Raw genomic sequence first — 116,231 nt, 5'->3', positions numbered from 1 at the left:
CTTTTTACAATGAACAGCAATGAAAATGTATATATATATATATATATATATATATATATATATATATATATATATATATATATATATATATATATATATATATATATATATATATATATATATATATATATATATATGATAATAATAAGAACTCTTGAATACAATAAATATTCTACAAATGGCAGCAAAATAAAATTTTTTTGGGTACCTGCGCATAGAGGCATCCTCGGTAACGAAATGGCAGACCTGAGAGCCAAGGAGGCATCTTTACTCGAACCGACATCACCTTTTCATATTCCTTTCACTGACTTATAACAAATTGCTCGAGAAAAAGCCTTCGAGAAAACAGTAAATTTTCTTATTCAAACCAGCACTCAAAAAGGAACTTGATTATTTCTCCCATTTTTACAAAAACTCCACCAAACCATGGTTTGCCCAAAAAGACTCAAAAAGAGAAGTAGTCAGTACAATAAATAGATGTCGAGCTAATTATTACTCTCTCAATGCTTCCTTGGCTCGCATTGGTATAATCAATGATTCAAAATGTGAATGTGGCTATAAAGAACAAGATCTAAACCACGTACTTTGTAAATGTCCCCTATATAGCGATCAACGCACCAAATTTATGGATATTATACAGCGTTCAGGGTTAAACCACCCTATAAATGTAAACACTCTTCTTCATGATCCGAAAACAATAATATGTAAAGCGATTTACAATTTCTTCACAGATTGCAATCTCAAATTGTAAATATTCAAAGATGTAGCAAAATAATCTCGATTAGAGATTAAAATTGCTTAAATAAATTAAAAAAAATAATTTTGCACGCGCGACCAACGCGCTCCCTCGATATAGACTATGAATTGAAAACACCGTCAAGGTTTTTCATTCATAAAAGGTGGCCAAGAGAGGGGAACGGACTTGCGTTGCAGGGGCGCGCTCGAGGGGGTAAGGCACACGTGTGTGTATTTTGTAGAGGCATAAGTATATAGTTTTAGGACTGCCAGGATATACTTACGTTTCTACATGTACCGATGTACCCCACGGTCGATTCAGGTTTTCTCGAGCAAAGAGAGAGAGACAGCCGCTTAAAAGGGGTGCACAGGCGGGAGAGAACAAATCAAGTGTGCTAACTGCTTCATTTCTTATTCAGTAGAGATTTATCTGATTACGTAAGAGCGGCTCGATTTTGTTCAATGTATCGATGAAAAAGAAAAAAAAAAAAGAAAAAAATCGTCAAACACGCACGGGTACCATTAATTTTTAGTAGAAGTACGATAAGTGCATTTTATTTTTTATAGCAGCGGACGTCCGCTCTACTTTTGTATGCGCCGTCGATTCAAACGAGTCGTGGTTATTAACAACTACATGATATATTTTGTAAAATATGTAGTCCCGTTCGATTTGTTTTATTTCGTGTGTGTATAAAGCGTATCGAGTGACATTTCGATTTTTACGTAAATACGGCATTCTCGCAAAAAAGGTTTTTTTTGTTTTTTCTTTACAAGACATAATAATAATAATAATAATAATAATAGTAATAATAATAATAAAAATAATAATAATGTATGTTATTTACGTGCAATTTTAGTGTATCTTGAAATAATGTTTGTTACGTTGTTTTTTGAAAGGTAGAGGCAATTGCCCGTGTAATTGTTACTATTTGGCGCTAAAGGGATAATATGAGGGAATCGAGTAAGGTTTCTTTATTATTTCTTAATATTGCTGTAAAAAGGAAGAAAAATGTCGAAAGTTGGATTTTCATTAATTCTCCGAGTGGTCAAGAAACCTCGATTGTTTTGAGAATCAATTTAACCAAAGCGCATTTGGCATTGCGGCTACGGGTTATTGGATCAGAGGGAAAAAGGAAAATAATTTTTCCTCCAAAGTTACGTTCCATAAAAATTAAAACAAAAAAAAAAAAAAACTGTTCAAGAGTATTTTTTTTAATTTTACATGGGTATAATAATAATAAAAAAAAAAATAATAATAATACAAAAAGAAAGAGGAACGAGTTGTTTTTTTTCGTACGGGTATGAAAGTAGGTGTACTTTGGTGAATAGAGACAGCACGGAGACGCAAGAGGGAGAGCAAACAGCGCACGGAGATTCACGATTTTTCGGAGAGTAAGTAAGTAAGTAGGTAGGTATACTTATACAGTATATATATAGATACGGCCGCCATCCGTATAATAGTGAAACGGCAAAAGCGGGAAGAGAGAGCTGCGGAGAGAGAAAGAGTAAAAATAAGCCTCCAAGTAACAATGAGGATGCGTTGAAAAAGGAAAAGCGCACCCGCACATTTATATGATGTATTGTTATCCTTTGAAAGAGAGAGTTGTATGTCGCACTTGCTTCTTTCGATGTTCTTATACTGAATATACTTTGCGTGGGATTAGTATTGGAGTATATTTATAGTACGGGCTCGAGAGCGTGGGAAAAGTCTATATTTGTACCCATTATACGTATGTATCACTGACTCGCCTTTGTCGAGTTGTCTCTCTCTTTTTCTTTTTGTATTTGTAAGCAGGTATAAATATATATATTTTTTTTTTCAGTACTCGAATGAATCATCACCTTTCGTTAGTGGTATTTGATTATACGAGTATATTCCTCGGAAGTTCCGGTGCCGAACTTTTAGATCTTTCGCGAGGGACTATATTATTTTTCAACCTGTAAAAAAATAAAAAAATAAAATAACATTTCCATCCACGCGTCACGAAATGGATAGGAAAAATGAAAAAGAAAAAAAAAAGGACAGATTCGCATCTCGAGTTTGAGATTTACAACTATTTGTAGGTCAATACGGAAAGAGAGCTCTTTGCCTTTCACGCTCTGTATAATATTCAAGCTGTACACGTCGAATTATATTTCGCAAAAAGCTGCATAAAAAAAAAAAAAAAATTGTACCCATTAGTGATGGAATGATGAAAAAATCGCAAAAACAAATAAAACTAGGTTTTGTTACATACCGATCTCGTATTGTTATTAAGTTCAAAATTACAAAATCGTAAATAAACCCTTTCGAGCAAAACAACGTCATGAAAGAAGATTTACATGGATTATAATATCGTTTGATTTCGATCGATCCTATACAGTCTATGACGTATCCGATTTTCGAAACGCGTCAACAAAAAAAACCGCCATTCCAACCGATATATTAAGGAATAAATCCAATACGAAAAGCGTTCGATGACGACAAGGGCGATAAAGGCAAGCAAATTATATACATACCGATTTCAATACTGATCACTCAGCATGAAAACTATATAATATGATATGTGTCAAATATGGCTTCAAGTGCTCTCGCAAGGTGCGGCTGTTTATGTGTATAACTTACTTACAGTTCCAACCGGACACACATATTATAAACGGTGAGCGGCTTGTGCGGTGATATACGGAGACACATAAAATACAGTCAAGGTAGAGAGAAAGAGGGAGAGAGGCTCGGTAATGTTATAGGAAAAGTGAAAAAGTTAAAGTCGCACGTGCTGCTAACTGCACCTCTTATTTTATACGTACACCTATATGTTACTTCTATAAACGCTAGATCCGAGCGCGCTTTCAACCGATTGCTCTTTTATGTGCACATACAAGCTCGATCGCGTGCAGCGCATTAGCATGCGTTTGTCTTACTTTTCACCTACTTACTTTGAAAGATTGATCGATGTATATACTACCGCGACTCTCGAGTCTTTCGTCCTGTACAATATCATACCTATATATGTGCTTAAAAGCACATGACGATTATGATGACGGATAGTATTGTAATATTTGCATACATTTATTACTTTCGAAATACGTATATGGCACGTGCGATCAGATTTATGGTATAGCCATTTTCGACATCATCAAACGATATACAATAAATAAGAGGCACTCGTTTGTCACGTTGGGAGTTCCAATTATTACATCCATATTATGGATTGATCGGTATACAGGATGAGCCGCTGAAAAGAGAGTCCACGAATATAGCAAAAAAATGAAATCGCAAGTGTTAAAGACAAACGTCTTGATTGACAAAGGTGAAGGAAAACAATAATAACAAATGTTATTACTTGGGGGACAAACGTATAGGCATAACAAAGGAACCGAAGAGAGAAATATTAAGCAGGAAAGGAAGAACAATCCTGCTAAAAACTGCATCGGGAAAGAGGTATATAGAGCCGGATACGCCACACATAAGTATGCAGCTTACGAGTCCGAGTATATATACACGCGAGAGAGGATCGGCATAAAGGAGAGAGACCCACGGAGAGCTGTCGATAGCTCTTGGGCTGTCGTGCCAGATCCAAGTTTATTGACACGGATCTCCCTCTCTCTCTCCGTCCGGCTTTTTATAAGCTCATTTACCTATAAGCCGTAAGAACTTATCGTTCGGCATTACGAATAGGACATAAGATAGGTGTACACATAAGTACCGGTATATACCAATAACAGCCGCAGTCACACCCAACACGCGCTTCGTTTCACCTTCTCTTCTCTGCCGTTTCTTCCTGCAGGTACACGTACGGCTCGTTTCCTATGTACGTAAGTTCTCTTTCGCTGTATGTACCTGTATGAGTACTGCCAACTCCGGTCGATGAGCTTTCAAGACGGTAATATTTAACGCGTTCGGGCAGTCCTCTCATTACGGGTCATTTTGCAATACTCGTTTTTTTCTCCTCTATAATGAACTTTTCTTCATGATTGCGCTTTACAGTGATATTTACAAATTTATTTTAGCATATATTTTACAAGTATACATGTACATATTTACACAGATCGATAATTGGTGCATCCCTCCGAAAAATCTTGGTGCATGAGAGTTGCGGCCCGCAACTGGGATACATGCGTAATAGCGTTCAATTAGAAAAGGCTATCGTCATTTATGCTTTGCGAGCTTATCGATTTCTTCCCCCGTGAAACGCAAGACCGTAGTAATGGCATTGAGCATATGGCACTTGCGTGCACTGTCGTTTGTCGTCAAATAGTTGAGGACAACATTTTTCAAGTACTCGAGATTTGCTCCTTCCCGCGATTTGGACGCTTCGAGCCTGAAAATAACGTTCATTCGACCATTCGAACCATTTACTTCAATTTTACCATCGTAATAATTGCTTGCACATGCATCATCCTACCTTTTTATCTGAGCGTCCAATTTCTTAGTTTCCTCTTCGTGCTTTTCTGCAAAGCGAAATGAATTTCTCTCGAGTTCGCGGATAGTTGCTTCCAGTTGCATGTTTTGCTTCCGTAAGCCGGAAATCTGAACTTCTTTCCTCGCAAGCTCTTGCGTGTAATAAATCATAGGAGTATTGTTGTCGGCCGTCAAGAGTCCGGATGTCAAATCGATGGCCTCGTTCTTCAAACTGCCCTGTTTTGAAGAAAAGCTCGACGATTGACCACCAAACTCCGATATATTTTTTCTCGAAAGTAAAACGTCAAAGGTTGACTTGAGCATGTGAATTTCTTTATCCTTCTCCTGTATCACGGACAGTGAGCGTTCACGCTGCTTCAAGAGTTGCTGCTCCAAAGTTGCTATTTTGTTCAGGCACTCGTTATTTTTTTGCGCCAACAACTGCTCGGTCTTCAAACAATGCTCTTGCATCATCTGCTCTTGTTTTTCTAATTTTGTTTTAAAGTCTTTTTCCTTTTTGGTCATCTCGATAACCAGCATGCGTAATTTTTCCTCCAAATTCTTTGCGTGAGATTTTTCTTTGTGTAATTGTGTATCATCGTTTTCGTGACTTTGTGGATTTTTTGGAGCCATATTCACTTTTAATGCCTCCAATTCCGTTAATACAGCCTCATACTTTCCTTTGTACACGATATCTTGACTTTTATCACACAGTTTTAAATTATTTAATAAATCTGAAAAATCATCGCTTCATGAATATTGTTACAAAAATATAATCCGACAACAACACAATCATTACCTTTGATATTTGCACATGAATTATCTTTATCTAATTCTAACAACTGAAAATAGAGATTTTTTATTTTTTCTGCCAGTTCTTGGGGACTGTCATGATTATCAAACTTTTTATTACTTTGTAACTCATTCAGTTGATCTTTAAGCTTGTGGATTGCTTTTTGATCTTGCTGACGTAATCTATCGTAGCCTCCAACGATATCTGATAACTCCGCAAGTCGAGCCTCTAAGCCAACGACTCTTGATTCGTGACTGGCAGCTAAAGCCTTTGCCTCTTGTTCAGCAGCTGCAGCTCTTTTTTGTTCCTGTATTAAAATAATAATTTAAAAGCAACACAATGAAAAGTGTATGACATTGGAAAGAATAGTTTTACGTTACCTCGATGATGGCATTTCTGTGCTTCTTTTTCATCGATGACATTTCTGATTGAAGGCTCAACAACATGGTAGGAGTTTCATTCGCCACCGCTTCTGCTTGCTTCAGTTTATTTTTCAGAACATCGAGTTCCGCTTCAAGAATTTTATTTTGGGTTTTGGTTGACACACTACTTTTCAATTCCTTCACTTGCATTTCTAATTGTTCTCTTGCTTTTTGCTCATTACGGATTATTTTTTGCAGTTCTCTAAAAATCAAAATTTTTTAATGCATACGATTTAACCTCACAAAAAAAAAAAAAAAAAAAAAAAAAAAAAAAAAAAAAAAAAAAAAAAAAAAACAATAGAAGGGTAATCACTTTGTAGCCTGTGCATGATCAGCTTGTTCTTTTTCTCTTTCATGGCGCTCCATAATTAACTTATACTTGAAATGTTCAACTTCCGATGTAGCATGACCGTGAATTCTCTTTATTTTTTCTTTCATATTTTTTATTCCTCTTTCATACTGTAAAAAGTGCTCTATTATCGTCTCACGCTTAAGTTATAAAAATTCTATTTTATTCATATAACTTTACCTCCTCACGTTCACTTCTGATTTGTTTCTTTTCGCTCTGAAAATTCGCTTCCATTCTTGACTTTTCCGCTGACAGTACAGCTAAAGAATTCATCAGAGTTTCGAGTTGTTTTTGCAAATCCTCAACCGTTTCTTCTGCATCATCGTTTTTGGCAACAATATTTGGTGATTGAGTCTATAATGAAAAGAATTTGACAAAAAACATGATCCTTTCTCTACAGAAAATTTTCTATAGCCAAAAAAACACTCACTTGCAACTCATCTTTACTGCTACTGAGTTCTTCCATGTCTATGATAAGTACAACAATACAGCTAATATAAATAACATATTGTCTTTTATAGTTTTAAAATTTATAAGCTTATCTATACCTTTGAGGTTATTTTGCGAATCTGGTTGCTTTTTCGATCGCTTCTCCTTTGATATTTTCGTAGAATTTTCCATTTTTCAGCTTATCTCTATTATTATGATTAGTAGAAAAAAAATGAAATGCACAATTGCGACTGCATTTTAATAACTACACTGTTTAATATGCCCTTTTTATAAGGAACACACGTCAACACTCTCTCAGCCTTGTTTGTTGACATGAAATGTCAGATGACTAGCAGACAAAATTTTTTGTGAGATATGGGGTGTATTCCGCAAATGCTGCCAGCAGTTAAGTTACGTTACGTAGGTCGTGGTAATGGTAACGCCGCATGGTCGGGCAGCGCTAGCGTCAACCTGTACTAACTGTCGGTGGGTTCCGCATGTCAACAAACTTTGATATTTTTTACTGTTTTCGCTCCCATGCCATCTGATATTTCGGAGTTTGTTGACATGCGGAACCCACCGACAGTTAGTACAGGTTGACGCTAGCGCTACCCGACCATGCGGCGTTACCACGACCTACGTAACTTAACTGCTGGCAGCATTTGCGGAATACAGGCTAAGTATACGTCCTTCACCGCCTTTTTCACTAACGTTTAGAATAATGATTGAGACAATCAATGATTGTATCATGAGTTTTTGTATAAAGTTCAATTTATACAAATAAGTTGGTAAATATAGGCACACATGATTAATATTTAAACATTTTAAGCTGTATAAATATATAACATAGATTCCAAATATGCATTATTACCGCTGGAATATGCTAACAAAACCAAATATCCGTCTTTCTCACCCAGCAAAATAATAGGTATCTGTATAATCCTGTATCAATTTATTGCACACATGCGAAATGTTCAATGACAGTAAACAATGACATAATTTCAAACTTTACTTTTAACTCTTCATTTCACACGTAATTTTACAATGCAATTGATAAATTATTATTCATACAAAAGTATTAATATTCTTATAGGAGGTCGATTTTCAGGCAAAAGATTATTTGTAAACTTGCCGTAAACAGCACAGCCAATGTCAACTTTTTATTTTCTATCTACACAACTAGTTGCGGCTGGTTTTAGCGTTTCAGATTTCTAAACTAAAAAGTGGCCCTAAAATTCTGAAGGAAAGCTTTAGATATTTTAGGCCCTAGAGCCATGTTGTCAATTATAAACCAGCCGCAACTTATTTGACAGATACAAAATGAAAATTCAACATTTTCTGTGCTGTTTGCGGCAAGTTTACAATTTATATATTACTCAAAAGTATGAATATATAGGAGGTCAATATTCGTATAAAACATACACTGCAAACTTGCCGCAAGCAGCACAAACATCGTTAATTATTTATTTTGTATCTATTTCAAGAGTTGCGGCTGGTTTATAAGTGACTAAATGGCTCTAGGGCTAAGCTGCCTAAAGCTCTCCTTCAGAATTTCAGAAGCAATTTTTGGCCAAAAAAATCACGACCGCTAGATGGCGCTGATCCTAATGATTATAACTACTTATAGTAGAGCCATTTAATCAATTATAAACCAGCCGCAACTAATTTCGTAGATACAAAATAAATAGTTAAAGATAATTGTGCTACTTGCGGCAAGTTTGCAGTGTATGTTTTTACGAATATCAACCTCATATATATTTATACTTTTGGGTAATAGATGAATTGTAAACTTGACGCAAACAGTGCAAACAACGTTAACTTTTTATTTTATATTTATGAAATTAGTTGCGGCTGGTTATAAGTAATTAAATGGCTCTAGGGCTAAGCTGCCTAAAGCTCTCTTTCAGAATTTCAGAAGCAATTTTTGGCCAAAAAAACCACTACCGCTAGATGGCGCTGATCCAAATGATTATTACTACTTGTAGTAGAGCCATTTGATCAATTATAAACCAGCCGCAACTGATTTTGTAAATACAAAATGAAAAGTTAACATTGTTTGTGCTGTTTGCGGCAAGTTAACAATGCATTTTTTACACGAATATTGACTTCCTATATATTTATACTTTCGGGTGAAAGATAAATTGTAAACTTGCCGCCAATAGTGCAAACAATGTTCACTTTTTATTTTGTATTTATCAAATTAGTTGCGGCTGGTTTATAAATAATTAAATGGCTCTAGTATAAGTATAGTAATAATCATTTGGATCAGCGCCATCTAGCGGTAGTGATTTTTTTGGCCAAAAATTGCTTCTGAAATTCTGATGGAGAGCTTTAGGCAGCTTAGCCCTGGAGCCGTTTAATCACTTATAAACCAGCCGCAACTTTTGAAATAGATACAAAATAAATAATTAACGATGATTGTGCTGTTTGCGGCAAGTTTACAATTTATCTATTACCCGAAAGTGTAAATATAAGGGAGGTCGATATTGGTGTAAAACATACACTGCAAACTTGCCGCAAGTAGCTCAAACATCGTTAATTATTTATTTTGTATCTATTTCAAAAGTTGCGGCTGGTTTATAAGTGATTAAACGGCTCCAGGGCTAAGCTGCCTAAAGCTCTCCATCAGAATTTCAGAAGCAATTTTTGGCCAAAAAAATCACTACCGCTAGATGGCGCTGATCCAAATGATTATTACTATACTTATACTAGAGCCATGTAATTGATTATAAACCAGCCGCAATTAATGTTATAGATATAAAATAAAAAATTGACATGTTTTATGATATTTTCGGCAAGTACAAAATTCATCTTTTATCTGAAAATCGACCTTAAAAAGTATAGATTTTCTACTTATATGGTTTAATAAAGTAGACCATATGGCACTACTTAGAACTCTTAGAAGTGATTACTGTAATTACTACACATAACTTCACGTATATTTTACGTATCTTATCGTATTTATTTGTTTTTGTGCACTCATACTTGTTCTTGTGCATGCTTTATGCGTTTTTATGCAGATGTCGTGACCGGGCTTCCGTATATAGCAAAAAATGACCAACAGAAACTTTAAAATTTATTTTTGTGTAAAAACAGTTTATTTTTTAACAAAATAATTACATTAGCCACAATTTTCTTGTGAGTACTAAAAACATTTATATTAACTATATTAATAAAATAAATTGGACTTTTACAAAATTTAGTGCTCAATTACCACCATACCACCAAAATTTGACATGAGCTATTTCATGTATCTCAAAATTAATTAAAGTAAATGATAGATTTTATGAAGGTGGTACCCACCCCCCAAAAACACTTTCCAACTCTTTTGCGGCTGCTATACAGAAGCGATCGTTATTTGGAGCAGCTACCACCTTGAAAAAGTATTTTTGATTATTTTTTAATATTAAAACACTTTATATATAATTTTCAATACATTATTTTGTTTTTCATAAAATTACCTGAATGCCGATTGGCATTCCTTTTTCATCCAAACCCATTGGTACTTGGCAGACTGGGACTTTTAAGACATTAAATAGTGCCCAATAGCCAAAACTAAACGGACTGAAGTATGGTTGATTATGATATTGTGCTGAATTAAACGTAGGATACAATAATATACCATTGTCTCCCAGTTTTTCCTAAAAAAATCGTTGAATCCAAATTTTTACTAATATTAACAATATAACTTAACACTTACGTAACATTTATGAAACATAGAAAAAAAAAATAAAAAAATAAAAATTACAAACTACATATAAAAAAGACTACGGTATTGCATTATTCATGCTTTCATAATTAAAAAGTATACTTACAATCAAATAACTTTTCATATTTTCAGTAACGCTTTTTGCCCATTGTTCATTTTCTTTTGGAAAAAAATCGTGATCTATTAATTTCAACAGAGCTGCTAGAGTCACTTCCCTATTGCCTTGCAATGCTTTACAAATTTCAGCAATAGCACTTGTATGTCCCTAATTAAAATTCCAAGAGCATATATCAAAGCGTGTATTTTAAACTTCTATTATCAACATAATGCGCATTATAATTACTTTGTTGTTGGTTAAATCTGCTGTGAAGTCAGCATCTTCTTGAGTCATCCAATAACGCCATAAACGGAAACTGTACTCTGATCCTGGTAATGTTATCTAAAAATTTTTAAGAGTCTACAAGAACTTGTTTCCTACTACTTTATTCGTGATGTCAAATGAATGAACATTTGAATATACCTTTGTTGCTGATCCAGTGAGTTGTTCAAAATGTTTAGCTGCTTTAATTACAGCATTGTGAGCTGCAAAGCTAAGTTGACTGGCTCTCAAATCACCTGAACTCTCTTGGTAGAAGATATGCAATTTTGTCAAGTCAATTTGAGTATTTATGGGGGCTTTGAGGAGTGGCCCTGAAAAAATTTTGACCAACATCTCCAAGTCTTCAGCTTTTTTACACAATGGACCAGCTTCTGCCATTGATTCTAGATAATCTTTCTTCCTTAATCCTATTCCCTTCATAGAAGTCATGCCTGAAAAATAATAACATTTTTATAATTTACCCTAACAATTAATACAAGTTAAGCGCTTTAAAATAATTAATTTCACCTTCACTGGGCTTCATTCCAAAAACTCCATTCCAGGCAGCTGGTATTCTAATAGATCCACCTATGTCACTGCCAACTGCAAATGGAACTCCACATGCTGCCACAATCGCTGCATCACCTCCACTGCTTCCGCCAACTGTTCTCGTTGTGTTGTATGGATTGTTTGTTTGACCATAAATGTAATTTCGCGACTCGATCCACTGATTCAGCTCAGGGATGTTTGTTTTACCAATGATAATTGCACCAGCTTCTTTTACATACTTGACCACTGTGGCATCTTCACTAGAACGGTGGCCTTTTCTACTTAATGTACCCATTGAATGAAGCAAGTCTAGATAAAAAAAAAGTTATTAACACAATTTCATTTACCCATATACTATCAAAGACATTTTTACCTTTGACTTCGTTGCTTTCTTTGGTAGTAAATGGGACCCCAAGCAGTGGCTTACTTTTTTCCAAATGTTCAATGTCCAATTGTTCATCTTTCAGCATATTATCCACTTCCTGAGCTTCTTTAATAGCTTCCTTATATCTTTCTTCTACAACTGCATTTAGTAAGCCATTAACTTCCTTGCATCTCTCAATAAAAGCCTTTACAACTTCTTCAGAGCTTATGTTTTTTTCCCTACACATAATAATTGTAATAATCACGAATTAAATATATATTTTACAAATTTTGTGCACTAATATTTAATACACCTACCTAATTTTCTTAGCTAACGAAACTGTGCTTTCTAGCAACAATTTATTTTTTACTGATGGAACTTTTTGCGCTTTGTTGCCATAGTACAGGCCAAAAGCAAACTCCACTACGTAATCTATGAGCCAGTGTATTTGAATAAAGATGAATTTTGCAATTCCAAGGGCAAATTTCTTAAAAGTCCCCATTCCTGAATCACTTGTGTGACGTGGCTATGTATAAAAGTAATGTAAAAGTTTTTTAATATCAGCTGGAGTCCACTTGTTATATTAAACTATAAACATTTTCATCGATTTATAGAAATAATGATTTTACTGTAAAACAATATGTGTTATTTAAATTTCGTCTTCAAAATATAACTACAAATATCTATCAAATTCAACTAGACACCAATATGTTCACATCAAAATTGCAAAGGGGATAATTTCCCGCAGAATTTTCTGAATAAATAAACATGTGCGGTAATATTGAAAAATACCTTCTTTTGTGCCGCGGTGCACATACTTTTGCTGTAAAAAGAAACGATCTCGATTGACAATACTTTTCTTAAGGATGACTTATGGTCATAATATAACTAAATCGTTTCGGCAAACGAATATAACATCTAAAATTTAATAAAATATGAAAATTGATGAAAAATGAAATGATTTGTCATATTATGACCTTATATAAATTTAAGCAAAAAATATATTTAATTTTCGGTGCACTCACCACGTAGTTTTACGATAAAATGCCGGTAAAGAGCTTTGATAAAATCATATATTATACTTTCAGCACCTACGTTGTTTGTACAACAAGAATCTCGTAATGTTTTTTTTTTGCGATATCATTCGCGAAAGATTACACCAGCCTGATAAACACTTGAGAAAGTTCGAACGAGCTGTCGCGTAAGGTAAATTTATTTTTTCATGCAAAAAATAAACGAATAAAAAACATCGTCTCATCGTCCAAGTTCAATAAAACCCTCCCGCTTCGCCCCTCTGCCCCCCACCATACGGACCAAACATTTGTGAGGTTGCGAGTTTACTTATTATTACATTTTGTAATCACTAATCACATATGTTTGGATGCTGATGCTTTAATTAGTTGGCAATCAGCGCCATCTAGCAGTATTAATTTTCTCAATCTCGTGACGAAAAAAAAATTTTCAAATCTCGTCTCTCGTTTTTTTGCGAAAAGTCAATGTCACATATATGATATATATATATATATATTTACAAATAAGAAATATATTTTGGCAAAAAGCTAAGGGGAGAAAATTATTACCGCTAGATGATGCTGATCAACACAACTTATATTTTCCGTTTCAACATTTTCGTAAAGTATACTTTCGAAGTTCGAATCGGAAGTTTCGATTTTCTGATTGTCTTTTCATTTGTAAACAAACTCCAAAAAAAGCATCAGTGAAAATTGAGTCATATCAGCAAAATCCACTGCAGCGTTTGCGGAATACACCTTGAGACTAGTCTTACACGAGTCGCCATCTGACAGTTGAGACTATAGTTACAACTCTTACTATAAACAATGATCAGCTGAGAGAGATTTTGACTGTACTCACTCAGTGTACAGTAACAAGTGTAGACTGTAGACACCCGTAAATTTGTTTATTACCAAAAAGTCCTATCCTCGACATGACCGAGTAAAATTAAAAAAAGACGGACGAGTTAGTGAACAAAATTCTTTCTTTTTTTATTATTTTCCCTGGTTTTCGGAAGCAAATAATAATCCAGACGTTCTTCATTTTTTCATAGTGTACTCATTATCTTACAATTGTTTACAACATACTTCAAAATAAGGTTTCTTGTCCGTTACACCTTTGAAAATTTTGTCGAGCAAAGTTTTTTATTTAAGAACCACTGGCCGTGTATAGATATATAACACCCTTGACAGCTGGAATTCAAGGAGGTTGACAACAAAAGCAACTACGAGGTGCAATCACGCAGACGCAAGATCTATTCTATCATTTCTGTCTTGAGGTCTAGGTTGTTCTTTCTTGACAGTTGCTACAACGGGGGCCGAACAATCAGCCATGTCTCTCCCTCAGATGGAGAGTATCCTTTTTAAACAATCATATTTTTATTTCAATCACATCTTATCAAAAACATCTTATGCTTCACTCATTTTTTCTGCATTCGTTTTTCAATTTTATAAATTAGTTATAAACTTGTTTTCCTTAATACACTTACCATTTAGAAAATCTTTTCAACCTTAAATTTGCTGTGAAAGAGTTGGAGAGAAATTCCAAAAAATGCGAGAAAGAGGAGAAACTGGAGAAAGCCAAAGTAAAAAAGGCTATTCAGAAGGGAAACATGGAAGGCGCGAAAATTCATGCAGAAAATGCCATCAGGCAAAAAAATCAGGCTCTGAATTACTTGCGAATGAGTGCACGGGTCGATGCTGTGGCCAGCAGAGTACAGACTGCTCTTACAACCAGGAAAGTTACACAGTCGATGGCTGGTGTTGTAAAAGCTATGGATGCAGCCATGAAGTCCATGAACTTGGAAAAAATTTCAGGTCTCATGGACAAGTTTGAAAGTCAATTTGAAGATTTGGATGTACAAAGTTCATACATGGAAAATGCAATGTCTCAGACTACAACGACAAACGTTCCTCAGAACGAGGTTGATAATCTAATGCAACAAATAGCTGATGAGGCTGGGTAAGAGTTAGCTTCTTGTATTTTTTTCCCTATTTATTACACAGGATATTTACGAAATTTAATTATAATTTTAGCTTGGAGTTGAACATGGAACTTCCATCCGGACAAGTTGGTACCATAGGTACTTCGACGGTTGTGAGTCAGGAACAAGACGAATTAACGCAAAGATTGGCCAGACTCAGAGAATAATTCCAAAGCTTGTAATTTGTTGCTATTAAATGTAATATAATTTTATGTATATTTTTAATAATTAAATCTTACCACGAATAAATGCACTGCATACGTTATAATATATTATAAGCATCAGCAAATTTAAACCAAGCTATTTGTAATAAAAAATTTTATGTCAATTTTATAAACTGTTATATTGTCATAATAAGGCTTGCACCACAAAAACATTTATGGTTTTGTAATAAAGAATTATTGGTATCCGAGTATAATTTATTTGAAAAAAATGATGTACTGTCAATTATAGTACATAGATGTTGGTTAGCATCACTTGCAAAATTGTTTGGCGTTAGCATATATCTAATATGACAGTGCCAACAAAAAGAAAAAAGATGGTTCTTGCATTATTTCTAACTTATTAGTAAGTACATCGCTGTTTTCTTTTATTTGAAACACTTGATGACTGCATGTGACAGAGTGACACATCTATCTGGGGTATATCTACATCGTGTGACGTCATCCTGTGGATAAAAGGCGCTGTCGCTGATGCGTGCAACAATGTACCTATATACAATACAAATGCCTGTCATATCACATCGTCTGTGAGTGTGCGCTAGCTCTTGACTGCCTCGTCGAGCCTCGAGCCTCGGCTTTTTAAATTAACGTTTAAGTACTTGTGATTCTTTGATTCATACTTAAGTAGTAGTTTAAACAACGTTTCAGTTTTTAATGACGAAAAAGAGTGTCGGTCATCAACTGTGTCAAGAGTGTGTAGTGCTGTGTTGATAATATTTATTTACAAAGATAACTTTGAGTCTTGAAAATGTTTTCTAGCGGCCCAAATTACACAAAATTAAAAACACACCTCAAGTTAACGCTAAATAGGTTAAAACTGCTACAAAAAAAGAAGACTGAGTTAGCACAAAAAGCACGGAAAGAAATAGCCGATTACATTGCCGCTGGCAAAGTGGAAAGAGCTAGGATTAGGGTAGAGCACATCATAAGGGAAGATTATATGGTCGAAGCCATGGAACTTTTGGAAACGTATTGTGATCTTTTGCTCGCCCGGTTTGGTCTCATACAGCAAATGAAGTAAGTGTATTTGAAATTCATAAGCCCTACGTTTCTTACTAATCAAGGTAATTAACTCAATACTTATAACTTTAGGACACTCGACGATGGTCTGGCCGAAGCAATATCGACCATCATTTGGGCAGCCCCACGCTTACAAGCTGATGTTCAAGAGATGAAAGTGATTTCTGACATATTAACTTCCAAGTATGGAAGACAGTATTCTGATGCATGTAGAGAGGAAGCTATGCCAACCGTATCAGAAAAGCTCAAGCATAAAATGAGCGTACAGTCACCATCAAAAATATTGGTGGAAAAGTATCTCATGGAAATAGCAAAGAACTACAATGTCGAGTACGAACCTGATCCTCAAGTTATGGCCGAGGGTCAAGATACGCTTTTGATTGATATAGGAAACGGAGGACAAACTCCTAATAACTTGGATCAAGCAAGCGGTGGAGTTCCACAGCCACCTGGATTCATAGGATTTCCACAGCTTCCATTTCCACCCAATCCAAGTTTCAATATTCCAGGCAGTAGTTCGCATCTACCAATGGGTTTTGTAGCACCAAGTGCATCTAATTTTAACGAAAAAAGTCAGAACGCTCAGTTTAATCCTAATTCATTCTCCTACAATATACCACCAGATAGGCCAGAAATATCACATCAACTGGTACGTAGAAATATAAAGAGTTGAAAAAGATTTTTTGACGGATAAAATCTTTATCTTTGAATTCTTGTAGGAGAACGACTTGCCACCACCTTATGGATCGTTTCCACCAGATTTGAACAAACAAGTGGGTTGTTATGAAATTATATGTCTTGTACGATTTTTCAACAGAGTACTAATTAATAATTTTTCAGTCTGATCAAAAGCCAAAGCCTCAACCACGTTCGAAAATGCCAATGAATGATTTCAACATACCAGATTTGCCGGGAGTTCCATCTGACAATGACGCAACATCGAATGCCACGGGAGAAAACGATGATATTGATTTTGATGATTTAATGAAGCGATTCGAAAATTTGAAAAAGAGAAAGTGATTTATTTATACTTGAATGAACGAAACGTTATTTATCAAAGCTCATGTAAGGATTATTTAAAAAAAAAAAAAAAAATCTGCTACTTTGTAATTCTTAAGCGTAGATTAGTGCCTTTGTATAAATATGTAAAATAATGCAGACACTTGTACTTTTTATTTTTCATAAGATTTTATTACTCTGTACATAAAGTTGACAACATGTCACGATTCTGTCTTTTTGCCTCTCGAAAATTCTACACTCCTTAACTTGCGCAACTCTCCAAAAGCCATCAGCTACTCGTCTTCCCAATCTTCACATCTCTGAAAGCATTTTAGCTGTCCAATAAATACCTACTGGGTTGTAAGAATGATTATTAAAACACTGTTTTAGCTCTCACCTCACTAGCCTTCTCGGTCAAGCAAGAGAGTAGATTTTGCGAAAACTGACACTTCTCCTGGCGACCACTGTTGTTCAACATATGATAGCACTCGATCACGGATTCTTCGACGAAATCACGCAGCTCGGAATCCTGAATATTTTGGGTCATAATGTTTACCACCGACGACTTCTCCGGGAAGCCCCTCTGGTCCACCAAATTGAGCTCGTTGAAAAAGCATTGGACAACGCACTGAAAACCAAGAAAAAATAAACCTCAGCTGAATTCACGTGGTACACTCGAGATCAGATCTTAAATATATATTGTAATCAATCTCACAGCCTGCTCGCGATCGTCATCGTTGTTGTTATTATTATCATTGTCGTTATTGTAATTCCTGTTGTTATAATTGTAATTGTTGTTATTGCTGCTACCACTAATCGAATAATTATCCGAGTATCCCCGAGAATCCATGTTATTGTTGTTACTTCGCCTGCCATTGTAATTCACCTGATGGCGATTATTAAAATTATTGCTGTTATTGTCGTAAGGAGATCTTGTGTTATTTCTGTTGTTATATGATGGATTGTTGTTGTTCCAGTTGCGATGCGTCGTCATGTCTCTCGAGGAGAACGAGGACCTACCGGAGCTGCCCGAATTGTCGTTTTTATTGTTGTAATTGTATCGATTTCCCTTGGCAGTGAGGAATTTCCGATCGAACATGTCTTCCTCGGAATCGGAATCGGATTCTTGGGAATCGGTGCGCCGTAAGTTGTAACCGGTTTCCCGATCGTAGCCGAGGTACCGTCTGCGGCAGATTTGAATGATCTTCTGGAATTGGTCATCGCTCTGTTGGTTCCCGGTTCGGCACTTTAGAGTCTGCAGAATCAACAATTTATCATTGACATAATATTTTCCAAAATATTACTACTCTGCGGCTCTGTTATAAAATCGCAATTGAAATGCCAAAATTTACCAAAACTGAATTGAGAGTCGAATAGAAAAGGCAGCTAACGAATACGAAAATAGTTATCTTCATGATTGAAAAATCCAGTTGTAGCCCACAAAGCCAACGTTCAACGAAAGCAAGTGCAATATGAGCAAACCGACGATGTTTGTTGGCGTTTTATATGAACTCGCGGATAGACGGGAACAGGTGACGCGTGTGTGACTACGACGAAGCTGACGTTTCCGTCGGGAGCTCAATTCGCTGCTGATGGACGAAAATTAAAATGCTCATACATGACAATCACGGCGGATGATTATATTGTTCTTTCGAGCTTCTGTCGAGAGTTTTGACGTTATCCTCGTTGAAAATGTCAAAAATTTCTACTCTATTGTTTCGAAACTCGGATAAACATTACAAGACTTTTTTCAGGCATAATAAACAACGTTTTGCATGCGTACACATTTATGATGCACGACACGAAAGTAATATAAATATTATAGGAAAGGCCTTTTTTTTTTTTTTTTTTTTTTTTTTTCAAGTTCTCGGAGCCTTTTTATTGGTACCGCAATTTTTAGTGCAAACGATAGATGTTTTCATTGTATAAAAAAAAAAAAAAAAAAAAAAAAGGAGCTCATTGTCGCGGGATTGCCAAAACAACACAATTCAAGCAATTGTCATTGTTGCTTTTATCGGAGACTGTAACTATTAAGCACTTGAGCATTAATCCCGTACTTGATATAAGAAGTTTTTTTTTATCATGTCTTGAATGAAGCTTTTTGTTTGTATATTAAACATTTCGTGAAAATTCCGTGCAAAAGCTCTTTGTATTGTAAAGCCTTTTTTTTGTCAATTACCGCATAAATTGTACTAGGCATGTAATAAAAAATAAAAAAATTCATGTAAAAATCGAAGCGTAGTGGGTAAATATTTATTTAAGATGAGCTGAATAAAAAAAAAAAATTAATTCAAAGAGAGAGCCGCATCGGAGTAAGTACTTAGCCAGTGTGTTGAAGGAAGGAAATTTAAAAGATCGTCATTCGAGCATGCAGATTTGGACGCGGGCTCAGTGCAGGCCGAGTCGCTCGACCGAAAGGAGGCGATGTGTTCGAGATTCGCTACTGTAAGTAAACATATTGTATATTATTGTACACCCATACCTACACCTACATTTTTTTCATAAACACAACCAACATACCTGCATCGTTTTATTCAATAAGAAATTTTCATTCTTTAACGATTTTTCTCGCGCTTCCGATTTTTTTGTTCTCTTACCTATGAAAATTCTCTGCATGTACTCCAACTAGCGTAAGCGATTTATTCCGGCTTATGGCTCGTCAACACGATTTACTTGGTCCGCGAACAAATTTGAGAAACGTAAAGCCAAAAGTAACAAAGCGACAAAGCTTTCACTATTCATACAAAAGAAATAATGTCATGGCTATATACCCACGGTCGCGCTTCACCGGCCACTTGGTCGCGCTCACGTAAGTATATTCCGCGAACAAAAACCATTCCACGGGGAGAGGAAAAAAAAAACTTTGAGCCGCATATACGTATATACCCATGCAACAACTTTCACGTTAAAATATATATAACATTTTTTCTCGGTTCGGCAAAATAAAAGCTACTGTTGTCGATCGCGTGCGTCCACGTCAGCTCGTCCCAGCCCAAGAGGATCCACGTGCACCGGTACCTTTTCACACCCAAGGACTACCGGCTGATAAACGAGCTCGCACTTGCTTTACCGCAAACCGGCGACCCCGACGGCCATACCAATCGTTACGACCCACTGGCGGCCAGGTACTTGCAGCCCCCGAGTAGGGACTCGGTGTCGGAGTACTCGCATTTCCTCCCGGAAGACCCAGTGCCCAAGAATCATCGACCTTACTCAACGCCGGTCGAGGAGGAGGTGACGGAAAAACTTCAGCCCGCATACGTGAGAGACCACGCTCCCGCTCAGCATATCGAGTCGGAGGTTCGGATGGACGTTTTTAACGGTGCTCGACGAAACTTTGTGAATTGCCTTTTTTTTTTTCTCCCCCACGATTCGTAGGTAGCTTTGGAAAGCGAGGCCAAGGTGAAGAAAAAACCTGTAGAGGAGGAATCGTCCGAGAAACTTGTGTTGTCGCCGGATGGGGATAGGGTGGAGTTTCAAATTCAAGGACACGATGGCCCGAAAAGTTACATCTTTGGTTTCGACACCGGCGACGGGTATGACATTTAGTAGAGTTGAACTTTTATTACTATTATTATTATTTTATAATTAAATACTAAAGGTAATGGGCTTTTGTGGCAGGAAAAATCGGCAATTTCGATTGGAGGAGAGACTGAAGGATGGAAGCGTCAAGGGCCACTATGGGTATTACGACGCAAGGGGAAAATTGAGGGCGATAAGCTATTCAGCTCGGCCTTTCGAGGGATACCGAGAATAGCATCACGTATCGAGCAATCTTTCGTCGCCGTCCTCGGAGTGATTTTGGAATGAATACGTACATTGAAAAACTATTTTCAAATTTATTCAAAGTATCGTTTCTTTTTTTTTTTTTTTTTTAAACCATCGTTTTTTTACTTTCATATTCACCATTTTTCTTTTTCCACTTGTTAACTCAAATAAATTTTAAGAATGTTCTCTTTTTTCTACCGGTTTTTTACCTATTTTCACTAGAGGAGTAGAAAAAAACTGTTACTGTCAAACTAAATTTCAACAGTTATTTAATGTAACAACAACGATTTGTTTCAATTCAAATACAAAGTAGACAAAAAATATTGTGTGTATATATACACATACACAAACACGTACAGCATCTTTCTAGGCTATGTAAAAATTATTCAAAATGTTTTTCGCTACGCTGAGTATTAACAAAAAACAATGTTTATCTTTACAAATAATTCATCACTGAAAAAATATCACGACTGCTTGCAGCAATTGAAAACAACCATTTCTCTGCTTTGAATTTTGCGCATTGTTTATAAAATAAGTGTTATTTTTATTATTTTTTTCTTCATTTTGCTTTTTTCGTCTCGGCAGCTCCATATGAAGAACTTTTGCTGATCTCAGACATTCCAATGATTTTATGCATTAGTAAAAAGACTAAAAATAATATATCAATTTTAAATGTTTTCTAAATTTTTCATCCGATATTCATTTACTTAAGATATACATTTTTTCTAAATTATTACTCACATAAACCTATGATTCCAACTCCTATGCAAAAGTATGTTGTTGAGCCTGACAAGAGAAGTCTAATAAGATAATATAGCATAGGTACTAGAACAACAGTTGCCCAAAACAGTGTGTTAACAAGAGACCAAATTCTTCTTTCTAATTTAAAAGTATCAGTTCTGGTAACGCCACTTGTTGCAAAAAAATCTCCTGTTTGAATAAAACTATCTGCCATGCGATCCTACAATTCATGATTCGTTACTACAAATTCAGTTTCAGCAACGAGTCTGCCTGATAAAATGTACTCTTACCTTTTCTTGATAAATATTATGTAACCATTGTGCAGCAGCTTCCTCACCCTCTGGTACCATTTCAAGTGGTATTCTATTTATGTACATATGTGCTTCAACTCCTTTTCCAAGCAGAAGATTTGTCATGGTAGGCTTAACGAGTTCAGATGGTTTGAATGCCAATTGAATGTTATAAATTGCTCCAACTTTTCCTCTCATGTGCGGAATACTTGCTGTAAACCCTTTTGTTCTTGGAGTTAAATGGTGTTTTAAAATCGGTAACCCTTTGTCTTGAGCAAATTTTCGACTAGCCTCAGCTTTTTCAGGGGTAAAACGAGTACCTTCCGCATATAGTAACAACTAAAAAAATATTAAACATTTTATATTTACAACGACGATAAAAATAATGACCAAAACTTTATTATTTTTCTACATTAACTTACCCACATAGTGTCCGGATACTCGGTTAATTCTTTAATTTGTTCCCCAATGGTTTCTTTGTCTTTTTCCCAACTTCTTTCCAAGAAAATACTTTCAGCAAATTTCCATGCCCATCCAAGCGTTGGAACGTACTGAATGGACTTTTTAGCATAAGCTTTGCAATTCTACGTAAAAATATACCATAATTAGTTTCAACAATATTTTCACAGTCATTGTGTTAACGTTTATATAACATACGCCGAGCATGCGAATACGCTCACAGAACATCCAACCTATTAACCAATCTATTTCATAACTATGGTTCATTAATAGGTAACCATGCTCATTTCCATAATATTTTTCGAAATCTTTTTTGTCTATGTAAATCGTGACATCTGTTCCTGACCACCATTCTGCCATAAAGACCACTTCTAAAATAATAAATAATTACTGAAATAAATTCAACTTTTCTCACACTCAATTCACTGGGATTTATAAAATAATTTTCCTATTTACCACTGTAGAATGAGTAGCAGAGATAGTAATTAATTTTACGATACAAATATTTTGAAAAAGGCCTCAGTCCGAAGTATAAAACACATTGGAAAAAATTTATAATTAAGCCTGATGTAAAAAAGGTAATAGCTATCATAAGATGCGAGATTCTTGATTGTTTTATATGTGCTAAGAGTCCCATGTTTAATTCTTCAAACCAACTTTTTATCAAAACAATTTTCTTTGTTGCTCAATCTGCAAAAAAAAGAAATCAAAATTTATATTTTTAGTGTGCGTCAATTTAGTGTAAGGTAAAAAAGTAAGCCATATAACTATAAACATATATCAAATGTGTTGAATTTTGTTCAGCATTTAAAAAGACAAATAAAACAGAAGTAGGGAGTTATTTATATAATTGATACTAAATTATTTTATTTATAATTAAAGTCTAATTACTGAATTTTAAGGTTCATGAACATTACAGTGTATAAGGTGATGAGAAATTTATTTTTTCCAAGAATATATCAGTTAAATGTTTAAATTTTTTGATAACATTACTTTGAAAAAGTACATCATTCTAGATAATCTATTGTAGCACAGCTTGTTATCAGGAGTATAAAAAAGATTTAAATGTATAATCTTGGTTGTCAAGTCAATAATAAGATCAATAAAAAAAGTTTTCAATATAAAATCATCATTATTATATAAGCTTTGTAAAAAACGAATGAACCTCATTTGTATAGGTGTATACACATAGAGCTACGATTAAAAATTAATTACTGTACAAACTAAGAGAGTACATACTCTGGAAGTAAATACATAATGAAATTGGAGTTAAAAACAGCTATAAAGCTATAAAGTGTGTCCATAAAAAACCCCTCAAAAGTACAGTAGAGCAACAGATAACATAATAGCAGCCCATAAAGGACAAAGAAACGAGGCAGACACAGGCCATAAACAAGCGAAATTGCACATGCCGATACTTGATTGACGAGAAGCAAATGAATAATGAGTTGAATTAGGTATACCTGTACCAAAACATTGTAAAACGCGAGTAAGTATAAAGATGTATAGTTGGCACGAAGATGAAAACACGGGTAACGAAAAAACGGCTCTGCGAATTCACTTATCATGTAACTACAAACCAAAAATGTATCGAGAAGCAGGGCGACGATATACTTAATGGGAGATGAAAAGAAAAAAGTATATACTTACTTAGTAAAACGCTACTGACAATGAGTTATAGCATAATGATTTGCCGGAGAGCGCGCTCCTCGTCGTGGGGTACTTATGTATTTTTTATTCTTCTTGTGGCTGATGAACTAGAAACCAAATCAAAAGAAAAACGCGCGTTAGAAACCATTTATAGCGAGAAGTCAGCAGTTAGTGTACGTAGGACAACAATATATATATATACTTACTTTGTAATAAAAGAAAAAGAAGGCTTTTGATGCAGTCGTCGTCGCATAAGATTATAAAAGTTGGAAGCGAGCGATAACAATAATGGGTGCTATGTAACACTTGCTTTTTGATAAGGTTGCATGTATTACTTAAGTTGTGTAGTTTGTTTGAAACAATTAGTACCTATACTTATACCTACTCGGAGTTCGGAGTGTTCGGAGTCCGAACTTCGGACATCGACTACAAACTACAACACCTCGATTGTTATATTCTTCAAACATAAGCTACCAGAACATATATATCTGCACATACACAAATTTTGTGGCGGGGGGGGGGGGGGGGGTATTCCCGCGCGCGTTTCTTCGAAATTTTCAATTCATTCCATTTTTTAATTTAAGTAGATGTTTTTGTCACGGCGCATATGATTTAAGAAAGTAATACTACTAAGTACCTACCCAATAAATTTTGAGGCCAAAAAGCATTCCGATAGGTATATGCTTATTAAGTTTTAGTATACATGTGCATGCAGCAATGATTGCAAAGACAATGTAAACGAAATAATATAAAAATTGTAGCAGCAAAATAATATACAATATGAATGAGATGATACCGAAAATGCAATGAAAAAGACATATATTTTATATGCGGTAAATGAAGGAAACTGTACGCACCTACAGTAGGTCAGTACAGTGTAATCTTCAGGTGGCCTGAAACCTGAATCAGGCCGTAGCCACAATAGCCGCGTTACTAGACGGCCGGCTTAAAAGAATAAAAAAAAAATACACATGCACGCATTGCAGTTTTAAAAGAAATGTACTTAGAACTTAAAGAGTGATCGTCTGGTGATCGTGTGATCGTCCGGTCACATTGTTTAGTGCTCTCTGTCATCTAGTAATTGGTAAAAAATAAAAAGCCCGTGGAGCCCCGAAGAGGGAGGAGCCTGTACCTATTTATTAATCTTTATTTCTTAAATATAATCTTAGTTTCTACTTTTTCAGTGCATCATACATCAGTTGTTTCTCAAGGTGAGATTTCCATGCTTTCTGTTGAATAAACGAAGTACTGCAAAGTACTGAAAAGCCTGCAAAGAATTAGTTTGGATTTTAACTTTTGTTCTTCCTTGAATTTCTCGGGGGCGCTGTCACTAGTATTATATAGGTATATAACTTGCCTCTTGCATCCGTGATTCGGTGGTGCATCGCCGTTCTCCGCATTCCATTGGATTGGTCGTCGTTGTGAGCTTCGCATCGCAGGTATCTGCATCCAGAGATCGCGCGATGGGCCTCAAGGAATTTAAAATACACTTTGACAGCCCGTACGCTACCTACCATCCGGAACAGACAGTCACTGGAAAAATCATCCTCGAGCTTGATTCCCCCAAAAAAATACGAGGTACGAATGTTGGTTTTTTTTTATCATTTGTTTAAGATATGCACGCATTGTACTGTTCTTATTGTTGGGCGCGTCTCCGTCACTCATGTTTGTTGTGTGTGAACGTGTATGTATGAGTGTATATATTTTTTTACACAAATGTTATACGTTACTCTATTTTTAGTGTTTACGCGTGTATTTGGCATTCCTGGTGCTCTCGCACCACCGGACTACCCGCTCTCTTTCTATGTAGTACCATGTACGTTGACGTATTTCAAAATGCTTCCAAGAATCGGAGTTTATTAAGATCTTGAACTAGGTGCAGTTATACCTTTCTAATGCCAGAGCTCAACTGAGATTTTAACTCGTAAAATTTATATATTCAGAGCAGTTTATGAGGATATATAAAAATACCGAACATTTGTTTCAATAGAGAAAATTTTACTTGAGCTTTAGTCAGTTATATATCATATGTAATCTTTCAAGTTTAACAACTCATTTATTTTCATACATACTTTTGCACTGTGCAAAGTGATAAAAGTATATATACATCAGAATTATTCAAGCATACAATTAGTTTCATATTAGTTTTGATTTTTGCACAGGTATCAAATTGAGCGTTAAGGGAGAAGCTGATACTTATTGGTCAACTGATAGGGAGGAATTAAACAATGAAGGCCGTTACATTAATGAGACGGACGTAGTTACTGGCCATGAGGATTACTTTAAGGCTCATTTTTACGTTCTTGGATCAGAATCAAGTAAATTTTCGTTTCAAAAAATCAGCTGTGAAATCCAAATGTATTTTACCTAATCCATTTGCATTTTAGGTCAAGAAATAGAATTACCCGCTGGAACGCACACTTATCCCTTTAACTACGTGCTTCCTCCCAATTTGCCAAGTAGTTTTGAGTCTGACTTTGGGCGTATTCGCTATACAGCCAAAGCAGTCTTGGATCGCCCGTGGAAATTCGATCAAGAAACTAAAGTAGCTTTCACAGTTGTTTCTCACTTTGATTTGAATAAAGAGTCAAGTGCTTCGGTAAGTTTTTTGTTTATTACTAAATGTTGTAAAAATTTTAATTTTTTTCTTTATTCTCAGGAACAAGTTGATCTTGAAGAAAATAAGACATTTTGCTGTCTATGCTGTGGAACTCCACCACTATCTGTTAATGTTAGGCTGCCTGTAAGAGGATATGTACCAGGACAGGCAATACCTGTCAAAGTGAATGTTGAAAATCAATCTGGCGTTACAGTTGATACAATAAAACTTAAACTTGTCAAGATAATAACGTATTCTGCAACTACACCACGTACCGAAAAGAAAGTTGTGGATCTGACAGTTTCAGAGGTAAGCAAGGGACCAGTAAATGGGAATGAAACGACAAGTTATGAACAAAACCTGGATGTACCTCCTCTACCTCCATCATTCCTCAATCATTGTGGTCTGATAGATTTGGAGTATAAATTAACAATAGAAGCTTGTGTCTCAGGACTGTAAGTTTTTAGTAAAAAAATAATAATAATAACAATTTATCCCTCATAATTAAAAAGTTTAAAAATAATTGTTCTCAACAGCTACTACAAAAATCTAAGGGCTGAGACCAAGATTTTGATTGGGACTGTACCACTGTCCAACTATCAAATGCCATCACCGCCGAATTATTCAACACCAGAGTTTACAAATAAATCGGACGAGGCTGCACAGGGAGGAATGTATCCACCCATAGCTCCTTCTGCACCTATGGAACCTGCTAGTTACAATCCCCCAAGTCTTTATCCCAACCTTGGTACAATTATTTATCAAATATTTGCACTAAATTCTCGGTATGATTTGAACAAATTAACAGTACTTATTAAATTTTTATTGAAGCTCCACCTACTTATGAGGAATCGCAATTTCGCTCAAGGGGTCTTAGAGACCGTGAAGAATCAGAGCATGTGATCGGCGCAGGTGATCGCTTTGCACCAAGATATCCAGTTTACAATTTCAAGCCTTCGGAATAGTTGCCTTTTTCAATCGATCTGATGAACAAAGTATATGTTGTGATAATATAGAGGCATTTGTATGCTGCATGGCCTATTTGCTTCTTGAATTGCAATTCAAACAATATTAAAACAAGACTTACATTTTATATTTTTAAGACAAATGTTTATATTATATGATTGCATCGACGCACAAGCATACAAAACAATTTATATATTTGCCTTTTTGTATAAAAAAAATTATATACCTCATCTAAGCGTCAATTATATAACTAATGTATTATTTTTTCGACAAATGTGTATATTCTTATTAATGTTAAGTACGAATAAAATTAATCTCTGTAACCTTGCTCTTTATTTCTGTATCGTGAGTCAAATGAGATTTCGAGCTTTTAATTTACTCTGGTTGAAAAAAAAAAAAAATAAAAAATACAATCGAAGTAAAATTGATTGGAAATCGCAAGCATTTTCATACTTAGTGATCCAAATTTGCCGCTCTTAGTTTTCACGCACATTCATTGGCTGACCGTGTTAATCGACGATCTCTCTCTACGACGACCGTGCTTTTCCCGCGGATTTTATCAACCACAACCATCATCCGGAACCACCTTCGTCGTCGTCTTGCCCGACCCGACACCAGGTTCAGTAATCGCGTAACTTTAGCGCAAACGGGCTTCTCCGGCTCGGTAATATACACTTCGGAATCTTAAACGATCGTCCTGGTACTGGGAGATGGAATCGCAGTGCCCACGTATTCAAGTCTTCCTTTGCTAAGTTTAATTATCTTATCACCTTTGGCAAAAGTGCTCGCAAAACCTCTCGCCTCCACCGTAAAAAGGTTGGTTTTTGTAGGTTTTTAGTGTTTATTGAATTGTTGTGTCTATGTGACAATTGTTTAAATGATTGTTTTGTTCGTTGTGAATAATTAATTCTTAATTCAAGTGCCAGTTCTTGGCACATTGCGTAAATAGCAAATGGATTGATGAATCACAAATTTTTATGTATAACTATTCTCAAACTTTTTTTTTTATTACTGAAATATAATAGACACTTCTTTGAATACTAACTTTCAATGCTTGTGTTATTTATTGTTTTCTGCTAATAAGGGATAATTTGATGTAATTGTCTGATTAGTTAGGAGAAGTATGGCATTCAATTTACTTCTTATTTTAGGAATGAAAATTATGGAAGTATCCAGTGATGATGAATGCCAAATTGAAGAAGTTATTGATACAACCTCAAAAGAAGTATCAAAACAAGGTATTATCAAAAAATATTGTTATTTATTGAAAATTCCATGTATTTGTAATTTTATGATGATTTCACTTGTTTTGCAGAGAGGTTGCCTTTCAAAACGTTGAGTTCTGACACACCAGTTCCTAACAAGAAAAGAAAACAAGTGGTATCGCCTTGTGTTAGAAAGCCTAAGATAGCCAAGGTAAATACAAAGGAGAATTCCCCCAAAACATCAAATAAGACTGAAGAGGAAGAAATTGTTATTGTTGAGGATGAAGAAGATGTAAAAGATGATAAAAAGGACAAGAAAGTTGAGGAAGCTAAAAATGTTACTATTAGCTCAAAACAGACTGATAGCAAGAAAAAGAAATCCATTGGTGGAAAAACTCCAAAAGCTAAGAAATCAGAATCTAAAATTCAGTTGACCCCAGTGACAAAGTTTTTCAAGAAGATCGATGATAAGGATAAGGTTGGAAAAAATGAGGTGCAAACTGAAGCTTCAAATAGTGAAGAGTCAAAAAAAGAAAGTGTACAGTGTAGCCAGATAATTGATGTATCAGATAATTCAAATGACCATTGTGGTCACCAAGAAAAAGAAAGCAGTAAAAATCTTGGTAAAAAGGATGATGACATCAAGTTAAAAAATAAGGAAAATGAACCTAGCGATCAGGATTCTTCCTCCAGTGATGAAGACGAGCAAGAAAGTGTGGAACCATCTAGCGTCAAGGATGATGAAAATATGGATGCTGACTCTGATGTATGTTTAGATGTAGATTCATCCTCAGACACAGACAAAAGGACAGAACACGAAGACACGGATAGTAAAGATGACGTTAACAGGAATTCGGCCAAAAAGGCGAAATCGAGTAGCAAGTTATCTGACCTGTCTAAAACGAAGAAACTTACTCCAAAGCAAATAGAAAAAAAACGCGAGTCCGTGAAAAAACGTGAAATGCGAGAGAAGCAGAGATTTGTAAGATATTATTCAATTGGTGGAAAATATCTGTGCTATTATTTTAAACGTCTTTAATGTTATCCCATGTTTTTTAGGAGAGAGAAAAAAAATTGCAAGAAGAACGTGAAAACAGAAAAAAAGAAAAGGAGGAAAAAAAACGGGAACGCGAAGAAAAAGATAAAGCCTTGAAAGAACAAAAGAAAAAAGAAAAGGAAGAGAGAGAACAAAAAAAACTAGCGGAACTTGAGTAAGTTACAAATTCATGCAGTTGAAACAATTAGTTTAAATATCAAACTTTCTTTAAATCATCGCAACTTTCAGGCAAAAGCAAAAGGAAAAAGAGGCCAAGGAAGAGGATCGTCGTAAGCGGGAAGAAGCAAAGGAGGAAGAAAGGAAACGAAAAGAGGAAGAAAAGCTAGAGGCTGAAAGAAAAAAACAAAAGGCAGCCTCAAATTTTGTAAGCTTCTTTGTATCGAAAAAACCGACTGAAACGAAACCTGCAGAAGTGGAGACCAAAGTCGTGCAGAGTAATTTCATGCCTTTTGAAGTGAAAGTCGACATGAGAACAGCTCCTGTTACAAGACGAAAACTATCAAACGGGGAAAAATCAGAGCTCGACAAGCTTATGTCTGAAAGTATCCAAAACGTATCTGAGTTGTACATAAATGAACTGAGAAGTAAAAAGTTTTGTGTCAGAAAGTCTGGTAAGACGTGGCCTGTAGAGGCAAATGACGACGTAGTAATAATAGGTAAAGTTTTTTTTTTTTTTTTTTTTTTTTTTTTTTTTTAATCACGCATCTTAATCCATGTGTTACGTTTCAACATTTTTGTATTACGTGTTTCAACAGAGGGTGAAGAGGAAACTAGTGCAAACGTTGTTCAAGCAAGCCAAAAAGCAGCTAACAAACATCGTGCCAAACTGTTTCTCTTCAATGAGAATCGTCGACCACCATACTGGGGAACGTGGAGGAAAAAGAGTAAATTAATCCGGCCACGCCGACCATTTGTCATAGATACTGTAAGTATTTTTTTATTTTCTCTAGTGGTGGGATTTTTACGATGCGTTTAATTTTGATAGTACGAGTAGGTAATGAAATAAAGGTGGTCAAAATTTTAATTGACCAAAAATTAGAAATCTCGTAAGCACAATCAGCTATAGTCATCTCGTTGTAGTCACTTTGTTGCGCAATATCAAGTAATCATATGGAATTCCAGATTACTGTTGTACAAAAATCTGAACAGGGTAATTAATTTTACAAAACCACATATAAATTACAAATGGCGTATAAAGTGACTTTATTTCAATTCAATAGTGATTATTTACAATGGTGTATCAGCTGTAAATCGTACATGATAAACCTTACAGCTATCCTTATCCTAGATTTTCCATGGTCACTCAAATTTCAAGAATTAGAGAAATAATAATCTATTCTTAACTCTTTTGCTTATAAAACGAAAAAAATAATATCCAAGAGATTCGAAAAACGATCCAATGTCAGGGGATGAAAAAAAAAAAAAAAAAAAAAAAAAAAGTAGGTTCAAACACTTGCATAAAGTAGCCAACAAATGAGTTCAGGCATTTTTTTAGTAATAATACTGCAGTAAAATATGCTCATCATTTGTCGCTATCGCAATCTCGAGTAAGTATATATATTCATCATCGTACAGTAAAAACTAAGTATAGTCAATAGCTCATGGTAAAAAGCTGCAATCTTGTAAAACACACGTAAACGGGTTACGAAAAAAAAAAAAAAGAAAACCCTTATTATTCATCATGCAGTTCCTCGAATCTCAACAGATCGACTTTGCTCGCAACCTCAAGAACCGGAGCGTCCTCGCGCACAGAGCATACTAAGTAAATAACACCAGGATCATCCCAATAGATCAGAGCGCCGGCTGCTTGAGGCGCGAGTTGTAAGCGTTCTTGCGGTGGACCTTGCGATGCTTGGCCAAGTGATCGCTGCGGGCAAACCGTTTCGGGCACATCTCGCAGGGATACGGCTTGACGCCCGAGTGGGAGCGCCGATGACGAGCCAGTTCGTCCGACCGGCTGAAGCGCCAACCGCACCCCGACCACGTGCACGCGAACGGCTTCTCGCCAGTGTGCCTCCGCAGATGGGCCTTCAGGTGGGACGCCTTCGCGTAAACCTACAACGTAGATGCAGCATAAATAGTATGCACACGTGCTGAAAAAACCACATGGGTGCACGTGGGAGTGTTACCCACCTTGGAGCAGCCCTGATACGTGCAAGGAAAGCAGCGCTCCTCGGTTGCCGGTGACGGAGCCGTAGGAGTTTCGCGATGCGAGTAATCGTGAGTCGCCAGAGCCACGTCCGCCGAACCGTTACTCGTGGCGAGCTGGTAGTTGACGTCTAAAAGCAAAACTCTGTTGACCCCTCTTTTTTGGAAAGCTACAGTTGATCATCCAGCGATAACCAGCGAGCTTACCTTGGGTCATGACAAAGTTGTCGTCCAAGGGCCTACGATCGACGCCTAAAACCAGAAGCGGCTCCTCGAGCTGTTGTTGGGAGGCCTTAGCGGGTATCGGCAGGTACAGAAAGTCCTCGCAACCAGGTGTACAGAGAGGCGTCCTCACGGGTAGGCTCGCACCACCACAGTCCCCGTCCGTCCACCAATCGAGCTCGGGCACCAACTCGTTGAAGTCTACGGCGAGCGTTATTTTACAACATCGTTTCCCCTCCCCCCCCCCCCGTCAAGTAGTTAACACTTGGGCTTACCGATGAACGAAAAAGTGCCAGCACTCCAGTCGTTCCAGGGTAACTCGGGCGAGGAGGAGTCGCTGTAAAAGTCGTGCACGCCTGGTATCGTGGTCAGGTTGGTCTCGAGGCTCTCCGAGCTGCCGCTCGACGGTGTGCACGGGGTCTCGTACTCCGAGAGGAAACTCGAGGGTGACGAGCCCAGGCTCTCCACGTCCAACTGCGGTGTACTCGTCTCGAGGCCCAAGGCTGAGAACAGCAGCTCGTCCGCCATCTGCGGTTACGACGTATGTGAGCGTGGTATTGAGGATTATTGGAAATTGGCGATTTTCCTTGACTTTTTCCTTTTTTTTTTTTTTTTATTTAATATCGACCATAGTATCAAATAGGTGACGTATAGGTGTACGCGATGAAACTTCTCTGTAGTTATATTATTGAGAGGCATCAGTGATAAGTGAAGCCTGAGCTGTACGCGGGTTGCGTAACTTGTTGTATTTACATTTTTTTCCCCCCATTACCGATAATTTGCGAATCGGCATTCCTTTCTTAATAATAATAATGAGCGTAAATCACGGAGAGCTGGTATTATACCTTGTGTATACGCGCGGAGGTTCATTGTAATTTGTGATCTAACGTGAAATGTATAGTGATGGTTTTGCTCTTCTACCTTGTACTTTTGTTGAGCTTGCGCGTCAACGCTATACCGACGAAGTTGTCACTTTTTCTCGTACCCGATGCACCCATCGTTATTCACGTGTAAAGGTATAATAAAAATCGGATGCTCACGACGTAGTGTTGAAACAAAAAAAAACAAAAGTGTCCTAAAAACCTAAAGAATATCACTGTTTTTAAACGCATCATCAGACGAATAAAAAAAAAAGCTCGAGCGCAAAAGAATAATGCAACAAACCGGAAGATCCGCGAGGCTCTAGCTGACTAATGAGCAACCATGGCAGCGAGCCGGTATATGCGATTATTCTCCTTCAAAGTGTGCAAGTACAATACGTGCGTTTCAATCGAACGTAATAACCGAGTGTAGGTGCCTCTCGTGAGTATCGTTATTATTGTTTTTTATAATCATCCTCGTTGGATCGGTACGAGAAAATAACAGGTACATTTCCATCCGATGTTCTATTATTGGTACAACGGTGAGGTGTTTTGCATACTCACGTCGAACAGAGAGCTGTCTTCGATCATTTTGAAAAAGCGACCGGTAGATTTCAAAAGCAAGGGTAAAAATCGGTATGCCGGTTCGACGAGTGAGAGTCAAAGTCAAAGACGATCGATCATTTCGCAAACATCACCGTCGCCTTAATCTAAATCACTTTCGGGATGATTTGCGAGCGCTGACACTGTATCTCTTTCGTTACGATGTTGTAAAAACTTTCGTCTCGAAAATACGTTACGTCAGTTTCGCCGATCCGAAGGAAAAGAGAGAGTAAAACAAAAAAAATCGAAAAAAAAACCAAAGGCACCCTCTCGGACGCGAGTGCGACGGTGAACTGTTTGAACATCATTCAATAGGACGAAAGAGAGCGAGGCGCGCGACAAGTGCGCGTCCCGATTATCAGCCCCGTGCAAACGCGCTGAGAGAAGGAGAGAACCATCCCCCAGGGGATCGCGTCTAATGACGACGACGATGATGGTCCCCGCTCGACGAGGACGGAGAGAGAGGAATTTTACCGCGCGCGAGATAAAGTGGGTGGCGGAAGAGATACGTATTTATTATAATTTCGATGCCCAGCTTTTACGTGTACATTGTACCATATTCGATTTTTGATCGTTTCGGACCGAGTTACTGCACCGCGAGACGATTGTTTGAAAAGACGTTTAATAAGTTTCGGGCGTTATCGTCAATGTCGAGTGTTGGTCGAATTGTTTGTCAAATCGTTTACATTTGCCGTTGAGCATTTTTTAATCAACAATCTAGTTTGCGTTGCGGAAGTTTGGGATTGCGTTGGTTTATCCCGTGTCGAAAGATATTGTAATAACGAACGCAGACGACAGATGTTTTTCGGTTGCTTGTAATTTTTTTTTTTTTTTTTTTACGAAATTTCACCTACACATTCGATGATGTTCGCGTGAGATTATCGATATGTATTTATTATTTGTCCCAAAAAGACTCGAACTAATCAAAAAACGACCTTCTCGGTAAACCGCTGCGAAACGATTTTCAACAAAAAATCGACTAACCGATACCTAATGGAAAAGCGAGAATCGATAAAGCTCTCGTTGGACTAGGATGTGACTAAAAAGAGCTCTCGTGGCGCTAAAAGAACAATTAAATTTGCGACAGAAACGCAAGCAGCTCGTGTCCTGATATGCACCCGTTTCCCTTACCGATCACGCATCATTATACACACATGGCATCCGACCAACAAACTAAACCTCTACACAGTCTGTTTGGCTCGTGCATCACGTATCAACGTATTCGTATTTTTTTTTTTTTTTTTTTTTACCACGATACAGATACGTTCTGTCTCTTTTCTTTGTTTCTGTGGATCTGGCGGTCGATCGGCGAGACTGCAGAAGCCCGCGATTTTTTTTTTTTTTTTTTTTTTTTTTTTCGCAAATTCGCCGCGTGTACGGGTGATGTGCCGAGCCCGAGCTTTTTAGATAAGATGTTTTTGCAGATGCGAGGCTCGTTGGAAATTCGAGCAGATTCGTCTGCGCGCACACTCGCTCTCTGTTATCGTCAAGTTTATGGGCTTTGAAAAAATAGAGCGCAAGATCGCCCCGTCACACGCGCACATTATTCTATGATAAAAAAAAAAAAATTGCGCTACAACGCGAATCGTGAATATTTGATATCGTCGGCTCAATCGTGCGGATTGACCATCCTTGGTGCATATGGTTTTCTGTTGAATGAAAAATACATTGAAGACATTTGCATACAATCCAAACAAAATATGACTTTACTCTACGAATCGACATTTTTTTTTTTATCATTGAATATTACAATCAATCAGAGATGAGATTAAAATCGTTTACCCGCAAATTCAGATTTAGATGTATATATTGAGGAAAAATAAAAATAATAAAAATTGAAAGAAATTCCAGCGAAAATTATTACCATTCCGCACAGTAAATCGGATGCAAGCTAGCAAAAAAGTAAAAAAATTTGTATTTTAACAGAAATTATTGTTTGAACAGTTACAACTATGGTTAAAATAGTAAAAAATTTCTATGAGGGAAAGTAAAATTTATTAACCGATCTTTTTAAGGCATGATAAATTTTACTGTTCCAACCATAATTTTTACCATTCAAACTACAATTTTTACTGTTACAATAAAAATCTTCAATATAAAAAATAATTTTTTCCTTTTTTACCAGCTTGCATCCGGTTTACTGTGCGGAATGATAATTTTTTCTGGAATTTCTCTATAACGTTCGTTATTTTTTTCTCTCAGCGTATTGACGTGGTGTATTAATTTTCGGAAATACCCGATATAAACGAATCAAACACATAACGCGGAGTTTGACACTTTTAACGATAAACAGCTAACGAAAGTAGAGTATCTAATATTGTTTCAATATTGATAAAATGTATTTTTTCAAGTTTAAATACGTATTTTTTTTTTTTTTTTTACGTCGTACATATATAAGTTTATTGATGTTTAGCGCGACACGACTCGCCGAAGCGTAACAAAATCATCAATCTCACACACCATGTGTGATGATGTGATGACGGTAGCTTTTCCTACTATCTACATATACGACGTTATTAACCAGCCATTACACATGGCCCATAACACGCCATAAATTGTACTTCCCATGCGTTTCCCGTCTACTCTTGATACCATTATAAGGTAAACAAAAAAAAACCCACTCCAAACGTCGGCATCGCTTTCCAGTCGATTTTCTCTGTTGCGCGTGTGCGTCTCGTCGCCACTCGGTATCACGTCTCTCTCTCTCTTACGTCTGTTGTGACACCTATATTTGGAGGACCACGTCGCGTCTGGTTTATTTTTTAATTTTTTTTTTTTTTCCTCATCTATAGTTCTCCTTACTCCGTACGATGTTATCTGGCACTTTTTTTGTCACTTATGTGCTGAGTGTCCATAGACTCTTCAAAGCGATGATCAATTGAATTTAATGTATGGAAGTGTTTACTACTACCCAATTGTTATTTGCAACAATTTTTCGAGGCCGGTTGTTTTAACATTTTGGAATATCTGTGGATCTTACAAAGCGTTTGATACGTGGTTTTGTAATACATATTACGCAACTGTCCCCAAATTTTTTCGAAAAATTTATCCGCAAATTAATTTAACGCACAGATAAAGTAACGAAATCTTAATGTAGTTCGATAACATTTATCGCTCAACTGTGACCCACCAGAGTTTAATGTTAATTGAGGGGTCAGTGCTGTATTTTTGGCACGTTTTGTCGGAATTTATTATTAAAACAAGTATGTTCAACGATTCATACAAATAAATACTTTGTGAACCTTGTTCTTTTTTTTTTTTTTTTTTTCATACTACGATGATACGTATTGTGTGACGATGGCGCCGTACGGTTTTCATTGAATCTCATGGGACGGATAAAACGTTATCATATCGCTTGCGGTTGATTAATATTTTTCCCCCCTTTTCTCGTACAACAAACCAAATTGATTGAATTTATTGCGCGCGTTGGTTTTATTTGTCGAAGCCTTGGAACCAAAAAATATCATCCCAAATGAGTGTAAATGTTAACTCGAAGAAAAACAAAAAATTACCGTCACGCATATTACGCCAAAGGATAGCGATATGGTTTACGCAGATTATAATAATAACTATTCGATTTTCCGGTTCCGTGTAAGAGTAAAGTCATGTAGAAGGAAAGAGATTCCATCTTATGCGAGCCGTGTTCCTCTTGAATTTTAATCACCGTAAAGAATCTAACCGCGTAAACTACCTCCACACAGAGCACTTACTGTTCCCATCCCTCGTACCCCATACCTACATATATTTTCCGCAATAAAATATCCTGTAGGAGTAAACAAAGTAAACGTTCACCTCGAGTGGAGATGCCAAAACGTGCTCGCATCCGTCGTCAATTGGCCGATGGTACTTCAAATCTTCCAGCTTGATCTCATGGTGCAACCTTATTATTTTTATTTTTTTTATTTTTTCGCTTACAAACAACGGCTTTAATCGGCCTCCTTAAATTGTACCGTGTAACTACAGGATCGCGATTCACTTAAACTTGGAAATTAACACCTTTGAGGGTAACTGTTGCCGTGTAAAGTCCTCGCATGACCAAAGTTTCGCGGTAACAATTAGCTGTGGGTAAGTATACTACTTTTTCGACGCTCATTCCATTGGCTCTACATATGTTTGTCAACGTGTCGGTTCAACTGAGCGGAAAAGCCTTGTGACTGGTGTCACCATCGTCATCATCGCCACCATCTCTGGCGCATTGGAAAAAAAAAAAAAAAAAAAAAAAAAATCCGCTCCGAAACAAGAGGAAACGAGCTATTTTTGCAAACACGCGCGTTCACACTGTAACATGCAGATGCTGATGTTACGTTGAGCGGCAGCGCCGGTCTCATTCACGCGACCGCGACAGTGATTCTTATTTGACTAAAAAACTCGGGGCGATTAAAAACAAAAGCTCGCCGAGCGAGAGACGCTGATATCGCTCTCGTCAAGGAAGTCGCCCTGATACCGATGTCCTGTTTCATTCAACGCCGAGAGTCGCTGACGGAGCGAGATACACGCGCGCGCACGCACGACGATCTCTTCTTCGCTCGTTTTTTTTTCTTGTTTGGTGTTAAAAAAAAAAAGTTTCTTCTTTTTTCTTCTTCTTTCAATTGCTGCAGAACCTTCGGCTCTGCCGCTGTAAACACTGTTGGTTATCATTACCGATGATTATTTTAATTTGTCGATAGCCACGAGATGGTGATAGGGGCCATTTTTGGACGTTTTGTAATTTCACTAATTATTGTTTTGGGGAGGGGGATTTTCAGATAAGACTCATCGCACGAATGATGCGAATACTTTAATAATCGTAATTTTTATTCTCTCACTTGGAACCCATAGTTGTATATTGTACTTGCGATTGGGTGGTTATTTAATTTTTTCCTTTTTTTTTTTTTTTTTAGAAATGGTTTGATTACGAAGTCGACTCGGACGACGAGTGGGAGGAGGAAGAACCGGGAGAATCGCTGCGCGGTTCCGACGATGAGAAAGAGGAAGATCCGGAAGACAACGAGTACGACGTGGACAACGACTTTATGGTCCCTCACGGGTGAGTTGATTCTCTGTATACCCATCTATTGACAGTTTGATGTTGGCCACTCTAATATAACTTGTCTCATTGCAGATACTTATCCGAGGAGGAAATTATGGCTGACGAAGAGGAAGGCGAAGAAGACGATGATCTGGTGAGTTGGACTTTTACTCTAAAATTACAGTACATCGATGGCATGCAATTAATTTATCGATGCCGATCTTCATATATATATATATATTTTTTTTTTAAAGAATCCAGAGAGACAGAAGACGAAACTAAAGATCCTGAACGAGCAGTTCGAGGCGGAACGAAAGCAAAAGACCACAAAGCTCAATCCAAAAGTGATTGGATGCTGTTGGCTACAAGCGGACAATACGTATCCCGAGAACAGTAAGTTGGGGAAGATTTTCTTTTTAATTATTAATAAAAAAAAAAAGAAAAAAAATTGGCACATTATTACGACTCGTGCAATGTTTAATTTCAGCTCCGGACTCTGTGGTTAGATTTTTAACTGTACGGCAGGCGTGGGCGCGTGCGATTCCTTTGTCGCTGACAGCACCAGCCGAGGGCGACCTCAGCGAGAACACGGCGTGGTCGGCCAAACACGCAGCGACAAGTGCGCGCAACGCGGAAACCCTGGAGGAGGCGGTACCTGATCTCATCCGTTTGGTCCACGGCAACACCAATGCCCAAAAGTTCCTGATGAAAGAGTTCCTCGAGTTCTGGTACAAGGTTAAGGAGGACAAGAGGCCACTGACGAAGATGAAGCTGAAAGAGAAGATACGCGAACTAGCCACCTATACGCCCTGTCCCGAGCCTGGCCCACTGCACGAGAAGTCGATGTGGTACGTGCCGGAAGAAGTGCGCAAAAAGTACCTGGGCGACGAGACACTGAGCTTGCCAAACTGCTGGACGTACTGCCTTACGCCGAAAAAAAAAGTCAAACAACCGCAGTCCGAGGTGAAAGAGAAACAGCCCCTGGAGAAGAGCGAAGACGTCAAGGAGAAGAAAAATACGCCGCGCATCACGCAGTTCACCAAGACCCTCACTGCCGAGGAGATGCAGAAACAGTTGACCGAGAAGCCGGCCACGGTCTCCACGGCCAAGACCACCACACCACCCATGACCAAACTACCAAAACGCGTAGCACTCGTTTCTCTACCGAGGCTGGAATACCCGCTCAAGTCGCCAAGGGTTAGTTTGATTAATAAATTCGTAACGAGTAGTTCCAGTGCAGCTGGTGATAAAAAAGTAGTGCAATCGCCACACGAAGATTCGGATGATGGCGATGACGTTCGAATCATCGACGATAACGACGATGTCAATGTCGATACGTTGATCAAATCCGAGTGTAAAGAAATAAGTAAGAGTGCCTCAACGGATAATCCTCAAACAAAGGGCGATGCCAACGATACTGCGCCGAGCGATAAAACCAATGAAAAATCCGACAATACGTCTTCTTCTGATGTCGAAATAATGGAGAATTGATTTTTTTTTCTTTTTTTTTTTTTTATAATGACTACCTCTTGTGTAATATATAGATGTATTTATAAGGCACAAGATGCCGACTATGCATAGTTGAAGTCTTTTGTATTAAAAAATTAATGTTAATCAGGACTAAATCAAACTAATGTTATCCTTAGTTGTCATATTCGTTTATTCCTTTGATGAAAATTAATGAAAAATCATCGCTGCAGAACAAATTTTTTTACTGTAATTTTTTTCTCCACGTATAACGTCAATTCTTAGCAAGAACTTGAAAAAGCATTCCGATAGCTGTTGAAGCTCGACGTAAGAGACAATGGTATTTTTCATACAAATTTTGTAAAAATATTTATGTAACTTGTCTTGGAATAATAGTATTTTCCCCTCGTATGTATTTTATACCGATGTTATTGGATTCCAGTGCCTTGATGAATGAGGAATCGATTGTTATTGTACTGTTGCAACTGGTAATTTGAAAAGTTTCTTCACCGAAAATTATTTTATACCCGTGTTGTTCTCGAGCCTTATGTTAATACTTATCTAGTATAAAAAAAAAAAAAAAAAAAAAATTAATTGAACACCTGTCTTTGAAAGATGGTTCTATTTTTCATAAGAATTCTTAATATTTATAAAATGATTCTATTTAACCACAATCATTTTGAAGATAATATTTTAATTGTATAAAAATGATTAAAATAAAGTATATTATTAAAAATTGTCAACCTACTCGATAAATGAAAAAATAAAGCGTTATCTCGATCGATTATCCAGTAACTCATCGATCAATTGAAACTACAACTCATTTGCAAAGAATTTAAAAAAATGTTATTTTTTCTATTTATTTAGACAACGAAATCGCACAACTTCGATAGCAGCAACGATAACTGCAACAGCTCTGGCTGCCTCGTAACTTTGCGCGACCGTCGTCTCAGAAACTAGCACTCGTCACGAGAGTCTTCTTCAGAAAATCTGTTCAAACAGAAAAAAAAAAAAAAAAAACTTTTACGATCGGTAGTTGGAAGAGACAGGCGGTTAGAGGCGCTGCCACAGTGTTCGTATACATAGCGCCAAAACGAAGGAAGGTATAGAGTAATTTTTTTTTTTTAAATTAAAGCTAACTCTACCTTCTTTCGTTTTGGCACTGTGTATTACAAAAAAAAAAAGAAAAAAAACAAAAAAAAAAATCGCTCACTGTGCGCCGTGAGGGTTACTGGGCACATGTCCGAAAATTACAAAGGAGGACCCTGCGCGTCTCTCTCTCGGCATCCCCCGATTACCCGCCAATTATCGAATTACCTCTCCCGAGTATTTAAGGGAGGTCTGCACCCATCTCCGTAGATTCTCCTTCTTTTTCATCCGTTGCCACTTGCTGTACCGGTCAAAGTTGCAGCTTTTTATTGTTGCTGTTGATGTTTTTCTATTTTATGGACGAGGGAAGCAACAAGTTGCCGAACGGCTGGACGTACAATAATACACTTTGCTCTATCAACGAGTTGAAGGTACAGCTATTGTTCCGTCGAGGCTGAATTCAACTTTTTACCGCGCCCGGCCATTTTCCAAATTACTTGTATAAAAGCTTGATGGCGACACTTTTGCATTATTCAACGAAATTGTATACACCCGATCTCCCTACCGATTTAGAATCTGCATGAAAAAAAAAAGAAAAGTTTCACTCGGTGTAAAACATTTTACCACCAGTGCTGCAAACCATACACGGCCAATCTCCAAATGTATGAAACAAGAAAAATGACTCTAACCGATTTGCGCACAGTAGTTCAGAGTCGGGGCGGAGAAAGAGGAAAAAAAGAAGATGAAACGATCGTTTAAGGAGCAGTGAGGATCGGTAGCGCGGCTGCGGCGATGGAGCGCAAATCGATTCGTAGCCCGTGGTCACGTAGACGGACAGTTGCACTATCTTTTACTCCTCGGATCATTGCCCAGCGCACCGCGGATAGGTATCTATACGTATATAGGATGCACAGACAAAGTTAGCGAGGAGAGAGGGAGAGAAAGACATTCTTTGCGGCTAATCGTCCGTTCGGACCGGAGAGAAACCGAAGAAAGCCCCGAGGCTGAAAAGATGCACGTGGGTATAATCGGTATGACTTTTGGGTGATATTTAATTGACAGACCGAGACGGGGGGAGGAGTTTTTTCGATTGGCTTTGTTTGGCGAGAGAGTGAGCCGGCACGAGACAAAGGGTGCTGATGGTGCCGACCGCTAATTTTCGATCGCGACAGATGCGCGACAGGAAGGGGACAGGGGCGCGCCGGGCAGGTGATGCTTCTTCCGTTCTGCAGTTGATTTTTTTTTTCCCTTTTTTTTTACTTACATTTGCTCCGATGCGTCGTCATTGCCGTGTTTATTTTTCATCGCATTCGTGGACTGTACTTGTAACATTTAAAATAAAATACAAAACTACGTGTGTTCCATGATAAGTATTTTTAGGGAATAAATGATAATGTTTTTTGTACCTTGGACTACAATTCGACAGGTTGTTTTTTTTTTTTGTTTTTTTTTGTTTTTTTTTTGTGAAACATTATTTATCATTCAACTGTTATTATTTATGTATTTGTTAGTTACATCAATGTGCTATGAATTAAATTAGGCATTTGACTACTAGATTCTGGAGTATTAAAAAATAACATTTTTCCCTTTATCATTTAATTTATTGGCATTTCATTATTATCATTTAATTCCTTGATATCGGAAAATATAGTCAATAAGTATATACCTACCTATACCAGTATCGTACAATATTCATACGTGTATGAAATACTAGCCTTACGAAACTTTTTTCACGCAAACACATTTTATATGGGCATATCCATACACCCACACGTTCGTTAGCTGTGCATTGTTTACCACATTTATGTATGTTAATATTGTTGTTTTCGTTGCATAATCACATACGGATGTATCTTTACATATACATCACAACAATAGTAATATATATGTATATGTATGTGCTTTAAAGAAGAATGGATACAGAGTGTATTAAATATTATTTCAAATACATAAAAATGTCAGATGTACTGAAAGTTTTTCAGCAAGGCGTACAGAGATGAATAAAAAACTTTCTTAGTAGACTAATCGATGCATAGTTACATAATTATCTAACAGAGTTGAAATAATACTTGTGGAAAAATTATTTAAAAACATTTCTCGAACTCACGTGTCCAGAGACGATGTAATTACGAGGAATAATAATACATTGTGTTACTAGAGAGGAAAAAAAACAAAAAAACTGACTACACCAGATGTTGTTATACGACACCCGAGCAAAAGGCAAAATTCACTGTAACGTGTTACAAACAATGGATAATTCATCAACAGCTTCCTTGATCCGATCTCGGTACACTTTGTTTTTTTCCAATAAATCTAAAGTTAAGTCAGTCCTATCAGAGAAAAAAAAGTCCATGGAGTCTTTGGTTTCCTCTTTCAGCATCTCCGGATCCAACAATACCGCCGGTAGGTACAAAGTAGCCATACCGGGCCCATATACCCTCAAATCGTCCATCGCATAAGTAATTTCCAGCAAAGTCGGAGCCACGGCTACTCCCGACATTTTACTATTTTTTATCGTTTCTTCCATCACCGAGTGATAAACCTGCACCAGTTCCTTCTCGTGATTGTCGCGAAAATCCCGGGACGTGTGCATGTACAAGAACTTCAAAACGTCCAGCACCGAAGGACTGTACCTGATCACCTGGAAATCCACGAGAACCGATTTCGGCGTTGGTTTGCCGTCGTCGAACATTATATTGTTCGTCCAAAGGTCACTGTGCGTTATCGCGTTGCGGTGGACCTCCGAAGGTTTCACGATTTCGTACAGTCGATCGAAAGCTTTTCTCAATTTATCGGGATCGTGACCGAATTTTTTCCCAACAGCGCAAACCACGTTGACGCTACTTGTGATCCAATCGTGCACACGAGTCTCCTTTTTGAATATTTTTTCCGTAAAGTAATCCGGATAGCGTTCTTTTAGAGTCATTGGTCTCTGGAAAAATAAAAAAAGATAAATATATATAAAAAAAAAAAAAAAAAAAAATCAAATCAATGTTTCGTATTATGAGAAGGTCGTTTCTATTGAACTGAAGTACAGCATACACACACTCATGAAACTCTTGATTGACTAAACGCACAGCTTCGTGGTGCACGACTAGCTGTAAAGTGATGCACTTAGTGAATCAAGTTCCCGATTGATCTGTGCGTCAAATAACGGTGAGAGTGTGACAATCGGTGCGTGCAGCTATTTTTTGACCCACGAATTCGTGTGCTTTTTCGAAAAGTTGAAAAAAAAAAAAAAAAAAAAAAGAAACTTGCATCACCTTGAACGATTGCGTGAGTTTAGCCTCGGCAATGATGGTAGAGGCGTGAAACCGAGCCAAGGTCGAGAGCGCGGACTCGACTTCCGGGTGGCAGTCGAAAAAGCTGGCGCGCAATTGGTAATTGCGACACCTGAGATCTTCCATGATCAAACAATCTGCCTTCGACAAGTAACAAATTGGGGCAAATTGCTCGCCCGCGTAATTTTCCAGCAACTGCGGGATGATGCTGTTGAAAAAATTGTGCTCCTCGACGAAAATACCCGCATCCGTCATCAACTCGCTCTGCTCCTTGTTGTCGTAGGCCACGGATTTCACGAACAGCTTTATCGTCTCGGAGCTTTTTGCGTGATTTTTCTACACGAATCAAGATGATTAATGAAATAAAAAAAAAAAAAAAAAACTTTAGTTGTCAATAACGACGTGATTGGCAGAATTTACCTTAACTTTGATCGTCAGTTGTCTGTGGCATCCCGAGAATCCGAGCTTGTCGGAAGAATAAGCCTTCAAGTCGTACCCAAGTACCCGAACCGACGAATCCTTGGTGAAACGTTGTGCCGCAAGTGCAACATCCTGCGGCGTTACGGTGTCATCGGTGGGTGCATCGGCGATGTAATTTTCGCTACTGTCGCTGTTCCACGGCATCTTGCACGAGTGGCGCACTGCACGAGATAATGATACGACGAGCGACGCGAATCTTGTTTTATACCAGGCAAGGTCGTGCACGCGAAAGAGATGGGCAATCAAGCTGATAGTACGCGTCAAGGTGATAAGGATTTCCGTTGATCTGAAAAACCAATATGCAATTTTATTCGAGCCAACCCTATATCTATTTCATCAAGTGTTACATTACACAATGTAATGACACGTCTCATTTTTTCATTATCAAATCTAAAATTTATTTTCCTATCTTAAAAAATTGATTGTCACGTGACTGAATTTTTTTATTCATCGTGTTATTAGTTAAGACTGATTACGTGACTTTAATTCGGCGGGATTTAAAAAGTAGCAACAACATACGAAATGAAATAAGTTTACACTGTGGTGATGATCTAAAATGACGATATTTTACTTGTTTGTTTTTTCGTAAGAGATAAGTACACGAAAATTTGTATTTGCTTCAAAATTGTGGAATAAAAAAATTTGTACAATTGTTCATAAAAGTCATATAGATATTATGACGCTGAGATTTTTTTTTTTTTTTTTCATTTTTTTTTATTTAACATGTTGCAAAACTCAGTACCCAAAGTGACACGTTAATTATTTTTACTACAAAAAAAATGTTTTAACTTAGGAACGCAAGTTTTATAACACTATCACTTTTCGAACTTGTACATAAATTTTTTTTCTGTTCTAAAAATAACATAGAAATTGTAGCATTCACAGTTATGTATTTGTATTGCAAATATAATAAAAATTGGGAAAAATATTACAGTCACCTGTATAACACTTGCAATCAATTGCAATTTTTTTTTCAACTATTGCGACAGAGTTTCTACTGGTCTATACTATCTTATCTTGATCTCAATCTGTAATTTTAAAAGGCCGTGAAGTGCGTGATTTTGTGCTTAAATTAAAAAAATACCACATATGCTATCATTTTTGTTCACATCGAAAGATACGAAACATGTTGTTTTTAAACAATAGATAAAAGACATTTTATGTCGTTAAAAACAATACAAAACACAAATATTTTCAGTGCGTGATTTTTATTTGCATTATCACGATTTCGTTAAAATGCTACCTTGCAGAAAAAAAAGTAAAACTTAATCGATCTAGTAAAATCAAGATATTTATTTTTGTTACATATACTTTCCTAATATCAAACCAGAGAGTCGCTGAAAAGCTCTGAAAGCTTGTCTCGAGTTTGCCCACATTCACGTGTAGATGCACGGAGTGCGCATACATATAAATGTTGTATTATACAAACGAAGCACACGCAGAAGAGCTTGCGCTCGTAACGTTTCTCTTTTGCGAAAAACTCACCCACGGAGCTTTTTGCGAGCGAACACGCGAAAGCACAGAGCTTTGCCGAGAGCCGAGTGCAGCCTTTTTTGAGATGACCCGAGGAAGATGTACAAAGAAAAGGTCCTCTTTTCTCCTCCGTAGCTCCCTATACACATGTGCCTGTGCAAGTACAAGCGAGCTTGCAAGTAGACAAAAAAGCTCTAGCGCATGTCTGGCGCTCTTTATACGCTTACACATACAAGTACGCGGGAGTAGCTCCGACCGAGCTTTTTTTTTTTTATACATAATGCACGCGCGTGTAGGACGTGATTTTTTTTCCTCCCCCGTTTCTCTCATCCTCATCCCCTGTTTTGCTGCCGAGCGTATACGTGTACTATTATTTTTTTGTTTTTCCAGGGCTGGGGCGCGGGAGTCGAGGAAAAATTAACCTTTTTTTTTTTTCGGTGGGGGGGGGCAGCATAAACTCATTATTTAGAATTGCGCGCATTAAAGCACGAAACGGGATAAAGGAGGGTATCCCGTGTAGACGCGTAAATACACATTATACGTGAAATGGGCGCGCCTTTTTTTCCGCGCTCTAATGAGATACAAAATTTTCATCTCATTGGTCTTGCGCAGGTGTACATAATATCATGTACGTGTTTTCCCTCCCACCCCCTCCCTTTTTTTCGGTTTTGCATTGTTGCGTTCTTTACGAGAGGGTTTTTCGGAGTCTTTTCATCGGTTCGTTATGTTGAAACCATATTAATATTTTTTCACTCAGCTCGTGACCATGAGCTGTTTTTTTTTTTTTTTTTTTTTTTTTTTTCCAAGTACAATGTATATATAGTCATGTACCCTGAGTGTACAATTAGAAGAAAACTGCAGAATATCCTGGGCTACGATTTGTTTTTCATTAAATTTTTAAATACCTGGCTCTGCCCTTTAATTTAGTTATTTCTAAGTCTTCGGGTGTCAACGACCGCTGGTTTAATTTTTTTTTTCGATCACCTACAATTCTCGTAATTAACGTCTTTAAACGATTTCTTTGATAATGTTGTTGATCTCAAGATGGAAGTTGATTTTGAAGTAATTAAATTAAAAAAAAAAATCAAATTCATTTATTTTTGAGGCTCATTTGTTACTAAGTTACTTAATTAAATACAACAAATTAACACAAAGTTTTGGTTTATTAGAAAAGTTACGGCATTAATAAATGTTAAATAGTGGCCTATGTTTAATCGAAATTCTAAGAACTTTATTATAATTATATCGATAACGGTTTAATTCTTTAAAGGCCACAAGTTCAACTTCTCGGATTCCATTCAATGCCTGGAAGTTAACATTGACATTGTATAAATAAATGCGCGAGCACGTAGTGCAGTAAAAGTTTTGAAGGACAAAGCAGTTGGAATAGAAAAACGTGTCTTTTTGAATAAAAATTGGTTGTCGATACGACATGAGCGTATTATCATTGTAATGCAAAACGTTTGTAGTGGTTTTTGTCGGCGGGTATATAAGTCACGTGCTCGAATCCCAGAGGCCAGTCAAACGCAAAAAGTGAGTTTTAAAAATTTTTCCACTAAGTTGAAAAAATTAAATAATTCAGTATTGCACACTTGGGATATTGTGTATTGCCGGAAAAATGAAGATGTACGTGCTGCTCTTTTTAGCTGCTGTTATTAGCATGGCAGCTTGCCTCAACCTAAATGCCGAAGTAATTTTTATTCCATAAAACATTTTTGTTTTGTTTTTTAACGGTATACATATATGAATATTATTTAAGATAAAAATCGATGACGAACAAAAAACCGAACGTCGAAGTGAACGCCGAAGTGAACGTATACACAGAGTAAGCATTAAACATCATTATTATTTTAAAAACTATCGTATTCATTACGGAGAAGTTGTAAATATTACTCTTCATAGGAGATTTGAAGAAATCATGTTTGAATAGCGCAATTGTATTTCTTATTGTTAAAAAAATTAATACTCCCGAGGAAGAAAAGAGCGTTCAATCTTTGTTGAAAACATTGATTTTTCTTTCTTTAAAACAACAAAGCTCAAAAGATCAAATTAAAAGTCCGTAAGATTTTCATATTGGTATATTATCGGTAATGTTAGTTAATTTTCAAGCTCTTACATTAAACGTTTTTAATATTTTAGAAGTAAAAAGGCATCATTACAATTTTTCAATTAATTTTCTATAAATTTAAAGTACACGCATTAAATTTTCTCACTACTGTAGTGTCTACAAAAAAAGTTATAAAAATTGTTGTAACACTTATTCAGTTACTTACACTGGTTATTTACTTTTGAAAAAAAATGACAGTTCCAAATTAAATTTTAAATAAATTTTTACTTAATTTTAAAAAGAAAAATATGCAAAATTTCGGAAAATATTGGTAGTTTTTCCATATTTATCTCACGATTGAAAGGAAGTCACATTTTGTCAAAGATTACATTTAATATCCAAAGAAGTATTCGAGGACTAACCACAATTTTTGTTTCCACTGCTCTCGTTAACAAATGCGATCTTCCATACTTCCATTCCGATTGTACTGAAAAAGTAAACACGAATTAACCCTCACATTTTGTGCAAAAAAATGTTTTGTATAACATTGAATTTATCTTCTTGAAAATCATTAAAGCATCATGTATTTGTTGTTCAACAGCGCCATAGTAGAATTCATGCACTACTGACCGCTCATCTCGGCGTCGGAGCTCTGCCACTCGGGGTACGTGTATTAAAATCTTTGTTTTGCATAAAAAATTAATAAGTACGAAAAAAAAAATTTCACTGAAACTTTCCAGGAATTGAAGGTAAAAGATGGTCCAATAGGTGACGTATCCACAGGACTTGTTCTAAAGAAGGGCGAAGCGTTGGAAGATCTCCTAAAGCGTGGAACAGCGTCAGAAGTTGGCCCGAGGAATGATACAATGGCAGAAGTTGTCCCGAATAATGGCACGATTGCAGAAGTTGTCAGAAAAAATAATATAGCTTCAAGTATAAAAGCAGAAATCGACCCAATAGGTGGCATAGCATCACGATTTGGTCTCAAGCCATTCGGGAGCAAACTTTAATGGTTGATCATGTAATCCTTGCAAAAATGTAACAACTGTTTCCTATACTAATAAAAAAAGAATCGTATTTCTCGTCCACACAATTATATGAAATTTATTGTCATTTATGATACATGTATTATGCGTAGACGTGTACACCATATATTTTCATAAAACTAGGATTTCACAAATTAGTATGGACACGAATATTATTGTGGTTATACGTGCAACATAGTAGTACCAAGATGAAAAAATTGAAAGTAAATAATTCCGAAAACCAAGAGCGAAAGCTTACTATGCTTTATTAAAAAAACCACGTTTAGAGCTTAAAAAAGCTCCACGATTTGCCGATTCTAGAATTACACATTGCGTTGCAGTTAAAAGCGAATATCCTTTTTTTTTCCAAGACGAAGGTAATGATTACTAAAATATTGCGATGAAAAGCCGTACGGGATTTCCCGATGCGAGTACCGTACGGATTCAATATAATCCAAATTATTTGATTCGATCATCAGCTACGTCTATTGCAAAAGGCTATAGAGAGAGAGGAAAAAAAAAAAACGAAATAGCGCGCGGAGCGGAAAAGCTGAAAAGAGCCCGGAATTGGAGGCAAAAGAAAGGAGCATCGATAGCGCATCATCGGGAGGCCCCGCAGCGCACACAAACCTTATATACGTGCGCTGAAAAGAGAGAGAGAGAGAAATCTGCAGCAACATAGCGGGTTGGTATAGCCAATAGCATTGGCCGAGCGTGCCGGTATTGAACGTCTCCTAGTCCCTCTCTCGTACAACCTCTGTTCCGGGGTCCAGATCCTCTCTCTCTCTATCCCAGATATACATATATACACACGCGTAAGCCCTCCATGTCCCGGCGAGATTACTTCCCAGGGGGGGGCCCTCTCTGTCTTTTTCGCCGACGTCGCCCTCTTTTCCTCCCACTCGGTCATCCCACCCTTTCCTCCCTCGCTGCGTGTCTAGGACGACGACGGACCACCTCCTCCCCGACCGCCGCTCCTTTCCACCTCTTTTGGGCTATATATTTACATACCACTCCTGCAAGCTCGCTCGTCCTCTTTCATCCCGACTGTGTATATATATATATATGTACACATACACACCGCGCCGCTCTACTTTTCTACATCCCCCAACTCTATCTCTACGTGGGGTTGGATTAGGATGTATCTACCATTAATTTACCTCTTCGATCAACATTGTCCATGCTTATACATTCAATTCAACTTGAAGATTTCGCGACACCGGCTCTCGTCTTTTCCACTGTAAGTGTGTACGTATGTATGAACGGGTATACCTATATACTTGCACCCGGGGGTGCTTCACGTAACTAGCAAGAAGAGCCAGAGTTGCGTGTAACTGTATAGGGGCCATCCTTCTTTGTCCACCCCCATCGCGCGCCATCCGTCTTACTTTCTTCCTTCTCTCTGCAACTGCAGCTTTTCCAGGCTCCCTCTCCTTCCCTCTCGGTTTTCCAGTGTCGTGTTGCTCCTCCCAACTCTCTTCCTCTCTGTTTTTTACGCGCAGTCTTTTTACCTATAAGCTTTTCCTCCCGTCTGTGGATCCTTCTTCTCTTAGTCTTTCTTTATCCTCGTCGGTCGATCTGGAGGAGAGTGACGGAGGACAAACTTGGCAGCTTCTTATTCCTCTTGGATTATCTTTGCGATTCTCCAGGACATCCGTGGTACTCCAAAAATCAGTATTTCTCTCTACTCAAATTTTCTGAAGCTACATCCACTGTCAGTCATCTTCCGTAATTGAGAGTATTTGTTTTTTTTTTTTTTTAATTTAACAATGAATTTTTTTTTGCTTCAATAATGGATAAAAAAATAAATAAATAAATAAGTAAACAAAAACTTTTTAAGTACTACAGGGAAAAAAGTCCATCAAGTCGATGACATGGCCATTATTATACGATAATTTAGTGATAAATTTACGTATGATGTGTTATTTCTGTCCTATGGCTCTACTCGATGAGGAAAAAAAAAACTGTTGTTCAACCAGCGAGGCCAAAAGTCAGTTCGTCGAGTGAAAAAACCGCGGGTCACGGACGCGACGAAAGTTAGAAATAAAAAACAAAAATCAATGCAACTCCCACGTATACAACAACCCTCTCAGGATCAGAGGAAAAAAAAAAAAAAAAAACGTCTGCACCGAGTGCAGGTGGAGAGAGAAATTATGAAAATTCGCCCTCCCCCCCCCGCGTTTGTTGTATATATAGGTACGTATAAATACAGCCAATGTTTGTGCAGTCAAGGGCTGTATGTACCCACGTAGATAGCACCTGCCACCTCCTATAGGTGAGGACGTTGTTTTCTTCGAGGGACGATAAGAAGAAGAAGAAGAAGAAGCGGGAGGAGGTTGCGCTCGCGCGCAGATTAAGTTTAGAAAAGCAGCGGCCGAGATTTATGGGCCTACCAAGCCGCCGCGGCTGTAACGAGAGCAACTTTTTTTTTTCTTCTTTCCTCCCCCCGCCCCCACCCACGAGTTGTTTCTAAGTAAAGGCTCTTGGTGGCTGTTGGTTACTGTTCCAGCCCACGGGCGCCGTCCTCGGGATTACCATAAGATCTTCCCGCTCGCGGCCCACTTTGAGAGCTTTATCACGCTAATGTCGTCCGCAGGCTTGCTACCTGTCTTTTTTTTTCCCCCCCTCCTTGCTCTTGTTTCTTCATTTATTTAATAAAAAAAAAAAGAAAGAGTTTACGGGATCCTCCGAAGCGAAAGTCTCGTATTTGTCCATGAGCGTGCCCCATAGTGTCAAAGCTGACGCGCCGTTACATATTGTCGCAGGCGAGCGGGTTTCTTTGGGTTCCAATGGCCCTTTGGGAGTGGAGGATCAGACTTTTTTTGGAATTTCAGTGATTCCAAGGGTATATAGTTATGTGTGTACTAGTCATAAGGGTAGTTGTAGTATCTAGCTATGCGACGGAACCACCCCCCAATGCCACACTTCTCGATTGACACACCAACTGATTCATCGACCACACGCATGTGTGTCTTTATCGCGTCGACGAGAATGAAAAAGCCAGCGAGAAAATTACCAACGAGCCTCTCACGCAACGTATAAGTAACAACGCGCCACGGTACATGGGAGATACACACGCAGCGTATGTATATATGAGGTACGCGATGCGTACGGGTATAATATTGTGTATATGTACTTTTCCACATTCCACGGCAAAAGGAGAAGAAGTAGCCGCTGTTCCACAGCTCCGAGGTTTTAAGGACTCCGGGGCAAATAAAATCACTGTATGCGTATACCCATACACCCCGGAGCCCGTGCACGGATTCTGATGCTTTGCTGCTACTGGTATATAAATATATACGTCAAAAGAGAAGAAGAAGCAGTTAAACACACGACTATTGGGACTCACGCGTACGTGCCCACTGCAGTATATAATATACCTATACCTTGTGGTTTCGCAGCGTGAGAAAGTCCGCGCGTGTGTTATACATACATCGGAGCTTGTGTATCGTGTGAAATTGATCCTTGGCTCGGCTGCGCGTGCATGCAGGTCGATACGTATATCCTCCTCCTCCTCCTCCTCGTCCCGTATTACACACATCTGTGTTTGTCTCTCTCGTCCTGTACACCCCATTTTTTTTTTTCCTCCACTGACTCATCGTTGGGGGGATACTCCGCGGCTAGAGTCAGATCTCGTATCCCTCTCGTTACCGGCCCTGGGCTCATTATCTTTTGCTCCGTTTCTCCGGCTTCTGGTATTTTCATTGATGTGGTAATGCAGAGCTGTCTCGGGTCTATTCATTCATCTGCACTTGGGAAGGTTTTTCGGGGTGGTGGGAGGTGCCTTGGGGAGAAATGAGGTGCGAAAAATCGAGGAAAATTCAAAACAACCCCGGGTGAGAGATTCTTACCGATCGTTGAATTTTTTTTTTTCGAGCTTTCGAGTTTTAGTTTGGAAAAAAGCTGCCCTGAAGACATCACATCATTGCAGCTCGCGAGATTTTGAGCGCGCCGGAGCAATTCTATCCGAAAAATGAAACAATGAAAGGAAAAAAAAAAAAAAAAAAACAACACTCTGTGAATGGCACGAAAAATAAAACAGTCATACATCCGAGAACCAAACAGCGACACCGCTATCAGAGTCCTTGATCCCGAGCTTAATCTCTTAGTTATCAGCCATCCACGAGCATCGGCCAGCAATTTCGCCTAGAAATAGCCTTTTTACTCCGGGCGTACATGGAAGTAATAGGTACACACACACACACACACACATATAATTTATTTTCTTTCCTGGTTTTACACGCTCGCGTTGTACATTACACAGCCATATAATATACGTACCTATACACCCTATATCAATGACGCACAAAGAGGGAGAGGCTCGTTGCTGGGAGGTGGCGGTGAATCTTACGGTGCCAACCTCTGACGAGACATAACGAAACAAAATATAATATACACATAAAGAGTGTAATATAGATGTACAGAAGTGACTCTAGGTTTTATTTGAATCGCATGGGTGATGCAGGGTAAGAAAATTTACACAAGCGCCAACTTTCAGTTCCTTGAGCTTGCAGGTTCACTGTACATTGTCATTGAAAGCTCGCGAGTCCTCCGAATTCTTGAGATAGATCCGACGTGATCGTCAACTCGTACACGATCCCCCCAAAAAATGCGCCAACTTTAGGCGCAGCGCATACTGCCCAAGCTTGATCTGAAAAAAAGCCAATACAGCGAGCTTGAAGCCATCAAGATCGAGAGAGCAGCTCGTAAAAGAGCAAAGAAGAAGAATCATATAGGTATAGGCGAGAGCACACGGAGTAGGGCAATATATCAAGACCCCTCCCTCCCACCCCCTGTCGTCCCACAAGAAAGTAAAAGAGAGAAAGAGACAGTACATATATAGCCACCCCGGTCGACCCTTTTTCCCCGGGTCACTCCGTCGAGAGTAGCCTCCTCTCCCTCCCTTTCAGCCCGCGCCCCTCTGCTTCTTCCAGCTCTATATATGTATATACGCGTGTGTGCTGGCTGCATGCACGCAGAAGTGCAGAATCGATAGTCACTCTGAGCTAAGGGACCACTCTCTCTATCTCTCTCTTTTGTTACGCGATAACAAGTACAGTGCACCGAGCTTTCTTATTTTCATAAATTACAGTTCCTTTTCATAAATTATCATAGGGGGGAGGCCTAGCTACTCGTATCGATAGACGGGGCGACTCCGAGTTTATTCTTCTTCCCCGAAAAGGTGGGGGCGCGAGCGAGCACCACCCGTTAATTAATAGTCGTCGGTGCACGGGTCTCTTTTGGTTCACACGTGGTGGTAGCGCGGTGACTCGGTACTTTTCCTCCTCGCCCCGATGAAGATATCGAGGGCAGGGTGGGGGGGGGGGGTTGTCTTATTGATCGCTCAATTTTCATCTCCGGGGCTTTTAATGGAAAAAGTGGCCGAGTCGTTTGTTGCTCTCGTTTTTTTTAAAAGATCTCGAGGCATGTGGGGCTTTTTTTTTTTTTTTTTTTTTTTTCTTCCTCTCCCTTCGTCCATCAATATTAATGCCTTTGCGCGGGTCCCGCGAACTTTTGCACTTTTCTCGAACCTGCCTCGGGATAATAATTACCAACTCCGCGGGTCTGCGGGGGCTCTCGACGGCCCGTGCAACTTTTCTTTCGCTCCACGGCGGGAGTACACGTATTCTTTGGAAACCGCATGAAAATTCGATACCGCGGAAAATGAGGCGGAGGAGGAAGAGGAAAAAAAAATAGTAGCGCGAGCCTGTTGGTCTTCGAGACCAGTGCATACGTAACAGGAAAGATATAATGGCTGCAGGAGCGGGGGAAAGTTTCGGCTGCAGTTGCAACGGCGGCAGGGAACCTGCACAGTTTAATCAATGGGATACGATCCTCGGTGTCTTCGGTATCCTAAGGGGTGCGGATGGGAAAAAAATGGAACTTTTTGACGTGCCATTTTTTTACTCTCGTCGCAATAAAAAAAAAAAAAAAAAAATCTTCTTACGTATACATTACTTGTCCTAAGTATACTTACCGCAGCGAGCAAACTAGCCCATCCTCCAATAACTACGGAAATAACAAGTTGTGCAAACTTTTCGACCATATATATATATGTATATATTATATACATATAATGGCCAGAGCAAACTTGTCGGTGTCTTTGGGCCGCACGCCCCCTCCCGAGATTATCGACTCGCGCTTTTTGCCTCTCGGAAAAAGAAAAGCCCCCGAGCCTCCCGGTGCAGCGACCGGCTGTACATTATGTCCATGCAACCAACGTGGGAGGAAGCAAAAAAGAGGGGTGTGTGTGCGTTGGCTTCCACGAGGATATACAGCACACGCAGCGGAGCCGAGAAACCAGGCTGCTTTTGGATCAATGGTCGTCGTCGTCGGTGTGTCCAGTCTCCGGGGCGTACAGGTGGGTGGGGGTACAGCCCAGAGAGAAGGACAGAACCTGCGAAGAAGAAGGACGCGGGGGTCGAGCTCGGTCGCGCTTGGCCAGCCCGGGCCATCCTTCCTCACGTACACCGGAAAAGCTCGAGTCGTCCAGGGTAACCTGATAGTCAAGGTGTGCGCGTCGTGTATATATGTACGCACGGAGATAGAGCCACGGGTATTTCTCTCACAGGGGCGCTTGCGCGCCTCTCCTCCTCCTCCTCCTCCCTGTTGTAGCCGCCGTACTTCCCGGGGTCATGTGTACACACGGCCGGGCCACGGAGACACCTGATTCGCCGACCCCCGCCTTATATAAGTATAATCCGAGTGACAGTTCTCCCTCCCGTTCGCAGTTGCCTCCCTTCCCCTTTTCCCTGTATATCCGTGGAGTGAGCTTCCTCCCTCCACCCTCCATGGACTGAGGGGCTGTGTATATATATAATGGCACTCCCCCACCGTTGCGGCTGTCTCGCTTTTGTCAACGCGCCGCGGGTGGAGCAATGCGACTCTCTGGACTGTCACCGCGAACTTGGGAACACCTATATCTGGGTGCACGCCCTGTGTTGACGTTACCGCCTTTGGTGGAAAGGTACGGACCATTTTTTTTGTTTTCTTCTTTTCGACGATGGGTGGAGATTCGGCTGGACTTTTTTTTCTTTGTATCTTTCAAATACAAGTTTTCTTTCCTCGAACGTCTAAAATGTTAGCAACAAGAAAAAATGGCACCTCCACCCCGTACATTACCAACCCTTTTCGGTGTCTATGAGTCGAGCGCAAAATTTTTATACCCCATTACCTATACGATCGAAGGATTTTACCCTTAATGCCATTAATGTGCGGTGCACGCGTGTAGTCACGATGAGGAAGCGAAAGGATACACGGGAGTCACGGCTGGCCGATGGCCCAAAGCTCGTAATCTTTTTGCATTGTTTAACCTGCCAGCAGCTACGCACAAAACATGTCTATTATATACACGCATACCTGCCATTGAGTCCCGTATTCGTTGATTAATGGTTGCACGTCCGAGTTTATTTCAACTTATATATCCATATGTCGATTTGTTTATACGTATATACGGATGTAACAAAACGATTTGTACTACTCGGGTCTTTTATTCTTCGCGAGCACATTAGGATACAGATGGCTTGTTGTCAACACGCCTGCCCTTCCGTCATTTAAGATTCTGTTTCCTCGGGTATGGTCGTAGAACCTCTTTCTTTACTATATATGGAGCAAGCGCGTAGCCATAAGTTATATACGAAAGCCTCGAGACTGTACATATATGATAATGCATTTAACGGGTACGTTATTATGCTTTATGAACTCCGCGCTTCTCCGCTGTACGTGTATGTAGCGTTTCCGCGTTTGCTTTGGATAATTTACTGGGTACTTGTTTATTAAACATTATATATATATATACATATTTCAGTGTACACATGTGTACATGTTTACGCAGTAGTCATTGCATATTATACAGGAGGTCCGTGTACGAATATCCAGAGGTAATATATATCGATGCCACGTCGCTGAAGCACGCTCGGCTCGTCCTATACAGTCTGTAGGTATACATATCCTGTAGACGGGCGACGTTGAATTATTTATGCACTCTTGCAAAGACTGGCCGTCTAATTTATTTGGTTTTCCGTATTTGTCCTTTTTTTTTTCTTGTTTTTTCCAGAGCATCACTTTAGCAAAACTGAAGTTTGGGAAAAACAAGTATACAACGAAGAAATGCGCACTGCTTTTGTATAACTATTATGCGCTGAAATTTTTATCGTTTGTTTTGCGAGATGTTGCTCTGTTGTGTCACTAGTTTCACAAGATGCGATGTTTTTCTCAAACATGCTTGTGTCTTTCAAATATTTTATTTTGTTTTATTGCTATTTCGCATATGTTGATCCAATGCTAATATATATTTTCTAGATTTTTATAATCAAATATACGTATTGGTACTGGATCATAATTTGAAAATAAATCGTCAAGTACAAAAGTGCCACAAATGAAACAATCGAACTCATATTTGGTAATTATGTATTACAGATCAAATACTCTCCAACTGAGATTTAGGTATAGTTTTGTTTGGTCTTATTTTTGGTGAGTCAGTGGGTAATGGTACAAGAATATCCACAAAAAGTTATTATTGAATGACTATAAAAATTTTCTGTCTACTTTATTTATTTTTGCTGTCAAAAATTATGACTTGAAATGATATCTTTTAAGCAATCAATAACTGCTTATTACATACATATACTAACACATAATAAGTCACTTGAAATATTTTTTTATAATTCTTCAACTTCATTGTGTTATTTTGAAAAATAATTTTTTGTCATAAGACTTTTCGTTATAAATACCTTCCAATTAGCAAATAAATGAGCAAAATTATAACATACAATAAAACAATACTAAAGTCCCTATGATTTAAATACATCATATACTTGTGTTTAAAATATTATTACAGATAAACTGACTTAAAAAAAAAAATTCGAATGAAAATAAATTCTCTTGAACTAATGATGTAACAGCATTTACATCGTCAGAGTCACAAATTTACATAATCATGCTCATCCATCGAGCATTTCGTATAACATAAAAACAAATAAAATTAAAATATTACTTAAATACGCAATCGACTTATAAACTTACTAATATTTGTTTACAAAAGTACGTTACACTAATCTTCGCAATTGTAAAGTAAAAATCAAGTACTTATCTACTTATGTAAATAACAATAAAAAATCGTGCAAACAACATAGTAACAATTGAAAAAAGTTATTTCATTTCTTTAAAAGTTCTATCACACGAAATACCTATTGTCAATTTTTACTGTTCTTTCGTTGACTAGAAATAAATTTAAAAAACACGCTACTTTCTCTTTTGATCACGCATTACAAGTGACAATCCTAGTTGTTACATTCAAAATGTTTAAGATAAATATATATACGTCGATAAAGTAACATTTCACCTAATTAAATAGACCACTATTTATACATAAAACTTACTAAAAATTAACAAAATAATTGCGGTCCTCCTACTTTTACAAGCTGGGCTCTAAAACATAATTTTTAAAAAATATCATATTAATGACATAAGTAACACTAATTTTGTTGGTAAAGTATACTAATGAAGAGTACAAACTAATTGCACCAATATAACTATTGTTGTTTATGTTATTGATATGATGTAAATCTTCGTTAAGAAGATTTAATACAATAATAATGTGATGCCGTCATCATCATCATCATCGTCCATGTCATCTTCATCGTTGTCCATCGATTCATGACTCGCCAGTACTTTATTCGAACTTATCATGTCAGTGGTATTGTGAATACTATCTCTAGCAGTCGCAATGACTTCAATTCCATCCTCGATGATCGATCTTATTCCCAAGATATAATTCCTGCCTAGTATGTGCACGTATTCGGTGAAATAATGCATATGATTCTCGAAAATACCACGGATATTAGGCTTATTGGTGTACCAATGCAATCTATCCCTGTCGCCATGCAAAAACTGGTAGTACGTTATCTCGCCATCGTCCATTGTCATTGTCTTCAACAACTCAACTTCCTTGATACATACATTCCTGAAGTACTTGCAATCTTTTTTGATTTGCTGTTCATTGCACAAAATTGTTCTCAAACTATTTTCTATCTGCAAGTCGGCTACTTCTCTCTTGATCATGTACTTCATCAGCGAAGTCTTGACGTCAGTCTTCAAAAATTCATACCTTGGATAGTCGTACAGGCAAGATACACTCGCTCCAAAGTCCAACAGGAGTTCCAATATTGTAAGATAGTTACCATCTATGGCATAATTTAAGGGGGTTCTGCCATGATAATCTTGAATATTGACCTCTGTATCTCTGTGGTAGAGTAATTGCTGCACAACAATAACGTTTCCCCTTATAACTGCGTGGTGGAGTGCAGTCTGGCCTTCCAAGTCTACCTGATTGATATCCAATGACTTCTGACTAAGTAGGTAATTCATACACGAATAGTCAGCGATACCCCAGTCAATATCAATAGCAGCGACAAACGGATTTCTTCCGTATAAGTCCCCCCTACTTATATTAGCATTGTTTTCTACCAACGAATTAATCGTGAACAACCAATTCCTGTAAATCGCGTGATGCAACGGCATGCCATTGTATTTAGAGCAAACATTCACATCTACATTGTTCTCGAGTAATAACTGGACAAAGTCATGATGGTTAATACTTTCAACCGCGTAGTGCATCAGATTCGCGCCATTTTTATCGAGTTGGTGCAAATTCGCGCCATTATCCATGAGCAGCTTGAACGTTCTAATATCACCACCTAGCACTGCATAGAATAACGCAGATCGACCTTCTGCATCTTTATTATCTAGAGGCAACTTACAGCTTATTAAATATTCCACGATTCGGTATGAACCTTTTGCACAGGCGGTAAACAGTAACGCGTTGGACCAATCATCATCATGTATTTCTCGCTCGGCACTTTGTAGCAAACGTTGCAGGAGCTAAAATCCAAATTCCCGACCTTACAATAAAATCATCCTTGCGACTCGTAAAATGTGCAATGGTACTTACGTCGGGATCATTCATTTCTATGACCATGTTCCAGATGGTGTCAGTTGCCCGATGTGGTGGATAGGTGATCCGGTCCGGGTGGCAGCCTCGATTGATGAGCTCCCGAATGACAACCGTTTTACCGCCACGTATGCCCGTGTCTTGCGTAAGAGAGTCAGCCTGGAGGATGGGCTCGGCGCCAAAGTCCAACAACAGCTTGGTCGCACAGAAATCCCCGAGAAACACCGCTATCTCCAATGGCGTCTCTCCTTTATCGTTTTTCTGATTGATGTCACACATACCGGAACGTAGCAGCTCTTCCAGCCTATCATGGTTTCGATCTCTCACTGCCTTATGTAGAGAATCCATGTCGAAGCTTTGGCCCAACCAAGTACGGTTCCAGAGGATGATGTACAACGAGACTAAATCCTCGAGAAGCACTTAATTCCGTCGTTTTGCTTCCAAGGACGAGGTGGATTTGTGTAGTTGCCAAGTCTCGTGGTTCGTCTAATCGACACGCATCATATATGGGCAAAATATTAATTTAATATTGTGAATAAATTTGAAACATTTATGAATGATTATAAAGTATTATCGACACGTAGAATTAATGTGTTTACGAGGGATACATTGTTCTATTATTAAGAACCACAAGGAAACTTTAGATTATGGTTTGTGGAATTGATAGTTTTTCTTATGGTTATACAAACACGAAGAGAATTACATCTATCTATTCTTAATTGCTTCAACAAAAACCTTCAAAACCAAATTTTTAACGTTTTTACAAAGAATAATGAATTTTGTGTTCTACCATTTACGGATTTAAGAAAAGAAATGATTGATAACAATAGAAAAACTTGGATTAAAAGAAAACCTAACTGATAAATTTGAAGGTGCAATCAAACAGTTGAGAAAATATTGTAGTTACTTACATGTAGTTAGCGCTACGAAGAACACTCGACAACTAAACATGTGATGATTGCATGTAAATACTGGTAAATGATTTATACATACTTCTACGTAGAAACACAAAGGTACTTGACTTTGTCACTCGACTTTCATAATAAACCCCTGAAGTACGTATCGAATAGCTTGTGCTTTTGTTTACGTTTGACCAGCGATTGCAGGTATACATCACGGGTTCAGTCGTCGAATATTCTTCGTAGAGCAAACAACATGTAAGTACCTACAACATTTTCTCAACGGTTTTATTGCACCTTCAAATTTATCAGTTAGGTTTTCTTTTAATCCAAGTTTTTCTATTGTTATCAATTATTTCTTTTCTTAAATCCGTGAATGGTAGAACACAAAATTCATTATTCTTTGTAAAAACGTTAAAAATTTGGTTTTGAAGGTTTTTGTTGAAGCAATTAAGAATAGATAGATGTAATTCTCTTCGTGTTTGTATAACCATAAGAAAAACTATCAATTCCACAAACCATAATCTAAAGTTTCCTTGTGGTTCTTAATAATAGAACAATATATCCCTCGTAAACACATTAATTCTACGTGTCGATAATACTTTATAATCATTCATAAATGTTTCAAATTTATTCACAATATTAAATTAATATTTTGCCCATATATGATGCGTGTCGATTAGACGAACCACGAGACTTGGCAACTACACAAATCCACCTCGTCCTTGGAAGCAAAACGACGGAATTAAGTGCTTCTCGAGGATTTAGTCTCGTTGTACATCATCCTCTGGAACCGTACTTGGTTGGGCCAAAGCTTCGACATGGATTCTCTACATAAGGCAGTGAGAGATCGAAACCATGATAGGCTGGAAGAGCTGCTACGTTCCGGTATGTGTGACATCAATCAGAAAAACGATAAAGGAGAGACGCCATTGGAGATAGCGGTGTTTCTCGGGGATTTCTGTGCGACCAAGCTGTTGTTGGACTTTGGCGCCGAGCCCATCCTCCAGGCTGACTCTCTTACGCAAGACACGGGCATACGTGGCGGTAAAACGGTTGTCATTCGGGAGCTCATCAATCGAGGCTGCCACCCGGACCGGATCACCTATCCACCACATCGGGCAACTGACACCATCTGGAACATGGTCATAGAAATGAATGATCCCGACGTAAGTACCATTGCACATTTTACGAGTCGCAAGGATGATTTTATTGTAAGGTCGGGAATTTGGATTTTAGCTCCTGCAACGTTTGCTACAAAGTGCCGAGCGAGAAATACATGATGATGATTGGTCCAACGCGTTACTGTTTACCGCCTGTGCAAAAGGTTCATACCGAATCGTGGAATATTTAGTAAGCTGTAAGTTGCCTCTAGATAATAAAGATGCAGAAGGTCGATCTGCGTTATTCTATGCAGTGATAGGTGGTGATATCAGAACGTTCAAGCTGCTGATAAATAATAGCACTAATTTTCACGAGCTCGATAAAAACGGCGCGAATCTGATGCACTACGCGGTTGAAAGTATTAACCATCATGACTTTGTCCAGTTATTACTTAAAAACAATGTAGATGTGAATGTTAGCTCCGACGTCGTTGGCACGCCATTACATTGCGCGGTTTACAAGAATTTGTTGTTCACGGTTAGTTTGTTGGTGGACAATAACGCTGACATTCGTAAAGGTGACCGTTACGGAAGAAATCCATTTGTCGCCGCTATTAATATGGACTGGGGTATCACAGACTATTCATGTATGAATTACCTACTTAGTCAGAAGTCATTGGATATCAATCAGGTAGACTTGGAAGGCCAGACTGCACTCCACCACGCAGTTATAAGGGGAAACGTTATTGTTGTGCAGCAATTACTCTACCACAGAGATACAGAGGTCAATATTCAAGATTATCATGGCAGAACCCCCTTAAATTATGCCATAGATGGTAACTATCTTACAATATTGGAACTCCTGTTGGACTTTGGAGCGAGTGTATCTTGCCTGTACGACTATCCAAGGTATGAATTTTTGAAGACTGACGTCAAGACTTCGCTGATGAAGTACATGATCAAGAGAGAAGTAGCCGACTTGCAGATAGAAAATAGTTTGAGAACAATTTTGTGCAATGACCAGCAAATCAAAAAAGATTGCAAGTACTTCAGGAACGTATGTATCAAGGAAGTTGAGTTGTTGAAGACAATGACAATGGACGATGTCGAGATAACGTACTACCAGTTTTTGCATGTCAACGAGGAAAATTTGCATTTGTATACCAACAAGCCTAACATTGGCGGTTTATTCGAGAATCATATGCATTATTTTACTGAATACGTGCACATACTGGGCAGGAACTTCATCTCTGGTATTAGGCAGATTATCTGGGAGGAGAATAATGTCACTGCATCTATTGAGGATAGTAACCATGATACCGCTGTGATGAGTTAAAATTAAGTACGAGCTGCGAATTAATGGACAATAACGGCTACAAAGACGTGGATAACGATGATGATGACGACTTATTTTGTTGATTTTTCTTAATTTTTTAAACGTAAGTAGTGATCTATTTAAGGTGAAATGTTACTTTATCGACGTATATATATTTATCTTAAACATTTTGAATGTTACAACTAGGATTGTCACTTGTAATGCGTGATCAAAAGAGAAAGTAGCGTGTTTTTTAAATTTATTTCTAGTCAACGAAAGAACAGTAAAAATTGACAATAGGTATTTCGTGTGATAGAACTTTTAAAGAAATGAAATAACTTTTTTCAATTGTTACTATGTTGTTTGCATAATTTTTTATTGTTATTTACATAAGTAGATAAGTACTTGATTTTTACTTTACAATTGCGAAGATTAGTGTAACGTACTTTTGTAAACAAATATTAGTAAGTTTATAAGTCGATTGCGTATTTAAGTAATATTTTAATTTTATTTGTTTTTATGTTATATGAAATGCTCGATGGATGAGCATGATTATGTAAATTTGTGACTCTGACGATGTAAATGCTGTTACATCATTAGTTCAAGAGAATTTATTTTTAAGCGAAAGTATTTTTTTTTTTTTTTTTTTTTTTTTGGTCAGTTTATTTAAATGTATCTGCAAGTTGTATTCGAATTACAGTAGCTTTAGCGCACTTCATTATTTTACGTCATTTTATCTGAGAAGTTGTTAACTTGTACGTGAATAGAGCCATATTTATTTGAAACTAACACAAATTATTCTATAAAAAACGAAAAAAAAATAAGATGAAAATGATCGTTGGAATATCATGTGACAAACCAGCTTATTGTTAATTTTTGCGACCAAATTATCTTTACTGAATTTAAATGTATACGTTCATGTGTTAAGTTTTTACTGATTGTCAGCGCCCGATATTATAATAACGTATTTCTTCAGTCCATACATTTTGTAAATTTCAACGGGATAAAAAATAAATCACAACAAATGAAAGATAATTTTTGCGTTTGTCGAACAATTATTTCATTTAGTCGATACTCCTAAAAGTTGGGCTGAACTGGTGAAAGATGTAGCTCCCGGAGTAAGCCCTAAGTGACGCCATCGTTTGACGTGCCGTATGGGTGGAGGCCAACGCCAACCGCCAAGAGGGACAATAAACGCGCGACGGTATAGCGAGAGTGTCGCCTGCCTCTCGAGAGGACAGCTCGACGCGGGCGACAGTGCCGATTGGTCGCACGCCGGGACAGGGGCGTGGTCGCATCCCATCGGGTACCTTGATCTCTCTTGCACGTTTCCCACTCGTTTTTTTTTTTTTTTTTTTTTTTTTTTTTTCCCGACCCTTTCTCCTTTCGTCTCTGCATGCGGTGCGGATTATTACAAACCGGTTGACCTTGAGAGGTGCCGTTAAATCCATATGAACCACAGCCATTTACATGGCGGGCTCATTGTTATTTTTGTTAAATGTATTTAATAACTTTTAAAAGATGGGCTCCGAGGATGCGAGTATAACGACATATGTAATGGCTGGGGTGGATGTACATTTTTTTTTCTTTCTTAGTGGGGATTTGCGTGTTTAACGCGAGACCCCTGGCAAAGTATATGATGGGTGAGTCGCGCGTTGCGAGGTACCCTGTACTGTATATGGTGGTTTTGATGGAAGGTTTTTTTTTTTTTTTATTTCAATCGCTGATTGACGTGGGAAGAATTTTCTCGGGGAGTATAAGCACGCGTACGTGCGTATGCCGTGGAACGTCGAATTGCCTTCTGTTTTTCTTTTATACGAGGCGGATTTGACATTGACAAATGACTCATGATTTTGATAATCTCGCCGTTCAGTGCCGCAATTTATAAATAACCACTCGGAGTCGTTTTTGTGTGTAAGTGTATACACGTATATGCTAGATCATACCGTAGTTTAATGTGATGTTTATCCTCTGATGTTTTTGTACATAGGTAATACGGTATGAATTTACCATTAAGTTTATGTTGACTACAAGTTTGGCGTATGAAATTTTCAATGCTATACTAGTTTATTTTCTATTTATTTAAATATCCATTAATTTAATATATTTCTTACGTTGAAAAACACATACTCTTAATTGACTCACATGATTGCATTTTATTTGTTAATGATTATATTTTACACATCACACATGTTCAAACTCATGTCATATACTGTCCCAAACATATACTATTTTAAGGAAAAAAAAGTTTTTATGCGGTCGTAGTCAAACTGAGAAAATCAACAAAAAGGTTTCTCAATTAAGAAAGGATTCACCTGATAAAATATGAGAGACTAACGAGGAGGATGTTTGTGACTCCAAAATTAAAGACGCACCCACGGTGAATGCATTGACAGAAAAGCGAGGGAGAATGGATTAATGTCTATAGATATTTATACGTGTGTATATAGGTATAAGTATATTGACTTTGAAGGAGTTGGAATAGTGATTGGATGTATAGGTAGAAGAGATATGTTGTATACTTTGCTGACCTCGCGGTTTCTGGCTTGTGGTTTAGGAGTCGGTAGTCCCTTTGCCATGAAGTAGAGCTACTGATATACTCGTACACTACGTGTGTATTTGTACTGTATACACTTATGTCTTAACATGGGCAGTTTCGTAAAAAATTTTAGTTGAAAGTTTCTTAAAATAGAAAATAAAAATACGTTTTCAGCGTGCAATTTTTGGAATAAAAATTTTATCTTAATGTATATCTTCAGAAATATCTTTTTAAAAATTTTAAGGTGAAATAAAGAATTTTTGATGCAGTTACTTTAAAGTACTTATTTTTTGACAGAATTTAAACAATATTTTCATTTCTTTATGAGTCTTTATACGTAATACATTTGTTTAAAGATTTTCAGCTGATTTTTACTGAAAAATATTCTTGGATTAACAAAATATATCTTTTAATCAGACGATTACTTTGTGACTTAATACACGTCATTTAAAGGCTCAGTTAAATAATTTTTGTATCGCTGAATTTTTGGATTTTTTATTATAAATTGTAAAAAAAAAAAAAAAAAAAAATGCATGGAAGAAATCGATAACAAAAGAGTTTTTTTGCAATTCTTTACCTTTTTCATTTAAATATAAAAAAAACCTTGCTTTCGTGAAAAAAAGACGAGACTACCAATAGATAATAAACAAACTTAAATTGAAGTATGCAAAAATTAAAAATTTTTACCCAGGCAAGTAAAAAAAAAAAAAAAAATATTTAAATGAAAAGTTTCAAATGATTCATTCAATTTTCTTGGATGTAATATTACTTAATTAGTTAAAGTTAAATTTTTTAAAATTAATTAAAAAAAGCACATAATAACTTAAATTTTATCTTTGAGCCACCTGATTTTATTATTGATTTTATGTGGAACGAATTTTTTGTACTATACCTCCGGAGTATAATCTTTGGGGGGAATACACATTTACGTATTCGCAGCACCAACAGTACCTATATAATAGCTACGTGCACACATAAGCCCATACATAAATACAAACGCACGTGTACGTATATTATATATAGCTGAGAAGAAACGAGGAGAAGCCGTCAGCTGCCATCAGGTGCACTTGATGCATGGGCGTGGGCGTAACTCTCTCTCTCTCTCTTGCAAACCCTGTATATATACCTACACATGCTGTACAGAGACACGGTCAGAGGTTCTCATTCAATTACACGGTGCTGCTGCCGTGACCTCGACAAGGACCTCCACTCGCAGCTCGGCCTCTTTCGGTTTGCTCCTCTCACGAATTTATGGTCGCAAAAGGAAATTCAGGACTATCATAGCTTGCGCACAATCTGCGATACAATCCCTTAAAATTTTTTTTTTTTTTTTTGTTCGCGTGTCATACGGTATTAAAGATCATTTTTTACTGACAAAGTTGAGAGATTCGAGTGGTTTCGTTACAGATGATAAGAAAGTGGGAAATTAAAAAATTCAAATATTTTACCGAATGATACGTTAAATCTTAATAATTCCGTGTTTTTTTTTAATTTTTTTATGTACGCATAAACAGTCAAGTTGTTAGGAAAAAATAATCCTACAGATACTGTTGTAACTATTACCCACTGGCATAGATTTGGTTTGGAAAAAAAAAATTACTGAATAGTAAAATAATATTTATTTAAATCGACTTGTAAATCGTCATATACTGATCCTATGACATAAATTATTAAAATTCGATTCTTTTTGGAATCACCATGCACTTAACACTCAAAACACGCGGCACTTATTGCTATAAACGATGTTCAAAAATAATTTGCAGATCGATAAAAGTTACAAATTAAATTAATTATCTACATGGAAGTGATGGATCTCACAATTATTTTTGCAATCAATTTTTACATCATCAAGATAAAATTTAAATTACAATGATATATTTTTGGACCACAGACAAATGGTGCCTCGTTTCATGATGTATCATACGTTTATTGCGAATTATTAACCCCATCGATATTGAAACAACAATTTTTGTGGCCTTGTGTTACCTGCGCTACAAAGTACGACGATTCATCACGAATAAAGAAATTTTGGAGATTTTATGTTTTGATAAAGAACTGAAAAATCTCCTCGATATTAATTTAACCATTATACACATTCGTTTGTAGTATAACTTTTTTTTTTTTTTTATGAGGTAAAGTATGTTAAATATATTCAGATGGATACAATTGATGAAAAATCAGGGAGATCAAATACACACACGTTTCTTAATAAAAAAAGAATGTACACATTGGCAGGCAAGAAGGTAAAAGAACTTTGTTACACACGTTATTTCCATCCTATACGCAGATGAGCGATAATGGCACATTTTCTTAGGTATCCGTTTCGTAACCCAAAATGTCTGTCCCAAAAAAATGTTCATCTCAATCCTGATCGTCAAAGCAAAAGAGCAAACCACCGCGTATAGTTAACACTTTTTTTTTTTTTTTTTTCAACCCTAGCGAGATACGTATCGCAATACGTTTTCACGCGCATCAGCAAAAAAACCCTTTTGGCATACCACGCACCTCGTATACATACACCCATGCACCCCATTACACACATGCACACCGCGTTACGAGCCCACAAGAAGCACATTAGCCCCCCGTTCCCCCTCCGATCCAATGGCAGGAAGAATAAAAGGAAACAGAAGAAGAAGGACGAGCAGCAAAACGACCCCAAGATGAATAAGCCCAGGTGAGCATCTTTGCGAGTACGCGCGCGCGCAATACAAGCGATTAAAATCCGTTCAGCTCTCGTCGTGTACACGACTACCTACAATGTAATAATTGAGCCCCCCTCTCTCTCTCTCTATCTCCTCGAGTGGTGAAGCTGCGGCAGTGTATATCAAAGAAGAAGAAGGAGAAGAAGCAAAGGGATACAGAGCGGAGTCTGCAGCGCTATAAATCACGATGTTTGGCGGATCCCTTTGTCGACGAGCGCCTACATACCATCAGCCCTCGCTTACGTGTGTGTGTGTTGGCACAGATAAGCGAGAGCTTGTGCGGGTATATATCGATGTTCGGGGTCTCTACCCCCATAAACTCCTGCAACGTATACACACGGCGGTACAACTATGCTGTTGTATATACCTACAAGAGGAAGCCAACTCTACCAGAGAGAGAGAGAGAGAGAGAGAGATAGTTTCGAGGGCTCATTAACGGATTATTAATAACCCGGTCGCTTGATATTAATGACAAACGAGTGGATACGCCTCGGACTTTTTTTACGATACGCCCTTGTATACTTCTTTCTCCCTGCCTTGTAGCGCACGGCTTTCTTGTATCTGGAGGACAGGGGAACTTGCGGTTTGTGGAGCTTGCGAGTGAACTTGGGCTTTACTTTGGAAACGATAACGAAAACCATGAATCGAATCATGAATCGTTGGAGCCTGGGAGAAGAGAAATTATTGATTTTCCAAGCTAACGAGGGTGCCGGTGTCAAACGGATGCCGCAGGCTCGCGAGGGGCAAAAGATCGGTATACGGTTGGACGATATCGGGATTTGTATGAGAAAGTGCAAGCGAGGAAAAATGTTTAAAATCATTCATCGGCACACAGCTGAATCGACTAACTGTATGGTAAATCCTCGCACAGCCGGACAATGTGCCAATCAGTTGTTGTCGGTACAACAAAAGTGCGACGGTACAATGAGAACTTCTGGCTAAGAAACTCGCAACTCTTCGCTGTGTATCATCTTGTGTAACTCTTGTACACACGTGTAGAAGATATGATGAATTATGCAGCCGTTCTCGCGCATCTCTTGATGTCTTTGCAGTTGGTAGTCACATCGGCGGGCCGTGCAATTTGAGTGGCATTCACATCCAAAGTCGGGAACGGCACAAAAGCCGCGCCCGGTAGTGGTCTCATATGTCATTCGGGGAGTCGTCTTGCATTTTCTGTACTTACACGTGTGGGCTATACGTGCATTATAATCCTATAGGGGTTGCAAGCGTCTTACCAAAGGATGAATCGTTGAAGCGTAAACGATCGCCGATCGAGTCGAGCTGGCGCGCGTGTGGTCTTGGCTCGACAATTGTCATATACGTCTGAAGATAGTCGACACCCTTTTTTAGCTGCTTCAAGTAGAAACATTTTACAAACTTTTCCCTTTTCGTCTTTTGGAAACATAGTGAGCTACAGTAAATGCAACTTTTCAACACTTCTCAATATGATTGTTTAAAACTTCTTCATGAATCAATAATTTGACTATCTTAATCTCTGCTCTTACGTTTTTATCCTTCAGAATGCAGCATAATAAAGTAACATTAACAATTTTAATTGGTATTGGTCTTTTAATTTATCATGATAAGTTTTATAAATAACATTGCCCTTTGGCAAAGTAATGAGAAATTATTTTTATAAATTTATAAATTCTTTCTTGGTGCGATCATTTAATATTTGACAAAATTTTAGTTTAATTTATTTGTTCAGATCCAAACAGTAAAGTCTTACAGCACCGTTCTCCACAGACTGTTCAATCAGAAGTAATTGTTAATATTAGAATAATATTTGTTAAGAGTATAGATTTTATTTTTTGAAAATATCTAGCCATAATTAAACTTGACATAAAGTATACCTTACAAATTTTAAAAAATCACTCAAATATTTTGACATTTTTTAATTTTTAGGATCAAAAATACAAATTCTTAAAAAGTTAGACCATACCATAGAATTCAAGATATTCTTAAAAATTTTAAATTCATCCAAAAAAATGCAATCACCATATTTATATCATTGAAGTGGATGTTATCCAGAACGATTAACACGTCATGTCCTTGAGGTCTCACAAAAGTGAATTTAGTTACTAAAACAATCTTAGATAGGTTATTTAAAATTATCTAACAAGTATTACAACTTAAAAAAAATTAATGTACAGTGTGATAGAATGTACATGAAAAATTTAATAACAATTGATGAAAACACACTAGAACATATTATGTGACAAATATTTTGTAAAACACACTTTTGCATCCTAAACAATGCGATGTACTTAAATACTTACAAAATCACATTATTATCCCACCAAAGAATAAAAGTAAGATGATATTATTTTGATTATTACACGTTTAAATTAATTAATTCAAACGCAAGCTCAGAGCAGTGAAAATGGCCGACTGGTGATAACACAAAAACGTGATAAAGTCAGGTGACCCCAATCCGAAAACAGTTTACTTTTTAAGCCGCAGTCGGCTTGGCTATAGATGTACACGCACCTACTACATTACGCGTATAAAATTAATACTAGTGCCTAATTGGTTGTGACACATGCTCATACCTCCTATGAACGGGATAGGTATAGACTGCTGACGCAATTCTTGGCTTGTTAAATTATTATTGCTATTAAGTATCGCAGTCAATAGTCCACACCCTAAAGTGAATAATGTCGAGCCACCGAAGTCGAAACAGCAAACTTGATCTGTTGCAGTGTCTACAACCACTTATTTTTCTTCTTGGACTACTTTCTGGTAAATAAATAATGCGTACTGTAGAACAAATTATAACAATGGCAGATGCGCCTGTTCAAGTCACCACGTGATTATGTGGCTTCTTCTCCCTATCAAAGTGTACTATTTCCATCAAACATTTCTCTATCATATAGAATCAAGTTGCTCGTATCTACTTATGTAGGTGTCTTTTTTCTCCATGACTTGTTTACAGTAACAGGTATGTGATATACAATAGATCATAGATAACACGGTAGAGAAAATGGGTGGCTTCCAACGTACAGTGCTATAAGTAAAAGTTTCGTTGTTACGTGGTGACTTTATCAGACTCGTCCTCTTTGGCTGCGGTTGATTTTTTCTCGAGAAAACTTATAGCTTCTGACTCTTTGGACTTTATCCTTTGGACATAGCCTTTGTCCTTTTTGTAATAGTTATTACTTTACACACATCTAGTAAAACGTTGCTTCACGTTGTGCAACGTAACAACTATAAATATCACTCGACGTAGAAGCCACAACATTTTCACGTAGTATTCAAGTATCAAAATGTTTAATAATTCCACATTGAATTATGGATGAAAGTAAATTTAATCTTCTATCCGTAAGACATGAGTGGTTTAAAACTTCAAGTTTTTAATTATAAAAAAGTATGACACGCACTTTCTGAAGTCAGTCGATGTTTGATATCTTTAGAAGCATCGTGGTCTGTGTAACAAATTACATAAGAAGGCTGAATACGAAGTGATTTTTGTTTTGTTCACAGTATTTCAACATTTTTTTAAACTTCGTTGGTTTCAACAATACAGATAAATAAAAAACGTATGTTATCCTACAAAAGATATGATTAATCAATATTTGAAAAAAAAAACAATGACAACGGTAATGTTATCCAAAAACTTTTTTTTTATTGCATCTACATCTACATGTCAGTTGTGTCAAATTTTTAATATTGTCCTAACATACTAACAAGTACATCCCAAAGAAAACCATCAATCTGATAATTTAATATGAAAAATTAGACTTGGGAGACATAGCATGGAAAATAGGGCAGTGTTACTATAAGAATAATCAAGTTTAATCAAATAATTCCCACTACTTATATTTTCGATACGACCGTACACGTTTGTTACCCCCTAAGTTTAGTGTAACTCAGTAGTTATTTTGGTTTCCTACAGTTAAAAGTTTTCAAAAACCGATTAAAAAATCACTACGATTTTTTCAAATTTATTATCAATTACAGTAGGCTACTGTAAATGGTAGTATAGTCTTTACATTGTTTCTAAATATTTTTAAATGCTTTGTTATATAATATTCTTGGTTTTAAAGCATACTTTCTGAGCTAAATATGATTTTTGGATAAAAGAATTACAGTCAACCCCTTCAGATTTACAGAAATCGCCGATTTTTAAGGTGATATTAATCTCTATTCAATCTTGTCTGAGTTTTAATTTGTGTATAATATTAAAAAAAATTTAATTCAAGTTATTTTCTTTCTTTCTTTGAGTATGTTCTTAAAATACCAAAAAAAAGTATAAAATATTGGAAAAGTACCTCTAGCATATTTTATTTTTCTAGTTTTAAATTTCTTACGAACCTATACTTTAAAAATTGTTGAGACAAAAACATCAATACGTAAGTACTTCTTATATTTACAAATGGTCCATGAAAATGTAAAATTTATATTATGAACCTTAGAACCAGATTCAGGGTATACGAGAAACTGTATTGTAATTTTCTTACAATATTACAACAAACAATTTTATTTTACCGATTGCTTATTTTATTATGTCACCGATCTGACCACTTATTCGTATTACAATAGAATACACTTTCATTTTCCACAAGATTCACTTAAGTTTCCACGATTTTTCTCGTAATACAAAAATCACCCAATTTCTACTTACATAAAAAATTTTTGTATAAATACAAAATAGACTGCTGTTGTCATAAGCCTCAACTCTATCCTAATGGGACTGAGTTGGAGATACGAGAAGGAGAAGCTCTGGAAATCACGTGCATCAGCACACATCAATTCAATTTTCATTACCCCGTAGACGATGCAAATGATAATAATGTAAGCTATTTTGCTGTGGCAATTTCATTACTTATTTAAGATGTAAAAAAAAATCTTTATAAATTACAACTTTTTTCTTTTTTTCATGTGAAGATAACGACAACAAATTATACTATTACCCGAAATGAAGACGGCAGTAAGACATTTCGAAGATCATCCACCGTATTTGGTGATACTGGTTGGTATGGCTGCGTTGATAAAAACAAAACAATAACTAAGAAGACGAACAAAAACCACGATGATCCGTATTCGAGTTGGATATACATTTTCATCAGTTGTAAGATAATTTTGAGATTCATTTCCAAGCAAATATTCACGCAATAAGACCTTCATATACTATTTTCGAATATTTTTTCACGTAGCCAATAAGAGTGCGTTCATACAAATCTTAGAAGAAGAAAATGTTTTAATCAGTTTTCATTGTGTTGGATATCAGGCTGTTTTTCCATGTCGGACGACCTCTCCCAAATTCAACGTAACTATCAATGCACAAAAGAAAGTAATATCAATCAATTGTATTAATCTCACAATAAAAGGTAAATCACAAACTTACACCATATTTTAATAATATTTTCAATTAGTCCTTACAGATGCTCTTGTCCAGAGAAGAGATAACTTTTGATCCAAAAATTGGTTTCGTCATGAAAAATACGAGTTTTCTCAACCATCGGATTGAATATCATACCATGTATACCTGTAAAGTCAATCAAGATGGATTATCTCAAAAGATAGATGTTTTGGTCACTGTTCGTGATTCTTGTGTTCACCAACCGATAATCAAAATAAACGCACCAACGCAAATCACTGTAGGCTCAACAATCAACATGAAGTGCATCGTTAAAATTCAACTAGGAATCCCTTACCACATCTTCTGGGAGACCCCACGAAATTCGGTAAGAATAAATATATTCAGGCATACAAATAGCTACTACAGCATCATAACTCGGTGTCATTATCTTAATATTCTCCATTCGCATGAGATACTATTTAATGCATGTAATTATTAGACATTCCAAACCATAATGGATTCTATTCAAGAAAAAAAAAGCAACAATGTTAATTTAATAACATCAGAACTCATTCGAACTAACATCACTTACGATGATGAAGGAAATTACACTTGCGTAGTAAGGTCCTCGCTTCACGAAAATAAAGTTACTAAATATATTCGTGTACACAGTAAGTCACAGAACAAATTTTCTTTGATTATTCCAATGTCTAAAAAAGTAAAGAACAAAATTTGCATTTTTATCTGAAACTATTTTTACAGATCGTAATAAGGCGTACATAAACTTATCATCTAGTAATGAAACTAGACACTGCACAATTAACGATTCAGTGACTTTTGTCGTTCATGTCGATGCATATCCAACACCAACCCTAGTATGGTAAAAATATCATCGTTTGGCACGAAATTAGGAATTAATTGTTAAGTTTAGTGTGTAATATGAAATTTCTTAGGTTTGACCCCAGTGGCAAGGCAATCATATCAAGAAAAAAATTTACGATACTCAATATTAAACGGACAAGTAGTCTAACAATACGCAATATTTGCGCTGTAGATGATGGCATTTATACCCTTAGAGTAAATAACAGTGTCCTACAAAGGCAGTTCAATTTTAGTCTCAAAGTTCACGGTACTTTTAATCTGACGCATAATTACACTGAAAAAAAAATTTTCCCAGTTCAAAAATAAATTTAAGAAAATTGGTGATCAATAATACGTACAAACATTTTTTAAATAATCTTTACTTTATTAAACTAGATTTTAGAAAATAAATTTTATCCCTGGTAGAATATGGGTATTTGTAAATAGAATCTTGAGATGCATAGAGTAAGATTGATCCGTCGTTACTGATGGAAAAGAGGTTGAGTATTTACAGAGCATATTTTATGGTGATTGAAACGTATGCAGTCAATTGATGAGGTAATAGAACAATGAAAGTATTTTACAAATAAAATAATACTTTATTATATTAATAATATTGACTGCAAATCGATTAAAAATTTATTCTCGTTTCTTTGTTAATTTTCAATCAATTCTCTATTATTGTCGATTTCTCATGAAAAATTATGTTAAAATAGATGTTTTAATTGACTTTTGTCTTCTAGATAAACTAAAATCTTAAAATTTCACAATAATTATTTCATGATACTTAGTAAGCTGTTAAATATTTTAGGATAATTTCTTATATCAACACTAAAAGAAAAAGTTTTGGGACGAATCAATCAATTTCTTGCATCCAATAAACAAAATTAAAAAATTAGATATTTTTGAATCTTGAAAATTTTTTTCAGTGTATTTGTGGATGAATTTTCTTTTTATTCTTACAATAGTCTTCATCATACAAAGTTAATAATTTTATGTTTGTAGCAAAACCGACTGTTTACATAGATTCGGGTAGTGTCAAATCTTATTATAGCTTTAATAAGAATGCAACGTTTACTTGCCTTGCTCACAGTGATCCTATGTCTAAGATATCGTGGTATTACATAAAATGTCTGGAATCACCAAAAGACTGTAACAAACTAGAATTACAGGTTTGTTTGGGTTTAATTGATGTCATTTATTTATTTAAATTTATAACTTTACAAGTGTATTCAAAATAATTAAAACAATCTGAACTCTAGTAATAATTCATTTATTTAAGGGTATGGAAATATACAAACAGAGCAATAAAACAACCGAATCAAGATTAACAATAGACCTACAGATAATATACGGCCAAATAAATTGTACTGCTTGTAATAAACATGGCTGCAATTCTATGGTACAAGAAATTCATATAACTGGTATGTTTGATAATTGTTTTGTCCTAATAGCTTCACAAAATATATATTTATTTATTAGCTTAATAAATTTTCTTTGATAACTCAAATTTTTTTTAAGATGCATTACCTGGTGTCTCTTTTGGCATTATAAAGCCAAATGAAGTGTTTGAAGGTGATAATATTACTTTAACATGTGCTGCTGTAATTCACGAGTTCTCCTCGGTAAGATGGTTAGAAGATCATGGAAAAAAGTCCACGAATTATGGTTGGTTCTTAAACTCCTTAGAATTAAAAATATTGAAATTGTACAGCATGTTATGCTTGAACTAGTATTTTACAAAATTTTTATATGATTTTAGACAAAATAATATTCAAGTCAGAAAATACCACTTTTACGCATCGAGCAACTCTATTGATCAACGGTGTTAGTCAGTCTGATGAAAAATACTATCATTGTGAAGCGACAGATTATGATGGTGTGAAAAAAATGGAAATCTACTCCCTCAAAGTCAATGGTACTTCAACAAACAATTATTTATGAAATAAGCTGTTGTTCATTATTGTACAGTTTGATAATTTTTCGCGTTACACTTACATTTTTAGTTGTTACGAAAACCTATTTTATTAAATATAAATGACACTGATGTGAAAAGGTTAGCATATGAAGATCGCTATCCTACATTTATTTTTATAATATTACATTGGAAGAGTTTAAAAACTAAAATGACGTAATATAAGAACGACAAATTTCTTGAGATATTAGAGCCATAGTTTCATCTCGAAAGCAGTTAATAGTTACAAATTAATAATAAGAGTTGAGACGGAATATTTAAAATTTTTTTTCCACCCTCGGGTGGTTTTGGAAGGCTGGTACTTCCTCGGGCAAAAAATCAGTTTTCCGATACTCGTTCGAAAAGTCTCCTTTACGAACCTCGTTACGGACCTTGCCTTCGGCTCGGGCTGCAAACCTCTCGGTTCGCAAACAAAGACTTTTCAAACGAGTATCGGAAAACTACTATTGCTACACACTGGATATCAAAATTCAAACCTATTTTGTACCCATTTTCCTTACACATTTCCCGCACTCGTGTGATAGACTCGCACTTGTGGCCGGTGACGGTAACAACTGGTACTCGTTCCCGTCAACTCCGGCACTCGTGTGAGTCAATCACTACTCGTGCGGGAAATCGTCTTTTCCGCACTTGTTACGTAAATAACTATTTTATTAAACTGTACAGTTATGAAAAAAAAAATCAAATTTACAGCTTAGATAAGCATACTGCAATCTTAAACTTATAAGTTAACACGATTGATTAAAATTTTAGAAGTCGCTGAACCCTTTATGTGGGTGGCAGTGATAGTATGGTCAGTTATAATTTTAACATTTCTTATGGTTTATATTTACTTAAAAGTTCTTCGTGGAAAGGTAAACAGTAAATTGTAATAATTTTTTTAAGAAAATAATGTTTGAAATAAATCAGAAAAAAAAAAATTTCACAAATAATGGTATTTTTACTAAAAGGTGATGGACAAGCAACTGATGAAAGCTGATCAAATATTGCCAAGCTATAGGGAAGGAACAATTGATTACATATACCCAGAAGTAACAGTGGATTATCCTACCGAACTTCTTTTCTACGATATTAAATGGGAATTCCCTAGGAAAAAACTTCAGTTCGGTACGAAAGTACAAGTGATTGCTTCAAATGCAAATATGATTAATTTTGATTCATAGTTTTTGTTTTTTCAATCAAAGATAAACATCTAGGAAGTGGAGCCTTTGGAGTTGTATACAAGGCAGAAGCATATGGGATTTGTCCCAACGAATCTTCTACTACTGTAGCTGTAAAAATGGTTCGTAGAAAATCTGATCCAATATTTATTCGTGCTCTGGCAAGAGAGTTAAAAATAATGAGCCATCTGGGGCAACATTTAAATGTTGTGAATCTTCTTGGTGCCTGCACAAAAAATATTGCCAAACGTATGGATTCAAGTATTAAACTGAATAAATATCTATTTAAAAACTAAAATTTGTTTTATAGAAATCCCACATAATTATGTTACAGACAAATTTCTATTGATCACCGAGTTTTGCAAATTTGGAAATCTAGAAGACTATTTGTTGCATCATAGAAAATGTTTTATCAATCAAATTGATGCAGCTACTGGTAAAATTAATCCATCCTTAGGAAAACTATTTAAAAGGTAATCATGTGATATTTTTTTAAATAAAAATAATCTTTGTTATAAAATTATAGACCAGTACGTGTCAATATAAATAATTTAATTAAAAATATTTTTCGTTCTACGTATCAATACATTCGTATCAAGAGCATCCAACATGGCTGCAATGAAGAAAAAGACAAAATATTTAAAATTCAAAAATAAACTATTTTTTTTAATGATTTAATAAGCAGTAATGTCATGAATTTTTTTTGTTCTTGAACTTACAATCAAAATCATACTGTTTTTAAGACAAGTTAAGTCTAAAACCATAAATTTTGTCCAAACTAATAATTGTTGGATTTTTTTACATTAGTATTTAAAAGCATTTTTTTTAGTAACAGAAATGGTGTTATATAAAAAAAAAACTTCATAGTTTTTCTAGGAAAAACCACAACTCTCTATGAACTATAATCTTGAAAATAACTGTAACTTTTGTTTACAGCAATGAGCCTCCAAACTCTTACGATTCCAAGGTGCACAAATACTGTGGAGACTCACAACCCGATTGTCCCTCTACCTATGTGGGTGATCACACAAATAGTAATCTCAATCCTGTATGCTCTCAAGATCTGTTATTATGGGCATTTCAAGTAACCAAAGGCATGGACTATCTCTTTCAAAAGAAGGTACGAACTTATGTGTAATCATGAATTTTTATTTACTCATTTTAATGAATTATTCTACATTTGTACTTACTTTGTAACTCTACTGATACCCGATAATCAGATCTTGCACTGTGACTTGGCTGCGAGAAATATTCTACTGGCAGATAACAATATCGTAAAAATTTGTGACTTTGGCTTGGCCAAAAATTTCTATCAAGATTATGGTTTTGAAAAAGAAAGCTATGGACCTAAAGCCATAAGATGGATGTCCATCGAGTCAATGAGGGATGGAGTATTTTCGACAAAGTCGGATGTGTGGTCTTTTGGCACAGTACTTTGGGAATTTTTTACTCTCGCTGAAACTCCGTACTCAGAAATGGCGATAGAGCAGATATACAACCAACTTATCGAAGGCTACAGACTTGAGCTACCAAAATATGCCACTCGTGACATGTAAGTGTGAGAGAAAAAAAAAATCTGATTTCTTCTTTTTATTTTATAATTTGTATTTTTAAACTGATGACGATTAATTTTAGTTACGAAATCATGCTTAGCTGCTGGGAGGCTGAGCCAAATATGAGGCCACGATTTACAGACCTGAGTGAAAGTCTCGGATCACTTTTAGAGAATAGCGTCAAAATAAATTTTTTGAAATTGTACCATACATATGAGAACAATGCAAATAATTTTGATAGAAAAAGTGACTGCATGTCCAAAGCGTCTTCGTCAGATTACGTTGTACTGGTCCAATCTAAGCATGAGTACGTGAATGACTTACCTAAAGCCATAAAACCATTTTACACTAACGTAAGGAATGACTCTGCCTTGAGTTGACTCTCAGAAAATTTCTGACAACTAACATTAAATATGAGGAAAGCTTAGACAGTTGAAATGGTATTCGTTAATAATATGGACAAGCTGATTGTATACATCCAAAAAAGATTAAAGTGTATATTTTAAGATAAAATATCATATAAGCAGACATTGTTTGGTACAGGAATTAAATATATCTTTAATCAAATTTACATACATGTATAAACTCAGAATGTTATGTATTATAGAATTAGTTTATTTTACATGAGTCAATAAAATTATCTTTCTTTGTAAAAGAAGCTTTATTTCTACTGTTTTCAAAATACATTATCGCAACTATACTGTTGCAGTTACAGCGGAAAAATGTATACGAACCAGTGATCGTAATTAGAGTAACTTAAAAATTTGAGACACCTTAGCTTCTTAATTTTCAAGACGTTAATTCTTTTACACATGTTCTCATGAAGGAGGTTTTTTTTATTGTAATTGAATTTATTCATTCCAAGATCACAATGACCGAATTACGACATAAAATACAATAGAGAGGTAATTATAATTTTGCACTTGGAATTTATTTTATTTTCGATTCTTCCACCCTGAGTAAGCAAAATACAGTTTGCACCTGGTGTACGTCTAACCACAGCAAGCACAAGGGTTCCTTGGGCTCGAGGCTTGACTTGGCAATGTGTGCTAACAAGTACAAAACGTACATTAAACTTCACTGAACTTCAAGTATAGTTTAAAGAATAATAATTTAACATTATGTTTCAATAACAACTCTGTTTTCATCGTTTTTTAATAATAGTAAGTTAAAATTTTTTACTTGCAGACCCATTAAAACGGCTCGCGCATGTTGCAACGTCGTAGTGTAATAGGGGATATATAGTATCGATATTTTTTCTATTTATGTGACCTAGTACACACGTAACTCGTGGAAAAATTTCCTACATTTCTGAAAAAAATAAAAATCTTAACCATTTTGTACTGTGAATATCAAGAGTTAGCTGAATTATTAAATATTAGTTTTAAAGCTATCGTAAGAAAATCCTAAATCATAGTTTGGAATGTTTTTAGTACTTTTTTCATGAATCTCTGCTTTTACTTGTTTATTTTGCTAATTAGACATTTTACATCTTATTTTGCGACAGTTCACAAAAAGTCTTGCTCATAAATTTGATCTTATATCACTTACTTATTTTTAAATATAGAAATGCCGATAGCAACAAAATTATATACCTGGTGCCGAAAGTATACAGTCAAATCATTGTTTATTGTTTTTTTACGTGGGATTATCTGATTGGTACCACAACATTTTAAAGTATATAATGTAAGTGGGGATATCATGGACAGTTCACTATCAAATATAGTGTCAACTCAGCTGCGCTCCTCAAGAATAACAGGTAAAAGATACAATTTCTGTTTTTGGTGCGTCATTGATTATAGTTTACAATCATTTATCTTAAAACTGACTTGCATATTTCTCTAAATCTAATTCTTTAAGTCTAGGTTAATAAAAAGTTGCCTATAAAACAGCTTACAAGAAATAACGTGACAAAGTGGCATTATAAAATGGCAGTGATTATGTGGCCAACACTACTTGTTTTACTTGGACTAAGTTTAGGTACGTACATAATGCATTAAAAACGACTAAAAAAAAAAAAGAAAAAAGAAACATGTGTCTACAATAACACTTACAATTGTTAGTGATGCGATTCATAGTCAATTATTGTATTATGTTGAAACTAGAGTGTCTTTTTCAATTATCGCAAGCCAACGCCCAAACCTTAACAGTAATCGTCATTACGTTCTATTGGTCCGTGGATGCTTTAGATTATTTTTATCATTATCACCATGCTATATCATGTTTTTTTTTTTTTCCTTACCATCGTAAGCGAGTACAGATACAATACGTATTCAACAAGATTATATGACCCAGAAATACAGAGATTCAGGAGAGACTGTATTAAATAAATTTAACCTCCACTGTAACTTCATTAAAATTATACAATTTTTTTTCCGACCTCGGGCGTTTTTTAGGGTCGGGTGGGCTCTCGGTAGGAAAAATAGGATTCGCGACATAAGTACCATCGTTTCGTGGCTATCTTACGTCCCTTGGGCCACAAAATAGCCCCGAAGACGATGACTCTTATCCGACGAAAACTACTACAAGACCATTCAGTCAGTTGAAGGTTAAATTTTCTTAACCTAATTTGATGTACTTAAAAGCACTTTAGAGATAATTAAATCAATATTTTGAATGTTTTACTCATAATATAAAACTATATTTTTTCTACTTAAGCCTGTTTCATCTACAAAAAAGATGAAAAAAGAGAAGGCACCTGATACTATCTGGCGTAAACAATTTTTATTTAAACACAACAGGTTGCGTTGGGCACAAATCCCAACTTCATCCCAACTCGACTACATTGGAGATAAATGAAGGAGAAGCTCTTAAAATTACATGCTCTAATGTCAGTTATGTTAAATTTTATCATCCTGTAAAAGACACACTCCAAAACGTGAGTTTTACTATTTTATAACTTTACATTTATTTAGATACTAAAAAAAATAATCTATAGAAACATGGTTAAAATTAATTATGTTCTGGTGAAAAGATTAAAGTATCTGAGCATAGTATTACTCGAAATCAAAACGGAAGTTGGACGTTTCAAAGATTATCAACTGTTGTTGGCGACACTGGCTGGTATTGTTGCGCTGATATGAACAAGACGAAAACAATGCGAATATCCAATCCCTCCAACATTTTAAATGCTAATTGTACATACGTTTACGTTAAGTGTAGGAAAATTTCAATTATTTCTAAGAATGTCTATACATGTATAAACGCATCAATAATTAAGTATACTTTTTTTCATACAGCCATTAAAAGTGTATTTGTGCAAAGTTTTGAGGGATTTCAATACCCTATAGAAACAGATGTATGTATTGGTTACAATATTATTCCGTGCCGTACTACTTCCCCTAAATTTCAAGTGACTCTTAAACAAGATAACAAGGTAATTAATTCTTAATTAAATTACAATTAGCACTACGTAAGAATTTCTAATTCACGAAACATTTTTATCTCCCCCAGAAGATAGAGCTTAGTGAAAACGTAAGTTTTGACCCTAAAATTGGTTATGTTGTGACAAATCTGAGGGTTCCAGCATTTCAAAAATATACTTGTGAGGTGAATCAAAGTAATTTATCTCAGAAAATAAGTTTCTACCTTTACGAAATACCTTCTTGCATAAGTAAACCCCATTTGAAAATAGATGGACCGAAACGAGTCACTAGAGGCTCAAAGTTGACCATTAAATGTCAATTTAAAGTTAAAAAAGCTGTTAACTTTTACAGCATCTTGTGGAAGAGTCCACAAAACTTGGTAAATAAAAGTATACGCTATCACATCAACTGCATATTTTGTTATATTTTATAGATTGTTGACATTATTACTATCTACTTATTGCTTGCCGTTATTAGACTTCCGCAAAAGTTTTGGATCCTGTTGAAGAAGAGTATGAAGATTTTTTGGGACGTAATTCCTATTGGGTAACATCTGTATTTATTCTAAGAAATGTTACGCAAAATGATGAGGGCAATTACACTTGCGAAATAAAATCGTCACTCAATGAAACAGCAAGAGACAGTATTATTGTCCGAATTTACGGTAAGATCCAAAACGCGTGTAATTTTTTTTTTTACTATTTTGGCTTTTAAAATATCGTAAGCTTATGTATATTTTATCATCAATTTTTTAGATCCAACTAACTCATTTATCAATTTAACGTCTGATAATCAAGAGAAAAACAGTTTCATTGGTGGTACAGTAGATTTCACAGCTCACGTTGACGCTTATCCAATACCAAAGCTTACATGGTAATATTTATCTTGCACAAACAATCGCATCATTGTACTCTCAATGAATTGCTTACTTAGTTAAACGTTAAATATGGATTTCACAGGCTTGATCGTCACGGCAACGAGTTTATTTCGAGTCTTCGAAGGATGATATTACACTCGTATCCTAAAACTAAACTTTCAATAGCATTTACTCAGAAGCAAGACGAAGGAATTTACACACTTAAAGCCAATAATACCATTTTAGTCAAGTACTTAAACTTTACACTTGGAGTTCACGGTACTTTTAATATGATACTTATTGGTTATCTAATTTTGACAATACTATTATTATTTTGGTAGTCTTTAAAATCATATTCATATTTTCCAGCAAAGCCAAACGTAACACTTGACGATTCCAACACAAAATCTTATTACAGCGTCAACGAAAGTTTAACGTTTGTTGGCAAAGTCTACTGTTATCCCAAGTGTAACATATCGTGGATTTACATGAAGTGCCCTAAATATTTTAGAAGCGATTGTCAATCTGTGAAGCTACAGGTTTATATATTTATAAATAAAAATTAGCTCATTTTTTATTTATATACTTACGTCAAACGCTATGAGAAAAAAAAAGAACTTCAACTTAATTAGTTATTTAATTGTTTCAGGATGAAAAAGCAGATGAGCAAAGTAACACAACTATATCCAAAGTAACATTGAACCTGGATGTAGAGGGTATGATTATTTGTTTAGCAAGTAATACTTATGGCTTTGCTTCTGATTTACGGGAAATTCATCTTACTGGTATGCCTTATTTTAAGAATTATTTATCTTCATTTTTCATTAAACACTGATTTTTCAATAATACTTTTCTATTTATTTTATTTTCAAGATGGACTACCTAATGTTTCCTTCGGAATAATCAAGCCAAAAGAAGAAATATTTGAAGGTGATGATGTTACTTTTACTTGTGCTGCTGTGAAACGGAAATTTTTTTCGGTAAAATGGTTTTATGATGATGAAATAGTGACAAATTCCGGTTGGTTATAATATATTTAAAAATAATCTTTTTTTACTTTATAGTTTCTTAAAATTTATACTTTTTTTGATACATATTAAATTTTAGATAAAGTGAAAATTAATTTTAAAGAAACCACATTTACACTTCGCGCTGTTCTGTCCATTTATAACGTCAGTCTATTAAATGTAAAGCAGTATTCTTGCGTAGCATCTTATGCGTACTTAAAGAAAAATACAGAATTTTTAAATCTAGAAGTTAAAGGTAACTATACTTACATAATTTTGGAAAATTTTTTATTCATTATCATTTCAGATTTAAGAAAACAAACATTTTTATTGAATTTGAAAATTTTCAGTTCCACAAAAACCTAGTTTCACTGATGTCAAAATGAATAATACCGAAGTGAGACGATTATTATATGATGCTCAAAACCCCGTTTACTTGTCATGCTACGTTGATGGACTGCCAAAACCAGTTATTACGTGGTCTAAAGATGGTTTACCTTTAAAGTTATCGGAACCGCAGTTTGGTGTTGTGGACAATAATCAAAAATTGATCATTAGATATTTCTCAGAAAGTGGCAGCGGTAACTATTCGTGTACTGCTGAAAATCGATTTGGAAAAATAGAAAAATCACAAAAAGTTGTCATAATAGGTAATTACTGTCGAACCTAAAAATATATTCGTTTAGTTTAATCAGTGCATAGTTTAGTACATGGATGAAAACTCTTTGCTATAGATATAAAAACAATGCAATTTTTTTACCGCAATAACAATATTTCTAGGCAAAGTAAATTGTAATCTTTTTATTTTTTGCAGTGAAAGCTCGATTTTATAATCGAATAAATAAAAACTATACTTTTGCCCTTGACTCTGCAACATGTACTTATATAATTTTTTATATTGGTTAATAATATTTTTCTGAAACCTTAAACAACGTAAAACTAACTGACATTTAAAGTAGGATTAATGTTTATTGTTTAGTCTATCGCATTATTAGCATTATTGACAAAAAATGACGTATTCAATTTTCGCTGTTTGGTTGGCCAATATTGTTTTTTTCAAATTTGTATTCAATTTGAGACAAAGTAAGCGTCACTCGTAAAAATGTTACATTTACCCTCTGCGCTGTTCCGTTAATACATAACGTAAGTCTAGCAAGCCAAAAAAGATTAATTATTGTACAGCATTACTTGTTATTATAAAAACAAACGAGATTGTATTTTTAGGTTGAAGGTTGTAAGTAAGAACATTTATTCGTAAAATGTATGATTTAAAGTTATTATAGGATAAAAATGCATTAAAAAACCTAGCTTTATTGACGTTAATGTAAATAATATATTATTGACTTGGTTGGCAAATACTGTTCAAAAATCTAAGAATGTAAAAACTTTGTACTACGTGGTTAACAAATAATACTCTTATAAGATTGTTGAAAGAACAGTGTAGTCTTGTGAATAACAGTAAATAATAAATTGTAAGATATCTTTGAGAAGGTGATGGTAGGAAATATTCATGACTTTACTAAAAATCGCTTTGGAAACAGAAAAATCTTTAAAAAATAATTATTTTCGATAATTAAGTCAATTTATGACATTATGCTTTTATTATTTTTACATAATAGGTCATGAATTTGTACACAAAAATGTTAATAAGATGGTTGATGTAAATTTTTAGATCTCGACAAGTCTTTGTTTTGGATTGGAATAACAGCTTGGTTATTTATAATTATTATTTCTTTTTCATTTTACTTTTACCTGAAAACACAACATAAGATGGTAATTGTTGAAACTAAAACTCATTAAATAAAAATTATACTTTATGATTATATTACATATAATTTTACTAATGATAATTAACAGATGGTCACAGAAAGGTTGTTTTACGCTAGACTTAAAAACTTTGTGGATGGAGCAGTTAATTCAATAAGCTCAGAACATACTCTAGATGAACAAGCAGAACTTCTTCCGTACGACAAAAAATGGGAATTTTCCAGAGAAAAATTACAGTTTGGTAAGAAAATTTAGTCTGATTCTAAAACTAATATGATGTGCAATTAATATAATAAACCTTAACAACAAATAATATGATGAGCGATTTATATGAAACTAGTGAATTTATTTTCGATAAAGAAAAACAGTTAGGACGTGGAGCTTTTGGAGTTGTATACAAGGCAGAAGCTTATGGGATTTGTCCCAACGAGTCTTCCACTACTGTAGCTGTAAAAATGGTCCGACGAAATGCTGAATCAACGTGTATTTATGCTCTGGCAAGAGAGTTAAAAATAATGAGTCATCTGGGACAACACCCAAATGTTGTAAATCTTCTTGGTGCCTGCACGAAAAATATTGCCAGCGGTAATGATGTAATAGTTATTTAAATAAAAACAGTAATTCTTGTTTTATTTAACTATTTAATGTTTTAGGTAAACTTTTAGTTATTGTCGAGTTTTGTAGATTTGGAAATCTAGAAAGTTATTTACGGCATTATCAAGAAAACCTCATTAACCCAATTCATGTGACTAGTGGTAGAATAAATCTATTTGCTAAGGAAGGATTAAAAAGGTTAAAATTTCTTATTTTTATCAAAAAATTAATCATTTGTCACTTTGCATTAACGTTGTGTAAGCTTACCAAATTTTAATTGAGTTATTTTAGCGATTGTTCTTGAGCGAGTCAATTTCAGAAAAACCTGGATTTGTTTCTGTTTTTGTAGAATAAAAGATATATATATATATATATATTGGAAGCAGGCATCCAATATGTATATAGAAACTAAAAATCTAAATTCATGACCAACATTTTGGACTCCTAGGAAATAAAAATAAAGTCTTAGAGTAGATAAAGTCATTCCTTACGTACTACCGTTATAATAATAATCTTAACGTTTCTTTCGGAAATAGTAAATTAAATAACAATAATAAATTCATTGTCTATTACACTAATACTCGTAATTTCAGTGGTCATATAATGCACACTGGTATAAGTAAGAACTACGAATACATCCAACCTGGCTGGCGCTCTAATTACAACGGTGACTATACAAATAGGAATGTCGAGCCTCTCTGCTCTCAGGATCTTTTAATATGGGCGTTTCAGGTGGCACATGGTATGGAGTACCTCGTTCGAAGAAAGGTATATACGGATATTCAAGCATTAGTTGTGTTCATTATTACATGTACTTAATAATTTTATCAATCAACAACACAGGTTCTGCATTGCGACTTGGCTGCGAGGAATATTTTACTAGCAGATAATAATATTATCAAAATTTGTGATTTTGGTTTGGCGAAGAAGATATATCAAGATGACATTTACAAGAAACAGAGCAAAGATCCGTTGCCCCTGAGGTGGATGGCCATAGAGTCTATTAGATATCGAATTTTCTCAACGAAATCAGATGTCTGGTCTTTTGGTGTAGTACTGTGGGAATTTTTTACTTTTGCTGAGATCCCATACCCAAAAATGGATGAAGAGAAGATGTATCACAAACTCATCGAGGGTTACAGAATGGAAAAGCCTGAATATGCTACCAAAGACATGTAAGTAAAATAGAGAAACAGTTGTTTTTTGTAATAGTTTTTAAACTTGCTCATTACTTTATTTTAGCTACGATATTATGCTTCACTGCTGGAAGGCTGATGCGAATCAAAGGCTATCATTTACAGACCTTAGTAAAAGTATTGGAAAACTTCTCGACGATGACATCAAAGAAAAGTTTTTACAATTGTACCATACGTACGAGAACATAAACAAAGCAAATTATTTGGGAGATAAAATTGATTACTTATCAAAAATGGCATCTCCTGATAACTTTACACATGTCCCACCTCAGCACGACTACGTCAACACATTGCCAAAACTTGCGAAACCATTGTATGTGAACGTAATTAACAACTGAATTGTAAACATCGTCAGAAAAAGTTAATTTCTATCTATAATATACTATTTTCACGGCAATCATGTTAAATCTAGAAAAAATTAAATAATCATACCAACTAAATTGGCCAAGGCCAGAGTTACGGTTATATTGTGCGAAATATTTTACGGCACAAAGCTTAACGGAGTAACTAATTCTTTCTGTGGTAAAAACTTGAATCAGCATTACTTTATGCATGAATGATGCGCTTAAGTAACATCAGGGGCTAATTACGATAACGTTTTTCAACAAATTGTTGAGAATAGCAAGTATTGTTGTGCCTTAGATTCTTTTACCGACCCAGTGATTATTCAGTTCAGTTCAGTTAAGTAAATACATCTCATCTTAAGTATAATATGAAATTGTAAGCCCATTATGTCTACTTATGACAGTAGATTTTGTCAGTGGAGAGCATCTCCTTCAGGACAATCACTGGGCCCAAGGGTGCTTGTAATTCAAATCTCGAAGGACTTTTATAACGCTACTGCCAGAGAAGAGCGTGTGAACGCGTTAAGTCGCGTGTATCCACGTTTGCGTACGTCAAGGTAGTTGGTATTCAAATATAATACCTGTTGCCAATCTAAGGGGGGTCTGTAGACTGTATAGTTGTTCAACTCGCACAACTTACTTATTATACTTTTCTAACCTTAACATAAAAATGATACCAAATCTGAAGTATACAAAGAACATTGTCTGATACAAGTACTTTCAAATAAGATTTGTAAAATTTTTAGCTTAAATTTTTTTCATGATACAATAATCTTTTTCAAGATAGAATATTTACTTGTAAGTACTGTAAACTCCAGCTATTGGTTTTTCAGTTCATATCATATTTGATGAAAATAATGATTTTCCGTACTTACATCTTACCCTATTTTTTTAGTACCGAAGCATTAGAGTCATTATGCATTTGTGTAGAAATTATAAAACTGTATTAACTCGTATAGTGGTGTACTGAAATTCTACGAATATCAATTGGTTACACTTGAAAGTGACCTCTTAAATATATTTAAAAAGTTTAAACGTATAGAGTAGTGGGGATGCCACGAATAGGCACATCATGAGTTTGTGACTTAGAGTGGACGACAGTTCATAGATCTATACTACCTAAGACAGAGTGAACTCAGCTGCGCTACTAGTATATTCTTGAATAATGCGTTAAAAACATACATTCCTTGTTTTTGGTGGATAGTAACTTATACACTGCTAATTATCTACGTTTACACGGACTTGCATATTTCTCAAACTTTAGTTTATGAAAAGTTATCTTAAAAACAAGTTAGAGACCTTCGGCAGTGTGCAAAGATGAGGCAGACAAAATGGCATAATATAATGTCAGTTATTCAGTGGCTAAACCTACTTTCTTTACTTGGATTCATTTTAGGTACGTATTTAACGTATGGAAAAAAAAAATGTCTACTAGTTTTCATTGTAGTGAAACGTATGGTCAATAAATTAATCTGTTAAAGCCAAAGTGTTAGGTTCAATTATCGCCATTCATCTTTACAGAAATCGATATTCCATGTCATTTAGATTATGTTAATTGGTTCCGTCGTCTAACTTTTTTTCTCATCGTCACATACTAGTTCGTGTAAAATTTGTAATCGATAAGTCCACGTTACCAGCCATATTTTTTTTAAGTGACTTTATAAGAATTCAGTAAGCTGTAAACATAAATCTAAAACTTTATGTAAACAATTTTTTATTTCTACAACATAGATTGCAGTGGACGTAAGCCCCAACTTTATCCCAACTCAACTACATTAGAGATAAACGAAGGAGAAATTCTAAAAATTACTTGCTCTAATGTCAGTAATGTTAATTCTTACTTTCCTGTAAACGATGAACTTGATAACGTGAGTTTAGGTCTTTTATTACTTTAACCATCAACTATTTTCTGGTAAAAAGATAGAAGCATCTCGATTCAGTACTACCCAAAATAAAGATGGATTTGGACGTTTCTAAGGTTATCAACAGTTTTTGGCGATACTGGCTGGTACTGTTGCGCTGGTAAAAACACGACACACAAAATTCGAAGATACAAACCCTACAACGATCCCTATGCCAGTTGTATATACGTTTACGTTAACTGTAGAAAAATTTTGATATTTAAGCTACCTCTTTTGTTACTATTAAAATATCCTGACTAAACAAGTTTAAATATAAAAATGAAATAATAATTACCTTTTTTTTTAATTTAGCTAATATAAGCACATTTGTACAAAGTATTAGCGAAGATGATGTTATTACGATGGGCTTATTTAATAGTTACAGTATTATTACATGCCGTGCAACCTCCTCCAAGTTTACAGTGACTCTGAAAGAAAACGACAAGGTAATGTGCTATCAATTTAATTACTGTGCCATAAAAATGATTCATTCACACAATTTTCTTACTTCCTTCAGAAGCTCAAGTCTAGTGAAAATATAAGTTTTGACCCCTAAGTTGGTTATGCGTTTACTGATTCAAAAAACACAATGCATCAGAAATATACATGTGAAGTAAATCAAAACAATTTATCACAAAAAGTAAGTTATTATATAACCCAAAATCTCGCTTGTATAAGTAAGCCCAGTTTAAAAGTAGGCAAACGGAAGCAAGTCACTACAGGTTCAAAGTTGACCATCGAATGCCAATTTAGAGTTAAAAGAGATGTTAACTTTTACAGCATCTGGTGGAAGAGCCCACAAAACTTGGTAAATACAAGTATACGCTATCACATCAACTGCATATTTTGTTATATTTCATAGATTGTTGACATTATTACGATCTACTTCTTGCTTGCCGTTATTAGACTTCCGCAAAAGTTTTGGATCCTGTTGAAGAAAAGTATGAAGATGTTTTATGAAGTTATTCCTATTTAGTAACGTCTGTATTTATTCTAAACAATGTTACGCAAAATTATGAGGGCAATTACACTTGCGAAATACGATCATCAATCAATCGAACAACAAGTGACAGTACATAAATCCGTGTTTATGGTGAGTCAAAAACGCTCGTGTGTGTGTTTCTTTATTGTTTAAGCCTAAAAAATATCGAAAGCTTACGTTTATTTTAACAGCAATTTTTCAGATTTAAATAAGTCATTTATTAATTTAACATCTGATCATGAAAAAAGAAGTGGCATCATTGGTGGTTCAGTAGTTTTCATAGCTCACGTTGATGCATATCCAATACCAAAGCTCACATGGTAATATTTACATTGCTCAAACAATTGTGTGTTGCATTTATAATTTATTGATTAACATAACAAATAAATTTTGCAGGCTTGACCGTAATGGAAAGGAGATTAAATCAAGTTTTTTTTGTGTTATATTACAGTCAGATACTAACGTAGTAATGATACGGAAATTTTTGCAGAAGAGAGATAACCAAATTTATACACTTAAAGCTGATAATACCATAATAGTAAAGTATTTCAACTTTACTTTCGAAGAAGTTTATGGTTTTTCTAATTTGTTAACTATTATTTATTCGTAATAACAGTGTCAATCTTTCCATTTTAATCATTTAAATAATGATAATATTTTTAAGAAAAGCCACTAGTGGGAATTTATGAGACCAACGTAAAATCTTATTACAACTTTAATGAGAGTTTAATGTTTGTTTGCGAAGCCTACTGTTATCCTAAGTGTAATATATCATGGATTTACAGGAAGGGCCCTATATTTAAAGACGATTTTGAATCTCGGAAACTAAAGGTTTTTAATTATTATTAATAAAAACTAATTTATTAGAAAGTGGTAGGATTAATATCATAATGAAATAAAAGAACTTTAATTTAGGTTAAGATCACAAGTCTTGCGAATTACGTCAAAGAAAATTTCTTAACTACCACTAATCTAATAATATTCTGCCTTATCTCTGAGACCATCTATTATAAGCAGCCGAATAAAAAAGCTATATTCTATCATCGTATTAGAAACTTGCAACAATCGCATAGAAATCCACACTCTTTATTCTGGGGAAATATAAATTGCTTATTTTTCTGTAAACTATGTGCGAAATGAGACGTCCATTCGTCTCGTGATAGTAGAATTATAGATATATATTATTACATTTAACAATCAAATTCTCTTTTAATATGCTTAACAGATTAAATTCTTAGATGCAGTGCGATTGACATAGCTTTTCTGTACGAATCAGATTGAGAGGTGGTAGGGGAACTTTTCTTGGCACATTTCTTAATATAAAGCTTGATTCAATAACGACAATATGGTGGCCTTACAGTCATTTAATTGTTTAAGGGTATAGAAACATATCAGCAGAGTAACATAAGTACGTATAAAGTAACATTGAACCTTGACGTAGAAGGTACAATAACTTGCTTAGCTCACAATAGTTATGGTTCCGTCTCCAACTTACGGGGAATTTATTTTATTGGTGTGCATACTTCACGAATAATTTAGTATTTATTCTCCATTACATACTAAATAAAACGTTTCTATTTATTTTGTTTTTAAGATGTACTACCTGACGTCTCTTTAGGAATTATTCGGCCAAAGAAAGATGTATTTGATGGCGATGACGTTACTTTAACATGTGCTGCTGTAAAACGGAAATTCTTTTCGGTAAATTAGTTTTACAGTCCTGAATTAAGTTTGTAAAAACAATATATAATTAAGTATTGCTGCATAATTTATTGAAGTTTACGTGTGATTTTATTGATATTATATTTGAGAAAAATTAAACCTCACTTTTGAAAAAACCACCTTCACTCTACGCTCTGTTCTATCCATTTTTAATGTCACTAAGAAGGTATTACTGTGTAGCATCAGATGCTTATCTTAATAAAAAAAAAAACAGTTTTATTATCTGGAAGTTAAAGGTAATCATAAGCAAACTAGTTTGAAAAATTTACTATCTATCGTAATTATAGACTAAAAATACATTAGTCTTGGATTGGTATTTTTTAATTTATAGCTCCACAAAAACCTAGCTTTATTAATGTTAATATGAATGATACCGAAGGGAGGCAGTTAGCAAATGATGCCAAAAAATCCTGTTTACTTGTCATGCTACGTTGATGGACTGCCAAAACCTGTTATTACGTGGTCTAAAGATGGTGTACCTTAAGTGTTATCATTACGACAGTTCAGTGTTGTGGACGATAATTAAAAATTGAGCATAAGATATTTCTCAAAAAATGATGGTGAAAAATGTTAGTGTTCTGTTGAAAATCGCTTGAGAAAAATAGACAAATCACGAAAAAATGTTATAGTAGGGAATTACTGTCGTATCTTAGAAGATAGTTGTAAAGTGTAGTCAATGCACAACCTAGAAATCTACTTATATCTTTTTTTAAAATATGATGCCGACACAATTTTTGTAAAAGTTTAATCAATGTTACTGGACTGAGAATTACACATTTCTTTAATTCTGATATCAATTTGATTCTATTTCGAAATAATAAAGAAATATACATACGCTCTTGACTTTGCAACATAATTTTATTTTCCATTATTGATTCCTAGATAATATCTTTTAGAAGCCCTCATCACAAAGACAATTAAATTGACAATTGTAAATAAAAGGATGGTAGTTTATACCTTTTTTTAATTATTACATTTGTTTTTGCTTCTGTCTGTTCCAGGTTACGTAAAAAAACATGAAATCGATGTTGTACATGAGAAGAATACCTTCAGAATTACAATAAGTGCAGACTATTATTACTTTAAAGAAGATTATTCATTAATAATTATCTTTTATTTTATTTAAAAAATAATTACACAATTTTTTTAATAACTATGTAAATAATTGTACGAAAACATCTAAAAACAAAAATCTTATAGAAATCATACTTGTGAAATATATTTATTCAATTATTTATTTATTTATTTATTTATTTATTCTTTTTACTCAAACTACTCAAATACTCCTTTGGGACTAGGAATTCGTCTAGAGACAAATTACAGATTTTACGGCATTTTTTTACTTAAAAAATTTTTGAAACCCCTAACCTCCTACCCTTCTTTGTCAGTATCCAATAACCTAGAAAAAATCGCCCGTAAAAGAAAATTTCCACCACGACCAGTCACAGAGCTTGGAAGTAAACCCTAGTACTTGAGCAAACATACCTTATTAGTATTGTTAATCGTAAGTTGACTGAGATATGCGTACATATAAAGCGCACTTGTAATACCTGATATATTGTGGCCATTTCTCTATATTTCTATAAATTGAATCATATTTGCTGCCATTCTCGGTTTATTATCCGTCATCATAGTTATACACATAGACCATGAAAAACCTGATGATCTGCTTTCGAAGAGCGTTTATATGTGTAACAAATTTAATCTAATAATTAAGTGTTATATCTAGCTATTACCATGGCGAAAATAAAGATCACTGGAGACCATTGGAGTTGCGAGCCAAACTCTTTTTCTTTTTAATTATTTCTGATTCAAAATTTTATGACGTTTTTTGTCCTGTAACTCATTAAATTATTCTACAGCGAATCATCTCTTTGTGTACACTGCAATTACTCTTACATTAATTTATGTCACTGGAGTGGCCACTGGGAGTGGAAATTCTAAGCCGTACCAGGATAAAAAAGTGGAATCTTCAAGACCAAAGAAAAAAGTACATAAGTTAGTCAATTACTCGAGGTGATATTTATCATACGTCATAATGTCAAAACTTCTTTTTGGTCTCAATTGTACTGAGTCCTTGTAAGAGAATTTAATTACAAAAACAAGCAATTAGTGACCCTTGAAAAAAATACGTATGAATAAGTGATCGCATTACATAAGTTCTCAACAAGGATATAATATGTATAGATTTTTACCGATTGTGATAAAAAAATATTTCTTTTAGTTTAGGCGTTGTTTTTCAATCTTTAGATGTTTATTGCGCCCTCAGTAAGACAAATAGAGTTCGCACCTGTTGCACATGTTACTAAAGCAAAAACACAAGGGGTCACGCCACCAACCACAAAAAGTAAATTAAAATTCGTAAAAATAAAAATGTATGTGATTTAACATTACATTTCAATAACAGCTTCGTTAGCTACACCATTTTTTAGTGGTAACAAATAAAAGTTTTTCATTTATACTTCCCTTAAAACGGCTAGCACATGTTGCACCATTGTAGTGCAATAGAGTGTCGGTATTATCGATGTTTTTTATACTGATCTCACCTAGTATACGTGATTCATAAATAAGTTTCCTGCACTCGTGAAAACAATAAAGATTTAAATCAATCAATAGGTTCCACTTACATAAACTCATGGTGTTTCTTTAAGAATTAAATAAATTTCTTAACTATTAAATTATTATACTTAAAACTTCCGTAAGAATACTCTACATCATATTTTTATTTTTCAGAATTTTCTCAGATGTACTTTTTAATCGATCTGCACTTCTATTTGTTCGTTTTGCTAATAGACATTTGACATTTCATTTTGCAACAGCTCACAAAAAGCTTCGATCATATATTTTATGACAGATCTATTCATTTTTAAACGTAAATGTACGAAAAACTATAAAATTATGTACCTGGCGCTTAAAGTAAACAGTCAAATCACAGTTTATTGTATTTTTACGTGGGTTAATCCGATTGGTACCACGACACTTTAAATATATAAATATTAGTTTGTATAAGTAGGGATATCACGGACAGAGCCAGTAATTCGAAAGCACTGAGATCTTCACTATCAAATATAGAGTCGACTCAGCTGCGCTCCTCAAGAATAACAGGTGAAAGATACAATTTATGTTTTTGGTGAGTCATTGAATATGGTTTACAATCATTTATCTTAAAACTGACTTGCATATTTCTCTAGATCTAATTTTTTAACTTTAGGTTAATAAAAAGTTGCCTATAAAGCAGCTTACAAGAATAAACGTGACAAAGTGGCATTAAAAAATGGCAGTGATCATGTGGCCAACACTACTTGTTTTATTTGGACTAAGTTTAGGTACGTACATAATACATTTTAAAAACCAAAAAAAAAAAAAAAAAAGAAACATGTAGCTGCAATAATACTTAGTGATGCGATTCATAGTCAGTTATTGTATTATGTTCAAACTAGAGTGTCTTTTTTAATTATCGCCAGCCAACGCCCAAACCTTAACAGTAATCGTCATTACGTTCTATTGGCTCGTGGATGTTTAGACTATTTTTATCAGTATCGCCATGCTATATCATATTTTTTTTTTTTTTTTTTTACCATCGTAAACGAGTACAGATACAATATGTAATCAATAAGATTATATGACACAGAAATACAGAGATTCAGGAGAGACTGTATTAAATAAATTTAACCTCCACTGTAACTTCATTATAATTATACAATTTTTTTTCTGACCTCGGGCGTTTTTGAGGGTCAGGTGGGCTCTCGGTAGGAAAAATAGGATTAGCGATTTAAGTACCATCGCTCCGTGGCTATCTTACGTCCCTCGGGCCACAAAATAGCCCCGGAGAACTACTACAAGACCATTCAGTCAGTTGAAGGTTAGATTTTCTTAACCTAATTTGATGTACTTGAAATAACTTTAGAGATAATTAAATCAACATTTTGAATGTATTACTCAAAATACAAAACTATATTTTTTCTACTTAAGCCTGTTTCATCTACAAAAAAGATGAAAAAAGAGCAGGCTCCTAATACTATCTGACGGGAACAATTTTTATTTAAACACAACAGGTTGCGTTGGGCACAAACCCCAACTTCATCCCAACTCGACTACATTGGAGATAAATGAAGGAGAAGCTCTGAAAATCACTTGTTCTAATGTCAGTAATGTTAATTTTTACTATCCTGTAACTGATATACGCCGCCACGTAAGTTTTATCGTCTTATAAATATGCTTATTTAGGTAATAGTGAAATAAATGTATAAAAACATCCTTAACATTAATTATTCTCTGGTAAAAAGATAAAAGTATCTAAACACAGTATTGTCCAAAATAAAGACAGTAGTTGGACGTTTCAAAGACCATTAACCATTTTTGGCGACACTGGCTGGTATTGTTGCGCTGATAAAAGCAAAACTAAAACTATTCGGAGGTATAATCCATACCACATTTCAAATACTGATTGTATATACGTTTACGTTAAATGTACGGAAACTTTGATTATTTCTTCAAAACATTATTCAATACAAAAATGGATCAATTATCCAGCATATTTTTTTTATACAGCCAATAATAGCGCGTTTGTGCAAAGTCATAGGACACATAGGTACGGTATGGTAATCGACGTTTGCATTGGATACTATATTATTCCATGCCGTACTACTTCCCCCAAATTTCGAGTGACTCTGAGTGATGAAAAGAAGGTTTAACTATCTTAATTAAATCACTGTTACAAATACCAAAGTATTTCTAATTTTCACAACATTTTTGTCCACCTTAGATACTTGAGCCCAGTAAAGACATAAACTTTGACTCCAAAGTTGGTTATGTTATGACAAATTTTAGGGTTCCAATGCTTAAAAAATATACTTGTGAGGTGAATCAAAATAATTCATCACAGAAAATAAGTTTTCAGCTTTACGAAATACGTTCTTGCATAAGTAAACCCCATTTAAAAATAGATGGACCAGAACAAGTCACTGTAGGCTCAAAGTTGAACATCAAATGTCAATTTAGAATTAGAAGAGAAGTTAACTTTTATAACATCTGGTGGAAAAGTCCACAAAACTTGGTAAATACAAGTATACGCTATCACATGAACTGCATATTTTGTTATATTTCATAGATTGTTGACATTATTACGATCTACTTATTGCTTGCCATTATTAGAGTGCCGCAAAAATTTTGGATCCTGTTGAAGAAGAGTGTAAAGATATTTTGGATAGTTATTCCTATTCAGTAACGTCCGTATTTATTCTAAACAATGTTACGCAAAATGATGAGGGCAACTATACTTGCGAAATAAAGACATCATTCAATAAAACACAAAGTGACAGTATTTATGTCCAAATTTACGGTGAGTAAATTTTTAAATTTAATAAAAACGTGTGTAGTTTGGATACTTTTATTTTGCTTTAAAAAAATCATACACGTACATTTATCACAACATAAATTTTACAGATCCAAATACCTTGTTCATTAATATGACGTCTGATGATGAAAAAAAAAGCGGCATCATTGGGGGCACAGTAGTTTTTACGGCTCACGTGGATGCATATCCATTGCCAAAGCTTACATGGTGACTATTGTCTTGCAGAACCTATCATATCATTATACTGTAATCCGATAGCTGATAGTGAGTGTAACATCAAATTTGTATTTTACAGGCTTGATCGTAATGGCAGCGAAATCATTTCGAGTTTTCGAAGTACTATATTAAATTTATATCCTAAAATTAAACTTTCAATTGTATATATTCAGAAAAGAGATAAAGGAACTTACACTCTTAAAGCCAACAATACCATTTTAGTAAAGTACTTAAACTTCACTCTTGAAGAAGTTTATGGTATTTTTTAATGCAATACTTATATGCTTACTAATATTAACAAAACTATTATTCTTTTGATAGTCATTAAAATAATGAATATATTTTTTAAGCAAAGCCACAAGTTATATTCCACAACACCAACGAAAAATCTTATTATATTTTTAATGAGAGTTTAACGTTTGTTTGCGAATCCTATTGTTATCCAAAGTGTAATATATCGTGGATTTACAACAAGTGTCCTGAACATTTTGAAAGAAGTTGTCAATCTGTGAAGCTACAGGTTGTTTTATTGTCATAGAAAAGATTTTTATTTTACATGAATATTTTTATAAACGAACGTTTCGACGAAACAAAAGAACTACAACTTAATTAGTTATTCAATTGTTTTAGGATGAAAAAGCAGATGAGCAAAGTAACATAACTACATCTATAGTAACATTCAACCCAGATGTAGAGGGCACTATTATTTGTTCAGCTCACAATAGTTATGATTCCGTTTCGTACTCACGAAAAATTTGTCTTACCGGTAATTATATTTCAACAATTATTTTGTGTTTATTTTTCGTTAAAAACCAATTTTTTTATTATACTTTTCTGCTTATTCGTTTTTAAGATGGACTAGCTGACGTCTCTTTCGGAATAATTCAGTCAAAGGAAGAAATATTTGAAGGTGATGATGTTATGTTAACATGTGCTGGTGTGATACGGGAATTCTCTTCAGTAGAATGGTTTTATGGCAACAATAAAATGATCAAGAATTCTGGTTGGTCCTAATTTATTTTATAAACATAGAGTATTTAAATTTTGCTGGATAGTTTACCCAAATTTCTGCTTAATTCATTCTGTACTAAATTTCAGATAAAGTAAGTGTTACTTTAATAAAAACTGCATTTACTCTCCGCGCTGTTCTGTCGATCCATAATGTAAGTTTATCAGATGCAAAGACTTACTATTGTGCAGCAACGGGTGCTTATTTTTATAGAAACAAAAAATTTTACTTTCTCAAGATTACAGGTATTAATGGAAACATTTATTTGGTACACTTGTTATTTATCACTAAATTTACAATGATACATTTTTAATTTACAGTTCCACAAAAACCTAGCTTTATTTATGTCAATATGAATAATACCGAAGTGAGACGGTTATCATATGATGCTCAAAACCCCGTTTACTTGTCATGCTACGTTGATGGACTGCCAAAACCTGTTATTACGTGGTCTAAGGATGGTGTGCCACTAAAGGTATCGGAACCGCAGTTTGGTGTTGTGGACAATAATCAAAAATTGATCATCAGATATTTCTCAGAAAGTGGCAGCGGTAACTATTCGTGTACTGCTGAAAATCGATTTGGAAAAATAGAAAAATCACAAAAAGTTATCATAATAGGTAATTACTGTCGAACCTAGAAATATATTCGTTAAATTTAATCAGTGCATAGTTTAGTACATCGATGAAAACTCTTTGTTATAAATATGAAAAAAATGTACTTTCTTTACCGTAATAACAATATTTCCAGGCAAAGTGAATCATGATCTTTTTATTTCTCGCGGTAAGAGCTCGATTTTATATTCAAATAAATAAAAACTATACTTTTGCCCTTGACTTTGCAACATGTACTTATGTAATTTTTTATATTGGTGAATAATATTTTTTTTAAAACCTCTAACAATGCAAAATCAATTGACATTTATAACAGGATTGATGTTTCTACTCTAGTCTGTAGCATAATGTAGAAAATATCGTCATTAAAAAATAATTTTAGATAAAAGATTGATTAAAAACCTTTTTTTTGGTTGGTTTCAATTTTGTATGGACAAAAAATGAAGTATTTTAATGAAGTCATTTTGACTGCTTGGTTGGCCAATATTGTTTTTTTCAAATTTGTATTCAATTTGAGACAAAGTAAGCGTCACTCGTAAAAATGTTACATTTACCCTCTGCGCTGTTCCGTTAATACATAACGTAAGTCTAGCAAGCCAAAAAAGATTAATTATTGTACAGCATTACTTGTTCTTATAAAAACTAACGAGATATTATCTTAAGGTTGAAGGTTGTAAATAAGAACATTCATTCGTAAAACGTATGATTTAAAGTTACTATAGGATAAAAATACGTTATAAAACCTAGCTTTATCGACGTTAATGCAGATAATATAATTTTGACTTGGTTGGCAAATACTGTTCAAAAATCTAAGAATGTTAAAATTTTGTACTACGTGGTTAACAAATAATGCTCTTATAAGATTGTTGAGAGAACAGTGTAGTCTTGTGAATAACAGTAAATAATCAATTGTACGATATCTGTAAGAAGGTGATAGTAGAAAATATTCATGACTTTACCAAAATCGCTTTGGAAACAGAACAATTTTTGAAAAATAATTTTTTTTCGGTAATTTAGTCAATTTATGACATTATGCTTTTACTATTTTGCACAATAGATCATAAATTTGTACACAAGAATGTTAATAAGATGGTTGATTTTAATTTTTAGGGCTCGACAAGACTTCGTTTTGGATTGGAATAACAGTTTGGTTAATTATAATAATGATTTCTTTTTCATTTTACTTTTACCTGAAAATACAACATAAGATGGTAATTGTTGAAACCATAACTTATTAGATGAAAATTAAACTTTATGATTATTTTACATATAATTTTACTAACGATAATTAACAGATGGTCACAGAAAAGTTGTCTCACACTGGACTTACAAACTTTGAGGATGGAGCAATTAATTCAATAAGCTCAGAACTAACTCTGGACGATCAAGCAGAACTTCTTCCTTACGATAAAAAATGGGAATTTTCCAGAGAAAAATTACAGTTTGGTACGAAAATTTAGTCTGATTCTAAAACTAATATGATGTGCAATTAATATAATAAACCTTAACAACAATTAATATGATGAACGATTTATATGAAACTAGTGATTTTTTTTTCGATCAAGAAAAACAGTTAGGACGAGGAGCTTTTGGGATTTGTCCCAACGAGTCTTCCACTACTGTAGCTGTAAAAATGGTCCGACGAAATGCTGAATCAACGTGTATTTATGCTCTGGCAAGAGAGTTAAAAATAATGAGTCATCTGGGACAACACCCAAATGTTGTAAATCTTCTTGGTGCCTGCACGAAAAATATTGCCAGCGGTAATGATGTAATAGTTATTTAAATAAAAACAGTAATTCTTGTTTTATTTAACTATTTAATGTTTTAGGTAAACTTTTAGTTATTGTCGAGTTTTGTAGATTTGGAAATCTAGAAAGTTATTTACGGCATTATCAAGAAAACCTCATTAACCCAATTCATGTGACTAGTGGTAGAATAAATCTATTTGCTAAGGAAGGATTAAAAAGGTTAAAATTTCTTATTTTTATCAAAAAATTAATCATTTGTCACTTTGCATTAACGTTGTGTAAGCTTACCAAATTTTAATTGAGTTATTTTAGCGATTGTTCTTGAGCGAGTCAATTTCAGAAAAACCTGGATTTGTTTCTGTTTTTGTAGAATAAAAGATATATATATATATATATATTGGAAGCAGGCATCCAATATGTATATAGAAACTAAAAATCTAAATTCATGACCAACATTTTGGACTCCTAGGAAATAAAAATAAAGTCTTAGAGTAGATAAAGTCATTCCTTACGTACTACCGTTATAATAATAATCTTAACGTTTCTTTCGGAAATAGTAAATTAAATAACAATAATAAATTCATTGTCTATTACACTAATACTCGTAATTTCAGTGGTCATATAATGCACACTGGTATAAGTAAGAACTACGAATACATCCAACCTGGCTGGCGCTCTAATTACAACGGTGACTATACAAATAGGAATGTCGAGCCTCTCTGCTCTCAGGATCTTTTAATATGGGCGTTTCAGGTGGCACATGGTATGGAGTACCTCGTTCGAAGAAAGGTATATACGGATATTCAAGCATTAGTTGTGTTCATTATTACATGTACTTAATAATTTTATCAATCAACAACACAGGTTCTGCATTGCGACTTGGCTGCGAGGAATATTTTACTAGCAGATAATAATATTATCAAAATTTGTGATTTTGGTTTGGCGAAGAAGATATATCAAGATGACATTTACAAGAAACAGAGCAAAGATCCGTTGCCCCTGAGGTGGATGGCCATAGAGTCTATTAGATATCGAATTTTCTCAACGAAATCAGATGTCTGGTCTTTTGGTGTAGTACTGTGGGAATTTTTTACTTTTGCTGAGATCCCATACCCAAAAATGGATGAAGAGAAGATGTATCACAAACTCATCGAGGGTTACAGAATGGAAAAGCCTGAATATGCTACCAAAGACATGTAAGTAAAATAGAGAAACAGTTGTTTTTTGTAATTGTTTTCAAACTTGCTTATTACTTTATTTTAGCTACGATATTATGCTTCACTGCTGGAAGGCTGATGCGAATCAAAGGCCATCATTTACAGACCTTAGTAAAAGTATTGGAAAACTTCTCGACGATGGCATCAAAGTAAAGTTTTTACAATTGTACCATACATACGAAAACATAAACAAGGAGAATGATTTGGAAGAAAAAAATGATTACTTGTCTAAAATGGCATCTCCTGATAACTTTACACATGTCCCACCTCAGCACGACTACGTCAACACATTGCCACAACTTGCGAAACCATTGTATGTGAACGTAATAAATAACTGAATTCCAACCATCTTTAGAAAAACTTAATTCTCATGTATGACATAGCTTTTATTTTTCACCTACTCAAAACGACAATGCAAGTACACCGATGTCGAAGCAATTGTCTCTAACACAGTATTCACCTTTGGAATCTGAAAACCTCTGAAACACAGAAAAAAATAGCAGATAACAGTTTCAAATTTAATTAACTATTTGTTGAAACTTTTCACATCCTACCAAATTACTTGCTTATGCTTCATATGAAATAATTATTTGATTAGTTACAAAAACATGTGTATTTGACACTCACATTAGTACGATCACAATTTTGTAAAATTTAATAAAACCCATGTAGTTCAGTTCTAACATCTCTAAATAAGATAAAGTATGGATCGAAAAAAGTTTAAATTGAGATTATGGTAAAAATCACTTACAAGATAGGAAATAAGAAAATGCATGAGCTGCTAAAGTCCATGCTTCCACTAAATTTATTAATTTTTTTTACGATTAAAACATTTATTAGACACTTCATTAAAGTTATTTCATATTTAGGAGGGTAACTCCCGTTTCAGAGTACAGCGAAGTTATTTAACGTTATGAAAGCTCAAAAGTCATACCTAGCACCTGCAGTATGTAACCATCTCAGATCTCAATTTATTTGTCCCGTTTATGAAATAGTTTGATAAGTAGCACTACAGTTTTAATATTTGAATAATCATATAAAGTAGTGGGGATGCCATGAACAGAGACGGCATAAGTTTGAGTAACTTAAATCCAACGGTAGTTCATAGATCTTTACTATCCAAGAAAGTTTCAACTCTGCTGTGCTACTAGTAACTTCATGAATATTACATAGAGGATACATTCCTCAATTTTGGTGGGTAATCGCTTACAGTCTACTCATTGTCTACGTTTAGGCTGACTTGCATATTTCTCTGATTCTATAGAAACAAAAAGTTGTCATCAGAACGAGTTGGAGACCCTTGGCAGCGTTTAAAGATGAGCAAGAGAAAATTGCATTATAAAATGGCAGTAGTCCAGTGGCTTAAAATACTTTTTTTACTTGGACTGATTTTAGGTACGTACATAACAAAAAAAAATACTTGGCGACAATTCCATTGATGCTCAGTTCTAATACCCGAAGCGTAAGTGTCTTTTAATAATTATCGTCAGCCAACGCCCTATTTCCAACAGTAATCGTCATTGCACTGATGTGTCCACAGGCAGTTTAGATTATTTTCATTGGTTTCGTTGTGATGACGTTTTTTATGTCTTTTTATATTAGTTCACTTGCAGTTCATATTAAAACAATAAAACAACTATGTAAGAGTATAACGACAGATATGTTGAGCTATAAAATAACCATAAACATTGAGTAACAATGTAGACTTACTAAAAAACTTACAAAGAGTGAGGCAGTCAGAATTAGTCACCGAGACTGTAAGATAAAGACAAGTATAGACAATGATTTTCAAATATACAACTGTATAGAGATTCAGAAAAGTATAGACATGCAAAAAGCTGAGATAGCATATAATATACGTGCAAGCTAAGACATTGTTTACTTTATACCTCGATGCACTACTTTTTAAGTTTTTCTACTGCAATTGGGGCATAAAGTAGAATAAGTTTATAAGATCATGGCATAAAATTAAAAATCACGTCATAGTATTATTAATTTGACTATTCGAATTTACTTGCACACAACAATACGTAAGGGATCGAGGAAAAATAACTTACTTTCAAAAAACAAAATAATCGTCTAAAGTTCTTTCAAGCAGAAACACCCTTAATTTCCGATTTGTTTTCTTAATTCCTAACAGGTTTTTTTTTAAAGCACTAAAAATTTAACATTCATTGACATGAACATTTTCTATTTATACAAAATAGATTGCAGTGGGCACAAGCCCCAACTTTATCCCAACTTGACTGTATTAGAGATAAACGAAGGAGAAGCTCTGAAAATCACTTGTTCTAATGTCAGTAATGTTTATTTTTACTATTCTGTAAACAAATGACTCGAACATGTAGGTTTTATTATTCTATAATTTTATGTTTACTTAGGTAATAAAAATATAAATCTTTTCGAACATCATTAACATAAATTGTTTATTTTCTGCTTAAAAGATACAAGTATCCAAACACAGTATTAGCCAAAATAAAGACGGCAGTTGGACATTTCAAAGATTATCAACGATTTCTGGCGACACTGGTTGGTATTGTTGCGCTCGTATGAACAAGCCGAAAACAATGCATATATTTAACCTCTACAACGTTTTAAATGCTAGTTGCATATACGTTTACGTTAATTGTAGGATAATTTTTATTACTTCTCCAAAATATAACTATGTATGAAAATGTTTGAATAACTCAGCATACTTTTTTTTGTACAGCCAATAAAAGCGCATTTGCGCAAAGTTTTGAGGCAAAGGAGTATCCTATTCTGACGGATGTATGTATAGGTTACAATATTATTCCGTGCCGTACAACTTCTCCGAAATTTGGAGTGATCCTTAAACATGACAACAAGGTTAGACGTTTTAGATTAAATTTTTATTACAAATACACATATATTTTTACTTAACATACTATTTTTATCAACTCTAGAAGATCGAGCCTAGTGGAAACATATGTTTTGACCCAAAAGTTGGTTACGTCATGACAAATCTGAGGGTTCCAAAACTTCGAAAATATACTTGTGAGGTGAATCAAAATAATTTATCACAAAAAATAAGTTATTTACTACACGAAAAAGGTGCTTGTATAAGTCAACCCAATTTAAAAATAGACGGACCAAAAGAAGTCACTACAGGTTTAAAGTTGACCATCCAATGCAAATTTAAAATTAGAAAAGATCTTAAACATTATAGCATCTTGTGGAAGAGCCCACAAAATTCGGTAAATGTAAGTATATAAAATCGTATTATCATATCTTGTATTATGTTCAATACTTATCAACATTACAATCATCTAATTATTGCTTGCTTAGACTCCCACAAAAGTTTTGGATCCTATTGTAGAAGCACTTGAAGATATTTTTCGACAAAATTATTATCATGTAATGTCTGAATTTATTCTAAACAATGTTACTTATAGTGATAAGGGCAATTATACTTGCGAAATAGTATCGTCACCGTCATTCAATGAAAGCCAAACATTAAGTGACAGTACTTATGTCCGTATTTACGGTGAGTCGCAAAATGCGTGTTTTTTAAATTATTTTAGCTTTAAAAGTATTAAAATTTTATACTTATGTCGACATCAATTTATCAGATCCAAATAACTCATTCATCAACTTAACGACTGATGAAAAAGAAAAAAGCGGCATCATTGGTGGTGAAATAGTTTTTACAGCTCATGTTGATGCCTTTCCAATACCAAATCTAACATGGTAATTTTTATCTTTCACAAACAATTATATCGTTATACTCTAAATTAATTGCTTATAACTGATAGAACATTAAATATGGATTTTACAGGCTTGATCGTTATGGCAACGAGATTGATTCAAATTTCCGAAGTATGATATTTCGCTCATATCCTTATATTGAACTTAGAATAGCATCAATTTAGAATAGAGATAAAGGAATTTACACCCTTAAAGCAAATAACACCTTTCAAGTAAAGTACTTAAACTTTACTCTCGAAGAAGTTTATGGTATTTTTTAATGCAATACTTATATGTTTTCTAATATTACCAAACCTATTATTCTTTTGATAGTCATTAAAATAATGAATATATTTTTTAAGCAAAGCCACAAGTTATATTCCACAACACCAACGAAAAATCTTATTACATTTTTAATGAGAGTTTGACGTTTGTTTGCAAATCCTATTGTTATCTAAAGTGTAATATATCATGGATTTACAAGAAGTGCTTTAGATATATTGAGTACGATTGTCAATCTGTGGAGCTACAGGTTTATCATTTTTATACTCTCGAAGAAGTTTATGGTATTTTTTAATGCAATACTTTTAATGCCATATTATAAATACTATTATTCTTTTGATAGTCATAAAAATAATAAATATAATTTTCAGCAAAACTAAAAGTTGAATTTCACGATACCAACACAAAATCTTATTACAGCTTTAACGAGAGTTTAACGTTTGTTTGCGAATCCTATTGCTATCCAAAGTGTAATATACCGTGGATTTATTGAAAGTGTCCTACATATTTTAAAATTGGTCGTCAATCTGTGGAGCTACAGGTTATTTTATTGTCATAGTAGACAATTTTCTCATTTTACATTTATATTTTTACAAATAAATGCTTCGACGAAACAAAAGAACTACAGTTAGTTATTTAATTGTTTAAGGGTGACGAGACAGATGAGTGGAGTAACACAACTATATCCAAAGTAACATTTAACCCAGATGTGGAGGGCAAGATAATTTGCTCAGCTTATAATAGTTATGACACCATTTCTTACTCACGAAAAATTCGTCTTACCGGTATGCATGTATCAAAAATCATTTTGTCTTTACTTTTAATCTAACACTGTATGTTTGATCATGTGTTTTTTTTTATTTCGTTTCTAAGATGGACTTGAAGATGTCTCTTTCGGAATAATTAAGCCAAAGAAAGATATATTTGAAGGTGATGATATTACTTTCATATGTGTTGCTGTGAAACGAGAATTCTCTTTAGTAAAGTGGTTGTATAAGAACAACGAAATGGTCATTAATTCCGGTTGATCCTGATTTACTTAAAAAATATTCAAATTCTACTTTATAGTTCGTTGAAATTAAAAATTTGTTTATTACCTAGGGCGTGAAGTGCAATTGCTGCTTTTTACCCTCGGGCCACACTTAGCGTCTTCGTAATTACTTTATGTCTACGGACAAAGAAATATTTTTCTTATAACTAATGCAAGGCCTTTTGCACCCTTTAATTATATTTCTCTCTGGGGGGGGGGGTCAGAAAGTACTTTGCCCATGGGCACACTATGTGCCTGCTAATAATGTTTCAATCACTAGTGGAATAGTAGTTTTCTTACCGTCGACGCTAAGTCGCTAAGTCTCTGCATCCTTGAGCCTCACTTTGCGCCCTTAAATTACTTTACGCCAACGGGAATAAAATACAACTTTGTGCCACAGAAAAGAGAAATGAAGTTCGCACTTTGGGCACGAACATAAAAAAAATCAGTCCTTTAAACGAGATTCTTATACTTTGCGCCCATGGTACGCAATGGTAGTTTTCGTCAGATAAATGACATCGTCTCTGGGGCTATTTTGCGGCCCGAGGGACCTGCGAATCAGAGGCCAAAGGGACGTAAGGTAGCCGCGGAGCGATGGCGCGTATGTGGCGAATCCTATTTTTCCTACCGAGGGCACACCAGCTTATCAAAAACGCTCGAAGTAGGAAATATTAGTTTTCCTACGACATTTTGGAGGGTCTGGTGTGCCCTCAGTAGGAAAAATGGGGTTCACACCTGGTGCGTATCCAATCAGGACAAACACAAGGAGTCCCTTCGGTCCTAATTTGCACGTCCCTGGGGTTTGGTCTTGTCTTGGTGACCTGCGCCACCTGGTACGAAAACTACCATTCTGCCATAGTGCACAAAGTGATTCACCAGGCAAAAAATCGCATTTTCGCCCTTGGTATATAGAACAATATACGTGACTTCGGCACAATCGTACAACTACTGCGCCCTTTGGGTTGTCAAGTTTGTACTTTGCACCCTGGGAATTTAATGTACTGTTAATTTGTATTAAATTTCAGATAAAGTAAACGTTATTTTAAAAAAAAACTACATTTACTCTACAAGCTATTCTGACTATTCATAATGTCAGTCTATCAGATGTGAAGAGGTATTATTGCGTAGCATCGGATGCTTATACAACTGGAAAAAAACAAGCTGTATATCTTGACGTCAAAGGTAATTCCAAGAATATTAATTTGCATAATGTATTATTTGTCATGATTAAGGACAAAAAAAAAAACAATGTCCTTTGATTGGTATTTTTTAATTTACAGTTCCACAAAAACCTAGCTTCACTTATGTTAATATGAATGATACCGAAGTGAGATGGTTATTATATGATGCTCAAAACCCTGTTTACTTATCATGCTACGTTGATGGACTGCCAAAACCTGTTATTACATGGGCTAAGGATGGTGTATCTTTAATTCCATCAGAACCACAGTTCAGTGTTATGGACGATAATCAAAAATTGATTATCAGAAATTTCTCAGAAAGTGGCAGCTGGAACTATTCATGTATTGCTAAAAATCGATTTGGAAAAATAAAAAAATCACAAAAAGTTGTTGTAATAGGTAATAATTGCTGTCGAATCTGATAATATACCTGTTCAGTTTAGTCGCTCCATAGTTTCGTAATTTTAAGATTCTTTATTAAAAATTTGGTAACAATGTAATTTCTTCACCACAAAATAGTTCTAGGCAAAGTAAATCATGATCTTTTCATTTTTTGCAATAAAAATTCGATTTCATAATGGAAAAAAAAAAATCTGTTCTATTGCCCTTGTCTGCAATATGTATTTACACCTTTTTTAAAATTGGTAAATATCATTTTTTCAAAAATTTAAACAACGCAAAATTAACTGACATTTATAACAGGATTAATGTTTATAGTGTAGTCTCTAGCATTATGTAAAAAATTTCGTAATCAAAAAAAAAAATTGTCATGAAGGGTTTATTAACAATCTTTTTTTTTTGTTGGTCCTAATTTCTTGTAGAAAAATAAAGTGTTAAACTTCTGCTGCATAGTTCACCAAAATTGGCTTTTTTCAAATGGTATGCAATTGTAGACAAAGTAAGCATTATTTTTAAAAATACATTTACTCTTCGCGCTGCTCTATCGATCCATAACTCAAGCTAGCAAATGCATAAAAAATTCTTATTGAGCATCAATAGAAGCTTATTCTTATGAGAACGATACATCTTTCTTGTAAGTAAGTTGTTAATAAAAACATTAACTGAGAAGTTTTATGACCTGTTGTTTCTATGAAACAAAACTACGTTACGTCTTCTGAGTGATATTTTTTTTTTTATTTACTGTTCCATAAAAACCTAGCTTTACTTATGTTAATACGTATGATACCATTTTCATCTTGTTAAAAAATGATGTTCCAAATCATATTTATTGATCATATTGCGCTAATTGAATGCCAGAACCCAATATAACGTGGACGATAGTTGATGCTTAGGTACATATGATTGTTGAGAAAACAGTTTAATCTCGTAAATAGAATGAATTGTAAAATACTTTTTACAAGGTTATAATAAAAAGTATTCATGTCTAGCATAAATTGCTCATGAAAATGTAGAAGAATCTTAAACAGCTATTTACTAACTTAAGACGGTTAAGTAAAGAATGTTCTAAATCTCGTGCGTATATTATTACCCGAGCCAAAGCCGAGCATTCTTTACTTCTGCTCGTGGTGTGTATATGATTTTACACCTCACCTGGACAGCAACTGATAACTAACTGATGGTGGTTATGAATCATTTTCGGTATAGGTGTGGTGTAAAAGTCATTAAGTTTCGGTAGTTAATTTATTTTATGTCATGCTTTTTTCTTGCGTATCAGGCCATAAATTTCTATGTGACATCACATTAATAAAAATGTTAATAAAGCGGTTGATTTTGATTATAGGGGTTCCAAAGTCTTTGTTTTGGGTTATAATAACAGCTTGGTTAATTCTAAATGTTGTTTTTCTTTTAATTTATTTTTACTTGAAAATAAGACATCAAAAGGTAAGAAATTGGTAAAAAATTGATCAAATTATTTTCTATCAAGATTTTCCATTAATGTCTTACAATTTTCAAATTACAGATTTTACGGCATATCTTTACTTAAAAAATTTTTGAAACCTCCAACCTCCCACCCTTCTTTGTCAGCATTCAATGACATAGAAAAATTTCGCCCGTAAAAAAAAATTTCCACCTCGACCAGTCGCAAAGCTTGAAAGTAAACCCTAGTACTTGAGCAAACATACCTTATTAGTATTGTTAATCGTAAGTTGACTGAGATATGCGTACATATAAAGCGCACTTGTAATACCTGATGTATTGTGGCCATTTCTCTATAACTCTATAAAATGAATCATATTTGCTGCTATTCTCGATTTATTATCCGTCATCATAGTTATACACATAGACCATGAAACACCTGATGATCTGCTTTCGAAGAGCGTTTATATGTGTAACAAATTTTATCTAATAATTATGTGTTATATCCAGCTATTACCATGGTGAAAATAAAGATTACCGGAGACCATTGGAGTTGCGAGACGAACTCTTTTTCGTTGCAATTATTCCTGCTTTAAAATTTCATGACGTTTTTTGTCCTGTAACTCATTAAATTATTCTATAGCGAATCATCTCTTTGTGTACACTGCAATTACTCTTACATTAATTTATGTCACTGGAGTGACGACTTGGAGTGAAAATTCTAAGCCGTACCAGGATAAAAAAGTGGAATCTTCAAGACCAAAGAAAAAAGTACATAAGTTAGTCAATTACTCGAGGTGATATTTAACATACGTCATAATGTCAAAACGTCTTTTTGGTCTCAATTGTACAGAGTCCTTGTAAGAGAATTTAATTACAAAAACAAGCAATTAGTGACCCTTGAAAAAAATACGTATGAATAAGTGATCGCATTACATAAGTTCTCATCAAGGATATAATATGTATAGATTTTTACCGATTGTGATAAAAAAATATTTCTTTTAGTTTAGGCGTTGTTTTTCAATCTTTAGATGTTTATTGCGCCCTCAGTAAGACAAATAGAGTTCGCACCTGTTGCACATGTTACTAAAGCAAAAACACAAGGGGTCACGCCACCAACCACAAAAAGTAAATTAAAATTCGTTAAAATAAAAATATATGTGATTTAACATTACACTTCAATAACAGCTTCGTTAGCTACACCATTTTTTAGTGGTAACAAATAAAAGTTTTTCATTTATACTTCCCTTAAAACGGCTAGCACATAATGCACCATTGTAGTGCAATAGAGTGTCGGTATTATCGATGTTTTTTATACTGATCTGACATAGTATACGTGATTCATAAATAAGTTTCCTGCACTCGTGAAAACAATAAAGATTTGAATCAATCAATAGGTTCTACTTAAATAAACTCGTACTGTTTCTTTAAGAATTAAATAAATTTCTTAACTATTAAATTATTATACTTAGAGCTTCCGTAAGTATACTCTAAATCATATTTTTGTTTGTTTTGCTAATAGACATTTGACATTTTATTATGCAACAGCTCACAAAAAGCTTCGATCATATATTTTATGACAAATCTATTCATTTTTAAACGTAAATGTACGAAAAACTATAAAATTATGTACCTGGCGCCTAAAGCAAACAGTCAAATCACAGTTTATTCTGTTTTTACGTGAAATCATCCGATTGGGACCACGACACTTTAAATATATAGATATTAGAATGTATAAGTGGGGATATCACGGACAGAGCCAGTAATTCGAAAGTACTGAGATCTTCACTATCAATATTAGAGTCGACTCAGCTGCGCTCCTCAAGAATAACAGGTAAAAGATACAATTTCTGTTTTTAGTGCGTCATTGAATATGGTTTACAATCATTCATCTTAAAACTGACTTGCAAATTTCTCTAAATCTAATTCTTTAAGTCTAGGTTAATAAAAAGTTGCCTATAAAACAGCTTACAAGAACAAACGTGACAAAGTGGCATTATAAAATGGCAGTGATTATGTGGCCAACACTACTTGTTTTACTTGGATCAAGTTTAGGTATGTACATAATGCATTAAAAAAGACAAAAAAAAAAAAAAAAAGAAACATGTGTCTACAATAATACTTACAATTGTAAGTAATGCGATTCATAGTCAATTATTGTATTATGTTGAAACTAGAGTGTCTTTTTTAATTATCGCAAGCCAACGCCCAAACCTCAACAGTAATCGTCATTACGTTCTATTGGCCCGTGGATGCTTTAGATTATTTTTATCATTATCACCATGCTATATCATGTTTTTTTTTTTTTTTTTCTTACCATCGTAAACAAGTACAGATACAATAAGTAATCAATAAGATTATATGACACAGAAATACAGAGATTCAGGAGAGACTGTATTAAATAAATTTAACCTCCACTGTAACTTCATTAAAATTATACAATTTTTTTCCTGACCTCGGGCGTTTTTGAGGGTCAGGTGGGCTCTCGGTAGTAAAAATAGGATTCGCGACATAAGTACCATCGCTCCGTGGCTATCTTACGTCCCTCGGGCCACAAAATAGCCCCGGAGACGATGACTCTTATCCGACGAAAACTACTACAAGACCATTCAGTCAGTTGAAGGTTAGATTTTCTTAACCTAATTTGATGTACTTAAAAGCACTTTAGAGATAATTAAATCAACATTTTAAATGAATTACTCAAAATATGAAACTATATTTTTTCTACTTAAGCCTGTTTTGTCTACAAAGAAGATAAAAAAAGAGCAGGCACCTAATACTATCTGGCGTGAACAATTTTTATTTAAACACAACAGGTTGCATTGGGCACAAACCCCAACTTCATCCCAACTTGACTACAATGGAGATAAACGAAGGAGAAGCTCTTAAAATTACATGCTCTAATGTCAGTAATATTAAATTTTATCATCCTGTTAAAGACACACTTCATTATGTGAGTTTTACTATTTTATAACTTTACAATCATTTAGATAATAAGGAAATTAATCTATAGAAACATGGTTAAAATTAATTATGTTCTGGTGAAAAGATTAAAGTATCTGAGCATAGTATTACTCGAAATCAAAATGGGAGTTGGACGTTTCAAAGATTATCAACTGTTGTTGGCGACACTGGCTGGTATTGTTGCGCTGATATGAACAAGACGAAAACAATCCGAATATCCAATCCCTCCAACATTTTAAATGCTAATTGTACATACGTTTACGTTAATTGTAGGAAAATTTCAGTTATTTCTAAAAATGTCTATACATGTATAAATGCATCAATAATTAAGTATCCTTTTTTTCATACAGCCATTAAAAGTGTATTTGTACAAAGTTTCGAGGGATTTCAATACCCTATTGTAACAGATGTATGTATTGGTTACAATATCATTCCGTGCCGTACTACTTCCCCTAAATTTCAAGTGACTCTTAAACAAGAGGACAAGGTAATTAATTCTTGATTAAATTACAATTACTACCACGTAAGAATTTCTAATTCATGAAACATTTTTATCTCCTCCAGAAGATAGAGCTTAGTGAAAAGATAAGTTTTGACCCCAAAATTGGTTATGTTATGACAAATATGAGGGTTCCAGTATTTCAAAAATATACTTGTGAGGTGAATCAAAATAATTCATCACAGAAAATAAGTTTTCGCCTTTACGAAATACCTACTTGCATAAGTAAACCCCATTTAAAAATAGATGGACCGAATCAAGTCCTTAGAGGATCAAAGTTGACCATTAAATGTCAATTTGGAGTTAAAAAAGCTGTTAACTATTACAGCATCTGGTGGAAGAGTCCACAAAACTTGGTAAATAAAAGTATACGCTATCACATGAACTGCATATTTTGTTATATTTCATAGATTGTTGACATTATTACTATCTACTTATTGCTTGCCGTTATTAGACTTCCGCAAAAGTTTTGGATCCTGTTGAAGAAGAGTATGAAAATTTTTTGGGACGTGATTCCCATTTGGTAACATCTGTATTTATTATAAACAATGTTACGCAAAATGATGAGGGCAATTACACTTGCGAAATAAAATCGTCACTCAATAAAACAGCAAGTAACAGTATTTTTGTCCGTATTTACGGTGAGATACAAAACGCGTGTAATTTTTTTTTTTTAATATTTTGGCTTGTGAAATATCGTAAGCTTATGTATATTTTATTATCAATTTTTTAG

General features: G+C 35.2%; 17 protein-coding genes across 27 annotated transcripts; 10 read left to right on the top strand and 7 right to left on the bottom strand.

Moving 5' to 3' along the window:
• Positions 1-4,709: 4,709 nt before the first annotated feature.
• On the bottom strand, positions 4,710-7,416 carry GCC88 (GRIP and coiled-coil domain containing 88 kDa). Its single transcript, XM_014354938.2, has 8 exons — positions 7,229-7,416; positions 7,111-7,148; positions 6,861-7,034; positions 6,645-6,790; positions 6,290-6,533; positions 5,916-6,216; positions 5,121-5,850; positions 4,710-5,036 (listed from the first exon to the last, which is right to left on the bottom strand). Exons 1-8 carry the CDS (start codon positions 7,299-7,301, stop codon positions 4,865-4,867), a joined length of 1,878 nt encoding a protein of 625 aa, XP_014210424.2. The 5' UTR covers positions 7,302-7,416; the 3' UTR covers positions 4,710-4,864.
• Positions 7,417-10,226: 2,810 nt separating this feature from the next.
• On the bottom strand, positions 10,227-13,392 carry LOC106640766 (fatty-acid amide hydrolase 2). 3 transcript variants are annotated; one of them, XM_089591015.1, is made up of 10 exons: positions 13,115-13,392; positions 12,882-13,007; positions 12,407-12,615; positions 12,099-12,328; positions 11,705-12,034; positions 11,339-11,628; positions 11,162-11,257; positions 10,925-11,083; positions 10,571-10,750; positions 10,227-10,483 (listed from the first exon to the last, which is right to left on the bottom strand). In XM_089591015.1, the coding sequence occupies exons 2-10, from the start codon at positions 12,903-12,905 to the stop codon at positions 10,394-10,396; spliced, it is 1,608 nt and encodes a 535-aa protein (XP_089447141.1). In that variant the 5' UTR covers positions 12,906-13,007; positions 13,115-13,392; the 3' UTR covers positions 10,227-10,393. The 3 variants fall into 3 exon arrangements, with proteins under 3 accessions (XP_089447141.1, XP_089447142.1, XP_089447143.1); XM_089591016.1 differs by having other exon boundaries at positions 12,882-12,912; XM_089591017.1 differs by lacking the exon at positions 12,882-13,007 and having other exon boundaries at positions 13,115-13,391.
• Positions 13,393-13,975: 583 nt separating this feature from the next.
• On the top strand, positions 13,976-15,491 carry Chmp1 (charged multivesicular body protein 1). 2 transcript variants are annotated; one of them, XM_089591260.1, is made up of 4 exons: positions 13,976-14,066; positions 14,155-14,454; positions 14,597-15,062; positions 15,137-15,491. In XM_089591260.1, the coding sequence occupies exons 2-4, from the start codon at positions 14,433-14,435 to the stop codon at positions 15,249-15,251; spliced, it is 603 nt and encodes a 200-aa protein (XP_089447386.1). In that variant the 5' UTR covers positions 13,976-14,066; positions 14,155-14,432; the 3' UTR covers positions 15,252-15,491. The 2 variants fall into 2 exon arrangements, with proteins under 2 accessions (XP_089447386.1, XP_014210426.1); XM_014354940.2 differs by having other exon boundaries at positions 13,976-14,454.
• A 321-nt stretch (positions 15,492-15,812) lies between these two features.
• Positions 15,813-17,879, top strand: Ist1 (increased sodium tolerance 1-like protein). 3 transcript variants are annotated; one of them, XM_089590871.1, is made up of 5 exons: positions 15,813-16,322; positions 16,398-16,974; positions 17,045-17,098; positions 17,166-17,390; positions 17,715-17,879. In XM_089590871.1, the coding sequence occupies exons 1-4, from the start codon at positions 16,054-16,056 to the stop codon at positions 17,343-17,345; spliced, it is 1,080 nt and encodes a 359-aa protein (XP_089446997.1). In that variant the 5' UTR covers positions 15,813-16,053; the 3' UTR covers positions 17,346-17,390; positions 17,715-17,879. The 3 variants fall into 3 exon arrangements, with proteins under 3 accessions (XP_089446997.1, XP_089446998.1, XP_014210407.2); XM_089590872.1 differs by lacking the exon at positions 17,715-17,879 and having other exon boundaries at positions 17,048-17,098; positions 17,166-17,658; XM_014354921.2 differs by lacking the exon at positions 17,715-17,879 and having other exon boundaries at positions 17,166-17,657.
• Obp59a (Odorant-binding protein 59a) lies at positions 17,503-18,780 on the bottom strand. The gene is made up of 4 exons (XM_014354922.2): positions 18,677-18,780; positions 18,040-18,579; positions 17,722-17,952; positions 17,503-17,644 (listed from the first exon to the last, which is right to left on the bottom strand). Exons 1-4 carry the CDS (start codon positions 18,737-18,739, stop codon positions 17,618-17,620), a joined length of 861 nt encoding a protein of 286 aa, XP_014210408.2. The 5' UTR covers positions 18,740-18,780; the 3' UTR covers positions 17,503-17,617.
• Positions 18,781-19,692: 912 nt separating this feature from the next.
• On the top strand, positions 19,693-21,123 carry LOC149375015 (uncharacterized). The gene is given in 4 exon segments (XM_089590814.1): positions 19,693-19,769; positions 20,306-20,624; positions 20,703-20,860; positions 20,946-21,123. Coding segments are annotated over 4 exon segments (732 nt in total).
• Positions 21,124-21,344: 221 nt separating this feature from the next.
• On the bottom strand, positions 21,345-24,670 carry LOC106640814 (1-acyl-sn-glycerol-3-phosphate acyltransferase gamma). Of its 3 annotated transcripts, none has more exons than XM_089590975.1 (8): positions 24,439-24,670; positions 24,233-24,339; positions 23,039-23,272; positions 22,781-22,953; positions 22,546-22,707; positions 22,124-22,462; positions 21,834-22,053; positions 21,345-21,740 (listed from the first exon to the last, which is right to left on the bottom strand). In XM_089590975.1, the coding sequence occupies exons 3-8, from the start codon at positions 23,217-23,219 to the stop codon at positions 21,652-21,654; spliced, it is 1,164 nt and encodes a 387-aa protein (XP_089447101.1). In that variant the 5' UTR covers positions 23,220-23,272; positions 24,233-24,339; positions 24,439-24,670; the 3' UTR covers positions 21,345-21,651. The 3 variants fall into 3 exon arrangements, with proteins under 3 accessions (XP_089447101.1, XP_014210457.2, XP_014210456.2); XM_014354971.2 differs by having other exon boundaries at positions 24,252-24,339; XM_014354970.2 differs by lacking the exon at positions 24,233-24,339.
• A 564-nt stretch (positions 24,671-25,234) lies between these two features.
• Positions 25,235-28,120, top strand: LOC106640813 (arrestin domain-containing protein 17). 2 transcript variants are annotated; one of them, XM_089591035.1, is made up of 8 exons: positions 25,235-25,316; positions 25,417-25,443; positions 25,567-25,810; positions 26,395-26,550; positions 26,620-26,831; positions 26,892-27,286; positions 27,368-27,579; positions 27,663-28,120. In XM_089591035.1, the coding sequence occupies exons 3-8, from the start codon at positions 25,696-25,698 to the stop codon at positions 27,794-27,796; spliced, it is 1,224 nt and encodes a 407-aa protein (XP_089447161.1). In that variant the 5' UTR covers positions 25,235-25,316; positions 25,417-25,443; positions 25,567-25,695; the 3' UTR covers positions 27,797-28,120. The 2 variants fall into 2 exon arrangements, with proteins under 2 accessions (XP_089447161.1, XP_089447160.1); XM_089591034.1 differs by having other exon boundaries at positions 26,620-27,286.
• A 305-nt stretch (positions 28,121-28,425) lies between these two features.
• LOC106640817 (uncharacterized) lies at positions 28,426-41,044 on the top strand. The gene is made up of 10 exons (XM_014354976.2): positions 28,426-28,613; positions 28,949-29,035; positions 29,113-29,984; positions 30,062-30,213; positions 30,288-30,715; positions 30,815-30,984; positions 38,773-38,918; positions 38,994-39,054; positions 39,155-39,293; positions 39,388-41,044. Exons 2-10 carry the CDS (start codon positions 28,951-28,953, stop codon positions 40,389-40,391), a joined length of 3,057 nt encoding a protein of 1,018 aa, XP_014210462.2. The 5' UTR covers positions 28,426-28,613; positions 28,949-28,950; the 3' UTR covers positions 40,392-41,044.
• LOC106640816 (uncharacterized) lies at positions 31,620-34,057 on the bottom strand. Its single transcript, XM_014354974.2, has 5 exons — positions 33,854-34,057; positions 32,705-32,957; positions 32,415-32,630; positions 32,193-32,338; positions 31,620-32,114 (listed from the first exon to the last, which is right to left on the bottom strand). Exons 1-5 carry the CDS (start codon positions 33,878-33,880, stop codon positions 31,851-31,853), a joined length of 906 nt encoding a protein of 301 aa, XP_014210460.2. The 5' UTR covers positions 33,881-34,057; the 3' UTR covers positions 31,620-31,850.
• A 1,991-nt stretch (positions 41,045-43,035) lies between the features above and the next one.
• Positions 43,036-45,093, bottom strand: LOC106640786 (uncharacterized). The gene is made up of 2 exons (XM_014354923.2): positions 44,720-45,093; positions 43,036-44,388 (listed from the first exon to the last, which is right to left on the bottom strand). The coding sequence occupies exons 1-2, from the start codon at positions 44,990-44,992 to the stop codon at positions 43,684-43,686; spliced, it is 978 nt and encodes a 325-aa protein (XP_014210409.2). The 5' UTR covers positions 44,993-45,093; the 3' UTR covers positions 43,036-43,683.
• A 3,215-nt stretch (positions 45,094-48,308) lies between these two features.
• LOC106640801 (uncharacterized) lies at positions 48,309-49,814 on the top strand. Its single transcript, XM_014354946.2, has 4 exons — positions 48,309-48,380; positions 48,450-48,515; positions 49,339-49,401; positions 49,478-49,814. The coding sequence occupies exons 1-4, from the start codon at positions 48,309-48,311 to the stop codon at positions 49,745-49,747; spliced, it is 471 nt and encodes a 156-aa protein (XP_014210432.2). The 3' UTR covers positions 49,748-49,814.
• Positions 49,815-58,303: 8,489 nt separating this feature from the next.
• Positions 58,304-61,652, bottom strand: LOC106640787 (transient receptor potential cation channel subfamily A member 1-like). 2 transcript variants are annotated; one of them, XM_014354924.2, is made up of 3 exons: positions 61,625-61,652; positions 60,714-61,199; positions 58,304-60,643 (listed from the first exon to the last, which is right to left on the bottom strand). In XM_014354924.2, exons 2-3 carry the CDS (start codon positions 61,059-61,061, stop codon positions 59,345-59,347), a joined length of 1,647 nt encoding a protein of 548 aa, XP_014210410.2. In that variant the 5' UTR covers positions 61,062-61,199; positions 61,625-61,652; the 3' UTR covers positions 58,304-59,344. The 2 variants fall into 2 exon arrangements, with proteins under 2 accessions (XP_014210410.2, XP_014210411.2); XM_014354925.3 differs by lacking the exon at positions 61,625-61,652 and adding an exon at positions 61,417-61,552.
• Positions 61,653-61,738: 86 nt separating this feature from the next.
• Positions 61,739-64,055, top strand: LOC111642882 (transient receptor potential cation channel subfamily A member 1-like). The gene is made up of 3 exons (XM_023389509.2): positions 61,739-61,870; positions 62,296-62,781; positions 62,852-64,055. The coding sequence occupies exons 2-3, from the start codon at positions 62,434-62,436 to the stop codon at positions 64,049-64,051; spliced, it is 1,548 nt and encodes a 515-aa protein (XP_023245277.2). The 5' UTR covers positions 61,739-61,870; positions 62,296-62,433; the 3' UTR covers positions 64,052-64,055.
• Positions 64,056-71,870: 7,815 nt separating this feature from the next.
• On the top strand, positions 71,871-80,660 carry LOC106640763 (vascular endothelial growth factor receptor 1). 2 transcript variants are annotated; one of them, XM_089591207.1, is made up of 19 exons: positions 71,871-72,013; positions 73,926-74,065; positions 74,159-74,342; positions 74,428-74,540; positions 74,647-74,958; positions 75,073-75,244; positions 75,336-75,453; positions 75,527-75,702; positions 76,440-76,606; positions 76,717-76,858; positions 76,956-77,102; positions 77,197-77,352; positions 78,163-78,263; positions 78,360-78,516; positions 78,594-78,818; positions 78,904-79,042; positions 79,506-79,689; positions 79,790-80,121; positions 80,205-80,660. In XM_089591207.1, exons 1-19 carry the CDS (start codon positions 71,929-71,931, stop codon positions 80,500-80,502), a joined length of 3,348 nt encoding a protein of 1,115 aa, XP_089447333.1. In that variant the 5' UTR covers positions 71,871-71,928; the 3' UTR covers positions 80,503-80,660. The 2 variants fall into 2 exon arrangements, with proteins under 2 accessions (XP_089447333.1, XP_089447332.1); XM_089591206.1 differs by having other exon boundaries at positions 74,428-74,564.
• A 2,404-nt stretch (positions 80,661-83,064) lies between these two features.
• On the top strand, positions 83,065-89,245 carry LOC149375014 (vascular endothelial growth factor receptor 1-like). The gene is made up of 18 exons (XM_089590812.1): positions 83,065-83,185; positions 83,476-83,498; positions 83,576-83,866; positions 83,965-84,151; positions 84,243-84,360; positions 84,447-84,622; positions 84,713-84,882; positions 84,993-85,128; positions 85,217-85,363; positions 85,475-85,606; positions 85,701-86,000; positions 87,023-87,123; positions 87,208-87,358; positions 87,478-87,702; positions 87,771-87,909; positions 88,305-88,479; positions 88,555-88,886; positions 88,954-89,245. The coding sequence occupies exons 1-18, from the start codon at positions 83,065-83,067 to the stop codon at positions 89,243-89,245; spliced, it is 3,216 nt and encodes a 1,071-aa protein (XP_089446938.1).
• A 7,885-nt stretch (positions 89,246-97,130) lies between these two features.
• On the top strand, positions 97,131-107,909 carry LOC149375013 (vascular endothelial growth factor receptor 1-like). The gene is made up of 24 exons (XM_089590811.1): positions 97,131-97,182; positions 97,912-98,048; positions 98,622-98,912; positions 99,011-99,197; positions 99,302-99,419; positions 99,508-99,686; positions 99,779-99,948; positions 100,059-100,194; positions 100,282-100,431; positions 100,527-100,682; positions 100,758-101,057; positions 102,162-102,262; positions 102,347-102,497; positions 102,617-102,814; positions 102,883-103,021; positions 103,417-103,591; positions 103,667-103,998; positions 104,066-104,342; positions 106,464-106,548; positions 106,730-106,866; positions 106,944-107,039; positions 107,326-107,524; positions 107,610-107,727; positions 107,816-107,909. Exons 1-24 carry the CDS (start codon positions 97,131-97,133, stop codon positions 107,907-107,909), a joined length of 3,978 nt encoding a protein of 1,325 aa, XP_089446937.1.
• Positions 107,910-116,231: the final 8,322 nt, after the last annotated feature.

The sequence above is a fragment of the Copidosoma floridanum genome, unplaced genomic scaffold (assembly GCF_036245765.1).
Source record: "Copidosoma floridanum isolate Cflo_tuat_1 unplaced genomic scaffold, Cflo_Japanese_pri ptg000013l, whole genome shotgun sequence".
Classification (NCBI taxonomy): domain Eukaryota; kingdom Metazoa; phylum Arthropoda; class Insecta; order Hymenoptera; family Encyrtidae; genus Copidosoma; species Copidosoma floridanum.
Note: the sequence above shows the minus strand (reverse complement) of the source record. Positions and strands in the feature narration are given on the sequence as shown.

What these genes read in the sequence shown, in the direction of transcription:
- LOC106640763 (XM_089591206.1), top strand. Translation starts at nt 71,929, where the DNA reads ATGTCGAGCCACCGAAGTCGAAACAGCAAACTTGATCTGTTGCAGTGT. An exon ending in ACTATCTCTTTCAAAAGAAG is followed by an intron (nt 79,690 to 79,789) that starts GTACGAACTTAT and finishes CCCGATAATCAG; the next exon opens with ATCTTGCACTGTGACTTGGC. An exon ending in AAATATGCCACTCGTGACAT is followed by an intron (nt 80,122 to 80,204) that starts GTAAGTGTGAGA and finishes GATTAATTTTAG; the next exon opens with TTACGAAATCATGCTTAGCT.
- LOC106640786 (XM_014354923.2), bottom strand. Translation starts at nt 44,992, where the DNA reads ATGACGGATGCGGGTATTTTCGTCGAGGAGCACAATTTTTTCAACAGC. An exon ending in AACTCACGCAATCGTTCAAG is followed by an intron (nt 44,389 to 44,719) that starts GTGATGCAAGTT and finishes TTATTTTTCCAG; the next exon opens with AGACCAATGACTCTAAAAGA.
- LOC106640813 (XM_089591034.1), top strand. Translation starts at nt 25,696, where the DNA reads ATGGGCCTCAAGGAATTTAAAATACACTTTGACAGCCCGTACGCTACC. An exon ending in CGTTCTTGGATCAGAATCAA is followed by an intron (nt 26,551 to 26,619) that starts GTAAATTTTCGT and finishes TTTGCATTTTAG; the next exon opens with GTCAAGAAATAGAATTACCC. An exon ending in AAGTCTTTATCCCAACCTTG is followed by an intron (nt 27,580 to 27,662) that starts GTACAATTATTT and finishes TTTTTATTGAAG; the next exon opens with CTCCACCTACTTATGAGGAA.
- LOC106640801 (XM_014354946.2), top strand. Translation starts at nt 48,309, where the DNA reads ATGAAGATGTACGTGCTGCTCTTTTTAGCTGCTGTTATTAGCATGGCA. An exon ending in GCCTCAACCTAAATGCCGAA is followed by an intron (nt 48,381 to 48,449) that starts GTAATTTTTATT and finishes ATATTATTTAAG; the next exon opens with ATAAAAATCGATGACGAACA. An exon ending in TCGGAGCTCTGCCACTCGGG is followed by an intron (nt 49,402 to 49,477) that starts GTACGTGTATTA and finishes GAAACTTTCCAG; the next exon opens with GAATTGAAGGTAAAAGATGG.
- LOC149375014 (XM_089590812.1), top strand. Translation starts at nt 83,065, where the DNA reads ATGGTTAAAATTAATTATGTTCTGGTGAAAAGATTAAAGTATCTGAGC. An exon ending in CTCTTAAACAAGATAACAAG is followed by an intron (nt 83,499 to 83,575) that starts GTAATTAATTCT and finishes TATCTCCCCCAG; the next exon opens with AAGATAGAGCTTAGTGAAAA. An exon ending in ACGGGAAATTCATCTTACTG is followed by an intron (nt 85,129 to 85,216) that starts GTATGCCTTATT and finishes TTTATTTTCAAG; the next exon opens with ATGGACTACCTAATGTTTCC.
- Obp59a (XM_014354922.2), bottom strand. Translation starts at nt 18,739, where the DNA reads ATGAAGATAACTATTTTCGTATTCGTTAGCTGCCTTTTCTATTCGACT. An exon ending in ATGACGATCGCGAGCAGGCT is followed by an intron (nt 17,953 to 18,039) that starts GTGAGATTGATT and finishes CTTGGTTTTCAG; the next exon opens with TGCGTTGTCCAATGCTTTTT. An exon ending in TGACCGAGAAGGCTAGTGAG is followed by an intron (nt 17,645 to 17,721) that starts GTGAGAGCTAAA and finishes AAATGCTTTCAG; the next exon opens with AGATGTGAAGATTGGGAAGA.
- GCC88 (XM_014354938.2), bottom strand. Translation starts at nt 7,301, where the DNA reads ATGGAAAATTCTACGAAAATATCAAAGGAGAAGCGATCGAAAAAGCAA. An exon ending in GCAGTAAAGATGAGTTGCAA is followed by an intron (nt 7,035 to 7,110) that starts GTGAGTGTTTTT and finishes TTTTCATTATAG; the next exon opens with ACTCAATCACCAAATATTGT. An exon ending in GATCATGCACAGGCTACAAA is followed by an intron (nt 6,534 to 6,644) that starts GTGATTACCCTT and finishes TTTGATTTTTAG; the next exon opens with AGAACTGCAAAAAATAATCC.
- LOC106640816 (XM_014354974.2), bottom strand. Translation starts at nt 33,880, where the DNA reads ATGATCGAAGACAGCTCTCTGTTCGAC. An exon ending in AAGACAGCTCTCTGTTCGAC is followed by an intron (nt 32,958 to 33,853) that starts GTGAGTATGCAA and finishes TCGTAACCGCAG; the next exon opens with ATGGCGGACGAGCTGCTGTT. An exon ending in CAACTTTGTCATGACCCAAG is followed by an intron (nt 32,339 to 32,414) that starts GTAAGCTCGCTG and finishes TTTTGCTTTTAG; the next exon opens with ACGTCAACTACCAGCTCGCC.
- LOC149375013 (XM_089590811.1), top strand. Translation starts at nt 97,131, where the DNA reads ATGGCAGTGATCATGTGGCCAACACTACTTGTTTTATTTGGACTAAGT. An exon ending in TAACTGATATACGCCGCCAC is followed by an intron (nt 98,049 to 98,621) that starts GTAAGTTTTATC and finishes TGTCCACCTTAG; the next exon opens with ATACTTGAGCCCAGTAAAGA. An exon ending in ACGAAAAATTTGTCTTACCG is followed by an intron (nt 100,195 to 100,281) that starts GTAATTATATTT and finishes TTCGTTTTTAAG; the next exon opens with ATGGACTAGCTGACGTCTCT.
- LOC106640817 (XM_014354976.2), top strand. Translation starts at nt 28,951, where the DNA reads ATGAAAATTATGGAAGTATCCAGTGATGATGAATGCCAAATTGAAGAA. An exon ending in GACTTTATGGTCCCTCACGG is followed by an intron (nt 38,919 to 38,993) that starts GTGAGTTGATTC and finishes GTCTCATTGCAG; the next exon opens with ATACTTATCCGAGGAGGAAA. An exon ending in CAATACGTATCCCGAGAACA is followed by an intron (nt 39,294 to 39,387) that starts GTAAGTTGGGGA and finishes GTTTAATTTCAG; the next exon opens with CTCCGGACTCTGTGGTTAGA.
- Chmp1 (XM_089591260.1), top strand. Translation starts at nt 14,433, where the DNA reads ATGTCTCTCCCTCAGATGGAGA. An exon ending in GTCTCTCCCTCAGATGGAGA is followed by an intron (nt 14,455 to 14,596) that starts GTATCCTTTTTA and finishes CTTACCATTTAG; the next exon opens with AAAATCTTTTCAACCTTAAA. An exon ending in CAAATAGCTGATGAGGCTGG is followed by an intron (nt 15,063 to 15,136) that starts GTAAGAGTTAGC and finishes TTATAATTTTAG; the next exon opens with CTTGGAGTTGAACATGGAAC.
- LOC106640766 (XM_089591015.1), bottom strand. Translation starts at nt 12,905, where the DNA reads ATGTGCACCGCGGCACAAAAGAAG. An exon ending in GCACCGCGGCACAAAAGAAG is followed by an intron (nt 12,616 to 12,881) that starts GTATTTTTCAAT and finishes TTTTATACATAG; the next exon opens with CCACGTCACACAAGTGATTC. An exon ending in GAATGCCAATCGGCATTCAG is followed by an intron (nt 10,484 to 10,570) that starts GTAATTTTATGA and finishes TACTTTTTCAAG; the next exon opens with GTGGTAGCTGCTCCAAATAA.
- LOC111642882 (XM_023389509.2), top strand. Translation starts at nt 62,434, where the DNA reads ATGGATTCTCTACATAAGGCAGTGAGAGATCGAAACCATGATAGGCTG. An exon ending in TAGAAATGAATGATCCCGAC is followed by an intron (nt 62,782 to 62,851) that starts GTAAGTACCATT and finishes TTTGGATTTTAG; the next exon opens with CTCCTGCAACGTTTGCTACA.
- LOC106640787 (XM_014354924.2), bottom strand. Translation starts at nt 61,061, where the DNA reads ATGGATTCTCTACATAAGGCAGTGAGAGATCGAAACCATGATAGGCTG. An exon ending in TAGAAATGAATGATCCCGAC is followed by an intron (nt 60,644 to 60,713) that starts GTAAGTACCATT and finishes TTTGGATTTTAG; the next exon opens with CTCCTGCAACGTTTGCTACA.
- LOC106640814 (XM_089590975.1), bottom strand. Translation starts at nt 23,219, where the DNA reads ATGGGACTCTTAGCACATATAAAACAATCAAGAATCTCGCATCTTATG. An exon ending in CTGCTACTCATTCTACAGTG is followed by an intron (nt 22,954 to 23,038) that starts GTAAATAGGAAA and finishes TTATTATTTTAG; the next exon opens with AAGTGGTCTTTATGGCAGAA. An exon ending in AGTTGGAATCATAGGTTTAT is followed by an intron (nt 21,741 to 21,833) that starts GTGAGTAATAAT and finishes TATTATTTTTAG; the next exon opens with TCTTTTTACTAATGCATAAA.
- Ist1 (XM_089590871.1), top strand. Translation starts at nt 16,054, where the DNA reads ATGTTTTCTAGCGGCCCAAATTACACAAAATTAAAAACACACCTCAAG. An exon ending in GGTCTCATACAGCAAATGAA is followed by an intron (nt 16,323 to 16,397) that starts GTAAGTGTATTT and finishes TTATAACTTTAG; the next exon opens with GACACTCGACGATGGTCTGG. An exon ending in CACCAGATTTGAACAAACAA is followed by an intron (nt 17,099 to 17,165) that starts GTGGGTTGTTAT and finishes ATAATTTTTCAG; the next exon opens with TCTGATCAAAAGCCAAAGCC.